Raw genomic sequence first — 105759 nt, forward strand, 5'->3', positions numbered from 1 at the left:
CCTAAATAGGGGAAAATTTTCTTGATGGTCTATGGGGTCAGAAATGAGTCTTTTCTATTTTCTTTGTTTTGTGTAATAAACTTGTTTTCTGATTCGTGCTTTATTGGCTTGGTATTTGTAAAAGAATTAAGAAGATGATGTGACCCATGACCCAGGGGATACTTCCCCCCCCCAACCAAATCTCTGGCTCCAGGTTTATACAAGACTTAGATTAATCCCAATAGGGTCTTTTCCCAAAGAGAAAGATCAGTTTTTCTTTTTCACTTTCATTATGCTTCTCCGTCTCTCTGTGTCTCTCTCTGTCTCTCCCCCACACACACACCTTTCTTCTCTCTCCCCCTTCCCCATCCCATCCCCAGCAAACAAGAGAGAAATTGAGAAATCTCTGAAACAAAACTTAGGTATGGCTTCTGTCTCATTTCTCCCCAAAATGTGGGTAAGAGGGTCTCTTCAAGGGGAGGTATTTGACATACAGTATAAATATACAGTATTGATTTATTTCCTCCTTCACAGCAACTGCATAAAATTCAAAAGACTCACGGATGTATGTTAAAGCATACATAATTTTTTTTAAAAAAACCCACAAATATCCCATTATTCTCATTATATTCCCTCAGAAGATAAAGGTGTTTTGTGGGACTGCTATATGAACATACTGCTATTTCTCATTTACCCCAGCAGATAAGCTGAGTGAATAATTCAGAAGGTGAGGACTTCCTGGTCAGACAGGGCATTGCATGGGCTTTCTTTATTCCTTTACTTCAAGATAGGATGCTGATATCATTCTTATTAGAGAAGCTCTCTTCCCTCTGGTTAACTCATGTCCAAATATCCAAATCAAAAACTCTGAAAAATTTCCATTTTTTTAAGAATCATGGGTTATAAATATGTGGAGAGGGACAGATATAGAAAGGCGGGGAAGAAGGAAACCAGGTTCTCAGGCTCACCTAGGCAAGCAGATTTACCCATTTCTACTTATGTATAGCCACTAAATTTACCCATTTCTACATTATGTATAGTTAATGGGAATGGGAAAGAGGAGGAAATATCCCCCCTCTCAAAAATCCAATGGAAGGAAAGCATGGGCATGAAAACAAAACAAAACAAAAAACAAACATCAACAAACAACAAACAACACCCAAACCAACAAAAGAGAAGGACTGGAGTTATTTACACAACTTTATCATCTGACTGGAGTCTGTCTTCTTGGTAAAACATTTTCAATAGTATCCCTTCCCTCCTATCACAGGGAATCATGGGGACCTATCAGGAATAGATGTGTTATCCCAGCAAGGCACAAATCACTTAAAACTGGTGTGTATGACCAACTTTGTTAGCAAAGCTTTCTGACAAAGGTCCATGCCCTACGATTTCATCAAATGTAATGAGAGGATTCATTTGGTCAGGGCTCCCTTAATTAATTTACTGCTACAACAAGAGCTAGAAACTAACCTAATTTTTAATGTCCCGCTACTATGAATAGGAACATTATTGAGAAACCTCTAAGAAATGAACTTGGTACTTCATGGGTCCACTCTTTTGGGAGGTTATGGGTTACACATATGTTGAGGAAGTATGCCTTACATGAGGGGAAAAAAACTATTGAAGCAAAAAAAAGTGAGGAAGTCAAATTGAAAGGAGCAAAGAGCCATAACCAAATAAATAAATAAATAAATGAACAAGCAAATAAATAAGTAAATAAAAAAATAGATGGCTAAATAAACAAAAGTGAATAGACAAATAAACAAGCAAACAAATGGACAAATAAATGAATTCATGAATATATGAATAAATGAATAAATAAATTGATGAGTAAATGGATGGATGAATAAATGAATGAATGAATAGATGGATGGAAGTCAAAGAATGGAAAAGGTTCACTTCTATTCACATTTTCCTCAAACCTATAACCCTAATCAACTCAATCCATCTCTGCTGGCTTAAGATATATGATCTTTTTCAACCAAAGCCTTGCCAAAATGACTTCCTTCTTCCTGGACTATCCCCTTGTTCCCCCCTGCCCCTGCCAGGCCCTCAAAACTATCACAGGCCAGCCCATTAATTAAAAATGAGTATCCTTAGTGGTCTCTATAATTTTTTTATTTTTTTGCGGGGCAATGGGGGTTAAGTGACTTGCCCAGGGTCACACAGCTAGTAAGTGTCAAGTGTCTGAGGCCAGATTTGAACTCAGGTACTCCTGAATCCAGGGCTGGTGCTTTATCCACTGCACCACCTAGCTGCCCCCTCTATGATTTTTAAAAAATGGCCTTTTCCCTTTTGATCCATGAAAACCTCATCACTACCTTTTAGGTCTTTGAAGACCCTTGCAAGAGGTTCTTCTGAGTCTAGGTTTGTTTGTTTGTTTTTTTTTTTTTGGTTGGTTGGTTTTTTGTTTTGTTTTGTTTTGTTCTAACCCATCATGGTTTTAGTTTACATCTGAGTTGCTACACTTTGGTGGCTTCCCTGTTGTCCTCACTTGTGCTGACTTTCTGATTTTTGAAAGCTTCCTTTTCCTATTTAAGAGTCTCTTCATTCAGCTAATGTTCATGCTGTGATTATCTTCCAGATGCCTGGTACTTTAATCCCTCAAACACATTTATCCTAGGCTTCTAGCAATGCATTTTACAGTTCTCTCCAGTTTTCCTGTGGTTTATTAACTTTTAGAAGCCACCCTTCAATATTGTCCTAACAAATTCTTAAACTTTTTTATAATTCTGTTAAATAACTGCTATGAACTATCCCTTTTTTGTCAATCCTTTAATTTCTATTATCACTGAAGCATAGTGACTGTGTCAAGAGGATAACCATCCGCTTTCATAACATAATATCCACATGTTGTAGACTTTTAGAATATTGCTGATGTGTTTTTAAAGATACCTTATTTATTGTTGTTGTTGTTGTTATTGCAAATGTAAAAAAAATGGAGTAAGAAATTCCATTTTATTTGCTATTGGGTTCCAGGTTTATTCTTCATTGTCACCATCCAAGGGGAAAAAGATGAGAGATTTATCTAATGAACGTTACATTCCTAAATTTAATCCTTTGACTCCTGCCATTTCTGCTGTGGTGGTATTCCTTTTTCCCATTCTTATTCCCAATCAGAAGGGGAAAGTGGAAGAAAGTAGCATTATATGTTAAGAAGTTCAACTTATGTGAGGAAATCGCAGAAGCAAAGGACAAGCACTTTACAAATATTATTTAATTTAATCCTCAACAACTCTAGAAGGTAGGTGCTATTATTATCCCTATTTCACAGTTGAGGAAACTTAGACACATAGAGATTAAGTCGCTTGCCCTGGGTCACACAGCTAGGGAATATCTGAACTAGATTTGAATTCAGGTCTTTCTGACATCCTGTCTTTAGACCCAGTACTTTATTCATTGTGACATGTAGTTGCCTTCTACTTCTGGAAAGTATCCCAGGAGTGGGAAAGGTGATGTTGCTACAGCTAGATAATAATTTGGTAGATGTGACCAGAATGAACCCCAAAAGTAGTCATTGATGGCTCAATGTCAACTTGGAAGCCAGTCTTCAATGAGGTGCCCTATTAGGCTCTTTCATATTTTAACAAATCCCTTGTACATTGACATCAATGACAAAATCATCAGACTTTTAAATGATATAAATGTAGGTGGGGGAAGGGAGAAAGTAGCTAAGACATTGGCTTACAGAATCAGTCAGGATCTGAAAAGGTCTTGAAAGGCTAAAAACTGTAGTCTGCCGCAGGCTTGGAAAATCTTGTCTCAAAAAACAGATTAGGTGAGATCAGATAATACTTCATCTGAAAAAGATCTGGAGGTCTTAGTGTACTATAAACTCAATGTGAGGCAACAGAATGATATAGTAGCACCAAGAGAAAATGAATGAATTAAAGAGCAATGTGGCCAAGTTAACAAGTATTTAACAAGTCCTTCCTATGTCACATACATGGTGCTAAATTCTAGGAATACACATACACGTAAAAAAGGACAGTTCCTGCCCTCAAGGAGTTTACATTCTAATGACAGATGGCAACACATAAAAGGAAACTGACGGGGTAGGATGGGGAAGGTACCAACTTGAGAGAGTGAGTCAGAAGCAGAGCCCAAAGAGGAATGGAGTGACTTTCCTGAGCAATTTCCTCAATGTGGAGGTTCTTGTAGAAACCGACCAATCAAAGGAAGGTAATACAAGAACAGAAAGATTTTCTAAGGTGAGAAAACTACTGGGTAACAGTGGAGAAAGAATTCTGGAGAGTCAGAAACAGAACCCAAAGAGGATCCAAGGATAACAACAACAATAACAATAATGATAACAGTAATAATAATAATAATGTTGTCAACATTTATATATATGCACACATATACACATATATACAAGTATCTGTCATCTATCTATCTGTCTGTCTGTCCTGTCTGTCCCTATACTTGACAAATATTATCTCATTTAATCCTCTCAACAATTCTAGAAGGTGGGTGCTATTATTATCCCCATCTTGCAGATGAGGAAACTAAGGTGAAGCTTTAGGTGTTTACCTAGGGGCATGCAACCAGTAAGTGTCCGAGGCAAGATTCAAACCCCACATTTCCTGGCTCCACATTCTGTGCTCTATTATCCATTATTCCATGTTGTCTCTAATTAGGGAGGTGATCGTCTCATTATATTCTACTTGTTCAAGCCACATGGATGACAAATGTTGGACAGCATAATGATAAATGGAAGTGTCCAGAGAAGGACTACCAGGATGCAGAAGGACCTCCACATTGAGCAATGGTCTGATTAGCATAAAAAGAGGACTTTCCCTGAGATTCCAGGTTCAAAGGGCTACAAAATTCCTTTGACATAATGAAAAAACATATCCTTTATTTTTTAAGTAATAAACATTTTTATTTATAGTTTTGAGTTCCAATGTTTACCCCTTCTCCCCTCCACAATAATATTCCACACAATAATATTCCATCACAATCATATATCACAGCTTGTTTAGCCATTCCCCAATTGATGGGCATTCCTTTGATTTCCAATTCTTAGCCACCACAAATAAACAAACAAACAAAAACATTTTTTCAAGAATTATCTCAATTTTGGAGGCAGCTAGGTGGTATAGTGGATAGAGCACCAGCCCTGAAGTCAGGAGGACCTGAGTTCAAATGTTCAAATCTGGCCTCAGACACTCGACACTTACTAGCTGTGTGACCTTGGGCAAGTCACTTAACCCCAATTGCCTCACCCCCCCCCCCAAAAAAAAGAATTACCTCAATTTCACTACTTCTTACTAAAAAAGCTTTGTTATTTCATTGGTGTGATTCAAGCTCCAGACAGCGAAGATTGCAATCCTTCTGCCAATTAGTATCTAGTTTCATGAGCTGCTATTTTCAAAATAATTCACCTGTTGGCCATTCTTTTGATGATGAGCTTCTATGAATTTAAAGAGGCTAAGAACAATAGTTCCATGATCAGATTCTTCCTCAAAGGCATTCCAGCTTCTTAAGAGCTACCACGGTTTGTCTTCTTCTGGCATAGCTTTAGAGAGCCCAAGGTTACTCCTCCACCATGATGAAGCAGAATAGGATTCTTGTGAAGGATCTTGGTCATATTTTATTGTTGCATTATGCATCTAAGAAATAATGAACAGTACTGGGCCTGTGAGTTCATTGCTATAGGGAACTCCCAAGTGTGAAAATTTCCTCTATCGATGCAGGTTAGCGGCATCTTCTCTACAACTGAGGGAGTTACCCAGATCACTGAGCGGTTATGGCACTGTATCTGTCAGCATATGTCACAGGTATGTATGTTTAGATTTCCCTGGCTCCAAGACCAGCCCTCTATTACCCCATGCTAACTCTCTAGGATGTTAAATATGATATCAAAGTCATCGTATTTGAAATGGCACCAACTTGTACATCCAACTTATTATTGCCAACAGTCAAGTGACTGGCTGACTTTATAAAAGTAGCCTTGATAAAGAGCTCTAAAGGAGCTGCTGTTGCTTGCTATCAGTAATCTGTAACTCATTGGCATATTATTTTCAAGAACATTTTGCCTAGTATGTGCACAGCTGGCTATATTTTATGTTCTATATGTCAGCACCAAGGCCAGGAATAGCTGCAGAACTAGTAAGAGCAAGCTTGGTCAGCATTACACTTAGGATGATTAGCTGAGCAAGCCACAGCTGGGCTGCCTTGTATTGGCCATTGTGGAGGGAGGGGGGTTGGATCAGAGAGCTTTAAGCATCAAGAAAAATGCTGTCTCCTTCTGGTAGTAATTAGGCTGGCCCCAACTATAAAGCATTGGGAAGATCTGATTGTTTTTTGAAAGAAATTTGGACCTAGGAAAGCTTTGGGCCTAGGAAAAGCATTATTGTATTGTTTGGGGTCTTGGAAAGATTTCCTTGATATAGATACATGTTTCTCATTTGATACACTAACCCATGTGAAGGCAGAAAAGGGAGCTGTGTGTTACATCTGCATTTTCCCTTATCCTGGGGGTCTTGCATATTGTGCCTATGCTTCACATCTCTTGGTAAGTAAAGAATCAGCTTTTTGGCACAAGTGATCCTTTGACGATGATATTTTTCAGAGAAAACCCAAACTCTATTTCCTAGATTGCAGTTATATGAGACTCTGCAACCTCAACCTCAGAACTCCAGGTCGGTATAAATATAGCATATATTATTAAGTCTAATGATAGCATGCGTTGATGTCATTTTAAATGTATACTCTGGCCACGTGTGTTTGCTATGAGTGCCCATTTACAACTTTTCACTAGGAATGAGGAATCTGCCCACAGATGCTTGCATTTGTGGGAGAGTGTACCTCAGTTTTATTGGGAAAAATGTTTTGTTGCTACTTTTCTTACTCTGCTATTTCATTAAATGCCTTTGTTCTGAACAAATTTTATTAACTCAGAGTTCATGAGTTGTTACAGCAAAAGGATTCATCACCTCATGTTCAGCCCACTTTTGAAGGTTGCTATATTTAGATAGGTTATTCCTTAGAAAACATACATTCTTTCACTTTGAACCATAATAGAAGGTCTCTCCCTCTTACTATCAGAGGTTAACACATTAGTGGAAGGTATAAACATCCACAGAGTACCATGAACCTGAGATAGCTTTCCCAATGGGACCTATCTTGCAAGTTGGGAGGCAGGAGGCAGAACTTAATAATGCAAATATATTAGCTACTAAAATACAAACAAAATAAAAACAGAACACAAAAAACAATAGAGCATAAAATGTAACTTTTTTTTTCTTTTTCTTTTTTTTTTTAAGTGAGGCAATTGGAGTTAAGTGACTTGCCCAGGGTCACACAGCTAGTAAGTGATAAGTGTCTGAGGCCGGATTTGAACTCAGGTACTCCTGACTCCAAGGCCAGTGCTCTATTCACTTCGCCATCTAGCTGCCCCAAATGTAACTTTTTTAAGAATGACAAAACTTAATATATTTATTAACACCTGAATGTCCACTGTCATATTTATTTATTAATTAATTAACTCGCTCATTTATTTATTCATCTATCTATCCATTATTCATTCATTCATTCATTCAGCAGGGCAATGAGGGTTAAATGATTTTCCCATGGTCACACAGCTAGTGTCAAGTGTCTGAGAACTCAGGTCCTCCTGAATCCAGGGCCAGTGCTTTATCTGGCCCACCACCTAACTGCCCCCTTCACTGTCATATTTAGATAATGGATCATTGAATTATAAGTTGTTAATATTAATTTTGGTAAAAATCCAAAAATCAACATTTTTAAACTCAAGTATTTTGATTATGGAAACAGAAAACAAATCTTGGCATAGAAAAATTGACCCCCCACAAAGCCTCCTACTCTAATGACTGATTATAACATAAACTGCATCCAGGGTATACACAGGTGTGCAAAATAATTGAAACAAAATAAACTAATGAAATTTGAATTGTACAATAACAATATGTAATAAATACTTATAACTCTGTAAAAAATAATCAAAGAATGGATTTTGGGATCTGAACTATTGGTGATATATGAAAAAAGGATTCATCCAGCATCAATGTTAAATTTGAAACAAAACTGATGTAAGTAATGCTAGAAATTGTATTCAGACTGTCTCTCCAGAGACCAAAGTTACTACCTTGGACAGACTTACACCCATCTCCCAGGTGTTGGGGGAAAATTTTGGACATACAACTTAAGCTATATCTCCAATGTATCTCCAAACTAAACATGCCTATATAAAAAGTTAATTTATGTTAATTATATAAGGTTATGTTAATTTGTTAGGTAAATGGTACTAGATTATTAGTCTAACAGTGGGAGGAACACACAAAAATGGGGGATCAAACCAATAGCTTTAGAGAAGGACACCACTGCTACTCAGAGGTACTCCTAGATCTCTGAGGGTGAGAAGTAGGTGGCTTTGTTCTGGGAGAATATGGCCAGAGTACTAACTACCCTTCAAACATTTGACTTCCCTACATCAATGCCCACTCTAATATTTGTAACAGTTATTAAAACATGCATACTATAACTTTTCACATTTCCTTGGAGGAATATCTTTTATTAAAAACCACAGAATTAAAAAAATAACAAAAGAGCAATAAAATACCTGAGAATGTTATGAAATCTAGAATTCATATGCTAGAGAACTAATTAAAGGTGGAGAAACCAGTTCAATCCAGTTCTTCTGGTCAAGGTCAGCTATTCTGGATCAGCCTAGTGTCAGTAAAAGCACATATGCATGAGCATTACAAAATGAAGCCATAATGCAATTTTGCCCCAATTAATTCTCACACCATGGTATGCCCCCAGTCTAGACTGAAAGATTCTCTTTGGGGAAAAGGCTTCCATTTTGGTTCAAAGTGTTTTCTAAGGAATAATCTACCAAAATTAGACATATTCCACAAAAGTAGGTTAGCCATGAGTTGATGGATCCTTTTGCCATCACAACTCATGAAATAAACAAAAACACAAACTTCTGTAGCACAAGGTGGGCTAAAAGTCACAAAGCGGTTTTAATATTTAATAAATTCTTTATTTTTTAAATTTTCAATACCATAGCATCATATAAAGTATAAATAGGAAATGAATTTACATTATATGTGAAAAATTAAATCTCATAAATGGCAAAAAATAAAGAAAAAAATAATTTTCAAAAAGTTATTAAAACATCATGACTTTTGGCCCACCCCATATATAGCTGTTACAGTGATGACAACCAAATGGTGGAAATAAGGGCAAAAAGAAATAAGATCACACCAATTTTACGTCACTTACAATAGTTCATTTAACCATTAAGTCTTTGTCTGATAATCCATTTATATTACTAAGGAAGAACTGCATCCTGCCACTATGGATGTCCCTGCTATAATCTTCCTCTGTGGAACCTCTACCACATGATGTCTCTACTCTCTCTTTTACAGATCAAGTAGATCCTTGACTAGACATGATTCAATCAATCATGCCTAAATGTAGTGTTAATAGGTATGTCTATACTTCGTGTAGGGACCCATCTAGAAAGGAAAGCAGCTGCCATCTATAAGAAGGCAGCTAGATGGTACAGTGGTACATCTAGTGTTGGACTTCAGAGTCAGAAAGACCTAAGTTCAAATCTTGTCTGAGACATTTACTTACCTGTGTGACTCTGGGTAAGTCACTTTCTCAGCCCCAGTTTCATTTGTAAAATGAGTACAAGAATAGGACCTACCTCACAGGGATGTTGTGAGGATTATAAAGTGAGTTAACATATGTAAAGCACTTTGCAAACCCCAAATTGCTATATAAATGCTAGCTATAATTACTCAATGATAAGGGAAAAAAATCTTATCTATAGGTGACAATGAGAACTTTTACATTTTGTTTATGGAGATAACACTAATTCCAAAACAATTCCAAAGTCTTCAAAGGATGGGGGTAAGGCGAGGACTCAAGACAATACTTGAACACAATAATTACTACCCTGAACATCTACATTCTCTTTAAAATAGTTTGTGAGAGTAGCCTAGATGTTAACTTGAGAAATGAACAGGGAGGTTTTGCAAACAGCAAAACAATATTTTAGAGGCATGCAATTGATTGAAGAAAACAACAACCGGAAAAAAATTATTAATTGTTTATTGACTAATAAAATAAAAATCAGGAGTGGTTGGGGAGAAGATATTGATACACTTAGGCCCCACCTCAATTCATACACCCCCCCTACACACACACACACACACACACACACACACACACACACATACCCCAAAAAACTCATATAGAACTGAAGAATTACAGTGTAGGGGGACAAGATTGGACTGTAGTGGATGATACAAGAGCTGAGACACATGAAGGAAGAAGTGGAAAAGGGAGGTTCAGGGGAGAGAAATAATCTGTATCCCCTGGCTGCATAATCCCATTGTTTAATGTAAAAAGCACTGGTTTTGAAGTCAGAGGACCTGGATTCAAATCTTGGCTCTGCTACTTAAATCACTTCTCCTGTCTGGGTCTTTTTCTTATATACACATTTAATGGAATGTTCTCCACCTATATTTCCCAAATCTGTCCCTGTTCCCTTTCTACCAATCCCAACATATGGGAAACACCTTTCCCAAATATTGGCCTGTCTAGTGAGTGAAGATAGAAAAGACCATGAGCTCAAACACATGTAAATGTTGTCCACATGAAGACCCTGAACACAAGGCTATCCCAAGAGTCCTGTCTCCTGTATGCCCAAACCCCATCTTCCAAGCTACTTGAGCTAAGAGATATGGCATGCTTCAGTGCCCACCTGAATTGTAGTGAGCCCCATGTGTCCTGGACAATCTGGAGTGTTACCTTGACAAGAGTAAGGCTAGACCTAACATGTTAAGGGGACATGACCAAATTGAAAGGTCTCCAATACAGAAGTGTCCCCAGTCATCATCACCTCCTCTGGAGTTGTGTCCCTCCCTGACTATACCATGAGAGGTCTATGTCCCCCCTCCTTGAAAAATTCCCCAAATTCTCCTCAACATCCAAATTCTTGAGATATCTGGTTATACTTCCTCTCCTCTCACAATCTGCCAAACCCATTGCATTTTGGCCACTAACCTCATCATTCAAACGGTGCTACTTTCTCTAGAGTTATCAATGATCTAATTTTCAAATCTAATAATATTTTATCAGTCTTTATCCTTCATGGCCTCCTTGCAGTATTAGATCCCATTAACCACCTTATCCTCTGATATATTCTCTCCTCCCTGAATTTTCATGACACTGTTCTCTCTTGGGTCTTCTCCTGCGTCTCTAACCAGGCCTCAGTTTATTGCTAAACCTTCATCTATGTCATGGTTATTAACTGTGAGTGTACCACTAAACCCTGTTCTAGACCTTCTCATTTCCCTCTATACCCTCGCTTGTTGATGTCATCAGATTCCATAGATTCAATTACCATCCCTAGGCAAATGATCGTTATATCCAGCCATAGTTTCTCACATGAGCTATTGTCCTGAATCACCATCTGTCTACTTGATATTTCAAACTGTATGTCCTATAGATACCTCAAACTCAGCAAGTCTGTTATCTTTCCCCCAAACCCTCCTCCTTTTCTAGGTTAGTTATTACTGTTCAGAGTGCCCTCATCTTCTCATTTGCCCAGGTTCACAATTTCAACATCATCTTTTATTCAACACTCTCATTTGCCCAATATACCTTATCTATTGGCCAAATCTGTTTCTATCTTCACTACCTCTCTCATATATGTGATTTTCTCTCCACTCTTCACCTTAGCCCTCATTACCTCTCCTGTGGACTATTGCAGCAGCTTCTTCATTGGTCTCCCTGCATAATCTCCTACCTTTCCAATCCATCATCTGAGATTCCATTGCTTAGGTGATTTTCCTACGGGCAGCAAGGTAGTGCAGTGGATAGAGTATCAGGCCTGGAGTCAGGAAGAATCACCTTCATGAGTTCAAATCTGGCCTCAGACACTTACTAGCTGTGTGACCCTGGGCAAGTCACTTAACCCTGTTTGACTCAGTTTCCTCATTTGTAAAATGATCCAAAGAAGGAAATAATAAACCATTCTAGTATCTTTGCCAAGAAAACCCCCAAAAGGGTCATGAAGAAGTGGAGACAACTGAAAAATGACTCAACCACAACAACAACAACAACAAAGGCCTGTTACCCATCTTCTCCTTAATAAACCCCAGGGGCTCGCAATCACCTCTAGGATAAAATACAAACTCTTCTGTTTGGTATTTTAATCTATTAAAAAAACTGGTCACTTTACATCTGTTCAGTTTTCTTACACATTACTTCCATTTAGTCATTCTGACCTACTTGCTCCTTTCAGGAGGGGAGAAGATCTGAAAGAATAATAAGGGAGAAATCTGTTATAGACTTAGCTGTGTGTCCTTTTGTGTGCATTTGAGAGTGTGTGTGTGTGGTGAGTATAAGGAGGTACAAAGGGGTGATGAAGAATGATGAAGGGTTGATTCCAGCAGAGGGAGTTGTAGAATAGGAAGCAGGTTATCTGAAAAAGCTTGTGGCCATGATAGTAAAGTATAAGCAATTAATAATAATGACTAATAATAATAATTGAATTGGTAGCATGGCCTAGTAGAGAGCCAGCCATGGAATCATGAAAACTCTATGTTTGAGTCTTACCTCTGACTGTGTAAGCCACTTAAATGGCTCAGTGCCCCAAGGTACCGCTCCAAGACTGTATGTTGCAGAACAGTAACTGATGTGCATCGATAGGGGAACTTTCTTACTAGGGACTCCAGTCACTTATAAAATCAGAGGATCAGCCCAAACAAAAACCAAAAACACTTTGATATTTACATAGCACTTTCTATCAAAAAAGCTTCCCATTCATGATCTGTTTTGAACTTGTCAACAACCCTGTGAAGTAGCCATTGTAGGATTTATTAAGGCCATCTTACAGAGAAGGCAACTGAGGTCTCAGTGAAGTTCCCATGGTCACATAGAAAGTAATAGTCAGAGGTGAAAATGGCACCCTGGGGGGCAGCTAGGTGGCACATTGGATAAAGCACCGGCCCTGGATTCAGGAGGTCCTGAGTTCAAATTTGACCTCAGACATTTGACACTTACTAGCTGTGTGACCTTCAGCAAGTCACTTTTAACCCTTATTGCCCCACAAAAAATAAATGGCACCCTGGTCTTCTCAATTTCTAGCAAACTTTCTACTATGTTATACTGCCACTAACATTCTAATTGCCACCTCTAACTCAGAGTAAGGGTACCCTAGAATTTAACAAGATAAACAGTCAATAATTACTGGGAATCCTAGATACAGATGGATACCGCCCATACTTTCTCTGCTATACTAGGGAGTTCACAAAGAATGGGTCTCACATAGAAGGTATAATGAAATGGGCAATTCAAAAGATGAATCCATAACAGAATGCTCCCCCAAGATCTGGCAGGGAGATAATAAAGAAAGAGAAGACATCGTTCCTGTCTTCTAGTGTTCTTTTCCATCCTCCCCATGATTTGCTGGACTTCGAGTAATTAGACCCCACTACCAAAAAGGCATCACTCTCTCATCCAAATCACCAAACATGTCTTGAGTGTCTACCATGTGCGCAAAGCAAAATGCTAGATGCATGAAATTAAAAGCTAGAAAAAAGACATTTGTTTAATATCTCAGGTCTGGAAATACTGCTTAGAAACAGCTTACTTATCATCCTGAATCCATGAGTAAATTTATTGGGGAATTACCTCTGATTTTGTGAGCCTGATGCTGTGATAGCTTGACAATAATTATATTTATGTCTTAGATCTGATACACTGACAGAAGCTAGAAACTGTAGATAAGCAAGGGGAAATATTCCTCTGTCTTTGAAAGACAGACTAGATGGCTATAAGCCTGAAAAACAATTATAATAAAAAGCATCCACATGTTATGGGCTTGAAAGAAAAACTCAAGTATTGAAAGTAGAGTTTAATTAAAGCTGGTTTGGACTAAAAGATCCCCTCAAAAATGAGGGAATGAGCCCAAACCAAATGCCAGAAATAGAAATTTCATTTAAAATAACTGTAGACAATATAAAATGCTTGGGAGTCTATGTGAAACCCAGAAACTGTATGAACACAATTACAAAACACTTTTCATGCAAATAAAGATACATCTAAACAACTGGAAAAATATTAATTGTTCATGGGTAGACCAAGCCAATATAATAAAAATGATAATTCCACCTAAATTAATTTACTTATTCAGTACCATATTAACTATCAAAAATTATTTTATAGAGATATAAAAATGATAAAATTGATTCAAAAGAACAAAAGGTCAAGGGAATCAATAAAAAAATGTAAAGTAAGGTAGCCTAACATTACCATATCTGGAACTGTATTACAAAGCAGTAATCATCAAAACAATCTGGTACTAGCTAAGAAATAGAGTGGTGGGTCAGTGGAATAGATTGGGTACACAATACATGGTAGTAAATACCATAGTCATCTAGTATTTGATAAACCCAAAGATCCAAGCTTTTGGGATAAAAACAAACTATTTGGAAAAAATCTCTAGAAAAACTGAAAAGCAATTTGACTGGGTACATGATTTAGACATAAAGAAATATTATAATTTAGACATAAAGAGATATTATCATAAGAAAATTAGGGGAGCATGGAACATTTTACTTGTCAGATCTATGGATAAGGGAAGAGCTTAGGAACTAACAAAAGATAATGAAGAACAAAGATGTAAAATGTATACATACACACACACAGACATGTATATATGAATATATAAATATATATGTACATATATATATATAATTTTTTTCTTTTTTTATGGGGCAAGGAGGGTTAAGTGACTTCCCCAGGGTCACCCAGCTAGTAAGTGTCTGAGGCTAGATTTGAACTCAGGTCCTTCTGAATCCAGGGCCAGTGCTTTATCCACTGCACCACCTAGCTGCCCCCTAAAATGTATAATTTTGATTACATTAAATTAAAAAGGGTTTTCACAACCAAACCCAATATAGCCAAGATTAAAAGGAAAGCAGAAAACTGGGAAAAACATTTTTATGGGAGGTTTCTCTGATAAAGGCTTCATTTCTCAAATGTATAGATAACTGAGTCAGATTCATAAGAATGTGAGTCATTCATTCCCCAACTGATAAATGGTCAAAGGATATGAACAGGCAGTTTTCAGATGAGAAAATCAAAGCAACCTATGGTCATATAAAAAAAAAAGACTCTAAATGACTATTGATTCGAGAAATGCAAATTAAAACAACTCTGAGGCACCACTCCACAACTATCAGATTGGCTAATATGGCAGAAAAGGAAAATAAGAAATGTTGGAGGGGATGCAGAAAAATTGGGACATGAATATATTGTTGGTGCAGTTGTGAATTGATCCAAGCATTATGGAGAGCAGTTTGGGAAAGTTTGGAAAAAAAATAAATAAAATGTGTACGTTCTTTGACCCAGCAATACTACTACTAGGTCTATATCTCAAAAGAAATAAAAAAACAAAAAGGAAAGGGACCTATCTGTACACAATTTTTTTAATAATAGTTCTTTTTGTGGTGGCCAAGAACAGGAAATTGAAGCAGGAATGTCCATCAATTGGAGAAAGGCTGATTGTGATAGAATACTATTTTACTATAAGAAATGATGACCAAGATGGTTTCAGAAAAACCTGGGAAGACATATAAACTGATGCAAAATGAAGTGAACATAACCAAGAGAACATTGTACATAGTAACAGCAGTATTGTATAATGATCAACTGTGAATGACAATTATTCTGATCAACACAATGATCCAAGAAAATCCTTAAGGATTTATGATGAAAAATGCTATCTACCTTTAAAGAAAAACTGATGATTCTGAATGAAGATTGAAGCATGCTTTTTCACTTTATTTTTATTGCTTTTTGCTTCATGGCTAACATGGAAAAATATTTTGCATAATTTCACATGTATGATTGGCATCACATTTCTTGCCTTCACAATGGGCAAAAGATGGGTGATTGAAAGAGAATTCAGAACTCAAAAAAAAATTTTGAAACAAAAGCTTAAAAATAAATAAATAATAGAATTTTGAAAAGGAAAAAAATATTTCAAAAGAACCTAGATTCTTTGATTAGTCATCCCAAAGGATCTTGAATTCAGAGACTAGGGCTTCTTTCTGAGGTACTGAAATTTAGAGGGTGAGGACAACACTTGGATGTCTTTTAAGAGTATAAAAACAACTGAATTTACCATCTAGTTAGCAAGTGTATTACCTAAGATAAGTTACAAGATGCTTTCCTCCTTTAGGTGACCCCCCTCCAACCTATTTTGTTTCTAAGTTGATTTGAGGTAATGGTTTATGATACTTGCCTCAGGTGCTTTGTATGCCTTGATCCAGGTGTTCAGATTTCTAGGAATAGCTTTACCAGGACTAAACAAGGGAATGGAGGTCTAGAGAGGTGTATTCTAATAAAAGGGGGGAGGGTGGATCAGAGGCTATCTCTCAGGCAAGGGATGTTATCTACTTTATGGACCTGTGATTGCCTAATTTATACTTATAATATCACCGCTGCCTGTAGGAATGAATTATCATTCCACTCAAGAAGAGGCTAGAGTATAATGCTGCTACTGTAATGACTCACTACAGTGTAAGCCAGGGAAAGGAGATAAGGAGAGAGCTAAATCCCTAAGGCAATTGCCACAAAAGAAAACTCCTAAGACTTCTGGGGAGAGATATGTGGGCTAGAGGAAGTAGCTATGGTGTAGTGGGAAGAATCCTGAATCTAGAATTGGTACCTCTGAGCTTGAACCCCAGTTCAGGAGCTCACCAGCTTTTTGATATTAGAAAAGTCATTTAAATTCCAGTTTCTCTGTCTGTAAGATAGAGGTAATACTACCTTCACTACCTCACAGGGTTAATGAGGATGAATGATGTAGAATCTTAGTGTTGAGAGAGAGATCAAAAAAATCCAGTGTATGCCTGAACAAGAATTCCTTCTACAAAACACCCCTCAAAGTGGTCATCTCTTTTCTTGAAGACTCGCTGCCTCCTGGGGCAGCCCATTCTATTTGTGGGTAGTATTCAGTTATGACTTTTTAAAATTTATATTGAACCAAAGCCCATTTTTCTGCTTCTTCCACCCACTGTGCAAAATTGAATACAATACTCCAGATGAGGGCATCTGAGGTCTGAGAACTATCACCTCCCTATTCCTGAAGCTGTGTCCTTCTTAAAACAGCTCAAGATTGTATTAGCCTCACATTACACTGATTCATATTGAGTTTCCAGTTTACTAAAATCCATAAATCTTTCCTTCTCTCCCCAAACAACTCCTTTCTAACCAGATCTCCCTCATCTTCTATTTGTGAAGTTGTGTTGTTTTTTGTACTTAAGTGTAAAACTTTACATTTTTCCTTATAGAATGTGTTATCTTAACAGAATCATCATAATTGCTCCAACCTAGGAGTTAGCAAATGATACCCTGGAAGTCAAAGCCTGGTTTTGTACTGCCCAGAAGGAATGGTCCTTACATTTTTGAATACAATAAAACTCTATTTAAAAAAAAATGAAAGAACCATTCTTAACTCATGTGTCATACAAAAACAGGCAATAGGCCAGATTTGGCCCAATGACCATAGTTATCCTGCCAAAAATAAAAAAGACCAAAAAAGATCTAGAAACCCAGTGAGAAACTGTGGTAAATGACTTCTTAAAACCCAGAATTGCATAAAAAGTTACCCAGAAGCCCAAGGGTCCCTCAGGAAAAGAGTGCCAAAAATACCAGAGATAGCCAGAGACATAATATATATAATATGTTTCCCATGTCAGCAAGAGCAGAGGGCTTTCCTGAAAAATCCCCAGGATCAGAAAGTCCTAGGGTAAGGATTCTGGGATTCCCAAGGAGTGAGCAGCAACCAATGTAGTAGAGACCAATATGGCGCTACAGTGATTAGGGAAGGACAACCCAGACCTAGGGACTCTGAGGTCTTTAATATTAGCTTTATTAGGTTTGTTTGTGGGGGCAGCTAGGTGGTTCAGTGGATGAAGCACTGGCCCTGGATTAAGGAGGACCTGAGTTCAAACCTGGCCTCAGACACTTGACACTTACTAGTTGTGTGACCCTGGGCAAGTCACTTAACCTTCATTGCGCCACCAAAAAAAAAAAGAAGAAAATAATCTTACCAAGATTTGTTTGTGCAGAAACTTTAATTTTATGTAATCAAAATATCTAATTGGATTTTATCTATTCCTTACTAGGCCCTCTTCATTTCTTTTTATCATTTCTGTTGATATTCCTGACTTTTTCCCTTCCATATAAATTTCATTATCATATTTTCTATTTCTCTAAAGTAATGCTTTTGTAGTTTGATGACTATGACATTGACTAAATAAAATAATTTTAGTAGTATTGTCATTTTTATTAAATTGACTCTTTCTACACATGAAAAGTTAATATTTTCCCAATTAATTAGGTCTCTCTCTCTCTCTCTCTCTCTCTCTATATATATATATATAATATATATATATACATACATACATATTAGTAATATTAAATATCATTTCTCTTTCTATATTTTCCTGCTTGGTTATATTGTGTGATTTTAATAGAAATGCTAATGGTTTATGAGGATTTATTTCATATTCTGCATGATTGCTGAAGTTATTGTTTCAGTTATTTTGGGGGGGGGGAGGCAATGAGGGTTAAGTGATTTGCCTAGGGTCACATAGCTAGTAAGTGTCAAATGTCTGAGGCCGGATTTGACCTCAGGTCCTCCTGAATCCAGGGCTGTGCTTTATTCACTGCGCCACCTAGCTGCCCCCTAATTATTTTTTAAGTTAATTCTTCAGGGTTTTTAAAAGTGTACTATAGGGGCAGCTAGGTGGCGCAGTGGATAGAGCACCGGCCCTGGAGTCAGGAGGACCTGAGTTCAAATCCAGCCTCAGACACTTGACACTTACTAGCTATGTGACCCTGGGCAAGTCACTTAACCCCAATTGCCTCCCCCCCTCCCCCCCAAAAAGTGTACTATCATATACAAAAATTAATCATTTTGTTTCTTCTTTACTCATCACTATTCCCTCAATTTCTTTTTATTATTGCCATATCCAGCAGTTCTAGTACTATGTTAAATAGAAGTTGTGATGTTGGAGATTCTTGTTTCACCCCTGATTTTATTAGAAAAAATTCTAGCTTATCTCTGTTAAAAATAATGGTAGCTCTTGGTATTAGACATGCAATATTTATCATCATAAAGAAAGATCAAAGGTCAATTTATTTCGATGTTTTCTAATATTTTAAGGAGAAATCAGTATTATATTACCTCAAAAGCTTTACCCTACATCTTGATGTAATCATATGATTTTTGTTGATTCTGTCATATAGTTAATTAAGTTTATGGTTTTCCTAACATTAAACTAACCCTACAATTCAACTTACTCATAGTGTATAATCTTTGTGATATATGGTTTTAGCCTTTTTGCTGATATTTTATTGGAAATTTTTGCATCTTTGTTCATTAGGGACATTGATCTATAGTTCAGTTTTTCTGTTTTGATTCCCCATGAATAAATAAATTGAATAAATAGACCATATTTGTGTCTAAGAATCTAGTGGGACTATTTCTTTTGCTATTTTTGCAAGCAATTTATATAAATTTATTAATAATTATCCTTTAAAGGTTTTTTTTTAGAATTCACTTTTTTTTTTGGTTTTGTTTTTTTGATGAGGCGATTGGGGTTAAGTTACTTGCCTAGTGTCACACAGCTAGTAAGTATTAAGTGTCTGAGGCCGGATTTGAACTCAGATGCTCCTGAATCCAGGGATGGTGCTCTATCTACTGCACCACCTAGCTGCCCTTAGAATTCACTTTTGAATCCATCTTCTCTTGAAATCTCCACCCACCCTGAAGTTCTTTTATGGCTTATTCAGTCTCTTCTTCTGAAATTAATTTTTAAAATTTATCTCTTTCTTGTTTTGTTATTTGAGGTATTTTCTATTTTTGCAAATATTCATTTATTTCATTTAAATTGTTGGTTTTATTGGCTTATGGCTGGGCAAAAAGTTTTGGTACTGTATTTCCGATACTGGTAATTTGATTTTTCTTTTTTTTTCTTTTTAAATAAAATTAGCTAATATAATTTCTTTTATTATTTTTAAAGTCCAAATGTTATTTATTATTTTATTGGGCATTTGGTTTTAAATTTTATTTTTTTAAATTTTACATTTCTTTTTAATGTTTCAAAATTTCTATATTGGTGTGTAAGTGGACCTTCTAATTTGTTGTTTTTCTAGTCTTTTTAGTTGCATTCCTAATTGGTGCTCTGTTATTTATCTTTTTTGGGGGGGGCTAATAAAAGGCTTAAAGATATAAATATTCCCATAAGAACTACTTTGAATCCCCAAAATTATGTCATGGAGTCTCATTGTTGCCATTATATTTAATGAAATTACCAATAACTTCTATGATTTGTTCTTTGACCCAGCAATTCTTTAAGATTGTTATTTAATTTCTTGTTGATTTTTTAAAAACTTTTCCAGAGGCCCTTTAATGTAAGTGTAATTGCCCATTGATCAGTAATATGTAATAATAAGGGTATAATATTTCTGATTTTCTTCATTTGTTTCTGAGGTTTATTATTTGCAACTACTCGGCATGCATCATCTCATCTGTTTGTGAGGTTTTTAAGTCCTAAGACATGATTGATTTGTATAGAGATGTCATGTACAGCTGAAAAATATTATGTGCTATAATAATTGGAGTGATGCCACCTGCTGGAGAGTTACTCTAGGAAAGCTCTGCTATGAGGAGAAGGCATCTGAGGGCAAGTCATGCAGCTTTTCCTTGGCATCAGGAAGTGACGTTCCTCATGGGTACTGTCTATCAAAGCTACCAGCCAATTAGCTTGGAGCTGTGTGTGCATGTGGATGGGATGTTCCCAGTTTCACAGGAGGCTTGTGGGAGGAAGAAGGGGCAAGGCTCACTCGTTCTCTTTCGTCAGGACTCTTGTGGAGAGTGGAGCAGAAATGCGGGCTTCCTGAGATACCTGAATCTAGGCCCCTTTCTCTCTCTCTTTACCAAATTCTTATTCTCCTTAATAAATGCTTTAAAGTTTAACTCTTGCTAAAGCTTATAATTTATTGGCGACCACTCAGATATTGTAGACAGACTAGATAGAATTTTAGCCCATTACAGTGCCTTTATATTTCCATTCAGTAATCACCAGACAGCTATCATATCTAATTTTTAAAAACTCCATTTAAATCTTTAACTTCTCTCATATATATTTTTGGTTAAATTTATCTAGGGCTGATAGGGGTAAATTGAGGTCTCCCGATTATAATGTTATCTTGTATTTGACCTTGTAATCTAGTTTCTTCAAGTATTTAGAAACTAAGTCGCTGATTGCATATTTGTTGAGCACTGAAACTCATTTTCTGTTACCTTACAGCAAAATGTAGTTCTCCATCTTATCTCTTTTAATTGTCTGTTTTTGCTGTTTCTTTATCTGAAATTATAATTGCTACCTTTGCTTTGTTTGCGTTCAGCTGAGGCATAATAGACTTTGAACCAACCTTCTCCCAGCTTTTTTTTTTTTAACTGTGTGAGTCTTTATGTTTCAAGTGTACTTCTTGTAGTATATTGTTAGATTTTGCTTTCTAATCCATTCTGCTAACTTTTGTCTCATAGATGAGTTCATTCATATTAACAGTTATGATAGTTAACTTTTTGTTTTTCTCCATTCAATTCTTTTATGCTTTATCTTAATCATAATCCTCTATTCCTATTGATTTTAAATTACTAATTTTCTTTTTTCTTCTTTTAACCTTCTCTTCACTATCCCCTCTATACGTTCTAGTTTTATTCCACTTGTGATTAATCTCTCCCTGAATCTCCTCTCATGTTTATGTATTTTTATATTTTTCCTTTTCCTAGGACCTATTTGTTAAAAAAAAATTATGGAAATCCTTTTTGTGTTAACAAAGAATAAGAAATTAAAGGGATGCCCATCAATTGGGGAATGGCTGAACAAGCTGTGGTATAATGATTGTGAGGGGATACTATGGTGCTATAAGAAATGATGAGCAGAATGGTTTCAGAAAAGCCTGGGAAGTCATGTATGAGCTGATACAAAGTAAAGTGAGCAAAAAGAGGAGAACATGGTACACTGTAATAGCAATATTATAATGATGATGAACTGTGAAAGACTTAACTACTCCAATAAAGACAATGATCCAAGATAATTCCAAAGGACCCATAATAAAAAATGCTACCCACCTCCAGAAAGAGAACTCATGAACATTGTGTACAGACTGAAGCATTCTTTTTAAAGTTACTTTATTTTTCTTTTGTATTTCTGTGTGTGCCTTCTTTTGCAATATGGCTAATATAGAAATATATTTTTTGTGACTTCACATGTACAATTTAAAATTTTTTTTCTTGCCTTGTCAAGGGGTAGGAAAGGAACAGGAGGAAGGGAGAAAATTTGGAACCCAAATCTTTTTTAAAAATTATTTAAAAAATTTATTGAAATGTAACTTGGAAATATTTAATAAAATAAAAATATGATTAATTTCCTCTATACCTGTTTCTGTCTAAATAGCCTGTTGAAATGAGCAAATTTCTGTACCAAATTGTGTGTGTTGTCCTCTTTTGATCAGTTTAGATAAAAATAGTGTTGAAGTGATACCTACTCCCCCATTCCTTCCATGTTTGCATATACTTCTACTTTCATAACTTTATTTGTTTTAACAAGTTCCCTTGTCTTTTTTCCCATTTGTCCTTAATGTTCCCTTCTGCCTTTCTTTTTTAAATGCATCTTCAAAATATAACAAAACTAATTAACAAATTATTATAGGTAATTTGTCTCTAATGGATAGCTCTACCACCCTATGCTCTCTTGCATAAAATTCCAATTTTGGAGAGGTTTGATAAGTCATGAGAACAGAAAAAAAGTCTAGTCTCCCATCTTGTTGGCCATGTAAATTGGAAGTACTGTCTACATTTCTTTTTAAAATTTAAATATAATTTATTCACATCAGTCTCTTTGGACAAATGCTACTTTCCCCCTCACTGGAATTATTTCCATTTTGGTCTTCAGAATTTCTTTTCTTTTTTTTTTCTTTTTTTCTTTTTTTCTTTCTTTCTTTCTTTCTTTCTTTCTTTCTTTCTTTCTTTCTTTCTTTCTTTCTTTCTTTCTTTCTTTCTTTTCTTTTTTTTTTTAGTGTCTCCTATCCTTTCTGGACTGCCTTCCCTCAAAGCATTTCACTCTATAGAATCCTACCTAACTTTTAACTTTCCTCTGACTTCTTTGAAATCTGCTTTGCCAAAATGTAGGAATATTTTCAGCTTGCCTCACCTTTATCAGGATCTTGAGGATAAAGTGATCACTTCCCTCCAAGTTTCCCATTATTTCCACCCCAGCAACCAGTTCTTCCCTGTTAGTGAGAATCTCATTTAAAACAGAATCTCCCCTCATGGGTTCCTTTATGTCTAAAAGATGAAACTATCACTAATGCAAAATCCAGAAGTTATTAGTTGGTGGAGAGAGAGAGAGCTCCAGTATATGTCTAGATAATTGAAGTCTCCTAACACAATTTAGCATGCTCTGTGTCTGACTTGTGATCTGCTTCCCAAACTCCATCTATTTCTTCTTTCTGTCTCAGGTCATCTGTAACACATTCCAATTACAAATTATTTTTGTGTCTCTGTCCCTCAAATTTCACCCAATTTCTCTCCATCTTCTTTTCCCCTCAGGCTCTTGGATTTCCTTATATGAGTATACCTCTTAATATACAATGATATTCTCCCCTGCTTTACTTAACTTGTTTCTTTTGAATAAGATATACCCAGTCACAGCTCAGTCATGGATTTCATCCTACAAAGTATTGGATATATCTATGAGCTTAAATTTGCCTCCTTAGATTAAGTCTACTTCCCCTCATTTATTGTCTAGTTTTTGGAAATTTTTGTATTGACATCTAGGGTCATAGGCTTTACTACTGAATTTTCTTGAATTTTATTCTCTGTGAATTTCTGGGTGTCCTACCTGCTATTCTTCATTTTTATTCTTTGTGGCTACTCTTCACAGTATCTGACTTTGGGGATAGAAAGAGACAATCTTTTCCTCATTTTAAGTTAAGCATTTTTATTAGATTTGCAAGACACTTGGCAAATATATTCATTCCAGTTTTTGTTAGGCATATTCCATCTCTGGCCAGGAATCTGTCATCCGAATATTGCAAGCTGTGATCCAGAAATCCAAGTCCCATTCTCATACATCACATTCTTAGCCAGCTGTTCACATCCCAAATTAATTTTTCTCTTCTACATTCCATGACTTCAATGGACAACAGCAATGAAAACACAGCCTGTTTCCCCATGGCTTTCAATTTTTTGCCTAAGGCTTTGTAATCATTGTCAATAATTTGCTAGTTCCTCCTGAAAGTATCATTTATGCCCACATGAATCACCAGAAGTGGATGGCTGTTCATGCATTTTGATAAGTATTGAGAAGTTCTCTGATATGTTTTACATACATGCCCTATGAAGTCAATAGACAATTCTCTTTTCATTATCAAGTTAACAAGTAGCTTCCTAAGTAAACCTGAGCAGAGAATCACCAACAGTTATTACTCTTTTCTTCTTCCACTCCCCCTTATTGGATGATTTCTCTCACATGATAACTTCTGCAGCTCTATAATATTATTTTTAGAAAAACAATCATCTTCCTCCTCCTTAGTACTGGTATCCAGTTCTCTCTTCTTAAGGAGAAGCTGCAATGCTGTTTCTTGTACATGTATCCTTTTTCTTTCCTTTATCCATTCTTAGTCATACTGAAAAGTGTTGTCTCCTCTCTTCTCCTTCAGATTCCATGCCATCACCACCACCACCACCAATGAAAGTTTTTTTTTTTCTCTTCCTCTCATTACTCTTTCTTCTTTCTAACCTTCTGGACTGTGGAGATGTATTGTTCAAGTCCCTTAACCCCTTCCAAGAGGAAGATAACTCTACATGTGGAATACAGATAAATCACTCAGAAAGGATAGAACTATAGACATCACATAACAGTGCAACTCACTGCACAATTTCCCTTATTTTCCATAATGGTTATGCTTTTAGGCCTTACTCCTTAAAACTAATTGTGGGTATTTACATCTCAACCCTAAGTACCTGGTTAAATGTTTTGCTTAATCACTTTTGTTTATCACTTTTCAAAATAACAACCACTTTTAAATTACTTTTTCTTTTGATATTTGGCATTTCATTTTTTCCCAATTACATGTAAAAACAATTTTTAACATCCATTTTTAAAATGTTGCATTCCAAATTCTCCCCCTTCCTCCCTCTTTGAGGAGGCAAGCAATTTAGTATGTCATACAAGTATAGATATACAAAACATTTCCAATATTAGTCATGTTGTAGAAGAAAAGACAAAAAACTTAAGAATGAAGTTAAAAAATGTGCTTCAATCTGTATTCAGACACAATGAGTTCTTTCTCTGGGGATGGCATTTTTCATCATAAATCCTTAAGAGTTATCTTGGATCATTATTTTGCTGAGAATAGCTAAGTCATTCTGATCATCTTACAGTTTTTCTGTTACTCTGTACATAGTACATTTCACTTTACATCTGTTCACGTAAGTCTTTCCAGGTTTTTCTGAGAGCATGCTTCCTCCTAATCATTTCTTATAGCACAATAATATTGCATTATAATGACATACCACAATTTGTTCAGCCATTCCCAATTGATGGGCATCCCTTCAATTTCCAATTCTTTGCCACCAGAAAAGAGCTGCTATAAATATTTTTGTACCTTTCCTTTTTATTTTTTATATCTTTTTAGATACAGGCATAACAGTGGTATTTCTAGGTCAAATAGTATGCATGGTTCTATAGCCCTTTGGGCATAGTTCCAATTTGCTCTACAGAATGGTTGAACCAGTTTACAACTCCACCAACAGTGCGATGTCTCATTTTCCTCATATCCCCTACAATATGTGTCATTTTCCTCTGCTGTCCTATTATCTAACCCAATAGGTATGAGATAGTACCCCAGAATTGTTTTGATTTGTGTCTTTCCAAGCAATAGTGAGTTAGAGCATTTTTTTTCATATGGCTATAGATAGCTTTGATTATTTCATCTGAAAACTGTTCATATCTTTTTATCATTGATCAATTAGGGGATGGCTCTTATTTTAATAAATTTGACTCAGTTATCTATATGTTTGAGAAATTAGGCCTTTATCAGACAAACTTGCTTCAAAATTGTTTTCACAGTTACTATTGCTATTTCCCTCCATCCTATTCCCTCCCCATACTGTTTATTCTATTTTGTATCTCCTATCACCCTGTCCCTCCCAAAAGTGTTTTGCTTATGACTACCCCATCGCCCAGTCTTCCCTTCCTTCTATCATCTCCCCCCCACACACACACACACACTTATCCCCTTCCTCGCTTACTTTCCTATAGGGTAAGATAGTTTTTTATATCTAATTGATTATGTATATTATTCCCTCTTTGAGCCAATTCTGATGAAAGTAAGAGTCATTCACTCCCCAACACCTTCCCCATCTTCTCCTCTACTGCATAAGCTTTTTTTCGCTTCTTCTTTGTGAGAACATGTATCCCATTCCACCTCTCCCTGTCCCTTTCTCTCAATGCATTCCTCTCTCACCCTTGAATTTTATTTTTTTCAGATATCATCTGTTCATATTCAACTAACACCTGAGTCTTTTGTCTATATATACTCCCTCCAACTGCCCTAATAATAAGAAAGTTCTTATGAATAAAAAGTGCCATCTTCCCATGTAGGAATGTAAACAGCTTAACTTTTTCAAATCCCTTATGATTTCCTTTTTTTTTAAATTTTTAGTGAGGCAATTAGGGTTAAGTGACTTGCCCAGGGTTACACAGCTAGTAAATGTTAAGTGTCTGAGGCCGGATTTGAACTCAGGTACTCCTGACTCCAGGGCCAGTGCTCTATCCACTGCACTACCTAGCTGCCCCTATGATTTCCTTTTCCTGTTTACCTTTTTATATTTCTCTTGAGTATGGTATTTGAGAGTCAAATTTTCTATTCAGCTCAGGTCTTTTCATCAAGAATGTCTGAAAATCCTCTTTCATTGAATGTCCATTTTCCCCACGAAGGATTATATTCACTTTTGCTGAGTAGGTGACTCTTGGTTGTAACCCCAGTTCCTTTGCCCTACAGAATGTAATATTACAAACCCTCTAATCTTTTAATGTAGAAGCTACTAAATCTTGTGTTATCTTGACTGTGGCTCAACAGTATTTGAATTGTTTCTTTCTGGATGTTTTCAATATTCCTCCTTGACCTGGGAGCTCTGGAATTTGGCTATAATATTCCTGGGAGTTTTCATTTTGGGATCTCTTTCAGGAGGTGATCAGTGGATTCTTTCAATTTCTATTTTACTTTCTGATTCTAGAATATTAGGGCAATTTTTTTGAACAGTTTCTTGGAAGATGATGTCTAGGCTCTTTTTTGATCAAGTCTTTTGGGTAGTGCAATAATTTTCAAATGATCTCTCCTGGATCTATTTTCCAGGTCGGTTGTTTTTCCAATGAAATATTTCATATTGTCTTCTATTTTTTTCATTCTTTTCATTTTATTTTATTGCTTCTTGATTTTTCATAAAACTTCCATTTGTTCAATTGTCATTTTAAGGAGTTTTTTCCCCAATAAGCTTTCATACCTCTTTTTTTTATTTAGCCAATTTGGGTTTTCAAGCCATTTTTTCCTTATTGACTTTTTATACATCTTTTACCATTTAGCCTAGTCTGTTTTTAAGGTGTTACTGTATTCAGTGTTTTTATTTTGTGTCTCCTTTACCTAGCTGTTTCCTTTTTTCCATGATTTTCTTGTATCACTCTCATTTCTCTTCTCATTTTCCCCTCTACCTTTCTTTATTTCCAAAGTCCTTCCATAATCTGAGACCAATTCATATTTTTCTTGGAGACTTTTGACTTATCATTATCTTAGTGTATGTTTTAATATTCCTTGTCACCATAATAACTATATATGGTCAGGATTTTTTTCTGTTTTTTGTTCATTTTCCCAGCCTACTTCTTGAATTTTAACTTTTTGTTCAAGTAGGGCTCTGTTTCCAGGGTGGAGGGTGCACTGTCCCAAGATTCAGGGGTTTTGTGCTGTTATTTTCAGATAAACTCCTAGGGACCTGTAAGTTTTCAGTTCTTCCAAGATGGTATGATCCAAGAAGGGGTGTGTCTACTACTCTTCTGGAGCACAAGACTTCTTTTCTGCCCTGGAACTGTGAGGAGGGTCCCCACTCCACTATTGCAGCAAGCTCTGGTGTGCTAGTGTTCCTCCCTGGCCTGTCACTGTCACCAAGGACTGAAACCTGGATCTGAATATGGTCAAAGCAACAGAGTCCTGCCCCAGTGCTAGCAATGAGACCCCTATAATCTCCTTTTGGCAAGTTGTTCAACCCCCTTCCCCCATGAGCTGATTTCCAGCAGCAGTTGCTGCTGCTGCTGATTCAATGGCTCCCAAGGCCTGCTCCTAGTTTGCTGGGGCTGGGTCTGCATTGGAGTGGCCTGCCCTGGACTGCATTCCACTCTTACTGGGTGCAACAGACATTTCCTGCTGACCTTCTAAGTTGTCTGTGACTGGAAAATTATTTCACCCTGTCTTTTTGTGGGTTCTGATGCTCTAGGAATTGTCTTATGGCATTATTTAAAGATATTTGGAGAGGTCTTGGAGAGAGATCAGGTGAGTCACTCCCTTTCCTCTGCCATCTTGTCTCTGTCACTTCCTTTTTTCTTAACATCTCCATAGCCACAATTAGATCCACAACTTCTTCAAACTTATTTCTCATGATTTTGCTCTACCCACCATTTCACTCAATTTCCTTAACCTTCCAATTGTCCTACTTGTTCTTACTTAAATTGGCTTGTCTTGCTGATTATCTTCTCCTATCCTTAGGTCTGTTCAGGTTCTACTGCCTAGTCCTCCTTAGTCCTGCTCAATTCTTTTATGTCTGTACTTTATCTAGATTCCCTTAAAACCTTGGAAGTAAGGGGGCAGCTAGGTGGCGCAGTGGATAAAGCACCAGCCCTGGAGTCAGGAGTACCTGAGTTCAAATCCAGCCTCAGACACTTGACACATACTAGCTATGTGACCCTGGGCAAGTCACTTAACCCCCATTGTCCAGCAAAAAAACCCAAAACAAAACAAAACAAAAAACTACCTTAGAAGTAGTATCTGGATCAGTGTCTAGGCATGGAGATTCCTCTTCAATTATTCCTTAATTTCTCCCAATTATTTCCTCTCCCAATTCAACCTCTAACCTAATTTACTATTTCAGTCCTCTCCAAATCATCTACATGACTTTCTTTTTCTTATTTAGCTCAAGGATTTTTTTTCTTTTTATCATTCTTCTCTAGCCTTCTCCCATGGACACAGGAAATCTAATTTGCCCTTGCTGAATTTATCTTATTAGATTTGGCTCCTCTTTCTAGCCTATGAAGATTTTTTTTTTTATTGTGACTATCATCCAGTGTGTTTGCTGTTCCTCTTAGCTCTATGTCGACAGTCTTTCATCTCTAATTACACCTCTTTTTCCAGTGTACCATTCTGAGAATTTTTTCTAAGTTGTCACAGACACATTAATGACTACTTTAGGGTGTGATCATTCAATCAATCCTGAATCTACCTAATTTCATTGTCATTAAGTAATCATCCTTCCAGCTTGTCCCCATGGATAGTATTAGAGACTTCTTTAAATGCATTGCTAAACATGGAGAGGCTATATGGCATAATAGAGAGTGTAATGCCTTTAGCATTGAATCTTGCCTCAGACATTTATGAGCTTTGTGATCATGATCAACATACTGAACCTCTAAGAGCTTTGGTTTCCTCATCTATGAAGTGGAACTGATACTTGTCCTGACTGAGTTGTGATTCCCCATGTGCTGCATATGTGTGAGTTGTTATTAAATGTTAAATATTAATAAAAACATTATTATTGGGGTAGCTGGGTGGAGCAATGGATAAAGCACTGGACCTGGATTCAGGAGAACCTGAGTTCAAATCTGGCCTCAGACACTTGACACTTACTAGCTGTGTGATCCTGGGCAAGTCACTTAACCCCAATTGCCCTGCCAAAGAAAACATACCCATTATTATTAAAATGCCCTAGCTATGCTTCCCAGTTGTGCATCATTACATCTTTTTAAATACTGGATTTGGTAGGTAGAATGCTTTCTAAACTGTAAATCCTAATAAAGGCAAGCTATTAGCTCTGAATAAATAGGGAGCTAGCTGATATGCATCTTCATCTCTGTTCTCATCCCAGAGTCTCCCTCCTCTGGATTCAGCCTTAGAATCATTGATTTATAGAGCTGAAAAAGGACTTTGGAATTCATTAATCCAACTTCCTATCCAATATGGCAGTTCTTTCTATTTTGTTTTTGTTTTTGTTTTTGTTTTGCGGAGCAATGGGGGTTAAGTGACTTGCCCAGGGTCACATAGCCAGTAAGTGTCAAGTGTCTGAGGCCGGATTTGAACTCAGGAACTCCTGAATCCAGGGCCGACGCATTATCCACTGCGCCACCTAGCCGCCCCCCCAATATGGCAGTTCTTTCTAATGTCACTCTCTGCAAATTGTATCCAATTTCTGCTTGAACATTATCAGTGAGAGGGAGCTTTTGCCTCACAAAGGAAGAAATTTCAGTGATGGACAGGAAAGTCAGTTTAGTTCAAAAAATGTTTAAAAATCTAGTATGTGCAAGGCCCTGAGGATATGTGCTGGGGATAAAATGATGAAAAGTGACAAGTCCCTGCCTTCAAGAAGCTTGCAATTAACTAGGAGGGAAACCTCATTTACATTAACAAGTATCTACCTCCTTGGGGGAATACTTGGGTGAGGGCGGTTATGGTCAAGGCAAAGAATCCAGTCACTCCATTTTCCTGACCCTATACTATCAGATCAGGTGTATGGTGTGCCATGGAATGGGGCCTTAGACAAAAGATATGGACTACTTCCCCTTCATAGACTGACTTTTTAGCTCTCAGTCTAGTGAATAGTTAAGACTCATGCTCATTCTGGAAGGTACTCTTTCAGTTCATCACCTTCCCCAGCTTTCCAACCCTATCAAGCTTGGCTGGCAGAAGAAATTTTAAAAATCTCCTCTCCATCACCACCACTCCCTACTCCACCCCACTTAACTCTTACTTACTCCTTCTTCTACCTTACCCTACACATTCAGCAATTTTTAAAAAGCTCAGGCTTATGGCAATCTATTTTTAATAACAGCTTCGAATAATATAGAAGATGAAAGCAAGCAATGAGGGAATAATTTTCCCATTTTTTGCCACACAATAGGGTTCAATATTGGCTATTCTTTTCCTTCTTTCCTCCACCTCCATATAGATGGGAGTGTAAGCAATAGGAATTAGTTTAATCTTGTAGTGGCTGGCTACTTATCTCCAAGAATGAAGGCATGGAAGGAACTTGCTTGTGACAATATGTGTACATCACACTGTATCCTCCAAAATTTCCTGATTCTACTTGCACCTGTCTCATCTAGTATTTAACCACACTCTGACTTATTACTATTTGCACCTTCATCTCAATGTTTTCTTTTGAGTCTGTCAGCCAAGCAGTTATCGCTCATCATTATTTGGATCTTGCTCAGACAATCCAAAATGAAGCCACAACTTCCGCTTCTTTCAGACTAGCATCTCTTCAGCATTCCTGTTGCATCATTTTCTCAAAATTCCACTCAAGATCAGCAAAAGTTATAGGAAGATGAAGAATTGTGGGTAGTGTCTGTCTAGTACTAAAACAGACTCCCTGGCCCACCAAGTCTCCCTAGCAGTTACTATGGGAGAGGAGTAAGCCCAGGATTATAAGTATAATATAAGATAGAATGAAAGAGAACCAAAGGAGAAGAAATTAAACTCTTCCTTATATTTATCTGAAATATGACTCTTATAACTTTACCCATTGGTCTTAGCATGGATCTAATAACTCAGCTAGGTGACTTAGTGGATAAAGTGCTGGACCTGGAGTCAGGAAGACCTGACACCAAATCCAGCCTCAGACACTCACTAATTGTGTGGCCCTGGGCAAGTCACTTAACCTCTATTTGCCTTAATCCATTAGAGAAAAAAAACAGCAAAGAACTCCAACATATTTGTGAAGTAAACCTTATTTGTCACAACTTAGTGACTGAACAACAACATATATTTCATTAAGTATTTTTTTCTGTTTTTCTATTGAAGGCTTCTTCTGCTGTCTTATCGTATTGTTGAGATTACTACCAAATCTCACATATGGAAGTGACTAGCTGCCATCTAGTTCAACCCATGCCTGAAAAAGAATTTCCTCTAAATCATCCATAATAAGTGATTATCTGGACTTTGCTCAAAGATCTTCAGGGGGAACACAGTCCCCATCAAGAACATTCCTGGAATGTTCTCCTTTCTTCCCCTTCTCTTAGAATGCCTGTTTCCTGTAGAATTCAGCTCAAGTACAATTATAGGGCATCTAGATGGCACAGTGGATAGAGTGTCAGGCCCGGAGTCTGGAAGAATCTGGCCTCAGATGCTTACTAGCTCTGTGCCCATGGGCAAGTCACTGAACCCTGTTTGCCTCAGTTTCCATATCTATAAAATAAGCTGGAAAAGGAAATGACAAACCATTCCAGTATCTTTGCCAAGAAAACTCCAAAAGGGGTATGAAGAGTCAAACACAACTGAAAACAACACAATAACTAGTACAATTTCTCCTGTTCCAGTTTATCTTGTCTACAGCTTGTTTGCACATAGTTGTTTACATGTTCTTCTCCACAAGACTGTAAGTTCCTTGAGAGCAGGGACTGTCTTGTTTACTTTGTACCCCCAGTGCTTAGCTCAATAAGTGTTTAATGGCTGATGCACTGATTGCTTCTTTGTTATAGAGGTAGTATCAAGAGATCCATTAAAAAAACCTCCAGCATATTGGATGTACCTTTTGTAGAATGACACAGATAAGAGTTGTAAGGGATTGAAAGGAGGGAATATGTTGCCATGTGAACCACTTGAAGAAGCACACAGATAGATCAGACCAGTGGTCCAATGAGCCATTAAAGTACCCATGTATGCACTTTTAGACACCATAGGGTATACTGTTAGGAAACCAGCAAGATTAGTGTGCATTACATGAAGAAAATAATATTGTATACACAGCTATGAGGAAAATTCTGGATGGTCTGAAATGATGGAGAAGTTTAGGCTTGGTGCAATAGTCAATAAAGAGCATTTTGAATAGGGATAAGAGATGAGGGACAAGGAGGCAGTGTGAAAGGAGTACAGGGTATGGAGTCAGAAGACCTTGGTTTGAGCATTATGGCTTTGGATAAACCACTTGACCTCCTGGGGCCTCAATTTCCTTAGCTGTAAAAATGAGGGAGTTAACATCCCTTCCACCCACACTCAAAACCTAGTGGTCATCCTTGACTCATCACTTGCTCTCAACCCCCATAATTGATCAGTTGGGAAGTCCTGTTGTTTCTACTTTCATAGAAATGCTATCTCTGCTATATCCTCCCTGTTCTCCTCTGACACTGACACTACCCTAGTGCAGGCCCTCATCACTTCACAATAGCCTTCTGGTTGGTCTCCCAACCCACTCATCCATCTTCCACCCAGCTGTCAATTTGATCTTCCTAAAGCACAGATTTAACCACATCACTTAGCTACCCCACTGTCCCAATTCAATAAGCTCCGTTGTCTTCCTGTTTCCTCCTGGGTCAAATATCATTGCTTTCTTACACATGTTCTCCAACATGTACTTTGAGATCCAGGGGCAATGACCTTCTTACTGTTCCTTGGTATTGGTACTGGTTATCTCCTGATTTAGTGTTTTAACTGACTCAGCATCTTTCCCTCCTACCTTCCTTGACTTCTTTCAAGTCTTAGCTAAAGTCTTATCTTCTATAAGAAACTTTCCTGGTCTTCCTTAATTTTAGTGCCTTTGCTCAAGGATGACCTTCAGTTTATTGTGTGTGTGTGTGTGTGTGTGTGTGTGTATATGTATGTATATATATGTATATGTGTGTGTATTTATATATACACATATATGATTCTATATGTCCTTTATATAAAATTATCAATATATGCAATATGTATATAATATATTATATATATACAATTTATCATTCATATATATGTATATATATATATATACACACACAAATAAGATATCTTGTTTGTATATAGCTGTTTTCATATTGTCTACCTCATCAGATTCTGAGCTCCTTGAAATCAGGACCTTTTTTTTTTTAATTTTTTTTGCATCCTCAGAGTTTAGCCAAACGCCTGGCACATAGTAGGTTCTTAGTAAACACTGGTTGATTGCTCTGTAAAATTCATATAGCCTGGCTTTGAGTCGTAATCCTTGTACTGCCTACCTCACTGTTGTTGTGATGACTAATATAATAATACATTTAAAACACTTCCTCTAATTTATGAGCTCATTTTTTTCTATTTCTTTTCCCCCAACAATCTGTCTTCCAGTGAAAATAATCTTTCAAAAAAATCTTATTTTTTTCTATTTCCCATGGATATTTTTAGATGATTTTCATTATAATCTTGAGATTACTTAGACTCATTTTTTTTTACTCTCATAACATTTTTTTGCCAATTTCATTTCTTCCTTTAATATATTTTGTTTATTATCTTGTTTTTTGTCTTGAAAAAAGGTCTTGTTTCATTGCTGGTTTTGTAGAATTGTAGTTTTCTTTTGGTCTTTTTGCTTTTTTTCTTTTATGCCTTCATATTTTTGTGCCTGGATTCTTTTTTTTTTCTTCATTCACATGTCCATCTTCCTTGCTTTTGCAATGGATGAATCCCATACCTAGAATATCCTCCCTTCTCACTTCAGCTTCTTACAATCCCCATTTTCCTTTAGAGCTCAGCTTTTGTCATCTCCTACACAAGAGTTCCCTCTGGTCCTCCAATATACTGGTGCTCTTCCCAATGACTTTATGCTTCATTTGTTGGGTAGGCAGCTAGTGTTGGTGCAGGAAGCCTACATTCAAGTCATAATTCTGCCATTTGGTACAACCACCAGCAATTCCCTGACCCTCACCTTTCATATCTACCAAATAGGCATAACACTACATTTATTACCTACCTCACAGAGTTATTGAGAGGATGACACTTTAGAAACCTTAAAATACTACATAAATTTGAGATCTCATCAGAGATGACATGCACACAGTGTTTTACAATTACAAACTGCTTTAAATAGGCACTAGCTGTTGTAGTAGGAGTACCAGGCTAGAGTTAAGAATATTGTTTGTTATTGTTGTTGTTGTTGAGTCATTCAGTTGTGTCCAATTCTTCATGACCCCATGGACCATAGCACATCAGGCCCTTCTATCCTCCACCATATCTTGAAGTCTGTCCATGTTCATGTTCGTTGCTTCCATGGCACCATCTATCCACCTCGTCTTCTACCAATCCCTTTTGCTTTTGCCTTCAATTTTTCTCAACATCAAGGTCTTTTCCAATGAGTCTCATCTTCTCATCATGTGGCCAAAGTATTTAAATTTCAGCTTCATTATTTTGCCTTCCAGTGAATAACCTGAGTTAATTTTTTTACGTATTGACTGATTGGTTTGACCCCCCTTACTGACTAAGGGACTGATAGACATGTACTTTGGGAGGCTGGCCCATGAACTCAGTCCTTATGGGTATTAACCACATACTTGACTGATGTAATCCCCATGTGGACATTGGAGCATGCATATTCTTGACCCATTCTGGTATACTGACAAAATAATAAAGACAAATCTTTTTGATTGGCCACAGAGTCAGAAGTTAGGGGGATTCAAAAGGCACTGACTGACCAGAGGGAGTTTCTGGCTTTCTCTTTTGTCTTCCTGGCTCTGTGTTCAAGTAAGCAGGCAAAGGCTAAATCTTTGGTGGGGAGAAATGCCTCTATCCTTTATCTTTTTCTACTATGGGAGGACTTTCCAGAGCTTGGAGGACTCCGCTGGAGTCTTTGAGAATCCATGGTCACCTCTATGTCATGATGCAATTGAAGTTTGGATAGTGTGTAATGTATGTTCAGTGAATATTTGAGGATTTATTGTTATGGGACTTAGATCTGGCTGAATCAGATAAAAAAAAACCATCTATTTTAATTATCTCCATTTTGAGTTAAAAAAGCTGAGGCCCAGAAAGGAGAAATGACATGTGCAAGGTGATACCAGTAGTAAATAGCCAAGCTAATTGGATTTAAGTCCTGTGACTTCAAATTCAATAGTCTTTCTAGTCATGGCTTTACTTCTCTCCTATCCTAAATAGTCTTTTTTTAGCAAGGGATAGGAGAGTGAGTGACAGAGCTTGAAACTCATGCAAACTTTCTGAAGACCCTGACAGGCCTAAATTGAATAGAACAGAAAAAAGAGATGGAAGATCCACTAAGAATGAGAAGGCCTGGGGGGAGGGAAGAAAGAAAAACAGTCTAAATGACAAGAGTTCTTGGGCAGCTTTTCTTCACTTCTCCCTGGGAACCTGAGATAAGAAATGAGTAGGGCCACAGATAAACAGACCTCCAGAGAGTCTAGGAGCAGAGGTGGGGGAAGGGAAGGGCTTTCCCTTTTTTGAAACACAAGTTGTAGGGGAAAGAGATTTTGTAAGGTATCGTTTCCTCAATATCAGATCACGAACTCAGCAAAATGGACAGAAAGAGACAGGAATAGGAGAAAAAGAGCCAGACATAGGGATTATGTATGAGACAGAGAAAAAGACATTTGGGGAAAGGGAGAAGGCCAGACATTCAATTCAGGATTTCAGCATCATGGGACAGAGACATGACTCAGGAGAGAAGGAATTGAAGACATTGAAAGAAGAAAGAAGGTCCTTAAACTAGGACACTGATGGAATCAGGAGATAGTTGGTCACGGGAAAGGGAAAATTAATTTAGGTATTATGAGTAGAGGGATAGCATGCAAGAATGTTTAATGGAGGAAATTCTGGAACACTGTGGGAAAGTACTGTCAGAGAGCCCAGGGTAGCTGGGTGGTGAGGAGAAAAGAACTCATGTTCTAAGAGAAGCCCTGTTTTTCTCCCCCATTTCCTAAACCAGCTCCTCCCTCCTCCCACACCCAGTCAGGGAGGGTGGAGACCAGAAGAAGTAGAGGGTAACACTACTTTGGGAAAAACTAGAAGCAGAATGGCCACTGTCTGGACCCAGCAGGTAAGGGACTGCCCTCTACCTTTTTTTCCAAAGTTTACTATTCTGTGTTTTTTTCCCTTTTGCTTCTCCTCCTCTTCCCTTTTCCTTTCTTTCCCTTGCACTCTACCTCAATTCAGAGGCCCTGCTGTTTTCATATTTCACCATTCTCCAGTCCCTCTATGATTCCTCAAGACAATAGAGACAGATTGGTAGTTTTCCTCTCTTTGGGTTCATCTAGGTTTGGGCCTAAACTGAGTTGGAATCCTAAACAAATCCTGTCTGTCCCATGGGGTTGTTGGGAAGAAATAAAAGCAACTTGATATAGTGATGAGAATATTGGATCAGTGTCAGGATACTGGGGCAAACAACCTCATCTCTTTTAACCTCAATTGCCTCATTTATAAATGAAAGGATTGAATTAAATAATTTAATATTCACCATCCTCTTTTCTCTCTGTATTCTGGTATTCTTTCTCCCAGAACAAAGCAACCCCTACCCCCACCCCCCACCCTCCACCCCTGCCCTATTCTCTTTAGTATTCAATTACATTTCCCAACTTAAGTTTTAAGCAGTATAGATTTTGGTGAGGGCGATGGTAGGGAAAGTTATCCCATTCATATGAAGTTGTTCTGACACTAATACTTCCCTACCTTCTTTTTTCTATCTCTGTATTCATCTCCCCGGTCAGTAGTTCTATTCAATATCCATTTCCTAAGTGCCTACAACATACAAAAGACCTTTACTATTGCTTCCTTTCTGTCTCTTTCCTCTCTCCTGGCACTATTCCTTACCCTACTTTGTGTCTGTGTCTGTCTTTGTATATTTCCCATTTGCTGTTGGTGTCTCTTAATTTTGGGTTTTGTCCACAGGGATCCAGAGAAGAAGGGAGTTCTCGAAGAAACTTGCTGGGATGGGGGCTGATGATTATCCTGCTACTCAGCTTGATCTTGGTCTTTTCTGTGCTCCTGTTCTACACCTTCCACACCTGTGGACCCCGTATGCAAGATTCCGAATCCTTCAGATTTCTTCCCACCCTACCCTAGCCCACTAGCCTCTTCCTTACTATTGTGAAGACATCTGCTCCCAGTTCCCCTGACTTCCATTGCAATGCCTTGATATATCTCTCATCCATTCTCCTTACAAAGAATTCCTAACCCCTATCACTCTATTAAGTCCTTTAAGCTAGTCCTAGCCCCCCAAATCCAGCCATTAGTCACCTGTTTCTAGTTCATCTAGTGTCCTCTGTAATCTTACATGCAGCCTTGGATTTTGTACTAGCTTCTTCCCCAGGGCCCTGGGGAGGGAGTCTCTATCCCTCTTGATCTTCTTCAGTAGTCAGTCATACTATACCCGCAGGCCCCTGTGAGAGCCCTGTGTGTCTGGAGCTTGTGGCAAGTTATCTGACCACTGGAAATGCCAGCGCCCTGCCCTGCACAGACTTCTTCAGCTTTGTCTGTGGGAATTTGATGTCTGGGTGGACCAAGGAGTCCAGGAACATACTTCAAGTTCTTAAAGAGAAGAACCAGAATAGACTCCGGAAGATATTGGGTGAGTGGAGTGAGGGACAAGATATATATGAATGTGAGTGACCTTATGGATGCATGGTGCACATCTTTATTTCTGGGAGGCTTCCTGCCCCTACTTTTCTACCATTCAAGTCTCAAGTCTCTCAGTTATTCCTTTTTGCTTCTTGCCTCCCCCCAATCCTATCTCTACTGGAATCCCAGGTCAACCAATTTCTACCTCTCTCCTTTTGCCTATATATTTCTAATTTCTCCATGTCTGCTCTCTAACTCGTTTCTATTGTCTTGGTTCCCCCCTCTCTACTTTTCCATCTATCTTAATTTTTTCAACTCATCCCCTCTTTCCCAATTCCATCTACCCATACTTTTTTTCATTTATTTAGGATTTTATTTTTTCCCAATTACATGTAAAACAATTTTAATGACAATTTAATTTAATGACCATTTAATTTTTAATGACCTTTTTAAAAACTGTGTTCCAAATTCTCTTCCTCGTCCCCTCCCCAACCCACCCCCAAGAACTCAAGCAATTCAATATAATATGCAAAACATTTCCATATTAGTCAGGTTGTGAAAAAACACAGACAAAAAGAAAACAAGAAAAAGAAACTAAAAAAATTATGCTTCAATCTGCATTCAGACACCATCAGTTCTTTCTCTGGAGAGGGATCACATTTTTCATAAGTCCTTTAGAGTTGTCTTGGATCATTATGTTCTAAGAATAGCTAAGTCATTCAAAGTTGATCATCTTACAATATTGCTGTTACTTTGTATACAGTACACTTCACTTTGCATCAGCTCATGTAAGACTTTTCAGGTTTTTCTGAGAGCATCCTGCTTATCATTTCCTACAGCAAAATAGTGTTCCATCATAATCTCATCCCAAAATTTGTTCAACCATTCCACAATTGATGGTCAACTCTTCAATTTCAAATTCTTTGCACCAGAAAAGGGCTGCCATAAATATTTTTGTACATATAGGTACTTTTTGTTTTTTATCTCTTTTTGGATAGCAACCTAGTAGTGGTATTACTAGGTCAAAAAGAGCATGCATGGTTTTATGCTCTTTTGGCCATAGTTCCAAATTACTCTACAGAATGTTTATATCAGTTTACAACTCCACCAATGGTGCATTAATGTCTCATTTTCTCATATCCTCTACAACATTTGTCATTTTCTTCTGCTGTCCTATTATCCGGTTCAATAGGCATAAGGTACTATCCCAGAATTGTTTTGACTTAGAGTATTTTTTTTACGTGGCTATAGATAGCTTTGATTATTTCTTCTGAAAACTCTTCATATCTTTTGATCACTTATGAATTGGGGAATGGCTTTTATATTAATAAATTTGATTCAGTTCTCTATGTGTTTGAGAAATGAGTCCTTTGTCAGACAAACTTGCTTCAAAAAATTTTTACAGTTACTATTGCTATTTCCCTCCATCCTATTCCCTCCCCATGAATTTTACTCTATTTTATATATCTTTTCACCCTGTCCCTCCTCAAAAGTGTTTTGTTTCTGAATGCCCCCTCCCCCAATCTGCTCTACCTTCAATCACACCCTCCCTTTATCCCCTTCCCCTCCAACTTTCCTGCAGGATAGATTACCATATCTAAATGAGTGTGTATGTTATTGCCTCTTTAAGCCAATTCTGGGAGTAAGGTTCACTCACTCCCCAGTACCTCCCCCATCTTCCCTTCCACTGTATAAGTTTAATTACTTCTTTTATGTGAGATACTTTACCCCATTCCACCTCTCCCTTTCCCTTTCTCTCAATGCATTCCTCTCTCACCCCTTAATTTTATTTTTTTAAAGACATCATCCCTTTACATTAAACTCATACCTGTGCCCTTTGTCTAAATATACTCCATATAGCTGCCCTAATAATGAGAAAGACCTTATGAGTTACAAGTATCATCTTCCCATGTAGGAATGTAAACAGTTTAACCTTTTAATATCCCTTATGATTTCTTTTTTCCTATTTACCTTTTTATGTTTCTCTAGAGTCTTGCATTTGAAAGTCAAATTTTCTATTCAGCTCAGGTCTTTTCATCAAGAATGCCTGAGGGGACAGCTAGGTGGCACAGTGGATAAAGTACCGGCCCTGGATTCAGGAGGACCTGAGTTCAAATCTGACCTCAAACACTTGTAACATACTAGCTGTGTGACTCTGGGCAAGTCATTTAACACTCATTGCCCCTCCCCCCACCCAAAAATACCTGAAAGTCCTCTCTTTCATTGAATTCTCATTTTTCCCCTGAAGGATTATACTCAGTTTTACTGGGTAGGTGATTCTTGGTTGTAATTCCAGTTCTTTTGCCCTCTGGAATATCATATTCCAAGCCCTCTGATCCTTTAATGTAGAAGCTGCTAAATCTTGTGTTATCCTGACTGAGGCTCCACAGTACTAAAATTGTTTCTATCTGACTGCTTGCAATATTTTCTCCTTGACCTGGGAGCTCTGGAATTTGGCTATAAAATTCCTGTGAGTTTTCATTTTAGGATCTCTTTCAGGAGGTAATTGGCAGATTCTTTAAATTTCTATTTTATTTTCTGGTTCTAGAACACGAGGGCAATTTTCCCTGACAATTTCTTGGAAGACAATGTCTAGGCTCTTTTTTTGATCATGACTTTCAGGTAGTCCAATAATTTTCAAATTATCTGTCCTGGATCTATTTTCTAGGTTAGATATTTTTCAAATGAGATATTTTACATTGCCTTCTATTTTTTCATCATTTTGTTTTTGCTTTATTGTTTCTTGATTTCTCATACAGTCATTAACTTCCATTTGCTCAATCCTAATTTTCATGGAGTTTTTTTTTCTTGAGAGCTTTTTGTACCTCCTTTTCCATTAGGCTAATTTCCATTCTTTTCCTCATTGGCTTTTTGTACCCCTTTTACCATTTGGCCTAGTCTGGTTTTTAAGGTGTTATTTTCTTCAGTAATTTTTTGTGTTTACTTTACCAAGCTGTTGACTTTTTTTTCATGATTTTCTTGCATCACTATATTTTTGCCTCTACCTCTCTTACTTTATTTTCAAAGTCCTTTAGAGTGCTTCTATGGCCTGAAACCAATTCATATTTTCATTGTAAGCTTTGGATGTAGGAGCTTTGACTTTGTTATCTTCTTCTGAGTGTGCATTTTGATATTCCTTATCACCATAGAAACTTTCTATGGTCAGCATTTTTTTTCTGTTTGTTCATTTCCCCCAGCCTATTTCTTGAATTTTAACTCTTTGTTAAAGTGCAGCACTGTTTCCAGGGTAGAGGGCTCACTGTCCCAAGCTTCAGGGGGTTTGTGCAGCTGTTTTCAGAGATGCTTCTAGGAATTTGTAAGTTTTTAGTTCTTCCAAGGTGGTATGGTTTAAGGAGAGGTATGTTTACTACTCTCCTGGCCTATGCTCTAATCTGAAAGCAATGGTGTTTCTGCTTTTCTGCCCTGGAACTATGAACAGAGTCCCACTCCACTATGGCTGCAAGCTCTTATGTGCATGTTCTCCTCCCCACCTGGGACTGCCACCCAAAACTGTGTTCTGGATCTCAGTGTGGGCAAAACAATAGGGTCTTGCCTCAGTGCTGGCTAAGAGATCCCTATAATATCCTTCTGGTCAATTGTTTGACCCACTTTCCATTTGTGGGCTGAGTTCCATAAGTAGTTGCTGCCTCTATTGATTCAGAGGCTCCCAAGGCCTACTCCCAGTTTGCTGGGGCTAGGGCTGGGTCTATGCTGGCACAGTCTATGTTGGATTGTGCTCCACTCTTATTTGGGTACAACAGACTTTTCCTGCCAACCTTCTAAGTTGTCTTTGGCTGTAAAATGATTTCACCCTGTCTTTTTGTGGGTTCTGTTACTCCAAGAATTGTCTTATGGCATTATTTGAAGGTATTTGGAGGGGTCTTGGGGAGAGCTCTGGCAAGTCACCACCTTTCCTCCACCATCTTGGCTCCACTCCACCCCCCATACTTATTCCTTTCTAAAACTCCCTTTTATCTCTGTTTCCACCTGTCCAAGCTTTCCTTTTCTGCACACTGAAGCAGCTGAACACATCCTTTATGCTGGGCAAGGTTAGTGAATGATATAAGTTTGGAAAGACTGGATGGACCAAATTAGGAATGAGAACTGTTAACCAAAAACAATTGTCTTTCCATAAATGAGATAACACGTGTAAAGTGTTTTTCAGACTTTAAAGCCCTGTATAAACACTACCTATTATTATGTCATGGCAATTAGAAGAATCCAAGTAAAGATAGTGGTAAGACATGGTTTTGACTGGAATTTGTGGATAAGAACCAAGAACAGAATGTTCCTCCCCTTTTCTCATTCATTTATTCTTCCTCCTCTCTCTTGTATCTCACTGCCTACCTGTCTCCAATATCCTCCTCAATAACTGTAGTGTCTTATTCATCCCATCCCCATCTTTTCTCTCCTTTTACATCCTCTCCTGCTTCCCATCTTCTCCATTCTTAAATTTTCTCCTATTCTTACCATTTTTCTCTCTGTCCCCTTTTCAAGACTGCCAGTCTACCTTGTCTCCCTCTCCCATATCACCTCTTTTTTTGTGGGGCAATGAGGGTTAAGTGACTTGCCCAGGGTCACACAGCTAGTAAGTGTCAAGTGTCTGAGTTCAGATTTAAACTTAGGTCCTTCTGAATCCAGGGCCGGTGCTTTATCTACTGTACCATCTACCTGTGCCCCCATATCACCTCTTTTTAAATCTTTCCCAGTCCTATCACTCACACCAGTTGTGCCAGCCCTGTTTTCTCTCTTCTCTGTATATTTCCTTCGTCAGTTTCTTTTTTCTTTTTATTTCTTTATATTGTCTCTGCTTCCATCCATATCCTCTGTATTCACCCATCTCTTCCATTTTTTTCCTATCATCTCTTTACTCCCTCATGTCTTCCTCTCCTTAGAAGCCTCAGCCCCCTGGCCTCCAGACTCTGAAGAGGAGAAGACTGTGAGGTTCTATAAAGCCTGCATGGACACAGATGCCATTGATGCTTCAGGGGCAGAGCCTCTCATACAGGTCATTGAGGAGGTAAGACCTTAAGGCATCAAGTGCTTGGCAAGATCCACCACACAAAGGCCCCCTTCTCTACTCAGGACTGAAATTCATCCAGAGCATAAATGATAAATAGCTGTGTGCATGTGTGCGTGTGTGCATGTGTGTGTGTGTGTGTGCGTGTGTGCGTGTGTACATGTGTGTGTGTGTGTGTGTGTGTGTGTGTGTGTGTGTGTGTGTGTGTGTGTGTGTGTAAAATTTGAGGACCCAGGAGGGAACTGAAAATGGCAGGGCCCATGAAGTAATTAGGACCTTGGAAGAGCAATGAGGAGAAAAGTCCAGGGGTTGAACATTGGAGGTGTCAGAGATAGTCTGGACAATGAATGTTGTTCATACTGAGCTCTATTCCCATTTGCCACAGCTGGGAGGCTGGCGTATCTCAGGTAACTGGACACTTCCTGACTTTAACCACACTTTGAAGCTGTTAATGAGTCAGTATGGCAGTTTCCCATTCTTCAAAGCTTACTTGAGACCTCAGCCAAGTCCTCCACACTTGCCTGTCATTCAGGTGAGTCTCATACATGCAGACGTCTGCACAGTAACCTCAGACTTGCTCATGTTCTTCATTTCCTACCCATCATTTAGGAGGAGGGGGAATGATATACTAGTGGGAGGGGGAGCACAGAATAAATGTGTAATGGGAGGAGCTCCATCTGAAGGATTCCGGAACCCCAAGAATCCCAAGGATAGGGAATAGGAAAGGCAGTACAATGCAAAGGATTATTCTCATGGAATAAGCCTTTCTGACTTCCTCCCCAGAACCTAGAGTGACTTTTTAAATTTTTTTATTTAATTTTTTTTTTTAGTGAGGCAATTGGGGTTAAGTGACTTGCCCAGGGTCACACAGCTAGTAAGTGTTAAGTGTCTGAGGCCGGATTTGAACTCAGGTACTCCTGACTCCAGGGCCGGTGCTCTATCCACTGCGCCACCTAGCTGCCCCGTGACTTTATTTTTTAATCAAGCAATGAGTATTTATGAACACTATGTTTTAACACTTTGATAAAACACAAAGTATTCATGAAATACAAAAGAAAAATAATACTTTTTCTGGAGCCTCAAGAATTTTCCAGAGCAATGAGCATCATAGGATGAATGTGAAAAAATAGTAAACAATATGAAATATTGCATAGTTGCTAAATTGTGTTGAATAGGGAGAAAGTATGATGACAGTAGAAAGAGCACTGTTTGTGTAACCCTGAGCAAGTCTATGAGCCTTGGTTTCCCAATTATTAAAATTAAGATGTTGGGCTCAATCATAAATTTAGAGCTAGAAGGGGCTTCAGAAGCTATCTATTCCAACTCCTTCCTTTTACAGTTGAGGAAACTGAGGCCTACCAATGTTAAATGATTTGGCCAAGGTTACAAACAGTAACTGATAAGAAAATGGAGGCAATAGACTATTGAAAACTTGTGTATGTTTCAAGCCAAAGAAGGAGCCAGTGGAGAGGGCTGAAGATGCTGGAGACAAAGTACAAATGAGGGTGCAAGGTCCCTTAGAGTGGATTCAAGGACATAGGGGGTAGGAAGGATAAATATAAAGTATTGGAAAGAGTGTTTAACTTGGAGTCAGGCAGCTTGGGCTCCAATCCCAGCTCCAAGAGTAACTCCTGATATAACCCTGGGCCAGTCACAACCTCTATGAGCCTCAGGTACCTCATCTATAAAGTGAGGATAACAATACCTGTGTTAGACGGTTGTTCTGAGGAAAGTATTCTGTGAATCTCATACTTTTACATAAATGTGAGTTGCTATTATTATTTTTTAAGAGGAGTTGGAACATTATTCTCATTGTAATTGCCTCTCCAAGTTCACCAGTTTCAGAGACTAGAGCTCCAGTCTCATTGCCCCTAATACTTATTTCCCCTTCTCTCTCATATTTCTCCCACATAATTTTAATCCCCAATATAGTTTCTTCCATGTGCTGACTTTCTTTCCCTAGTGCCCGAGTGTCTCCTCCATATCTATCCCCTCTTTCCTTTCCTCCCTCTCCAGATACCCTATTTCTCTCTAGTGTTTCTTCTGTCCAGATTGACCAACCGGAATTTCAAATGCCTTTCCGACCTGATCAGAAGAACTATCCTGAGGTATGGGAGTATCTTGAGGGCAGGTGTGGGGGAAGAGGGGACACATGCCCAAAAAAGAGATGGAGGCATGACAGGAACCATGTCTAATGCTGTTTCTCATCCCCAGATATTGAGGGCATACTTGTCATACCTGCAGCAACTGGGAACCTTGCTGGGGGGAGATGAAAAGGTGGTGTTGGAGCATGCTTCTGTATCCATATCAACAACTTCAAAACTCCTTCTGGCTGCAAAGCCCCTGGATCAGAGGAAACAAGAGGGCAAACTCTTCCAAGAAACTACCATTGCCCAGCTTCAGGTGCCTGGGGCATGGGACAGGGATATGAGAAGCAGAGTGCACCAACATTTTGGTGCTGTCCCTTTCACCAAGGTCTTCTGAACTTCATAACCTTCTGTTCCCTTAGTCTTTGCCCCTAACGTAGCCCATCCCCGTAACAACCCATTTATTAGCCTTGCCCAATCTGTCTCTATTTCTTACCTCATTCCCCAATAGTCTCTTCTACTGCCTTGGACATAATACCTTCCTCTCATCTCACCAGTCCTAAATAGAAACCTCCATGACCAGTCTTTCTCTTCCTATACCTAATTCCTTCCATGTGCCCCTCAAGGAAATGGCCCCTTCCATTGACTGGCTGTCTTGTTTGCGGGCAATGTTCTCCCCAGTGACCCTCAGTCCCTCTCAGCCCATCATGGTTCATGACTTGGAATACATAAGAGGCATGTCCCAGGTGATAGGACAGACACCAAAGTCCAGGTATGTACTAGGTGGGTTGAGCAAAAATATCTGACAAAGGGAGTAAAGAGAAATTGAGGAGGCATGGGAGAGAATTTAAAATACAGAAAAATATGAGAAGCACAGTAAAGGATGAACTAAGCTTCTGGAGGGTGTAAACAATACAGGAGAGGGGGGAAAAAAAGAATACAGGGGAGGGATGAAGGACATAGAAGCCCATGGGAGATTTTAGTGAGAATAGTCAGTACAGCATAAGAGGACTTAAAAAACACAAATGATATGGGTATTCAGGTGTTAGCTATAAAAATAATAGCTAGCATTAATAGAAGGCTTTATGGTTTGCAAAATGCTTTACATATGTTATCTCATTTGATATTCATGTAACCCTTTTAGATGGGGATGGAATAGCTTGTGTAGTGAAAAGGTTGAATGAGAGGACCTGAGGGTGAATAGCTTCAGGAAGTCCAGTTCTTTTCAGCCCAGAGCTAATAGGGAATATATGAACTGCTAGATGGTGAGGTGGATCAAGCTCTGGACCTGGAGTCCAGCCTCAAACATTAGCTGTGTGACTCTGGGCAAGTTCCTTAAAGCTGTTTGCATCAGTTTCTTCATCTCTAAAATGAATTGGAGAAAGAAGTGGCAAACCATTCCCGTTTATTTGCCAAGAAAACCGCAAATGGGGTCACAAAGGGTCCATCATGACTGAAACAACTGACCAACAACAACAATGGGGACTATGCTGGGAAGGGTGATGATGGGGTTGGGGAGGGCTAAAAAAATTTTAGGATCAAGCTATCTGCCTCCACTGTCACTTCCGTTGCTACCACATGAGGATTCTGGGACTCCTAGGCACTGTGTTCTCAGGGAACTAGCTGTTTCCTCTCTCCAATAATCCCTCATTTTAGTAAGTTATCCACAGTGACACATATCATTTATGCCACTCTTGAAGGCAACAGAATTTAATCCAGGTTCGAGACTATATTAGGAGCCTGGTTATACTCAAGTAGGCAGAGACCAAATACTTGTGAAAGAATGAAGGAATATTACTAGGAAAACACCAGGACCACAGATTTAGAGCTGGAAGGAACCTCCAATCCAATCCCTTCATTTTAGAGGTTGGGAGCCTGAGATCCAGAGAGGCTGATTTATCCAAGCTGGAATTTGAACTCAGGTCTTGGGATGAAATCCAGCACTGTTTACACTGTATCTTGTCCACCCTGGACTTTGGGCATATGTTACCTTATTCTAGCATCAAATCACCAGTCATCTTGCATGCCTTTTCCCTTTATCACTCCCTACCCCCAACTCCCATTCTGGAACATGATGAAATAAATTCTGCCGTTGTTTCTGAAAAGGCTGTGCCAAACTATTCCCCGGTGGCCTCCTCACCTCGGAACCAAAGTGTCCCTCTTGTCACCATTCTTCTAAGGGTGTTGTCTCCTTCATCAGAATGTGAGTCCCTTGAGGGAAGAGACAGGTTTTGCTTTCATCTATGTATCTCCTGCCTTTAGTACAGTCCTTAGTACATAGTACATTTTTACTACATGCTTTTTCATTCATTCATTCATTCATTCATTCATTCATTCATTCATTCAATCATGCATTTATTCCAGCCTATTTCTTGCCTGCCTAGACCCTCTTCTCCTGGTTGTCTAAGAGTAATGTCATGACTTGCATTGAATTGAATTGAAATGAGGAAGGGCTGTGCAAGGTCACCAACCTCACTCTTTGATCCTCCAGTGCCATCTGAGTCCAATGACAAGCTATATTTTAAGACAACTGTTGATGGCCCTGGATGTTAGGGCAATTAGGGTGACTTGTCCAGTGTCGCACAGAGTGGGAAAAGTATGGATTTGTTGTCTGGAAGACTTTGCTTCAAGTTTTATCTCTGATATTTACTTCCTGTGGGCTCTACGGCAAGCCTCTTAATCTCACTTAATCTCACTTTCCTCAACTGTAAAATAAAGGAGTCAGACTAGATGATCTCTAAAGTCCCTTTGGGTCCTAATATTCTTTGCATCACTCCCTCTCCTCTTTCCTTTTCTGTTCTTTCTTTCTTAGCTGGATATCTAGGTTCCTCCCAGTTTCTGATTTATTTTTGCACCTGCTATCTGCTCTAGTCCATCATTCTAATGTTAGTACAGGTCTTGGCTTCCTTATTTAAACAGTCATTTACATAGAAGCAACTTGATCACAGGGGTACTTAAGAAGACATATAACTAGTTTGCTCCTAACCACCCACCTGTATCTTTTTTTGTACTGGATTTGAAGTCAAAATACTGACCCGAAGCTTTGTCCTAGGGTCAACTTTGACTCTCATTCTTATATGTGTCCCCTTGGTCTAGTTTTCTTTCTATGGAACTGTTTCCTCTTTTGAAAATTGAGGGAAGTGGACTAGATTATCTCTCTCTCTCTCTCTTTTTTTTTTAGTGAGGCAATTGGGGTTAAGTGACTTGCCCAGGGTCACACAGCTAGTAAGTATTAAGTGTCTGAGGCCGGATTTGAACTCAGGTACTCCTGACTCCAGGGCCGGTGCTCTACCCACTGCACCATCTAGCTGCCCTACTAGATTATCTCTTATCCCCACTTTATTCCATTTTGTGTTGTTGTTCAGTTGTTTCAGTTGTGTCCAACTTTATGATGCTTAGTGAAGTTTCATGGCAAAAATACTGGAATGGTTTGCCATTTACTTCTTCAGCTCATTTTACAGATGAGGAAACTGAGGTAAACAGGGTTAAATGACTTGCCCAGGGTCACACAGCTAGTAAGTCCTGAGGTCAGATTTGAACTCAGGAAGATGAGTCTTCCTGACTCCAGGCCTAGTACTCTATCCATTAGGGTGCCCTATGTATTCCTTGTATGTGTTTTCTTTTTCCGAGAAATGACTACCTTCAAAGCCACATGATCCTAGGGCTGGTATCAATGCTCATCCCTGCCTTAGACAGTCACTTCCAGAATGCACAGCGGAATCTGAGCCAGAAGCTTCAGGAACTAACAGGACAGTCACCCATTGTGAGGAAACTTTCGATATAACCCCCTCTGTCTGGGTTGGTGAGGGTGGGATTTGCAAATTACTTTACCAGAAGTAGCATGATTAAATCTGAAGGGAAAACTGATGCCTTGGGGGGGAAAGCAAATGTTAGCTGGAGGGGAGAACCTCTAGTCATGGCATGTGATCCTATCAATAATCCTGTGGCGATTAAAAAGCTTCATTTTCTTGCCACCAAATGTTAGAGACTGAACCCCTAACAGAGGTAGGTACCCCTGAGTCTCTTGTTCTACCCCCCAGACTCACTCCTTTATAGCAAGTAAGCTGTGGGGGATACTGAATGAAAGGATTCAGCATTGTATTCCTCACCAACACTACCACCACTACCATCAGTGAAAACGAATGTCAGGAAATAATAATAATATATACGTTTCTATATATACATATACTCACTACTTTATAAAATTCCTGACTTGCCACAGTCTTGCGAGGTAGGCAGTGCAGGTGTCATTATGTGTATTTAACAGAGTATGAAACTGATGTTCAAAAAGCAAATGATTTCCCCATCCTTACATAGCTGACAAGCATCAGACCTGGCACTCAAACCTAGGTCTTTGTATTTCAAGTCCTGTGCTCTTTTCCTTATGTTTCCTGGATAAAGGTGCAATTCATTTTAGAAACCAACGCCCGGGGGCAGCTAGATGGCGCAGTGGTTAAAGCGCTGGCCCTGGATTCAGGAGTACCTGAGTTCAAATCTGGCCTCAGACACTTAACACTTACTAGCTGTGTGACCCTGGGCAAGTCACTTAACCCCCTGCAAAAAAACAAAAAACAGCAACAAAAAAAAAAAAGAAAAGAAAAGAAACAAATGCCCAATCATCACAAAACCCAAATAATTTTGATTATGTGAAACCAAAAAGGTTTTGCACAAAGAAAAGTCATGCAACTAGGAAAAGAAGGGGGGAAAAGCTTTGCAATAATAATCTCAATAAAGGTCTGAAATACAAACTAGATGCAACTAACATATGCAAATGTATAAGACTAAGAGCCATTCCCTCAATGGACAAGAAGTCAAGGGAGATAAAAAAATAGATCTCAAAAGAAAGCAGTGGCCTAGATACGGCTACCCTGCTTCAGAGAAGAACTAGAGTCTAGTCATGAAATTCGTTCATTGAGAATTACTTATTGGTCCTTTAAAAGGAACTTCACATGGGGAAGCTTTATTTTGTTGTTGTTTTTAATGAAGTTAAAATCTGTATCAGGAGTCCTGGGTTCAAATTCTAACTCTAACACTTGTTATATGAGTAACTTTTGACTTCTCTGGGCCTTTGTCTCTTTATCTGTAAAACAGAAGAGATTCTACTTGAACTAATTATGCCATAGGGTCATTAAAAGGAAAGTAACTGACAGACCATAGAGGGCTATGTAAATGTAAATTTATTGTGTTTTCTGGGGTTTAAATTGGAAGGAATCCAGAAGGAGTCAGTGACCTTGCTCTTTCCTTCACAGACCATCCCTCGATGGAAGAAATGCATTGAGCAGACAGGGAACTTCTTTGAGCCCACCCTGGGAGCAATGTTTGTTCAGGAAACCTTCAGCCATGGCGGCCGAGATGCTGTATAATGGAATTCTTCCCCCATCCACTTGATTCAATCTTTTTTCTTCTTTCCCTTGCCCACACTCTCCCAGAATCTTTTTTATTGAATCCCTCAGAACATATTTAAATTAATCAGATGGTCATAAAAAGGGACAGCAATGAAAAAAGTGAAGAGTTAGTTGTTTTAAAAGTGAGGGGACTGGGGCATCTGGGTGGCACAGTGGATAGAGCACCGACCCTGGAGTCAGGAGGACCTGAGTTCAAATCCAGCCTCAGACACTTAACACACCAGCTGTGTGACCCTAGGGAAGTCACTTAACCCCAACTGCCTCACCAAAAAAAAATTGAGGGGACTTCAGAATGTTTGAAGGTAAAAAGGAAAGGGACAGTATGCTTGGAGAGATTGAAAACATTACCTAGGGAAATAATGAATATGGAAGCAAGGTTCATTGAGTGGTGAGGGAGTGGGGAAAAAAAGGATTGCTCAAAGAATTCACATTAGAAGAGGGAAATGACTTCCCCTTGGAAATATCACTGAAATATTGGCACTTTTCCCTTGTTTCTTTGTGTTAGGTCTATCTCTTTTTGTGTGCCTAGTCTTATTGGATTCCCTAATGATTGTATCTCATCCATTAAACAAGATATTCCTTAATAGTAGGGACCTTGTCTCCTATATCAGATAGCACAATCTCTGAGGGTAGCAGTCATATCTGTTGCATACCTCAGCTTTTCCTTTTCACTGTCACAGAAAGAAGAGACACTCAAGGGGGACCTTGGGATACACACCATCAGGAGACTGATGCATCTCCTTTACTTTCTCCCTTCCTCCCCAAGGCCCCTCTCTTTACCAGATGGTCCTGATAATTCTAGTAACCCAAGTATCACAGCCTCCATCACCATTCAACCCCCCAAGAAGTCTATCCCCCCCCTTTAAAGACCCCAGCAGTAGGAGTTAAGGGTTGATACTTATCTCATCTCCTTCAATCCCTTTCCACCAATTACCAGGCCACTCAACTTTTCTCTGAGATCCAAAATGCCTTGAGCAGGCACCTGAAGAAGCTTCGATGGATAGATGAAGGAAGCAGGAGAGAAGCCCAGACCAAGGTATGTCAAAAGGAAGGATAATGAAGGGTGTTGGAGTAAAAGTTGGGGAATGTGGGACAGGATACCACTGAGTATGGGGATATTGTACTGGTGACAAAAAGGACAAAGAGACCAGAGGACAAGTTGTACAGATATGATTCCCAGACTCACAAACAGAGATACACACACACACACATACACAGACACAGACACACACACACACACACACGTCAATAAACATTATGTGCCAAGCATTTGCTAAGTGCTGGGGACACAAAGAAAGACAAAAGATATTTCCTGCCCTTAGAGAACTCATACTCTAATGGGAGATCAAAATACAGTCATTAAAGAGACAAACACACAAGACTTAGGGAAAGTTTCTGCCTTATATATAGCATTGAATTCTCCATCATCCAATATTTGACACTCTACCATGTTTTCCCAGTTATCCAAGATGAAAGTAGAAATGGGGGCCCCAGAGGAAGTATTGAAACCTGATCCAGCCAAACAAGACTATCAGGATGTGAGTAACTGACCCTATCCCTATCTCCAACTCTTCCTGGCCCCTTATCCCTGTCTTTCCCACCCCCATCCCAACCCCCCACCCCCGGTGCTTACTCTGGAACTCTTTGTACCTATCTGACCCCTCCTTTCTGTTTTCTTCCTTTTCCTAGCTTTTTCTTCATCTTGAATCTCCCTGGCTTCCCCGAGAATGTCTTCCCTACTCCTCTCATACATGCCAATGTGGTTATTCCCCTCTACCACTCCCTTTTGTGAAAGCACTATTAAAGGAAGCCTAACACATGTCCTATATACATATACATATATATCTTGGTATACATGTGTGTATATATACACACATATACACATATGTGTACATTTGTATATGTATCCCTTTAGTGTATAGGGATGTATGTGTTCCAATATATGTGGTTTCCTTTGCAATTATATGTATCTTATGCATTTGAAAACAATCTTCTGAGATGAGGGCCATAGGTTTCTCCAGACTGTTGAAGGGGACCATGTCACAAGGAAAAGTAAAAAAAGATTAAGAACCCTGCTCTGTACCATGGAATACTATGGCAAAATGAGGAAGCAAAGGAACTAGAAACCATTTGGGTTTTATATCTAGCTGTGAGCATACTTTTTTTTAAACTGGATCTAGATGTGTGTTTGGTGTCTGTAACATTGTGTCTATGTCTGTGTGAATCTTCTTCGCGGGAAGAGACTGCTGAGTCCCTGGAAGGCTGTCAGACTCTCTATCTGTTACAGCCTGGTTGTTTCTATGGGAAGCTGTTTGTACATCAGTGTGTGTCTCCATATTGCCTCATCCTCCCAGATCAATTTTGGCCCCAGTTTCCTTCAGACGTTCCTGAGTTGTTCCCGATCCCTCCGAGAGAGGACCATGAGAGGATTCCTGGGGCCTCCCTATAGTCACAGGTAAAAGATAGTGAGTCAGAGAAACCTTTATCCTGGATCATAAGGAGGGAAACTTGGGAATTTATAGAAACAAGGACAAGGTGGGATGGCCAGGAACTGTTTAAGGTTGGTTCCCTGACCTTGGGTATTAAGGATGAGGTGTGGCAAATGGCAGGGTTTGGGGCTTCATCTTTGTTCCTCCTCTTACAGTTGGAAGGTATCCCCTTGGGAGGTCAATGCCTATTACTCCATGTCTGATAATGTGGCTGTTTTCCCTGCTGGACTTCTACAGCCCCCATTCTTCCACCCTGGCTACCCAAGGTACAGAGAAGTTTGGCTGGGACAGGGAAGTAAAAGGAAGGTTGTTGGGAAGGATAGGGGTCCTTGAGGAAGAGAAGGGAGTGAGGGAAGGAAATCCTTGAAAGAGGAGGGAAAGAAGGTTGTAGAGAAGAGGCATGGGTCTCCTGGTGGGGAGAGGAGCCAATAGGAAGATTAAAGTTGGAGCATTTGGAGGTGGTCAGTAGGTGAGCTCCTGCTTTCTCCCTGACTACACTCCCTTCTCTCTTAGTGCTGTGAATTTTGGAGCTGCAGGCAGTGTGATGGCCCATGAATTAATGCACATCTTCGACCAGTACTGTGGGTAACAGATGGGTACAGGAGGGAGGATGGAAGCTTTGGGTATGAGTTTTGAGGTCTCAAAAGAATGGAAGGGTACTACGTAGCTAAAGTAGTGAACACTGACAAGTCCACCAAGCTGAATGAGAGACTTATGGCAAGAGGTTGAGGGTGGGTAGGAAGAATTTATCACACTCCCCTATCCCCCTCCACCCCCACAATATCCTGAGTAGGGCAATATCTATTTGAACCAGAGGGAGAAAATGTTGTGCATAGGTTGGGGGAGTGCCAGTCAAAAAAACATTTATTAAATGCCTACTATATGCTAGGTACCATAACTAAGTACTGGAGATACAAAGAAAGGCAGAAGATAGTCCCTGCTCTCAAGGAACTTACAGTCTATTGAAGAGGGGCTATGTTGTCACAGAAATGAGCTTATTGTGGGAGAAGCAGCACTGGAGGGCAGAAGATGACAGTTCTGCTTTGGATGGGAAAGAAAAGAATCCAGCCCTCTTACACATGGAGTTTGGGGACCAGCCAGGTCAGGGGTACCACATGAGGTCAGGGCTACAGTAGGACCATGAGGTGAGGTATAGTAACAAGGTCATCATGGAGGGAAAGTCTGGCCGATCTCAGGACAAGGGCAATTCCCTGAGGATAACTGTCCCTCTGTTGTCAGCACCTTGTGGCAAATCCCCATTCTCTCAATGCTAGTTACATCTCTGGTCCCCGGTGTTGTCCAGACTGGGATATCCCCTACTTGCTCCCTTACTTTGCAGACACACTTATCGACATTTTCCTATACTTACCACAGTGGTCCCAGGGGGCTGCCCAGCCTGTGACATGCCCGGCCTGCATGGGGAGCTGCTCTGTTTACAGCAACACTATGAATCCTTCTCACTGCCAGCAGGGAGCACATTCAATAGCTCCCATGCCCTTTTGGAGAATGCTGCTGATATGGGTGCAGTGGTTATTGCAATGCAGGTAATTGTGTTCTCTTGCCTGGGAAGGGAGCTCCAGCAGGATTCCAGCAATGGAGATCTCTAGATCTCTAGAGGCAGAAGGAGCTCCAGAAGTTATCTAGTTCAACCCCAACTTTTGAGGAAACTCAGACCCAGGAAATTTGAGTGACCTGCCCCATGTCACAGTTTCAAAGGCATATTTGAGCCGAGGTGCTCTGATTCCAGAGCTCATTCTCTTTCCAGTGCACTAAGTTGCCCTCAGATGCTTATCCCTCTAAAAAGAAAATACTTTGGGCCTGTCAAGGGACATTGGCCACTGTCAACAAAGTCCTTTCTTACCCTCGTTGAGTTCAATGCCATCTTGGGCAATCCCTCCTATTTCCCACTGGATATCTAGGTTCTCCCAAGCCTCCAGTGACATCTCTCCACCCCTATCCTCCATTTCCAAGCTAGCTCTTAAATCCTATCTTTCTTGACCCTAATTAATGCCTCAATTTCTACTCTCTCTAGGGTAGGGGTAGTAGTAGCAGTAAAAGCCATCTAGGAACAGATCACCTATGGTGAATATAGAGTAAAAGGGGAGAGGGCCATGCAGAGTCCAAGGACAGTTTCCTAAAGTGCATGCAAGCTGAGGTATGGGGGGAGTAAAAAACCAATGGAGAAAGCTGATAGTCAAAAGCTCATTCATGACCCTGGGTTTAATCTTGGCTCTTTAACCTGCTACCTGTGTAATCTCTGGTCCTCAGTTTCCTAAATCAGGGTTCTGACTCTGTGCCATCTCATATTTTTTTAATCAATGTCTTGGCTGAAGGTGTAGCTAGCATGTTTATCTAATGTACAGATGACACAAAGCTGTGATAGCTAACACTAGATGTAGCTGGGAGCCAAAAATCTAAGGTAGAACGATGGGCTAAGACGATTAAGACAAAATTTCATAAACATAAACACAGGTTCTTACATCTGGATTCATAAAAAGCTACTTCACAAATACAAGATGGAAGAAGAGGCATGGTTAGATTGCAATGAAAATGATCTGGGAGCTTTAGTGAACTACAGCCTAATGATTATTGTGAAGCAACAGTGCACTATGGTGGTCAAACAACTCAGTGTGATTTGGGGATGCATAAAGCCTTGGACTATAATCTGTTCTGACCAAACCAATTTGGTAATATTGTGTCTGGTGCTGGGTGCCATTTATTTTATTCTGTTTTTTAATAAAAAGCATTGATAATCTGGAGAGGATAGTTAATAGCTCTCAGATCATGTTGCATGATGATCAGTTGAAAGAACTGGAGATAATAAGCCTGGAAGAAGAGAAGACTTGGGGTGGGGGGAACATGGCAGTTGTTTTCATGAATTTAAGGAGCTATCATATGAAAGTGGGAATTATACTTTTTCTGCTTGTCCACTTCGGGCAGAGTTAATAAGAATAATGGGGGAAAGGCACAACTGGGCAGATAGATCTAGGTTATATGTAAAGAACAACTTTCTATTCACTGGAGCTCTTCAAGAAAAGTCTAGGTTGACCATTAATCTGGTATATTATAGAGAGGGTACTCATGAGCTAGATGGCTTCTGAGTTCCACTCTATCTGAGATTCTCCACCTCTAAATCTCATGTTCCTATTTTTCTCCCCACCATCAACACCATCCCCAGGCATACAGGAAGTGGCAGCAGAAACATAAAGGGGAGACCATCCTGCCTAGCTTGGGCCTCAGTCCCTATCAGCTCTTCTATCAAAGCTATGGCCAGGTGAGGGAGCTGTCCCTATACCCAACTCAGACCTTTCCCTACTCTGCAAACTAAAATTCCCTTATTTTATAGCCTTACCTCAAAACCCCTCTCCCAGATGCCTTCGCTGCTTGGAGTCTCTCTTCTTAGATGCTTCTCATAACTCCTAATCTTCCCAAGATTTCTTCCCTAACTCCCCCTGCAGTAACCCTTCTGCAGTAACCCTTCTGCAGATCAGGACCTCACTACCTCCACGTGTTAATCTTCCTCACAGATTTCTACCATCATTTTTATTATAGACTTTATCCCCACCACTTCTCCCCTACAATAGACATCTCCCATTTCTTTCTTCTCCTCCTCCTCCTTCTTTGATATTGGATACACTCATACACACACACACACACACACACACACACAATGATGCCTTACTCACCCCAGATGCAATAGTGCATGACCTCAATATAGTCCATCTCTCTACAGACATTCCACACACTAGCATAGACTATTTTCCACAAATCTCACCCCACCAATCTCAGTTTATGTATTTGCTGCAGGAGACCATAGCTAACTTACAATATTCCCCTAAAACTACCATAGATGGCCACACTCCTTTCACCAAATCTTATTCTCCCTCTGAACTATAGTCATCCTTTTCTATTCCACCGTGGGTTAGGGTCCACTCCAATCTCTCTGCCTTCTTATCTTCTTTCTGACCCCTGAAATATTATCTCACTAATCCTCATTTCCAAACCAGTGACCACCCTCCCCGTTCACTGTGTCCATATACCTGCTGCCCACTCCATCTGGCTGACTTCTCCTTCCTCCCAGGTTATGTGTGGCACTCCCAACCTTCAGGATGCTCAAGACCTCCACAGCCCTCCTATCCTTCGAGTCCATGGGCCCCTCAGCAATACCCCAACCTTTGCCAGATACTTCAACTGCCCAAAGGGTACCCCTATGAACCCTGGGAAGCATTGTCAACTCTGGTGATCTGCCTGAAGATGCTACCTGGTCATCAACCAAGCACTTAATTATGGGGACCAAGGTGTCCACCACCTTCCTACTTCTAGAAATTAAAAAAAAAAATTCCGTCCTCTTTCCTTGTCACCTTTCTCTGTTTTTGTGCTCTATGTACAAAATCCAGGACAAAAAAAGAGGGCTCTATGGTGGTGGTTTTTAAAAATCCCATGGGGTTCTCCCACAAATAAGATAAGGAAAGGGCAGATACTGAATGTCTAATGGCCAGTTACTGAATTGGAAGGATAAGTAGTTATGGGAATACATGAGAGGGGGGACAGTTGGCTAGTTAGGGCTTTGGTTCACACAAAGAGAGCTACCTCTATCAGTTTTGGGGGTTTTATTACTGTTGCTGCTGCTTCCCTCCGCATCCCCAACCCTCTGGGCATCTCCATCACAGGGCAGAGAAGGAGAGAGAGTGGGGAGAGGGAAATGGTGTCTCTGGCCCAGGGTGGTGATGGCCAGGAGGCTTAGTGGCAGAAATCAGGCAGTGGTTTCGGAAACAGATACACTCCAGTTCCCAAGTGCCATCTGGGGCCAAGGTTTAGAACCAGAGGGTGAGAGCTAGCAAGAATCAGTGCAGACTTCCCCTTGGAGAGTGGTAACCCCAGGGTCAGGGGAAATCAGTAGGCAATCATGAAGCGGAGGTAGATGTCCAGTTCCTCATCCAGAAACCAGGCAATGACCTCTACCTCCATGTCCCTCATAAAAAAACCAGGATGCTGGCAAGGTTGAAGCAAAAGGCCAGGTCATAGATGTGGTGCGGAACGGCTGCGCTCTCTTCCGTCTCCACCTCTACGTCTGCCTCTTCCTCTTCTGGGTGCCCCATGGTCAGCAACTGTAGCATCTCTCCAATTGATGAAGCCACAAATTGTTCCTCTAGCTGTTCTTCACCCTCACCTAGAATCAGGGAAGGTAGTGGAGAGTGAAGGGTTGTTTCCTGACCTCAGTCAACTCTGACAGACTCCTTCCCAAATCTGGTCTGAAATCAGAAGGGAATGTATGGGGGAATCCCCAGACACAATATCCTGCCAAAAGCACTGGCCTTAGGAGTCTAGAGAATGGCTTCCACATTGCTCCAAGTACTTGTTCACCAAGGGACTAGGGTGAAGTCACTGAGTTTCTCATCATTAAAATGGGAGAATACTTGCCCTGCCTACCTCATGTATTCATGATAAAATTGCTTTATAAACCTCAAAGTAGCATAAACATATGTTATCATCACCACAAGCCTAAGCTCGACCCATCAGAGTCCTAGTCTTCTCTTTTATCTCCACCTGTAAATACATATGACATTCAGTGTTTGGGGAGTAGTTCTACCAGTGGGGTAAGAGGAAATCAGTAAGTGGCCAAGTAGTACCCACTCCCTCTGCTCTGGTTCCCCCAACACACTCTAAATGCTGTATACACATTGCTAAGGCCCTAACTCTGATACTGACATAACCTACACTGTAGACCCTGACATGGTGCTCCCTCACTGCAGTAACAGGGACTCAAGCTGCCTCTGTCCCAGTGCAGACAGTAACCCTCATCCCAAGCACATCTCTCTTTTAGCTCATCCCAGTCTTGAGCTGAGGTATAAGCAGGGTTACCACAGTCCCTTTTCCATTCCCCTCTTCTCTCACCTGTTGGGGAGGCCTCCTCTTCTTTTTGGCTTCTCCCATTCCCATTTGGGTGCCCACTCAGGGGCTTCACTCCTTGAACTAGCAGCAGCAACAGCAAGAGGCAAAGCAGGAGCGATGCCCGGTAGAGCTTGGGGCCCAGAGAAGTCATCCGCCCATTTACTGGCCCTCTGCCTATGGGCCTCCACCTGCTCAGGGAGCAGCGCCTGCCCCTGCCCCTTCCCCTACCCCTGCCCTTCCTCAACACCCTTACTTTCCTGTCTGAAGAACCTGTGACCTCATGGGCTCTATGATATCATAGCCTTGGCTCTGACCCCATGTTCCAACCCCACAGCAGATCCCCACTCATAAGGACAGAGGAGAATAGACATGGAAGGGCAGCATGGGTTTTCAGAAGGCTCACAGAATCCAGTAGCTAGAAGGGACTCTCTTCAGTCATCCTATTCATTTTTAGTCGGGGTGGAGGTGGGAGTGGGGGAAGGGAAGATCAGAAAAACTGAGATTCAGCAGGAGAATAGGAGACACAGAATCCTTAACTCAGCACTTCTCTCTTTAGAAAACATCATTTAGAGATGAGGGAGAGGCCTTAGGTGATGGAGATGGGGGAGAAAGTGGGAGGGACACACCTGGTCTGTATATGGAGTGAACTCTGAGTCCAACCAAGGCTCATTACCCTCTCATTCACTCATCCCTCATCTCTGGGTTTCCCTTTAAATACCATGCTCTCTCCTGGACTAATTTATCCTCAAATGCTCACAGCCTAGGATACCCTCTCATGAAGTATCTCTCAGTTCACATTCTCATAAACAAAGAAGGAAAAAACACTTGGCCCAGGGAACAAATATTTGGAAGCCAGTACTCCTGGATCTTTCCCAAAGAGTTCATGGTTTTGGAAAGCAGAGGACAGGGAGAAGGGATGCAGTGGAAAGGGACAATTATAGGGCAGGAAGGAGGGATTATCTAAGGGAATAGATCCTGTCCTGTTAGGACTGTGGAATGTTTCTAGACAGTTTTTCCTCTTGCCCGAAATGAAGCATGCCTCCTGCGAATTGGTATTTATTCCAGACCTATGCAGGGAGACTTCCAATCCCCAAGCACTCCCTCAGACAGCCTGTTACCAGTGACTAGCAGTGGCTAATTATCTCCTTCCAGATGTCCCACCCCACCTAGAAAATCAGCATGAGTAGAGGTTTGGCAGGGAAGAGGATTAGGATATGGGCTGGTCAGCAGACCCTGTTGTCAGAGAGGAAGGGAGCACTAGGCAAAGAATATTACTGACACCTGGGGGAGCCGAACCAATCTGCACAGGGACTTCTGTAGAAACAAATCATTCAGCCGACTCACGTGCCCGTACTTAGACCCACACAAGCAGTCATCTTGATGTTCACAGAAATAAAGACACACGTGTGAGCGCACGCATGAGACTCCCTGTAAAGGGCCAGATTAAGGAAGGAAGGAAAAGAAATCCTAGCTTGGTGATTGGGTGAGCGTGGAAGGAGGAACTTCTGGTCGCTGGGAGAAGTGGATAAAACTTGAGTGTCTATTTGGCCCTGATAACCCTAGCCCTGTACCCAATGACCCTGCTGGTAGAGGGAGCAGGTGCCTGGGTGGAAAAATACTGGGGGCCCCTCCTGGCTGCAGTGGGGGGGGGGGCCTTCCAGCTGCTGGCTGAAGGAGACTGTACTTTGTTTCCTTATGGGGTTTTGTGGGACATGGGAGCAGGAGAAAAAGGGGGAAAGAAATAAACATTTATATAGCTAGGCTCCAGGCACCATGCTGAATAGATAGGAAATTGAGGTAGGCAGAAGCTAAGTGACTGCCCAGGACCACGTGGTTAGTGTCTGAGGCCAGATGTGTGCTCAAGTCCTCCTGACTTCAGGCCCAGCACTCTATCCACAGTGCCACCAGGTGAGTAGAAGAGGGATCACACAAGAAACGAAAGGGACCTAACTTCTATCCTCTTCCATCCCCTTACCTCATCTGCTTAATTTCCCCCAGAGAGAAAGACCTCAAGTCCCAAGGACAAAACTAAAAATCCCTATATCCTGTTTCTTTCCTTTCTTTATAAGCAGACAAAAAAGTCTTGTTTCTTTGGGAAGAGAGGGATAATGTCAAGGTGAGCAGATCCGGGTTGAAAGGGCAGACAGAGAAGATGCAGCACCCTACCGCTCATACCCCAACATCATCTCCCATCCCTTATAGGACACAAGATGGTACACTACTGGTGTCAAGCGACCCTATAGTAATGGGGTTGCAATCTGACCACCCAAATTTGAATCTACTACTTTCCTACCAATGACTTTGGTTTTTGTTTTTGTTTTTTTGGGGGGAGGCAATTGGGGTGAAGTGACTTGCCCAGGTCACACACTAGGTGTCAAGTGTCTGAGGCTGGATTTGAACTTGGATCCTCCTGACTCCAGGGCCGGTGCTCTAGCCCCTGCACCCCTAAGCTGCCTCCTACCAATGATTTCGGTCACAGGTCACTTAGATCTGGGCTCTACCTGTAAAAAGAAGAGTGTTAACCTAAATGATATATAAAATACTTTGATCTTATGATCAAGGTTAGCATTCAGTGAGGGTGAGTGAGCCTAACCAAGGCCTGGGAGGTACCTAGATAATGATCATCAGAACAGATTGTGGGGGCAGCTAGGTGGCCCAGTGGATAAAGCACCAGCTCTGAATTCAGGAGGACCTCAGTTCAAATCCAACTTCAGATACTTGACACTTACCAGCTGTGTGACCCTGGGCAAGTCACTTAGCCCTCATTGCCTTGCAAAAAAACCCAGAAACCAAAAACATTGTGAAAGGAGGGAATAGAGAGAAAAAGGAGAAAGGAGAATTACAAGGTGGAGAAAAGGGCAGGGGGAAAGAGAACTAATCATGTATACATTATAGAGCATTTTATGACTACAAGGATCTTTATACATACCATCCCATTTCATTTTCACAACATTCTTATGAGGTAGGTATTATTAAGTAGCATTATTACTGTTTTACAGAGGAAGAAACACAGGAAACTAAGTTATTTACCCAAGCTCACACAGTAGGTGGCAAACGTGGAACTCAAATCTAAGTCTACTCACTCCAATTTTGTTGTTCTTTCCATTGAGAAGGGCAAAGCAGGGTGCGGGGAGAAGAGGGGCACTATTCAAATGACCCCTCAAGTGGAAGTTCCTCTTCCCCCAGATGCACATACTCCCCTTACCGAGGAAGCAGAGAGAGGCAAAAAAAAAAAGGGTAGGGTCACACAGAAGGTCAAAGCAAGTACTCCAGAAAGAAGAAGCAAGTATCCCCATTTGTACAATGACTATTATCCTTCCCTGCCTCCCTGTATTGTGGGGAAGCCAGACCATAATGCCCTCAGTGCCCCAAACCCCTGGTTCACCTGTCCTGTGCGGCTCCGACCGACCTGGCCAGCCTCCTTCTGAGCCTGCCAACCCCTCCCAACCCCTCAAGGATTAATTTTATGGGCCTCATGTTTCCTTGGCAGGGGATCCTTACCTTTCCCTGCTCCTGCTTATCAATCCATCTACCCACCCCCCAACCTTATCCAGCCCTCCATCTCCTCATACTGGAAGTCCCCAAGGTTACCGAACCATTCACCAATCCCCAACACTGCCTCCACCTAACAAGGTCAAAAATAAATCACAGCTTACCCCTCGCCCTCCAAGAAAGATGACTAGTTATGGAGAAGCGATAGGAAAATCATCATTGCTTTTATAAGAATCTCCTCCCCAGAATCCTTGTCTTCTTTCTGAGCTTTATAGATCTACAGGTGGAAGGAACCATAAAGACCGATCTCCTTATTTTACAGGTAACTTATCCAAAGTTATACAATGGAGTAAGAGACAGGTGACATTCAGTCTCAGGTCCTGTGATTCCCAATAGGGCTGTCTTCCCATGGCACTCTTCCTTTCTTCTTCTTCATCTCTCAGACAGAACTATATCAATGAACATCTCAACCTAAAGTGAGCATAAGTGAGGAAGGAATAACCCAAACACTCACGTACAAAAGTCACTTCTTCCCTCCAGGTTTTCCATTCCTCGATTTCAAATGGTAGAGTTGAATTAGATCATCCTTAATATCCCCTGCAGCTCTAATGATCTCTGAATCTGTGCCTCTCTTTCAGCTCCTAAATAATTCCCTATAAATTGAAATGATAAAACCCTTCTCCAAAAGTCCACTGGGCAATCCTTGGTCCAGTTGGAGCTTGTTGGCCTCATCCAGGCTCCGGGGCCATGGCTTATAAGGTAAGTCCAAGTTCCCCTCCTCTTGAGTGGAAGACCTCCCTATGTTTCTTCCACTTAGAACCAAAAGCCCAAGGGAATATCCTTAGGAGAAGGGACCAGGAAGCAATTTCTCAGCACAGCCACCAGGGATTCTCTTGCTAATAAAGCCTTCCTTAAGGCATGTCTTAGCTTTCTGAAGCTCCCATGTTAACCCTCCCAATTTTCCACTCAAAAGTCTCATATTAGCACCACAATCAGTAGAATCCTGAAACTGGAGAACAAAAACAATCATGGAGGCTGCCCCCAGTTCTGCCATTCATTTAGGCCACGTACCCTCTGTGCCCTTGTTTTCACATTTGGAAAATTCAATGAACTATTCCCACCCCCCCACCCCCGCCCCAACCTCACATACCATCCACAGGAGTGTTGTTAGAATAAAATTATAGATCTAACCGTGCTTTCAAAAGGTCAAAAAGTTACCCACGTGCAAGGTGTTATTATGCTAAAATGACATAGTGGGGTTGAACCTCAACCCCTCCTTCTGCTGCCCTTTATTTCTTGCTTCTAGAGACCATCTTTCTTAGGGACCAAGACTCCTGGTACAATGAAAAAGAGAATGTCTAGTTAAAGGACCTGGGTTCAAATTCCAGCTTTACTGTGTGTAACTTTGGGCAAATTATTTAACCTTCCTTGCCCTTAGGGTTACCTAATCTATAAAACAAGAGGGCTAAACTGATCTCTAATATCTCTTTAAGCTCTAAGCCCCTTGCTTCTATTCCAAAAGAATGTAAGCTTCTTGAAGACAATGACTATCTCATTTTTTAAAAAAAATTTTTTTTTTTTTGGTTTTTGGGTGAGGCAGTTGGGGTTAAGTGACTTGCCCAGGGTCACACAGCTAGTAAATGTCAAGTGTCTGAGTCTGGATTTGAACTCAGGTCCTCCTGACTCCAGGGCAGGTGCTTTATCCACTGTGCCACCTAACTGCCCCACTATCTCATTTTTGGGCACTGAATTCACGATACCTAGCACAGCCCTGCATCTAGTAAGCATTTTATAAATGTTTGTCAAACACCTTCTCTAACTCTGCCCCTGCTGTTTGACTTTACCTGAACTCCTTCCTTGTCCTGTCCACATCTCTCCACTCCTTGGCAGGGAAAGGGAGTAGGAGTTGTCTCCCTCTGGCTAGGCATGTGAAAGCTTGATAGCCCAGGTCTTTCTCTCAACGGACTAGAGGCTGAGACAGGAAAGTAAAAAACACAGGATCAGAAACTTAGACCAGGAAGGGATTTTAATGATTATCTAGTCTGACCCTCTCATTTTCCAGGAAACTCAAGCAGAGACTGTTGAAACAACTTGTCTCAGATTGCATAGGTAACAAGTAACAAAACCAGAGCTGAAACTGACTCAAGAGAAAAAAGTGAGAAAGGTACAATAGAGGCAGAGCAATCAAGAGGAGTGGAGCAAAGCTGACAGTAGGAGGCAGGGGCAAAGGGAGCAAAGATGATCCAAGGTGAGAGGGAGTTGGACTAAATCCTTCTACTTATCCACTTCGACACCCTGTCCCCCTTCTCCCTGCTCCTTTTTCTTAATCCTGTCTCTCCTTCCTAATGTCTGCCCCTCAGTCCTAGCCTAGGTCCGTCCCTCTCCATTACGACCATCCCCTTCCCCCATTCCCCATTCCCCCTATCCTTGCCTGGGTCCCACAGCCAGTACACCTGATCCCCTCCCTTTAGGTCTGAAATTGCCTCAGGTGTAGGGCTGGGTTCTGGGCACTGGGGGCTCAGCCCTATAAAGAACTCCAGCTCCTCCCTCCTCCTCTCCACTGCTGTACAGCTGTGTAGCTTCCTCCTCACCCTGAATTCATCCTTTACAGGCACACGGATGAGAGGTCCCTGACCCTGTCCTTGGCACGCCACCCCCCAGCAGCTCTGCTTGCCCATTCTCCCTAATACATTCCCTCAGGCTCTTGGTTCTGAGCAGAAGGAACATGGGGGGTCCCCCATTCAAGATAAGGGGAACTTGGACTCACCTTAGGGAGCTTCTTCGAAACTGGATGCACAAAGAGCAGATATGGAGCCAGAGGCTGGATGAAGCCAACATGCTCCAGCAGAAGAGGTAAGGTTCCCCCCTGGGGTAGCACGAACCCCACTAAGTCACTGCCCCTACCCTGACCTCAGCCCCTCAGCTGTTGCTGCTTCAGTCTCCTCCTCTGGCCTCCGGAGTAGGACGGGGGCTGGGACAACATGCATGCTCCAGATTGGAGATGTTTGCTCAGGTTTTAGGGGCTGTCTTAGGGAAAGCTTTGAGTTCCAGGACAGAAGGAAGGGCAGTGACCAGTATCTCACCCCGATCCCTTCTCTGAAGCAGGGCCTGCGGGTCTAAGTGGGCCAGGGTGGAGAAAAGAAGGAAAAGAGAGGGGGAGAGGGTATCTTGTGGAAGAACGGGGCATACAGTTCAGGTGGGGGAGGAGGGCAATGGTATGTGTGTGATTGAGTAAGTGTGTGTGATGGGGGTAAGGGTGTGTTTGTGTGTGTGTAAATGGAAGAGAACACATTGTTTCAGGGTCCAGAGTTGACCCTAGCTTCTCAGTCTGTCTCCTGTGGAGTGGAGACTAGGAGAGGCACTCAAAATTAATCTACATTACAAAAGACCAATAGAGAGCCTTTGATTGGAGATCTCTGGATAGTATGAAGCTAGGCTTTCATTGTCTGTTTTATTTGTTCCTAAAGGAGTATTGGCCTCTTGAAGTTTAGGCCTGCCCCAAGATACAGGGATTTAGGCAAATCTATCACCTGGGAGGTCCCCCACCCCCCCACCTCCAATCCCAAGGATTGGATCTTTCAGTTCAGACTGAGTTCTGAGAATAAAACCAAGAGCTTTAGGGAGGTGGTCTTGGCTTTATACCTGTTCAGCCCTCCCTGTGCTCTGATCAGGGAGGGGGGAAACTGGACCTCCAAGCTAGACACTAGACACTAGCCACTAGGCACTAGCAGATGTGACTTAGGACCAAAGGGCTCCTTATTTCTGTCAGGTAAAGAAGGAAGAGCCTGAATTGCTAAGTCACAAAGTTAGGAATAGGGGAAGTAATGGGGTGAGTGTTTTTTAATGGAAGAAGCAAAGTCCCATGATTGCTCTCTTCTGGATATCTGATCTCTGAGTCTCAATTTCCAGATAACCAGAGAAATGAAAGGAAGTCTCCCAGGGGGAGGTCCTGAGCCCTGAACTGTTGACTTTGAAAATGCCCTTTCTCCCTGGAAGCCAGCAGGTAGCAGCCACCTCATGCTGTCTGGTCACCCAAGTGCCCCTCCTGCTGCCAGAGCCGGTGTTTGTCTCCGTAGCCCACCGCTGCCTCACCTTGTCTGGTGGGGCAGGCTTCAGCTCTGCCCTGTTTGTCTCAAATCCAGGCTGGGAGAGAAACAAACAAAGATTAAGAAGCACAGACACCTCCCATGGGAGCGAAGAGCTCACTTCTAACCACAACCACCAACACTCTGCTTCTCCTGCTGCCACCAGCACCTCCAGCACCACCCTCCCCCTCACTCCCACCAGCCCAGAGCCAGCTTCTAGAGTTTAGGAATGGAGTGGGAGGAGGGAGGAGGGAGGAGGGAGGAGGGAGGAGGGAGGAAGGAAAGATGAAGGAGGAGAGGATTCCTGCTCTCAAGCTATAAGATTCTTGAAGAGATGAGAGAGAAACTGCAGCCTGGGAGTAACAGAGCTGAGTAAATATTTAATTACTCATTCAGGGCTATTTTTTTTTAAGACCAGACCTATTATTTCATTAGTACAGAAAACTTCACAGTGATAGCTACAAGGAATGTAGTTCAGATTCTTAGAGAGTAGCCTGGGGACACAGTGAGGTTAAGTGATTTATTCAGGGTCATACTACTGGGATGGGGTAGAGGTGGAACAAGTCAAAGGCTGTCTCAATATCTGCTAGGCAACACTGGTTCTGATTTAATAATGATAATAATCAATAATAATCATAACTCTAGCTCATTTATATAGTGCTTTATATTTTACAAAAAACACCTTCCTTTCCACAGCGAAAGTATAGTAGTACAGTAGAAAAATTATTCCTTTATGTATGTGTACATATTATCTCTCCCATCAGAATGTTCTGGAAGGCAGGGACTATTTGGGTTTTGTCTTTGTATCTCCAGCCTGTTGTTCAGTCATTTCTCAGTCTTATTTGTGACCCCATTTGGGGTTTTCTTGGCAAAGTTTCTGGAATGGTTTGCCATTTCCATCTTCAACTCATTTTACAGGTGAGGAAACTGAGGCAAATAGGACAAAGTGGCATGCCCAGGTAGTAAGTGTCTGAGGTCAGATTTGAACTCAAGAAGTTGAGTCTTCTTGACTCTAGCCACGGTGCCACCAAGCTGCCCCTATATCCAACTTATTGCTTGAAAAAAGTAGGTGCTAAATAAATGATAGATTAATGACTGGATCTGTAGATGAGGAAACTAAAGTGACTTGCCACGTTACTTCTGTAAAGGGAACTGGCCTAGTGACTGACTCACATAATACTTGGGCGTGCTCGCCGTATATGCTCCTTAGGGCGGGCTTCTCCTTGGTCACTTACCTGCCTCCATGATATAGTGGTACGTGGCAGATTCCAGAGTTATAGGTTCATAGATTTAAAGGTAAAAAGGGACCTCAGAGGGCACCTAGTCTAAATCCTCATTTCACAGATAAGAAAACTGAAACGTAAGGAGGTTAAGTGACTGGTAAGTCAGGAGAGTAATAGAGTACAAGGTAGGATTTGAACCCAGGTATTCTGTTGTTGTTGTCTGACCCTTCATAACCCCTTTGGGGGAGCCTTATCAGGCTCATAAGGACCTATGAAAGGGAATTTCCTAGGCTGTCTTTCTAATTTCAGTGGTTTTATAGGCTTGTAAATGCTCAGACTTAGGAGAAACCTCAGAGGTTATCTAGTCTAACCTGGGGCCTTACTATTGGGCCTTCCAGCTGACATGAATTCCTCCAGGATTAGTGATTAGAGAGTACAGTGTTCTACATAATCTTGAAAAACACTGCAGTATAGACAAAAGGCTTCTCTAGCCTAAGATGTGAACCTAGTATATAGACCTTTACTCCCTAGCCCTCAACTCCTCCCCACCCCCAGCACCCACTTCCTATAATAAAAATAATTAACCAACATCGATTGAAATTTTGTTTTGAGAGCTGGGAACAAAACTCCCCCCATCCTCCCACACCCACCCACCACCTTATTATGAAAATTCCATTCCAACACTTCTCTTGTATAGTTCTCCTTTTCCTCTGCCTTCATATTCTGAAGGTCTCAGGCTCAACTCAAATTCAGTCCTCATTCTTTTTTTTTTTTTTTTAGTGAGGCAGTTGGGGTTAAGTGACTTGCCCAGAGTCACACAGCTAGTAAGTGTTAAGTGTCTGAGGCCAGATTTGAACTCAGGTACTCCTGACTCCAGGGCCGGTGCTCTATCCACTGTGCCATCTAGCTGCCCCAACTCCTCATTCTTTTTTTTTTTTTTTTTTTAGGCAATGAGGGTTAAGTGACTTGCTCATGGTCACACAGCTAGTAAGTGTCAAGTGTCTGAGGCCGGATTTGAACTCAGGTCCTCCTGAATCCTGGCCCGGTGCTTTAACCACTGCGCCATCTACCTGCCCCCCCACTCCTCATTCTTAAAGAAAAAGTAGTTCGGCCTTTATTTGCCTACTCTGGAGCCTGGGTCTGCTTCAGACCACGAGGTCCTGTCAATTTAGCTAGTTCAGTAATAAATAATTTTTTTTAAAAGACAAAACCTAAAGAAAAACAAAACTGGCTGTATAACCTTTCACAGAAACAGTCTTTGGGTATACATGGGGATGGATGTGTGTGTGTGTGTGTGTGTGTGTGTTTGCATACAAGTAGATGGAAAGGGTTTGTATCTCTCTGCTCAGCCATCTTTCTCTGTCTCTGCCTTTCTGTCTCTCTGTATCTCTTTCTGTCTATCTGTCTGTCTCTCTCCTCTTTCTCTCTCTCCTTCCCTCTCTCTCTCCCTCTATCTCTCTATCTTGCTGTCTCCGTCCATCTGGCTGATACTCTCTTTCTTGATTGTTCAATTTCCTTGTCCCTCTCTCCCTTGTTTCTTTCTTGCCCTCCTCCCCATTTTCCCATATCTCTTGATTCAGGATCTGGGAGTCCCCACTACTTACGGCAGCCAAAGAGAATGACCTCTGCACCCTCAAGAAGCTGATTCTGGATAGCCCTTGGGATATTCATCAAAGAGGTGGGGGCTGGACCTAGGATGTAAAAGGGGGCAGGAGAAGCAGTTGTTTTCACCTTGAGCTCCACAACCTTGTGTACTCCTCTCATTGGCCCCACTTAGAGGTTGTCTCTGACAGCATGGGACCCTTCCCTAGGATATGTTTGACCTTCCTGTCTCTCCCCCCACCTAACCCCAGGGGCCCTGGGGGAGACAGCACTACATATTGCTGCCCTCTATGACAACCTGGAGGCAGCCAAGTTGCTGATGGATGTTGCTCCTGAACTGGTGAATGAACCAATGACCTCTGAGCTGTATGCAGGTAAGGAGTGGCAGAACAAAGGAGAGCTATGGGGAGAGAATGGGGGATTTATAAGGCATGATGTTGGCAAAGATTTTAGATTTGCCCTTGAAAAACACCTCTGATGACTAGGATTATTAGGAGTGGTGAAATAAAGGAGTAGGAAGCTACTGTGAGGCTTGGAAGTAGCCTCAGGATTGATGGAATTTCACCTTCTGCCCCTCACCCCTCTTATCCCCAATTCTTGATTATCTTCCATTTCCTCGAATCATTGGGCCTACATGTTGAAGAGTCAAGGGGCTGGGAGAAGTCATAACTGCATCTTCTTGGGACTCTTCCAAAGCTAATCTTCTTTGTAACATCAGATGAAGAGATCTCATAGGTTAGAAATGACATCCTTCTTCATGATACAATAGTCTTTTTTTTTTTTTTTAGGCAATGGGGGTTAAGTGACTTGCCCAGGGTCACACAGCTAGTAAGTGTCAAGTGTTTGAGGCCGGATTTGAACTCAGGTACCCCTGAATCCAGGGCCGGTGCTTTAACCACTGAGCCATCTAGCTGCCCCCCAATATAATGGTCTTTTAAAGGATTCCAGAGGTAGGGACAGATTGTCTTCATCATGTCCCAAACTGTGTCTGAAAGTGTCTCAGAGTGGACATGGCCATTCATAGGAGTCTCCCACTGGCAGGGGGACAGTCGCCATGTCTGAGAGGATTCCGAGGAGAGTCTTCTTCATGTCTGATGGAGTCTTTTTGTTGCTCAGGCCAGACGGCACTTCATATGGCTATTGTGAACCAGAATACAAACCTGGTGAAGGCCCTGCTAGCCTGCGGTGCCAGTGTTTCTGCCCGAGCCACTGGAAGGAACTTTCGTCAAAACAAACTCTTCTACTATGGTAAGAGCCGCAGCTTAAGAAAAGAGGAAATCAAGGAAGTTGGGGGTGGAATGTGGAAGATATATTGGAGAAGGGTCAATACGCTCCTAACCCCTTTCTCTGGACGGTTATTCTCTTTCCAATCTGTGCCATATGACTAAAGACTTCATATGGAATATGACCCCTGCCCTTTCATAGGATCCCTCTGATCTCCACTGAATTCATTCCCCTCCCTCCCCATGGGCAGCTACACGCGGAGCCACAACAGAAATACAGAGGAGGGCCATACTACCCAAGAACAGTCAGATACCTCTGTTCACACCCTTTTCCCCATCTCCTCTGGTGCTAACAACTCTATCATCTCTGCTCCCCTCCACCGTAGGGGAGCACCCTTTGTCCTTTGCTGCTTCCGTGGGTAATGAGGAAATTGTCCGACTACTCATCGAGTTTGGAGCTGACATCAGGGCCCAGGATTACTTGGGTAAGAGGTGCAGGTAGAAAGTGAATACTGGGGTGGGAGTGGGGGCAGGGAGCCTACAATGAAGGAAACCTGGTAGCAGCTGGGGAAAGTATCTGTCCAGAACCACGGGACCCACTTAATACAATGTCAGGCACATAGTTGGTACTTAAGATGTTTCCTTCACTTAATAGCCAAGGAGCTGGCATGGCTTTGGCATGGTGGATGGGTAAACAACTTGAGGGATGTCATGCTGTAAAGGACACTTAGGGATCACTCAGTCTAACTCTGTTTCTACATAGCATAAAATTGAAGTTGACAAAAGTTAAGTGAGTTTCCCACGGCCACATGCATGGTGAAAGATCTGGACTGATGACGTAGCTTCCCTAACAATCCTGATTTGAATCCACTTTTCCCACATGTCAGTGGGAAGTTCAGTGATCTTCCTAATGCCCCATATCTTCCCCACCAGGAAACACAGTGCTGCACATCCTAATCCTGCAGCCTGCCAAAAACTTTGCCTGTCAGATGTACAATGTATTGCTATCCTATGATGGGCATGGGAGTCATCTGCAGCCACTTGAGCTCATTGCCAACTACCAGGGTCTCACCCCCTTCAAGTTAGCTGGTATAGAAGGCAACACCGTGGTAAGAAATACCCCCAAATCCTGACCCCCGCAAACGACTCTTCTCCCCAGATTACTGTCTCCAAAGGTCATATGCCTCATTCCTAACCTTTTGCTTCAAACCCCTAAACCTTAGTAACCTGAGGGTCACATTGCTAGGGGTCCATTTTAGGGAAACCACTGTCTTCCCATCCCTTTCTCTCCTCTTCTCTTTCATAGATCTAGAGGGAATCTCTGGTAGGAGAAAGGAAAGGAATCCAAGATTTCTGTGTTAGTAAGGGTCCTTCTCCTCCCAGATGTCAAAGGTGAGGGCAGGGGGCAGCTAGGTGGCACAGTGGATAAAGCACCAGCCCTGGATTCAGGAGGACCTGAATTCAAATTCAGCCTCAGACACTTGACACTTACTAGCTGTGTGACCCTGGGCAAGTCACTTAACCCTCATTGTCCCCCAAAAAAACAAAAACAAAGGTGAGGGCAACCACTGTCCTCCAAGTGGTAACTTCTCCATATGGCTCCAATGTACTGTCCCTTCAGCTCTTTCTCCAAATCTGAACTTCATGCTATACCTCCCCTTATAAGATGTTTCAGCATCTGATGCAAAAGCGAAAATTTATCCAATGGACACAAGGCCCACTGACCTCTACCCTGTATGATCTCACGGACATTGATTCCTGGGGAGAGGAAATGTCCTTCCTGGAGCTTGTTGTCTCCACCAAGAAGCGTCAGGTAAGGAGTCATGTGTATGGGTGGGGAATTGATGAATGATTGGTTGTGGAGATTGAGGGAGAAAGGACAATCAAAGACCACTGAAAAGTTAGAACCCAGATGACTGGTGATGCTAGGAAAGGCAGGAGAGTGGACTTTGGGGGGAGGGGAGAAACGATGTGTTCAATTTGAGACATGCTAAATTTGAGACATCCAGGTGAGGTTGTTAAACAGGCAGCTGTAAGTATAAATATGGAGTTCAGCAAAGAGGATATCAATTTGGGAATCCTCCAAAAAGAGATGATAGTTGAAGCTGGAGAGTAAATGATACCAGTAATTACTAAGGGAGACAGTAGCCAAGGACCAAACACCTACACTCAGGATGAAGAAAGAGAAATAAGAATCTGTGAAGGAACTAGAGATAAATCTGCCAAAGAGGTAGGAGGAAATAATGCTATGCTAAAGAAGCCATGAAAGAAAAGTACATTGGACAGGGAGAAGGGAAGCAGTGGCAAACAGCATCAAGTACTTTATGGAGGAGAAAAGACAGAACTGCAAAAAAAAAAAAAAAAGTTGATGGGATTTTCCAACTAAGTGGCCCATTGAATTAAACTCAGTGGTGGGGTAAGAAGACAGATTGCAAAAATTTGAAGAGTAAAGGAGGAAACACTTTTGTAATATTAGGCTAAACGTAATCTTTAACAAAAATAAAGAGGAGTGAAAAGAGGAGCCTGAGGGAATGAATAGATGGTGCTGTTGCTGATTACATTTTAGGACGAAGAAGCCCTAATTATGAATGATTGTAATACAGGTGAAAATGAAGGAGGAATTGGAGGTGATGGAACTGAAGGTCCTAGAGAAAGGGGATAATTGACAGAACAAGGCCGGAGAGAAAAACTGAAGGGCCAGGATTGGACAAGATCAGACGGGAGGGGTTTTTTCTCAGGAAGGAAGGAAGCTCTCAAAGGGTGACCTTAGTTAAATAGAAAGATGACTATGTTAATGAGTAGGATGAAGGTGCATTGGCCATTGAAGGAGAGTAAAAAAGGCTTGGTGTCGGATGATATGGGAAATTTAAGAATGAATCAGCTAGAGACATATAGAAATATTGTCAAACAGGCCTAGATGTTTGTTAAGGCCTAGCTGAAGTTAAACCAGAATTTTTGGTGGCTTTAACATACTTATGATACCTATAACAATTGGTAGCTGTGGATAGGAAGTAGACAAAAAATGGGTCTTGCATTCTACCCATGATTGAAACAAGCATGCTAGAAGTTGAAAGGAGAGAAGGGCTTCTATAGTGCTTGTCGGAATATTTTGGAAAGCACAGATGGTAAATTAAATTGGGAAAAAACTGACAGTCTGGGGAATAGGAGAAGTTGAGGCAGTAAGGCTTGGGGTGAGAGAGGAATGTTGAAATAGACTCTGAAAGAGTATGGGGATGTGAGAATTAGGATGAGAGAAGAAAATCTGAAGACTTCCAATTCTCTCTTTTTTTTTTTTTTTTTTTTTAGTGAGGCAATTGGGGTTAAGTGACTTGCCCAGGGTCACACAGCTAGTAAGTGTTAAGTGTCTAAGGCCAGATTTGAACTCAGGTACTCCTGAATCCAGGGCCGGTGCTTTACCACTGCGCCATCTAGCTGCCCCACTTCCAATTCTCTTAAATGTGAATGCAAGGGTCCAAGGTCTGATAATGGTTATAGATGTCTGAAGTGGAATGGCAATGAAGACCGTGAGAGTTGAGGAAATCAAAAAAACAAGACCAAGTGTTAGAGAAATCATCACCATGGATATTGAAGTTAGCAAGGGTGGCGGGAAAGAGTCGAGAAGTTCAGTGGATAATGTGTATGAAGATGTTGGGAGCACAGTATAAATGGGTGACATGGTTGTTTGTGTGAAGTCTGTCATCTGCTTATGCTACCTTCCCCACATCCTCATCCCTTGCTCTACTGACTGTCCTGGCACTTTCTCCCCTTCCTTGGTTCTTTAGCCTATGATTCAAACACCGTGCTCTATCTACCAGGTGGTGATGTAAATAGAGTGCCAGCCCTGGAGTCAGGGAGACCTGAGTTCAGATTCTCCTTCTGACACTTAGTAGTTGAGAGACCTTGGCCAAGTCTCTTAAGACTTAGTTTCCTCATCTATAAAGTAGGTTTGTTGTGAGAACCAAATGTAATAAATATGTAAAACACTTTGAGAACCTTAAATTGTCATATAAATGTTGTTGTTATTATTATCATTTGTGGCATGTTGCCATCCTTTTTTCAATTGAATTGTTATAAGAATGTTTACAAAGTAATGCATCAATGAGTATAAATGAATATGGTACAAACCAAGTACATATTTATGTATGGAGGAAGTGAAATAAAGGAGAAGAAAGAGTTGGAGGATGAAAGCTTCCTGGAAGAAAGAAATTTTGAATAAGGTTAAGCAGGAATGAGCCTCATTCAAAACAGTCTGTTGTTAGTATCCTCCCCCAAGGACTCTGTAGGGCAATCCTAGAGTTAAATCAGTGGCTACATGTTCCCTGAGAGCCCACCTCCTTCTTCTTACCAGGCTCGCCAGATCTTGGACCAAACCCCTGTGAAGGAACTGGTGAGCCTTAAGTGGAACAAGTATGGGAGGCCTTACTTCTACGTGTTGGGTGCCACCTATGTTCTCTACATGATTTGCTTCACCATGTGCTGTATCTACCGTCCTCTCAAGCCTCGGGGCAGCAACCAAACCAGCTCACGAGACATCAATCTCCTCCAGGAAAAAGGTCTTCAGGTACCTGTCCCTGGGAGGATGGAAAGATGAGGAAAGGGGGTCAGAATGCTGAAGATTAAAAAAAAAATGGAGTTTCCTAAAATGTAAGGTTCAATATTCCTTCCTCTCCTCTGTCTGCCTCCCCAATGGGCTCTAGGTGTTCTGTGCTACTAAGTCACCCTTTATAAGAAACAATCCAGATCACCTACGTCAGTGGATATGAATTGGGGAATGGTCTAGGTCTGGTAGGTAATTGAGCCCTAGGGAATGGTAACACATTCTGACAATGACTAAATGACTGCAAAATAGGCAAAAGTGAAAAAGGAATTGGAGGTGATGAAGCTGAAGGTCCTAGAGAGAGGGGATAATTAATGGAACAAGTACAGAGAAAAACAGAAAGGTCAAGACTGTTAAAGACCAGATGGTTTTTGTGGTTCTTAGAAGGAAAGGTCTTAAAGGATAACCTTAGTTAAGTAGTTTGATGGAGTTTGATGGAGAAAACTTCCTGGAGGAAAGAAATTTTGAGTATGTCTGATAGGCCCAGATATATCATCCTGATATTTGAGAGTCTTTCCTTTCTCATCCTCACTCTCTTCACAATCAAGAACTACTGATATTGAGGCATAGTTATAGGTAATCATGGGAGTAAAAGGGACTTCTGATCCATCCCACACACCATCTTTTACTGATGAAAAAACACATGGACATACTTCTTCAGTGGATAGAGCACTGGGCCTGGAGGTAGTAACATTTAAGTTCAAATTCAGCCTGTGTGACCCTGTGACCCTAGTCACCTAACTTCTGCTTGCCTCAGTTTCTTCACCTATAATATGGGGTGCTATCTTAATAGCATTTATCTCCCAGGGTTGTTGGGAGGATCAAATGAGACAATATTTGTAAAGAGCTTAGCTCAGTGCCTGCACATAAGAAACCCTTCTTGTTCTGTCCAGTAGAGTGTGTTATAATGATTTTGAAGCCACAATACTTATGTCTGAGTCCAATTATTATTATCTTGCCATGTGATCTGGAACAAATCACTTAGCTTCCCTAAAACTTTGGCTTTCTCATCTTTGAGGCAGGAATAATAGTAATGGAACTTCACAGGACTTTTGGGGAAATCCCATGAGATAATAGATATGAAGACATTTATGGTTTTCAAATTGCTATGCAAAATGTATCACATTTGCATGTTCTGGGTGTTGGGTTGTTTCAATCAGGTCCAACTCTTCGTGACCCTGTTTGGGGTTTCTTGGCAAAGATGCTAGAGTGGTTTGCCATTTCCTTTTCCAGTTCATTTTATAGATAAGGAAACTGAGGCAAACAGGGTAAAGTGACTTGCCCAGGATCACATAGCTAGTGTCTGAGGCTGAATTTGAACTCGGGAAGAAGAGTATTCTTGATTTCAAGCCCAGTGTTCCATCCACTGCACCACATAGATGTCCCACTTATGTGTTCATATGCACTGTAACGAGAACTAGTCCTTTGTGATGTCAGAAGGGAACTCTGTTATTTCAAGAGAAGGAGAGTCTTAGATATGCTTGAATACACTTCTGATGTGTCTAGTCAACACATCCTATTGTCCTTCATTCATTCTTGCGTATACTGTCAATATGAGCTCAATGGCAATAACTTTTCACCTGTCAGACCACCTGTCATGGACATTGTAGAGGACTCCTGTGGCTAGAAGTTTGGATACAATGACCTTTAAAGCCCCTTGCAACTCTAAGATTCTATGGTTCTGTGATTTTGTGTTCTCCTTCAGTAGGAATCTCCAATAGAATGGGGTAGGATAGGGGAGAAGGAGAGAGAGACAGAAACAGTGACAGTGACAGACAGACAGAGATAGACAGAAACAGCGATAGAGAAATAAGAGAAACAGAGAGACAGGAGAGACAAAGAGACAGACAGAGACAGAAAGAGAGAGAATGGAAGGGAATAGAAGTGTTAGCTAGATTGAGGCTATTGGTAATATGTTTGTGTGGGTACAGTTGGTATGCTCCTCCCCAACCATCACATGCATGATATATTGTGCTGGTGTTTTAGTATATACTAAATGATTATAGTTAATTTTTTAAAAAGTGTGTCAATGGTTAAGTAAGAGATTCCTTCTGGAAAGAGAACATATATTCTTTGTAAATACCTTAGGTACTGAAAGCAGGACCATGAATTTTCAAAGATAGGTACAGGTTAACAGGAAAATCATAGGGAAACTTGTCTTCTGAAAGCTGAGCTCCTTTTTAGCTCTGTGTCCCTATGATCGTAAATCTAGATAACTAGATGTAGTTGCTTCTCTTTCATATTTATCTTCAGATCCTCACTCAAGTAGCTTTGGTTACTTTGAAGAAACCTGGAGTGAGAGCAGATTGTTTATTATATGACAGGACAAAGGCTGAGGAGAGATCTCTGTTCATTGCCACAGCCACAAGACAGCTGCCCAAGTAGAAAAAAGACTAGAGGAATAGATGATTAAGGAGAGGGGGGAATACTGAAAATGGGTGGGTTAGGAAATGAAGTTACTGGGGTAATATATGGGACAAGGAGAATGAAGGCATAGGGAAAAGTTTATGTCTTTGTGCTAGATGTCCTCCCATCTCTTTCTATAGCTTTACATTTCTTGGGAGAATATATCCTGTTTTGGTGTATAGATAGGTCCAGACGGAGACCCGATTCTTAAGACTCTGACACAATCTTTCAATGGATCTCATCTCTTTATTTTTTTGTCTTTGAGAATCAGGGCTGACTATTACCAGACATATTTCCTTGACAAAAACACCTGGAATTACCTACATGGATACTTCTTTTCCTCTGTTCTAAGAAAGGAGTAATTAAAACTCCAAATGACCTCTTTGTTTTTCTCCTCTATCCCATCCATGCCCTTCCCATAAACTTCTTTCTTCTTCAACCCTCATCTCTTCATCCTTCTTCTCAGGGATTGGTAAAAGTCTTCATGTCAGACAGAGTCAAGAGAAGAGAAAAGGAGACTTATGGTAATACTCTTAAAGGTTGTCGGGCTCTTTTCTGTAGCTATTGCTTCAGGAAAACATTCCTTCTTTTATTTTGTAAGGAATTAATTGTGATTTGGAGTTTTCATAACCCTATCTTTGCTTCATTATGGTCAGACTGAAAAAAATGTAAACTTGAAAAGCCTAAGAGAAGATAGGTGTGTACTTTGGGAGATAATTGAACAAACAAGAAGAACTCTGACCACAAGGAACATGTATTGAAATTAAGTAACTAAGCCTCCCCTGGTGGCTCCCCCACACCCACGTGGGCCTGGCCAGATTATAATGGGGACAGCCCATGTGGGTGTGCTGAGCCAATTGGAGACTCAGCATGACTAAGAACCGCCCCTTCCTTTGGGGGAGTCAGTTAGAGGCAGTTAGAGGAAGAGGGAGAGGGGGAGTTTTTCTGAGGAGAGTTTTCTGAGAGAAACAGAGAAGAAAAGTAGACTGTTAGAGGGGCTGCTGCTGTTTGACCTCTGGACCAAAACAGAAGAGACTGCAAGCTAATTCTCCTTGGAGCTACAGATTTCGGGTGGTGGTGAGTTTGTGTTTTTGTGGGGTTTTTTTTGTTTTGTTTTGGTTTTCTTTAGGCAAAGCTAGCTCTTTGGAGCTGGCTGAGCTGGAGGCAGGTTCAGGGTGCCTGGGGCCTTTTTACCCCAGAGATTTAGACATTGTTCCTATCTCTATTAACCTTACTTGTGTTTTAAACTTGTTCCCATTAATAAACCTGTTTTGTTTTTTTGGAAAGAGGCTGTTTCCTTTTGCGGGGACTAATTTTTAATTGTGGAGTGTTAGCTAAGTGGCTTGCCACAATATTGGGGCAAGGAAGGAGACTGGCAGCCTCTCTCAAAACAGAACAGGATTTATTTTAACAAGAATGGACTTAAAAAAAAAAAACGACAACAACACACAAACAGGATCAGTAGGATCAAGGGAAAGGAAATAAAATGGGGAAAGGGAAATTATACAACCTGAAAAATACCACCGCCCAGGAATCAACTGAGAATACACAGCAGAGCTCCTGTCGCCTTCCAGCTTCCAGCCAGAATGCCAGGAAAAAAAAAAAAAACAACCCAAAAAAAACCCCCTTCCTTCCTCCCCACACACTCCACACAGCCCCCAGCCAATTGGATGGCCACTCTGACAGTCACATGAGTTCCCTCTGTAGGCTTCCAATCATTATAATTTTGCCAGGCCCATGTAGGCGTTGGCGAGTGGTGATGATGTGAGGTGCCAGTGCCATGGCAACGGCTACAACCAGTGGGTGGAGCACCATTTGGTTTGCAGAGCCCCAGAGGCCAGTGCACACCGAGGCATAAAAACCTCAAATAACAATTAATTCTTTACACTTTCTTACCCCAATATTAAGGTGAGCCACCCAATTAACTCTTCCCATACTAAATTTGGCCCTTACAATTTCATATATCCTTCTCTGGCCCTCAGTAAACAGGTCAACATGACCGTGATGCATTCTCAAGTTGGTTGCCTTAACTACTAGGGAAATATTCCTCTTTTGGACTGGGGATATATAATGTTCCTAACATGTCATCAAAAACATAGAGTTGGTGCTGATTCTACCTCAAGGTGGTTTCTGAGACTTTCTTTTGATGCTAGATACGTCTATCTAGCCACCTAAGTCCATCCCATACATTTCATGGTTCAGATTCGTACTTTTCCTGGCTATTTGTTAAGTCTGCAATATTTTTTCAGCCCCAGTATATGTCTACTTTATTCAGGAATAAACCATCAGCCTACATTTCCAGGGTCTCCAAGTTTTTCATAGAATCCTCGAATGTCAGGGTTGGGAGGGACTTCAGATATCATCTACTGCAACCTTAGCCCAAAACATGAATAAATGCTTTCTGCAGCATCTCTGACAAGTAGTTATCCAACCATCTGATTCTGGGCAGGAGAGAAGGCAAGGCCATTCTTATCAAAATGGCAAAGTATTCTGGTATACCATTCAGAATTCCAAGTCTCTATAAAGAAACCATCTGATTTAATTATCACCCTATGTTATGAGTGACAAATACTTCCAGGATTATTTAGAGAGGCCCAGGATCAGTTTTCTTCCTCATTTAATGATCATTTGATCTTCTCCTGACTGACCGTGTACCACCAACTTATCATCACTACCAAATGAGCTCCTAATGACAGGTCCTACAACCTTTTCCTGGACTGGCCTCTGCTTTGTCCCCTGGGCCCCTTTTTTCAGGTTTCCACCCAGGATTAGGATATTTTCTCACTTAGGACTCGGAGAGAAAACTGAGATCCTCCACTTCTTATTCAAGCCCTAAGAAGCTTTGTTTGTGTATGACCAGTATTTATAGTTTGTTGTTCATAGCTGATATGTGACTAGAGTGATCTCTGGTCATGACAGAATCATAAATACTCAAAGGTACTTGCATTAAAAAATAATAATAATGAGAAAGAAACTTCATTAGCAGCAGCTCAGTCATTATCTTTAAGTACTTGCGTACATAGACTATATAGGATGTAAAGTCCCTGCCACAGAGATAACCAAATGAGCACAAACAATTAAGGGTGGCTGGGAGAGGTCTTGAGTTAATTTGCTGACTCCTCATCATAGACAGATCAATTCCAACTTTGCATTCAACTTTTGACCCTGATTTCCCCTGCAGGAATCCTATGTGACCCATGAGGATTATGTTCGGCTGGTTGGGGAGCTGGTGTCTATCATTGGGGCTGTGGCCATTTTACTCTCAGAGGTAGGGTGTTGGCAGGGGTTGGCTTGGCCCCATCGATAAAAGGATGAAGATGTTTGGGCCTGGTCTCTCAGAACATGCCTGTGTGTCCCGTGGGTCTCTCTTATGCTCTATCTCAATTTCTGATTCATTATTGGCATTTTCCACTCAGGGAAGAACAGGTGGAGAATGAGGACAGCACAGTCCCATGTATGAAATGAGGCCAAGGCATATAGATAGGATGTGCCCCTTTGTTTACTAAAATGAGGAACTCCTTCCGTGGAGATAAGATAGCTGGCAGGTGGGGCTTAAGACACCACCAGAAGCAGCAAACGGCCATCCCAACCAGTTGATCTGGACAACAGATGGCACTGGTGTCAGGAGAGTCAGCTTTGATCCCACAGTGGCAGAGGAAGTATTACAGGCCAAAATGTTCAGGCAGAAGTTTCCAAGGGAAGGTGAGTCCCAAGGAAAACTCCCTACCACCACCACCCTCCTGCTAAGGCTCGGGTCCACTATTTTGAGCCTTGAGAATCAGAGTTCTGCATCCTCTTTCTATTTATTTATCAGCCTTAGCCAAAGCTTCCTCGTTTCTGCCATTAGGCAGGGTCCCTATTTCCTTCCTCAGACTCCCTCCCTGATAGTTGGGCAGCAAAGTTTGAGTTATGAGGGCCCTCTTCAGGAGGGAGGAGGGGATAATTGACAGAACCCCTCTTTCCACTCTCCAACGGAATTTGGGAGATCTTAAAGTAACTGTCCCTTTTGCTATTATATCTCTATTTTTTCTCAGATTCCAGACGTTTTCAGAATTGGGTTCTTTCAATTCTTTGGGCACACTATCCTTGGAGGACCTTTCCATATCATCGTGTGAGTCCCTTCTCTCTCATTCCCTCTCGACCTTGGACTTCATCCAAGCCAATGATGCTGCACACTGGATCTTAGCTAGCTTTCAATGTGAGGAACCCCATCACTAGAGAATTTATGCTTCTATATGCAATATATGCATATGTTTATGTGCAATATGGGTGCCTGAATTTGAATGCATGTATGTTGTGTATGCGATTATGTGTGTATGAGTATATATGACCACACACAAATTGCAGCCGAGGCCTGGGACAGCCTACCAGCCATTCCTTCTCACGTGCCCTGTGTTTTGCTTCTTCCTCTTACCCAAGCATCACCTATGCCTGCATGGTGCTAGTGACAATGGTGATGCGGCTCACCAGCACACCTGGAGAGGTGGTACCCATGTCTTTTGCCCTGGTTCTTGGCTGGTGCAATGTTATGTACTTTGCCCGAGGATTCCAGATGCTGGGCCCCTTCACCATCATGATCCAGAAGGTCAGTGGTCCTCTTTCCAGCTTTTGGGATGGATAGCACTTTCTTGCTTAAGCTATTCCAAGAAGAGGGGTGAACAGGTTGAGGAGATTTGGAGACGGGGGCTTTGTAATAAACTAAATTATCCTGGAGGCTGTGGATCTTTAGGGGTGGGCTCATTGTGTTGGGGGTGGGGAGGAAGGAATAACTATTTGGGAACTTATTGTCTCAGCCCTTCATTCTCTTCTCTGCCCCCTGCAGATGTTTTTTGGGGATCTATTACGATTTTGCTGGCTGATGGCTGTGGTTATCCTGGGTTTTGCCTCTGGTAATATTGCTGTTTCCCAACCCACTGGTCATTTTCTGTGTGTCCTATCCCAATTTTTCTGCCCATAAATACATACTTGCCCACCAAGGCACAAGTACAAATATGAGATAAACCGAGAAAAGGGATGATATCTAAAGGCTGGGTACACAATAAATCGAGCCATCTATTCACCCCAAAATTTAATTTTCACTTGTTCAGTTCCTTAATATGTGAACCCTAGTGCCAAGTCATTTTCTTATTATAGATAGTATCATATCAAAAGCCTGGACCATGCTAATCCTAATATCAGCATAGTCATTAGCATCAAATGTGGTGTATCTCATCAGAATCTTGGAAAGTCTCAACATCAGACATATCAGAAGGAGAAAAGGACAGGGAGTATGTTAACCCCAGGCCTGTGATTATTATAGTAACCACCCTTTCCCCCACCCGTTTCCCTTGGGTGGAGCAGCGTTTTATATCATCTTTCAGACAGAGGACCCAAGCAAGCTGGGCCAATTCTTCGATTATCCTATGTCATTATTCACCACCTTTGAGCTCTTCCTTACAATTATTGATGGCCCTGCCAACTATGATGTGAACCTGCCTGTCATGTACAGTGTGATCTACTTTGCCTTTGCCATCATCGCCGCCCTCCTGATGCTCAATCTCTTCATTGCCATGATGGGTGATACTCACTGGCGGGTAGCCCATGAACGGGATGAGCTATGGAGAGCCCAGGTGAGTTCCCTCCCCCACCCCCAACCCAAACCATAATAGCAAGAAGTCCTTGTTCGATAGAGAACATTAAGGGGAGATTAAGACAAGATATCTTAGTTATGGTGATGATATGCTAAAAGTTGGGCTAGGGGACATGGAGAGAATGTGAAAGTTGATAACCTCTGAGATTTTCCCAAACCTACACTATATACATTTTGTATATACAGTTTTTTATATATTCTACTCCCTCTTCCCCACAATTAGGAATATTGAGCTTGAGGGTAGGGGCTGTGTGTTTGACTTTCTTTCCTTTCTCAGGGTTTAGCATGCTTCCTGGCACTGCTGACCGAATAGGGCCTATTACTCGAGGGGAGAGGAGCTCACAGATTATGTTAATGAAACTAGAAATCGATGAATAAATAAGCATTTATTAAGGGCCTCATTCATGTCAGAGACTATTCCAGGTGCTAAGGAAACAAGGAGAAAAATGGAATAATCTCTTGCCCTTAATAATAGCAAACATTTATATAGCATTCACAATGTGCCAGGCATTGTACCAAGCATCTTACAGCTAAGGAGCTTACATCTTACTGGGGGTGATAACATATGTATGTATATGTACATAGGTACACGTGTGTATATTTACATATGTGTTTTAAAAATTAATTGTTATTTGGAACAGTTTTTGGCAGTGAGCATATTATTATTTATTAATGTTACATACCAATAAAGAATTGACTGCATGTCTCCCTGTCTTCTCATGGTCTCAGGCCAAATGGTAGAGAAAGCAGGGAGAGAGCTTTAGCATGGTGGTTAGGGAAGGCAGGAGAAACTCCCTGAAAGACCTATGTTGTCCCTCAGAGAGACAGCACATGGTCTCAAGGCGACCTAAGAGAGTTCAGAGGACCTATAAGTCAGAGAGCCAAGATTGTGCTTGGTGCACCAAGAGGTAAAGAATTCACGACCTCTTCTTTTTTTTTTTTTTTTTTTGGTGAGGCAATTGGGGTTAAGTGACTTGCCCAGGGTCACACAGCTAGTAAGTGTTAAGTATCTGAGGCCGGATTTGAACTCAGGTCCTCTGAAATCCAGGGCCGGTGCTCTATCCACTGCACCATCTAGCTGCCCCACTCATGACCTCTTCTAAGAGTTTATGCTCTTTTGATAGAGGAGGGTCACTATACATTGATCAAAGTTAATTGGTTAGCATCATTCAATTCCATTGGTTGACATGGCTTGAGGGTGGTATACATTAAAAGGAACTCTACAGATGATATCAGGGAGAAGAATGTAAAAGACCCTCCCTGAAGGGCAAAGGTAAAGTCCATTATCTTTTTTATTTTTATTTTTTTTTTTAGTGAGGCAATTGGGGTTAAGTGACTTGCCCAGGGTCACACAGCTAGTAAGTGTTAAGTGTCTGAGGCTGGATTTGAACTCAGGTACTCCTGACTCCAGGGCCGGTGCTCTATCCACTGCGCCACCTAGCTGCCCCTAAAGTCCATTATCAAAGTGTAGTTTGATCCCATCAGTCCTTTACTGAGCTAGACAAAAGAATCTATCTCCATTTGTCTTGTTCCCTTGGGTTTGACCCAAATAAGGTTTGCTGAAGTTCCTCAAGAAATGGACTTTCTGGAATGGGAAATGGGGGGAGAAAGGACTGAATCTAATCTCTGGGTCCCCCCAAGAAATCCATTATTAATAATGATTTTCACATACATTCACATACACACACATATACCTACATACATATGTACATACATGCATTCATATGGGGAAAGAGCCAGAGAGAAGGAGGAGGAAGAGGAAGAAGAGGAAGAAGAAGAAGAAGAGGAAGAAGAAGAAGAAGAGGAAGAAGAAGAGGAAGAGGAAGAAGAAGAGGAAGAGGAGGAAGAAGAAAGAAGAAGAAGAAAGAAGAAGAAATAGAAATAGAAATAATAGAAATAATCGAGGGAGAGTAGAGATCAGAGAGAGAAAGAGGGAGGGCGAGAGCAGAGAGGAAAAATTAAAAATAAAGGGAATATTGCTTGTAAAATTTATCAAACAAGCCTAGAGCATGTAAGGCGTAAGAAGAAAAAAGAGAAGAGGGCAAGAGGTGAAAAGGAGACAGGGAAAGAGATAAAAGGTGGGAGGACAGCATAACTGTTCTGCTCTTTGTAGGTCTTTTCCTGTCCTTTAATTTGTCTTCTTATTAGAAATATAGAATAATGTAGAGGAAATATATGTCTACATATTTCTCACCATTGTCTCGTGGTGTATCTAAGTTCATGTTGGTTTCATTATAGAATCTTAAAGTTGGAAGTGACCTAGTCAGCTAATCCAACCTCCTCCTTACGGAAGGAGTAATGTCTATGGTACTCCAGCCTCTGTGGAAATATATCTGGTGATGAATTTGAGCCTTTCTAGTCTGTGGCAGGACCAATTTAGTTATTAGAAAATTGATTCTTTACATGGAGCTAAAATCTACCTCCCTGTAACTTGTAGCACTCACTTGCCCTATTTCTGTCCCCTGGAGCAACCCCAAAACAAGGCTGTCCCCTCTTCCATAGAGAAGCCTTCACATCTTTAAAGACAACTACCATTTTTCATCCCTTTTCCTCTTCATGACATGGTGCCCAGTTCTAAATATATTTATTGTCTTTTTTCATTAGAATGTAAAGTATTGAAGGCAGTTACTGTCTTTCTTTTTTTGCTTGTATTTGTATTTCTGATGTTTAATATAATGCCTGTCAGAAAGTAAACACTAGAAAAACAATTTTCTATTCAGGTTATATGGGCCAACTAGGTGGCACAGTGGATAGGGCACTGGGCTTGGAATCAGGAAGACTCATCTTCCTGAGTTCAAATCTGGCCTCAGACACCAACTAGCTGTGTGACCCTGGGCGAGTCACTTCACCCTGTTTCCCTCAGTTCCTCATCTGTAAAATGAGCTGGAGAAGGAAATGGCAAACCAGTCCAGCATCTTTGTCAAGAAAACCCTAAATGGGATCATGAAGAGTTGGACATGACTGAAATGACTGACCAACAATAACAACATTTAGGCTAAACATCCCTCTCTTGTTCAATTATTCCTTGATGATAGAGTTTACAGAACCCTCACTACACAGGTTGGCCTCATCTAGGTGGTGTTCCTCCTAAATCATTCCATCCAGACCTGAACAAAATAATTCAGGTGTGGTCCGATCAGATATGTACTATTGCATTACATTAATAGATGACTTCCATTAATACCCTACTTCTATTAATGTAGCCTAAGACTTTGTCACCTTTTTTCATAGCTTTATCACACGTTGGCTTTTAGCTACAAAGAATTATCAAATCTTTATCAAAATAACAGCCTAGCCATGCTTCCCACTTCTTGTAGTCATGCAATTGGATTTTACACAGATCTTTGTTAAAGTTAATCTGAAGATTTTCAGTTTACCATTTCAAACTACTGAGAATCTTAGATAAATAAACACACACACATATATTCATGAGCATGCATAAACTAAAAAGGACCCATGGTACTGGATTTGGAATGAAAGGATCCAGGTTCAAATACCATATCTGCCTTTTGTGTGACCCCATTGAACAAATCATTTGACTTTCAGTGAGTAAAATAATGGGGTTTCACTAGATGAACTCCAAGGTCCTTTGTAGTTCTAAATCTATGACCTTATTACCCTAGTGATCAGCCTGACCCCATATGACAGCTGAGAAAATGAAGGTTGAGTTGGGTTGTGATTTCCCTTCTCTTATGTTAGTTATCTTTCCCAGCTTTTTTTATATTTGTTGATTATTTTAATCCAATCCATTGGTGCTGTTGAATAAGACAAGGACATCTGTAGAAATGTTCCTCCAAATCAACATAGCACAGAAACATTAACCAATATTTTATCAACTTAGGATTTGGATGTTCGACCAGCTATAAATCCAATAGACAGCATTTCTATCTTGTTCAAATTTAATTATTTTAACTCTAAAAATTAATTTAAGTTCTTTGCTGAAATTAGGATATACTATATCAACATGAGTCCCTCATCTAAGCATATCTAAAAACCACGTGCAAAATGGGATAGGTTTAGTTATGGTTTGTTATTAGTGAACTTTTATTGATATGATTACCAAATTCTCTTCTAAATAGGCATAATCTATCTTCTCTGTTTCTCCTATCTCTTGACATCTATCTGTATTAAGTTTTATTTGTTCCCATTTCATCTTTACTTACTGTTATTTTTCTCAGTATATCTAGCCCATTTCTGATCACTTTTTCTCCTCCCCAACTTCCCCACAAAGGTTGTGGCCACCACAGTCATGTTGGAGAGAAAACTACCACGATGCCTATGGCCTCGCTCAGGGATCTGCGGGAGAGAGTTTGGACTTGGAGATCGCTGGTTCTTGCGGTGAGCAGGAGTGTGTGTGGTAGTCTCATACCCATATATGGGAATGTGAGCATCTGTGGGGGCGAGAGCTACTTATTCTTTAACCCTTTCTCAACAGTGTTGCCTTCTGAGAATCCCACTCCCTTTCATGAGATATCCTCCTGGGTCCACTAGGGGGAGAAGTCATTCTATAAAGTTGGGGTTCTGAAGTCTGAGGAGGGGGGTGCTTTAGAGATAAGGTATAGTCGGGATATGATTGAGGACTATGTGAATGTGAGTATGAGCAAATCCATGTGTTTAAATATCTCTGAAAGTTTGTGTACCACTCCCTTTCTGTTAATGTTCCTTTTTGGTCTTTACTTTATGGTCCCTAACAAAAACTTCAGTTGGTTTTCCCCTCAATCCCCTGGTCCCCCTGTCTTCCACCCTTCTCTCCAGTTCTTTTCAATCCCCCTCCCACATGATCCTTTTCTTCACTCCTCTTTCCAGTTCATTTCCCTTCCATTATACATGGTCTTTTATGCTGCCAAGTATTCTCTCTTACTCATTCTCTTCTCCTTCCTATCCTTTTCTACCTCACACACACACTATGGCCCCCTCCTTTCCTTAACCCCTCCACTAGCCACCCATGCTTTGCTGTTTGATCTTAGTCACATTCTCTTGCAGGATTGAAGACCTCCATGATCACAACCCTCTCCGTGTACTCCGATATGTGGAAGCCCTCAAGTCATCTGACCAAGATGAATTGGAACAAGAATGTCTATCTGAGAAGCAAGAATCCAAGCATAGGGGTAAAATCCTAGGGAAGGCCTCATTAGCAGCTCCAACACCCTCTTTATCCCGAACTACATCTCAAAGCAGCTCCAGTCACTGGGGCTGGAATGTCCTTAGAAGAAACACCCTGGGCCACGTGAACCACGGTCTGGATTTGAGAGATGGGGATGAAGAGGAGAAAGTCTACCATGTATGACTCAGAAACACTTGATTCTTGACCTTTTGACATGGGACACTTGGGACTGGAGGAAGAATAACATTTATCTTAACGTGACTAATCCTGACTCCCAAGTAACCAGTGGCATGTGGGTCATTCCAGCCCATTCAATAATATATCCCTCTCTCACAATGTAGAGTGGTGGTCATACTGCCTAGGAATCCTTATGCCCTAGGCAAAGGAGTAAGGGTTGGGTCAAACATTCTTTAACTCCAAGTTCACCGTGTCAGCAGAAGAGGGGGTTGGTACCAAAGTCTGGGGTTAGCCATGATGAAGCAAGCTCTTGACCATGTACTTAGACAGTTGCTCTTTCCTTCGAGATCTGCTCCCATTAGCTACTCTTGGGCTCTGATGAAGGATGGAAGATGAATAAACAGTTTCACACAACTGAATGTGAGCAGAGCCAGGCATAGAACTTCAGCTCTTCCACCTTATCTTTATATTTCTCCATAACCCAATCAAGCATCTGAGCGCGCGCGCACACACACACACACACACACACACACACACACACACACACATTTCCTTCTTTCCCTTAAAAGGGCTTCTAATTTATGCAGAATTGGTGTATGTTTGAAGTGGGAAGTAGTCCCTTTTCTACACTCATTAGCATTTCAGAAGTACGAATGAGTACTTGTATCTTTGCATATATGTGTATACATAAAAATGTGTAACTGGTGTCTCCATCTGGTTTCTATCACTTCCTCCTGTCTAGCTCATCCCACATATACCTTATGCTAATACTCTCTATGGATTATACTTTTTGGGTAGAAGGCGGGCAGGTTCTACTCCCATACCACAGAGTTACTATTTGTTTGGGTTTTTTGTTTTGTTTTGTTTTTTTCCCAGGGCAATGAGTTTTAAGTGACTTGCCCAGGGTCACACAGCTAGTAAGTGTCAAGGATCTGAGGTCACATTTGAACTCGGGTCCTCCTGAATCCAGGGCAGGTGCTTTATCCACTGTGCCACCTAGCTGCCCCCTAGAGTTACTATTAATATACAGTATATTTCCCCATCTTCACTTTCTATTTTGCTTTCTTCAGAAGGCAAAATGGCACTAGCATGATGGGAATATCCTAGTCTAACAGCCCTTTACTTTCCTTGTGATCCATACCAAGATTTAGTTCTGAGATCGGAAAGAGACGTGTACCACACAGGGAAGTGACGGGGTGGGGAGGGAGTTGGTTTATCGTGTAGGGAGTGGGGGGCCTCCTTTTTTAAGGAACTCACAATCTGAGACATGGACAGACATTTTTTCACTTATACAAAGCTGAGTACCAGAGAGTAATTACATATGCATGTTCAGTGAAGTGGATGGAACTGGAATAGTATGAAAATTAGTTCTGAACCCAACTTACCACTTGTCCTACCTCCAAAAAAAAAAAAAAAAAAGCACAAGTTTCACCTGGGCAAGTCAGTCACTTTACGATTTCTGGGCCTCGGATTTCCCTGTTTAATTCAGATGATGCCTATTCATCCTATTTAATAGTGTAGTTGTGAGAATCAAATGAAATCAAAGATAGTATTCATATACAGCTTTAAGGTTTGCAAAGCAGCGACTATCTCATTTGATCCTCACAACAACCCTGGGAAGTAGGTGCCATCATCCCCATTTAACAGAGGTGGAAACCGAGATTGAGAGACACTGACTGACTTGTTCTGGGTCACAGAGCTAGTACGTATCTGAGGGAAAATTTGAACTCAGTTCAAATACAACTGAACTGATTCCCAGGCCAGTGTTCTTTCCACTATAGCAGTTAGACAATACAGCTTTCTAAAGATTTCTGACCTCTGTTCTCTTCCTACCCCTATCTCTAATAAGAAATACTAGTCCCAGACTAATCATTAGGCATCCGTATAGTCATTTCATTTCTTTGTTCTAAAACCTTTACTGGCTTCCTATTATCTGTCCCTAAAGTCCCACCTCCTAGACTTGGGATTCAAAGTCCTACAATCTATGGTGCTATCTTGCCTTTGACACCCCACTTTCTTATAACAATCTTCCCTCTCTGGACTTCACATAGCACTTTATTTTGTACTTTTTTTTTTTTTAGTGAGGCAATTGGGGTTAAGTGACTTGCCCAGGGTCACATAGCTAGTAAGTGTCAAGGGTCTGAGGCTGGATTTGAACTCGGGTACTCCTGACTCCAGGGCCGGTGCTCTATTCACTGCGCCACCTAGCTGCCCCTGTTTTGTACTTCTTAAGCCTTTTGAATGTGACATAGTTAGTTACACATGTGAGTTTCTCTGCTCCTACTAGATCATGGGCTCCATGAGGGTGCTTTATGTCATCAATTAAACTGTTCATTTCCCCAGCACTTAATTCAGTGTTCTGCACAAGTAGATGCTTAATAAATTTGTGCTGAATTCAATCCCTTCAGTCTCTGGAAGCCTAATTGGTATTACTTGAGAATAAGCATTCCCCTCTCCATCATACATATGAATGAAAAATCACGTATCAGTCCAGAGATACTGCAGTGCTTTGCCATTTCCTTCTCCAGCTCATTTTACAGATGAGGAAACTAAGGTGGATAAGGTTAAGTCACTAGTCTAGAATCATACAACTAATAAGTGTCTGTCTGAGGTCACATTTGAACTCAGTTCTTCCTGACTGCAGACCTAGCACTCTATCCATTGTGCTACCTAGCTGCCCTAAAAAATGTATTATCTGAATTGACCAAGAGACAGCAATCTTTTCTTCTTGATCTGTTCTCATTCTGGACAATATCATTCAGCTGTGTCAGGCATGTCTGATTCTTCATGATCCTGTGACCCTCTGCCCATGGGATTTTCTTGGCAAAGATACTGGAGTAGTTTGCTATTTCTTTCTCTGCTGGCAAATAGAGGTTAAATGATTTGCCCAAGGGCACACTACTAGGAAGTTTCTGAGGCTGGATTTGAACTCAGTCTTTCTGATTCCAAGGTGGCACAGTGGATAGAGGGCCAGACCTGGAGTGAAGAAGACCTATGTTCAAATCTGGTCTCATATACTTACTAGTTGTATGACCCTGGGAAAGTTACTTAACCCTGTTTGCCTCAGTTTCTTCATCTGTAAAAGGAGCTGGAGAAGAAAATGGTAAACCACTCCAATGTCTTTGCCAAGAAAACCTCAAGTGGGGTCAGGAAGAGTTAGACATGACTGAAATGACTAAACAACAATGTACTAAGTACTGTGCTAAATTCCAGGGACATAAATACCAAGGTGAATACTTGTCCCTATCTTCCTGGAGCTTGTCATCTAATAAGAAAAGAACACACACAGGGGAGGGGTGGCCAGGGGTGGGGAATGGGGGTGGGAGGGGGTATGTTTTGGGAAGTCTCACAGGGATTGTGGGTGGAGACAGAGCAGAGTGGATTGACATGACATGCCCTTTCCAAGAGCAAAGACCCATTTGATCTGTCTGTGGTTTCAGAACTGAAAAAAAGGTTGGAGTATGAAGGGCAGGGACTTGGTGGCTGGTAAGGAGATAATAGAGTGGAGTGCAGTGCCCTGCAGCTGCAACTCAGCTTCCATGTCACTGAGATCATTAAGATAATCCCTCTCTTCCCCCAGGACTGCAATAACGGAGTAGGCTGGAGGTGAATTTGGTTCTGGAGTGGTCAAGGATACACCAGGAGTAAGGAAAGCGCCCTCTAGGAGAGAACCACAAAGATCATTGAACACCTTTCCCTCTGCTACCCATCCCCACCCTGTTCAGAGAGATCAAGGAAGGTCAAAAATTATCTCAGCTTGAGGACAGCTAGGTGGCACAGTGGATAAAGCACCAGCCCTAGATTCAGGAGGATCTGAGTTCAAATCCAGCCTCAGACACTTGACACTAGCTGTGTAAGTTACCCTGGGCAAGTCACTTAATCCTCATTGCCCTGCAAAAAAAAAAAAAAAAGTTATCTCAGCTTGCATAAAGCCTTTGGCCTAACCCAATGCCCCAGGCCACTATAGGTCAGGTTTCTTGTCTCATCCTTGCTGAGACAAGAGGAGGGAAAGAATAGTCCGATCTGGGTCTTATATGAGGTCCCAAAGGGCTAGCAGGTCTGAGGAAAAGCTCAACTCACTAGATAGGTGCCAACAAGAGTATAATTTTGTAATGTTATCAGGCAGGCAGATGGCACAGTAGATAGAGCACCCACCTTGGAGTCAGGAGGACCTGAGTTCAAATCTAACCTCAGATACTTACTAGCTGTGTGGCTAGGCAAATCACTTAACCCTATTTGCCTCAGTTCTTCATCTGTAAAATGAGCTGGAGAAGGAAATGGCAAACCACTCCAGTATCTTTGCCACAATAGGGTTACAGAGACAGACACAACTGAAACAACCACAATTGTATTGGTGGTATAGTGTCCAGAATATTGGATTTAGGAGTCTAGAAGAAATGAGCTTGAATTTTTCTCAGACATTGAATAACTGTGTGACCCTGGGCAAGTCACTTAATCTCTCATTAGATTCAATTTTCTCTTCCCATCTGTAAATAATGATAATAACAGCACCTATCTTACATCATGTCATAAGGATCAAATGAAATAATATACGTGAAGTACTTTGTAAACCTGAAAGGACAAACTGTTGGCTATTATAAAGTGCAGTTTAGTTAATAGGTTCATTAAGGACCAACGCAAAGTGAAAAAGGAAGACACAAAGCAAGAGCGACTATGGTAGTACCTGTGGAGGAGACAAAAATGAAGAAGAGGCTGCCCCTGACCTCAGTCTATTAGGGGTGGGTTATAGAACAACAGCAACAACAAATAATAGCTAACATTTAAATAGTCCCTACTATGTTCTAGACACTGTGCTAAGAGCTTGTTGTAAATGTTATCTCATTTGATCTTCACAATTACCCAGGGAAGTAAGTGCTATTCTGTTTTTTTTTTCTTTTTCTTTTTTTTTTAAGTGAGGTAATTGGGGTTAAGTGACCTACCCAGGGTCACACAGCTAGTAAGTGTTAAGTGTCTGAGGCTAGATTTGAACTCAGGTTCTCCTGACTCCAGGGCTGGTGCTCTATCCACTGTGCCACCTAGCTGCTCCAATAGGTGCTATTCTTAATCCCCATTTTATATATGGGGAAACTGAGGCAAATAGGGGTTAAGTGACTTACCCAGGATCCCACAGCTGGATTTGAACTCCGGTTTTTCTGACTCTAGGCTCAGTTTACTGACCTTCTCTACTCCCCTGTCTTACAGCTTCACCCTATCACAGTCACCCCCAAGGATGTTTACAATGACTTATTATCACACCAACCTTCATGATTTTGAACTCTGAAATTCTCCTCTCTGAATAAAATCCCCTGTCCTTCCATCTCCCTCTGCCTCATTTGAACTATTCTTCATTCTCCTGGTCCTTTCATCTTTCCCCCTTTTCACAACCCATCACCTTTATTTTGTTTTTATTTTTCTTTCCCTAACAGTTTTGAAACAATAGCTAACCAGTTCAGCTATACATTGTCTTCCACTGTAGACTCACCCTTTGTCCTAACCTTGTCCAGTCAAATCCCCAAATCTGAATCACTTCCTCTATCCACCTTGTCTACTTCTTGGGCTGATTAGTTTCTATTCAAATTTAGCTAATCTCAGTTAGATCTTTTTTGGTGCCTGGTGGCCCTCTAATTTATACACTAGGTTTAGATAGCTGGGGGACAACCTGAGGGAAAGTGTCACACCCCAAAGGCCTTTTGTCTTTGGTTCATTATACCTTCACCCTGGAGTTTATTTGGAGGAGATCTCTAATGCAGAAGTTAGCCCTAGAATGTTTAGCTTTTTCCAAATGTGGGCAATAGGATCCCCAGCTCCAATACAAATACTTAATTAAATAATGCATATCACCTCATAGAAAATGAAGGATTCATTTTTGTTGTTCATTCATGTCTGACTCTTCATGACCCTGTGGACCAGAGCACACCGATGCTGTCCATAGGGTTTTCTAGGCAAAAATACTGAAGTGGTTTTCCATCTCCTTCTCTAGCTTATTTTAAAGATGAGGAAACTGAGGCCAACAGGGTTACGTGACTTACCTAGGGTCACACAGCTAGTAAATGTCTGAGGTCAGATTTGAACTCATGTCTTCCTGACTGCCGGTTCAGTGCTCTATCCATTGAACCATTTAGTTGTTAGATTTACAGAAGCCCATAAACAAACATCCACAGACCATACCTAAGGAATACGCAAAAGATTTCCAAAATTCCACAAACAGATACAGGAAATCCTTAAAGCAGTCATAGTGGTTCTGTATTTTAAATGAATCCTCCTTTAACCTAGTAGGCCCTCTGAAGACTTGAATTTATCTGGAAGAGAAACATACTTTTTGTAGCAAATGGGAAAATCCTTTCCAGTAAGATCAAATGATTCAGGGTTATAGGAAGGACTGTGGAAAAGTCTTTTACCCACTCCCACTTCCCAACTATATGATATAACTTTAGTCCTTCAGCTATAGGGACCACATGAGTGTTTCTTTTCTTACCCTAGTCTGGATGCTATTCAGAAACTATGTGGGCATTCTTTTTTCTCTAGAGGGTCTTAAGCCTAAATTCTCAACCCAGTCATAGTTCAATTCTCCAAGGTGAATGCTGCCTAGGACATCTCTCTCTCTCTCTCCCTCTCTGGATTAATGACTATATTATAGTGATCACACTGCCTAGGAAATTTAAATAATTCTTCTATGAAGAAATTTGGGGTTCAAGAACTTTGTCTAGAAACTCTTCTACTGTGTCACATATTTGTATCAGCCATGCTTCTGAAGGAAATCTATTGTCCCAATTGCTGTCATCTTAACCTGGGAAAGTCCAAATTTATATATTTTTCTCTTAGATTATGTGTAAGCACTGCTCCTGAGCAGAAGAGAGGATAGGGACTCTTTTTTTGGTTTTTCTTTGTATAACAGGGAACTTTGAGCTAAGTCCTTATCAGCATGAACAGAGTACTAATAATGCAATTCCCTTACATGGAAAAGATTGGGGAACCTGCTTCCAGAATGATGTTCACGATAGGTATTTTAATGTCTTGGAGAAAGTTTGGAGCATATGTAAATATTGTTCCTGGTCTACTAACTTCATGGTGAATAACAGCCTCTTTGGCTACATTTTCAGTGGAATTGGGGGTGCATTCAAAAAGCATTATTCAACCTGTTCCTCCTCTCTTGGTTGACTTTTTGTTTACTTGTTTTTTTTTTAATTAAACATTATTTTCTTTTCAGATCTGCATTCTCACCATCCTACCTTCCTCTCTTTGTCCTTCCTCTACCTCCCCAACTGAGAAAGCAAGAAGATAAAAACCCTTGGTTACAAACACATATAGGCAAAGAAAATAAGTTCCTCTCCTGGCCACATCCACAAAAAATTATGCCCTGATCTCCTGAGTCCATCACCACTCTTAGGAGGTTGCTAGCATGTTTTGTCTTGAGTCCTCCAGAATTGTTTGGTAATTGCATTGACCAGAGTCCCTAAGACTTTCAGAGTTTTTTGTATTAATAATATTGCTCAATTTCCAATTCCTTGCTACCATAAGAACAGATATTATAAGTATTTTTGGACATATGGGACCTTTTCCTCTTTCTTTTATCTATTTTGGGGTGTAAACATAGTTGTGGTTTCAATGGGTCAAAGAGTTCTGTGTAATTTAATAGCTTTTTGGACATGGTTCTAAATTGCTTTCCAGAAAGTCAGGACCAGGTCATAGCTCTACCAATGATGCATTAATACATTTGTTTTCCGACAGCCCTTCCAGCATTGTCATTTTCCATTTTGGCCAACTTTGCCAATCTGATGGGCACAAGGTGGAACTTCAGAATTGTTTTAATTTGCATTTCCTTCATGAAGAATGATTTAGAGCATTTTTTCATGTGGCTATTGATAGCAGAGATTTTTTTTTCCCTCTAAAACTTCATATTCATATCCTTTGACTATCAGTTGGGGAATGGTTCTTCTTAGAAATCTGAATCATTAACCTCTGTATCTTAGAAATGGGATTTTTATCAGAGAAACTTATTACAAAGATGATTGCTCCCATTTATTTGTTCCTTTTCTAATTCTTCTGCATTGGTTTTGTTTGTGCAAAAATTTTACAATTATATATAATCAAAATTTTCAAGACCCGGGTTCAAATTGGAGCTCTGACACTTACTAGCTATAGGATCTGAGGAAGTCACTTAACCTCTGTTTGCCTCATGTTCCTCAAGTATGAAATGGGGATAATAATAGCCCCTACCTTCCAGGATTGTTGTGAGGATCAAGTGAGATAATATTTGTAACAACTTAGCACAATGCCTGACAAGTGGCATTGTGAACACAATGCTAAGTCTGCAGTCAGGAAGATGTGAGTTCAAATCTGGCTTCAGATACTTACTAGCTCTGTGACCCTGGACAAGTTACTTAGCTCTGCTTGCCTCAATTTCCTCATATGTCAAATGAGCTGGAGAAGGAAATAGCAAACTGCACCTATCTCTGCCAAGAAAATCCCAAATGGGGTCATAAAGAGTCAGACACGACTGAACAAGAGCAACAACAAATATAAATACTTATTCTCTTCCTTCCCTCATTTACTTTTGTATATTGTGTACCTAATCTGTTCCGTTGATCAACTTCTGAACCAAAATCAAATTGTTTTGAGGATTCCTGCTTTGAAGTGGAGCTTATTTTGCACTGTTAGGACTACTTCCTTCCCACTTTTTTTTTTAAATCACCTTAGCATTCTTGATATTTTGTTCCTCCAGATGAATTTTGTTATTATTTTTCCTAACTCTCTAAAGAAATACTTTGGTAATTTGAACGATATGGCACTAAGTGAATTATTAGGTAGTATTGTTATTTTTGCTATACTGATTCATCTTAGGCATGAACAATTAATTGTGCTGACATCTTTCCAGCTGTCAGCATTCCAGCGAGAGGAGACAGTGGTGTACAAGGAGAAGCTTCTGGCCCTCTCCCTATGTCTGGGGTTGAGATATGTTCTTATGAATGTCAGCCTTGGTTATTTGCCCAACAGTCATCCCTTTTTTTTAAAGATAGAGGAAATTGTAGACAATGACCTTGTGAGTTTTAAAAGGTCAGGAGAATGAATCAATCACCCAAGGCCTAGAAGTCCAGAAGTGGGACACTAGTTATTGTTGGTTAACAGCAGAAGAAACTTACCCAGAATAGGTACTGTGAAGCCATAACATTAAAAGGAGAAATTGCTCAGGGATTCACCTAAAACTCAGGGAGAATGAGGTCAGAGAGAGGACTTCCTACATTTTTATACTAGTATCCACACAATGAGTTCAAATTCAGCTTCAGACATTAGCTGTGTGACTCTGGGCAAGTCACTTAATCATGTTTACCTCAGTTTCCTCATTTGTAAGATGAGCTGGAGAAGGAAACAACAAACCACTCTAGTATCTGCCCAAAACATAACCCAAACAGGGTCACAGGGTCATATAGGACTGAACAACAACAACATCCTGACTTCAGGGCCAGTGCTGTATAAACTGAATCACTCAGTTGCTCTTGTTGATTGTTGATTGGTTGTCAGTCAATCAACTGAGAGCAGCCTTAGTCACAGGAGAAAAAAAAAAAGATAAGGAATTGTTTCTTCCTTTTAAACAAAGCACAGCTGCATATTGTGTGGGGGAGGGATATGTTCAAACTGATGACAGATCTCTCTCCTTTATATATTCTTCTCTGATTACTTATTTCACTCTCAATGAGTGTTCCAAAACTTCTCGCTAAGACCCCAAATAACTCTCCTTCCAGTCAGCTGATGATCTCACCTCCAAAGTAAGTCTACCAATGAAAACATTTTTCCTGGCTTTCCTTGTTTTTCCTAGGACCCACTTCAAAAGCCCTTTGTATCTTTACCTATCTTTTCTTTTACTCTGTTCTCTGAGGAAAAGATGATATTTCTCCTTCATAGGACCAATTCTCTTTTTGCCCCTTCTCCTTTCCCCCCTCCCCATTTCCTAACTCTCATCTTTAATCTCTGTCTACTTGCTGGTCCTCTTTTATCTACTAACATCTTTAGATCACCTTTAACAACCCATCACTTGCCTTGACAGTTGCCTCAAGCTATTGTCCTATCTCTTCTCTCTGCCAAACTCCTAGACTTACCAAAGTTTGTTGCCTCCAATTCCTAATCATGTAATCACTTCCCTCTCAGGATGTTATCTACCCCACCATTTGACTGAAATGATCTCTTAAGTGCTGAATCAGATGGCTTTTTCTCAGTTCTTATTCTCCTTCACATTTCTGTAGCTTTTGACGCAATTAAGTATACCCTCCTTTTCTCTTCCATGACTTCTATGAAACTCCTTTCTCCTGGTTCTCTTCCTATCTTTTAGCCCACTGTCTCATTCTCTCCTTTGGGAATCTCATCTACTCGAATATCATCTCCACAGGGGTGAGTGCCAAATCAATAAATCCATCACTATTTTCTTTCCTGTATACCAGTTCTTTATTATTATTATTATTATTATATAATTTGTTTTTGGGGGTTTTTTTTGGTGAGGCAATTGGGGTTAAGTGACTTGCCCAGGGTCACAAAGCTAGTAAGTGTCAAGTGTCTGAAGTCAAATTTGAACTCAGGTCCTCCTGAATCCAAGGCCCATGCTTTATCCACTGCACCAGCTAGCTGCCCTCTGTATACCAGTTCTAAATCATCAGCTACCTGCTAGATTTCTCCTGGATGTGCCATACATGTCTCAAACTCAATATGTTTAAAATAGACCTCATCTGTTCCCTGAAACCTGCCCTTCCTCCAAACTTCCCCAGTTCCACTGAAGGAACTATTATCTTCCCCATCAGCCATTTCTACAATTTTGATGTCATTCATGGTCACCCATTTCTATAATCTTAACGTCTTTCATGACTTTTCCTTCTCCATTCCCCTCACTCATATTCTATCAATTGTTAAGTTGTGGCAATTTTCTTTTCTCAACATTCTCAACATTTCTTATTTCTATTCCCTTCTTTCTGCTTACATAGCAACTACCCTGGTTCAAACCTTTACCATCTTACACTTAGGCTACTATAACAGCCTTTTAATTATTCTCCTACCACCCTAACTATTCTGAAAATTAATGTGAAAATTAATGTTTCTAACCCTTTGACCAGGATCAAGGATATCAAAGATGTAATTAAAGGTCCTATTTATATATGCAAAAATATTAATAGTAGCATTTCTCAGATAGCAAAAAAAAACCTGTATATAAAGTGGGTGCCCATCAACTGGGGTATGGCTCAATAAAAAAATGACAAATGAGGAATTCAGAGAAATGTGAGAAGACTTATATGAACTGATATGGAATAAAGTAAGAAGAACCAATAGAACAATATATGATTCCAATAATGCAAGGAGGTTTCCCAGCAAGACTGGAGCAAATGTTGAAGGTCTATAGAAGGTAAAAGACAGAGACTTTGAAAGGTAAAGGGGAAAGCTGTTAGATTCAAAATAGATATTCCCCATTCTAAAAAGGGGCAGGAGACTTGAATACCTTAATTGCATGTGAAGAGCCCACAAAACTATGAATGTTCCTCCAGTACATAGATTATACTCACCAGCTCACTCAGAAGATTCCCAAAGGAATACGAGAGAGGAATCAAGCAAGCAATAAACATTTATTAAGCATCTACTGCGTGCCTGTCATTGAGCAAAGCACTGGGGGTAGAAAAAGGGTCTAATACTTCCTGACCTCAAGGAGTTTACAATCTAATGGGGGAGACAACATGCAAACGAATATATAAAAACACGCTATTATACAGAATAAATAGGAAATAGTGAAAAGAGGGAGAGGACTTGAACTAAGAAAAGTGGGGAAATGCTTCCTGTAGAATGTGGGATTTTAGTTGGGATAAAGGGAGTCGGGGAGGTCGGTCAGTACTCAGAGCAGAGGAGGGAGGGCATTTTAGGCGTGGTGACAGCCAGAGAAAATACCCTGAGCCAAGAGACGTTTTGTTCATAGAACAGCCAAGAGGCCTGTGTCACTGGATTGAAGAGTGCATGTTGGGGATTAAGTTATAAAAAGACTGGAAAGGTAGTTGGGGGGGCTAGATTATGAAGGGCTCTCAATGCCAAACACAACATTTGGTATTTCTTCCTGAAAGCAATAAAAAGCTACTGGACTTTTAGGGGGTTGACATGATCCTGTACTTTAGGAAAATGCCACTTTAGTGGCTGAATGGAGAATGAATTGGATTGGGGAGATACCTGGGGCAGGTAGACCTACCAACAGACTATTTAAAGATGACTTGTTTTTAATTTGTGTCCCTGTATCCCCAGCACCTGACATGTTGAGTTGTTTCGGTCCTGTCCAATTCTTTGTAACTCCACTGAAAGTTTTCTTTTTCTTTCTTTCTTTCTTTCTTTCTTTCTTTCTTTCTTTCTTTCTTTCTTTCTTTCTTTCTTTCTTTCTTTCTTTCTTTCTTCCTTCCTTCCTTCCTTCCTTCCTTCCTTCCTTCCTTCCTTCCTTCCTTCCTTCCTTCCTTCCTTCCTTCCTTTCTTTCTTTCTTTCTTTCTTTCTTTTCTTTGGAGTGATGAGGGTTAAATGACTTGCCCAGGGTCACACAGCTGGTACGTGTCAAGTGTTCGATGCCAGATTTGAACTCAGGTCCTCCTGAATCCAGGGCTGGTGCTTTATCCACTGTACCAGCTAGCTGTCCCCTCCCCCAGCAGACTATTGCAATAATCAAGGTACAAGGTGATTAGGGCCTACACTAGAGCAGTGGCAGTGTCAGAAGGGAGAAGGGGGCATATTTGAGAGATGTTGCAAAGGTTAAATCAGCCAACTTTGGAAACAGCTTGTCTATGAGGGGTGAGAAATGATATCTAAGTTAAATCTTCCTCCTTCGTTCAATCTGGGGGTATCTTCCAGAGCTGGGTGTCGGGGAGGTGACCCTGGCAATTGGTGAACGCGATTTGCCATATCTACATATGCATTTAGTGATTCATTTGAAGTGGGGATTGTGATCTCCATGGACAAGAAATACAAGTCTATGCTATAATTTCCTGGGTTCTAAGAGAACAGAATTGGGGGTAAGGTGCATGTTGGTGGCAGGGAGAAGCAGCATCAGGGATAGTGATAATAACAAACCTTTTGTGCAATATCTGCCAATCTGAGGTTTGGATCTCTCTCTCTCTCTGTTCCCATGAGACTGAGGTTTGGGAGCCATCCATAACAGGGGGTAGGGAGGATAAGCTCATAAATAGGCAAAGAGAGAAAGAATAAGAGAAACTCCTAGATGGGGCATCCCAGCCTAATTTATGGAGTGCTTTACAAACCCCAGGGGTATATGATTCAGAGAGACACATTTAGACCAGCAGTATCTTCTGTCTGTATAGTACTTTACATTTTCAAAGTGCTTTCCCATTTATCATCTCATGGATCCTCCAGACAACCATAAGTCTATTGGTGAGAAAACGGCCTCAGAGAACTTGAGTGACTTACTCAAGATTATATAGCCAATAAGTTTCTGAGTAGGTACAACACCCTCCAAATCTCCTACTTACTCCCTGGTGACCTTGGGTAAATTATTTCACTTCTCTGGCTTTTGTTTCGTCCTCTAAAATAACGGTGTTAGAATAAATGATGGCTGAGGTCCCTTCTAGCACTAAATTGATCATCGTATCATTTTCTGGTTCCTAATTCATTGCTCTTTCCACTACACTACCCCATCTTTCACACACATATGTGTAGATACTGGAGTCTGCCTCAGGCACACAGACCCACTCATGCCCAGGTACCTACATTACTATTTGGACAATGGACACATATACCAAGTTAAAATGCAAAGGGTCTGGGCAGCTAGGTGGCGCAGTGGATAGAGCACTGGCCCTGGAGTCAGGAGTACCTGAGTTCAAATCCGGCCTCAGACACTTAACACTTACTAGCCGTGTGACCCTGGGCAAGTCACTTAACCCCAATTGCCTCACTAAAAAAAAAAAAAATGCAAAGGGTCAGGGTGCTCAGAAGGCATGAGCCTCTGATATCTCAGAAAGTTTTATAAAAGCCACTAAAAGCAATGAATAGAATGGACAACCAATTCCAAGCTCATAGTTAGAGTTATACAATATCAAGTGTAATCTAGCTCAGTTTGGGGAGTGGGGGAGACCCGTGTATATAGATGAGATCAATTCCTTCGACTTGTTTCTGCCCCACCCCAAGGAAGAAACAATTTCTTGGCCTTGAAGGATTGTCCAAAGGCTACAAGGTAACTTTTCTAGCCATACTAAAGACTGCATCTAGAAACCAAGAGACCCAAAAAAGCAAAGGAGGGCTGGGGGTGGGAGGAAGAGTTGGGGAGAAAGGTTACTAGGGAGAGTCTAGTTAAGAACAAAAGAGTAAGGACCTTCCCTGGGACTCAAATTCGAGCCCTATGTGATATCATTTCCCCTATAATAGCAGATCAGTATCTGGAAAAAACTGATACACCTCAGCAAAAACGCCCACCTCCCCACCTCCCCACCTCCCCATCTCCCTTCTCCAATCTCTCTTTCCTGCCCTCTCTCCCTCCACAGAATCAAAGAATCTGTTTGTTTCCCACACACTCATACACACAACCTAAATGGCATTCATCCTCATCTGCCAGTGCATTTGGGCTCAGGAAGAGGGGAGGGGAGTAGGGGACTGGCAACAAAAGGAGCTGAGGTCTCCTTATTTCCTAGTTTCTGTTCCTGGAGTGGCTGCCCAGAAGCCTCATGCCCCCAGTTGCCCAACAGTGTCTGGGAAACATACATAATTTGGCCTCAGTTCATTCCTGCAAACTCAGCTGGGACAACACTATGCCCCTTTCCCACCTCTTCCCCACCCCCACCCCCAACCTGCCACCCCACCCTGCTCAGGTATCTGCTGCTGCTGAACCTGTCCCAGCCCCCTGGCCTTGGCCTGGCTGCTTCCTATCCTGGGAAAAGTCTAATTGCCATCTGTCATGGAAGACTGAGAGCCTTGGCAATAAAAGCACTAGCTCTAAGAAGGGCAAGAGAGAACCATAAAACCTAAGAGGAAGGGACCTTAGGAAAGACCCAGTTTAACCTTTTCATTTTACCTTTGAGGAACCTGATACCCAGAAGGAAGGGATTTATTTTACTGCCCAGCACAAGAGCTAATCCTTATCCTTAGATGGGCTCTTGGGATAACTACTGAGCCAAGTACTTATTACGTCTTCTGTTTATGCCCCTGAAATACCCACTGATAGACCCTGCTGCCCAATCTGGACTCCCAAAGCCCCATCCTTCAGCCTTGGTGCCTAGCAAGTCTGGTGACTTTGGAGAAGTCAGTGAATTCCCTTCTCAGTTTTTTCATGTGCTTAAAATGAGGGGATTGGACTAGATGCACTCTAAAACCCAATCCTAAAGTCTCTTTATCTTTTACGATCTTATGACTTCTACTCTATCTTCTTCCTACCCCCATCCTTAGATCTTCGAAGCCATCTCAGACATACCTTCCAGAGTCATAGCATTTAGATCCAGGGTGTGGATGCCCCACCTGCTCACATCCCTATAGTTGGAGGTCAGGGTCGGGGGTGATATTAAATTTCATTTCCTCCCCTAAGAAGTCTTGGGTAACTTAGCCAGCAGTTTCCCTCTTTCAACAGTCAATTACATTTCAGGAATGGGTGGGACCAAGGTACTCACTTACTGTGCCCTGTGCTTGGGCAAGGGGAAACATATTCTAGTCTTTTTCCTTGTTCCCTGGGGCACCCACCTTCAACCCTGTCTCCTCCTCATTCCTATTGCCAAGAAACTCTCTCAACTTTCTCCCTTTCACCTTACTTCGATCCTAACTGCCATCCTCGGATCTTAAGGGTTTTAGTTCCAAAGGGGATACCTTGAGAAAGGGTGATATCACTCCCATCCTACATTCAGCCAACCAGACAATAAACATTTATTAATCATCTACTAGGTGGTAGGCAAGCACTGGGGATTCAAATAAAGGCAAAAGATAGTCTCTGCCCTCAAGGAGCTCACAATCTATTGGGGGAGATAACATGTATATGCCAACAATGTATAAACAAGGAATATATAGGATAACTAGGAAATGATCAACGGAGGGAAGGGACTAGAACAAATCCTATGACTCCCTCTGGATGTTGAGAGACTTTTTGAAAAGTTAGAAACTAGTCCAACCATCTTTCTCCTTCCTCCTGTTGGAGCCAATAGACAAAAAAAAAAAAATCGGAGAGACCTCAGAGAGTAGGGCTTTTCCTTGACTGTTTGGGTAGCTGGCCTGTGGGAGCATCCTGGAAATGTTGAGGTATTTGAAGAGAGGTAGGGATTATACCTAGGATATAGTACAATGGTGTGTGTGTGTGTGTGTGTGTGTGTGTGTGTGTGTGTGTGTGTGTGTGTGTGTGTGTGTGTGTGTGTGTGTGTAAAAGATAAAACAATGACCAAATCCACAGAGCTTGAGGTAGGGAAAAAGAGGTTGGGGTGAAGGTGACAGTGGCCTAGAAGCTATAGGAGAGCAGGCTTCTAGAAGAGCCTCAGACTTTGAGATATTATAATGAGTCTCCAATTTCTTCAGACCAGAATACTAACGTTAACTCATGGAAGCTCAAGTGGAAGATGGAAGTCATGAGTCAAACTTGGGGTAGGGCAGGCCCTGGGGACCCAAGGAAATGACAGGATTGGATCAGGGTCCAGTCTCATGAAAATGGTGAGACCACTAAAATTTATGCTTGTCATGG

At 41.0% G+C, this 105759-nt stretch overlaps 3 protein-coding genes and 1 long non-coding RNA gene across 8 annotated transcripts; 2 read left to right on the plus strand and 2 right to left on the minus strand.

Annotated features, from left to right (window-relative positions):
- Positions 1–36582: 36582 nt before the first annotated feature.
- KEL (Kell metallo-endopeptidase (Kell blood group)) lies at positions 36583–58006 on the plus strand. 5 transcript variants are annotated; one of them, XM_043967391.1, is made up of 19 exons: positions 36583–36588; positions 37037–37147; positions 37996–38122; positions 38483–38674; positions 43560–43684; positions 44070–44216; positions 45736–45792; positions 45899–46087; positions 46398–46543; positions 49402–49534; positions 51021–51128; positions 52114–52212; positions 52637–52714; positions 53531–53631; positions 53821–53931; positions 54179–54246; positions 55040–55209; positions 56844–56939; positions 57747–58006. In XM_043967391.1, the coding sequence occupies exons 2-19, from the start codon at positions 37124–37126 to the stop codon at positions 57906–57908; spliced, it is 2133 nt and encodes a 710-aa protein (XP_043823326.1). In that variant the 5' UTR covers positions 36583–36588; positions 37037–37123; the 3' UTR covers positions 57909–58006. The 5 variants fall into 5 exon arrangements, with proteins under 5 accessions (XP_043823326.1, XP_043823327.1, XP_043823330.1 ...); XM_043967392.1 differs by lacking the exon at positions 53821–53931; XM_043967395.1 differs by lacking the exons at positions 56844–56939; positions 57747–58006 and having other exon boundaries at positions 54179–54250; positions 55040–55203.
- A 632-nt stretch (positions 58007–58638) lies between these two features.
- Positions 58639–59708, minus strand: LLCFC1 (LLLL and CFNLAS motif containing 1). The gene is made up of 2 exons (XM_043968351.1): positions 59561–59708; positions 58639–58835 (listed from the first exon to the last, which is right to left on the minus strand). The coding sequence occupies exons 1-2, from the start codon at positions 59706–59708 to the stop codon at positions 58639–58641; spliced, it is 345 nt and encodes a 114-aa protein (XP_043824286.1).
- A 3013-nt stretch (positions 59709–62721) lies between these two features.
- LOC122729461 lies at positions 62722–64955 on the minus strand. The gene is made up of 3 exons (XR_006353325.1): positions 64894–64955; positions 63214–63326; positions 62722–62757 (listed from the first exon to the last, which is right to left on the minus strand). It is a non-coding gene; the product is annotated as an uncharacterized LOC122729461 (long non-coding RNA).
- An 819-nt stretch (positions 64956–65774) lies between these two features.
- Positions 65775–89218, plus strand: TRPV5 (transient receptor potential cation channel subfamily V member 5). Its single transcript, XM_043968358.1, has 15 exons — positions 65775–65902; positions 69938–70035; positions 70211–70333; positions 71076–71207; positions 71569–71667; positions 72116–72291; positions 72849–72995; positions 75531–75743; positions 81367–81453; positions 82220–82296; positions 82605–82770; positions 83008–83074; positions 83526–83794; positions 88046–88152; positions 88798–89218. The coding sequence occupies exons 1-15, from the start codon at positions 65775–65777 to the stop codon at positions 89099–89101; spliced, it is 2193 nt and encodes a 730-aa protein (XP_043824293.1). The 3' UTR covers positions 89102–89218.
- The last annotated feature ends 16541 nt before the right edge of the window (positions 89219–105759 follow it).

The sequence above is a fragment of the Dromiciops gliroides genome, chromosome 5 (assembly GCF_019393635.1).
Source record: "Dromiciops gliroides isolate mDroGli1 chromosome 5, mDroGli1.pri, whole genome shotgun sequence".
Classification (NCBI taxonomy): domain Eukaryota; kingdom Metazoa; phylum Chordata; class Mammalia; order Microbiotheria; family Microbiotheriidae; genus Dromiciops; species Dromiciops gliroides.

What these genes read in the sequence shown, in the direction of transcription:
- KEL (XM_043967391.1), top strand. Translation starts at nt 37,124, where the DNA reads ATGGCCACTGTCTGGACCCAGCAG. An exon ending in CTACCATTGCCCAGCTTCAG is followed by an intron (nt 46,088 to 46,397) that starts GTGCCTGGGGCA and finishes GTGCCCCTCAAG; the next exon opens with GAAATGGCCCCTTCCATTGA. An exon ending in TAACAGGACAGTCACCCATT is followed by an intron (nt 49,535 to 51,020) that starts GTGAGGAAACTT and finishes TTTCCTTCACAG; the next exon opens with ACCATCCCTCGATGGAAGAA.
- LLCFC1 (XM_043968351.1), bottom strand. Translation starts at nt 59,708, where the DNA reads ATGACTTCTCTGGGCCCCAAGCTCTACCGGGCATCGCTCCTGCTTTGC. An exon ending in AGAGGAGGCCTCCCCAACAG is followed by an intron (nt 58,836 to 59,560) that starts GTGAGAGAAGAG and finishes CCCTGATTCTAG; the next exon opens with GTGAGGGTGAAGAACAGCTA.
- TRPV5 (XM_043968358.1), top strand. Translation starts at nt 65,775, where the DNA reads ATGGGGGGTCCCCCATTCAAGATAAGGGGAACTTGGACTCACCTTAGG. An exon ending in GACCTCTGAGCTGTATGCAG is followed by an intron (nt 70,334 to 71,075) that starts GTAAGGAGTGGC and finishes TTTGTTGCTCAG; the next exon opens with GCCAGACGGCACTTCATATG. An exon ending in ATGAGCTATGGAGAGCCCAG is followed by an intron (nt 83,795 to 88,045) that starts GTGAGTTCCCTC and finishes TTCCCCACAAAG; the next exon opens with GTTGTGGCCACCACAGTCAT.